General features: G+C 41.8%; 2 protein-coding genes across 4 annotated transcripts; both read right to left on the reverse strand.

Annotated features, from left to right (window-relative positions):
* Positions 1 to 14,256: 14,256 nt before the first annotated feature.
* cdc42ep4a (CDC42 effector protein (Rho GTPase binding) 4a) lies at positions 14,257 to 26,885 on the reverse strand. The gene is made up of 2 exons (XM_080904669.1): positions 26,623 to 26,885; positions 14,257 to 17,298 (listed from the first exon to the last, which is right to left on the reverse strand). Exon 2 carries the CDS (start codon positions 17,160 to 17,162, stop codon positions 16,116 to 16,118), a length of 1,047 nt encoding a protein of 348 aa, XP_080760795.1. The 5' UTR covers positions 17,163 to 17,298; positions 26,623 to 26,885; the 3' UTR covers positions 14,257 to 16,115.
* A 5,176-nt stretch (positions 26,886 to 32,061) lies between these two features.
* On the reverse strand, positions 32,062 to 120,100 carry LOC308411589 (protein sidekick-2-like). Of its 3 annotated transcripts, none has more exons than XM_080905539.1 (45): positions 119,807 to 120,100; positions 69,663 to 69,822; positions 68,026 to 68,132; positions 67,613 to 67,760; positions 63,675 to 63,808; positions 59,862 to 59,973; positions 59,253 to 59,443; positions 58,914 to 58,997; positions 58,582 to 58,776; positions 58,003 to 58,119; positions 57,555 to 57,722; positions 56,940 to 57,042; positions 55,775 to 55,951; positions 55,354 to 55,490; positions 54,526 to 54,673; positions 53,213 to 53,353; positions 51,854 to 52,035; positions 48,693 to 48,808; positions 48,324 to 48,519; positions 48,123 to 48,221; positions 47,808 to 47,999; positions 47,537 to 47,658; positions 47,303 to 47,412; positions 46,882 to 47,032; positions 45,245 to 45,482; positions 45,043 to 45,158; positions 44,731 to 44,920; positions 44,446 to 44,544; positions 43,736 to 43,930; positions 43,435 to 43,636; positions 43,239 to 43,342; positions 42,916 to 42,986; positions 42,658 to 42,793; positions 42,425 to 42,481; positions 41,896 to 41,997; positions 41,661 to 41,776; positions 41,389 to 41,575; positions 39,945 to 40,082; positions 39,257 to 39,418; positions 39,036 to 39,161; positions 38,778 to 38,942; positions 38,558 to 38,698; positions 37,372 to 37,516; positions 34,777 to 34,906; positions 32,062 to 33,219 (listed from the first exon to the last, which is right to left on the reverse strand). In XM_080905539.1, exons 1-45 carry the CDS (start codon positions 119,952 to 119,954, stop codon positions 32,800 to 32,802), a joined length of 6,678 nt encoding a protein of 2,225 aa, XP_080761665.1. In that variant the 5' UTR covers positions 119,955 to 120,100; the 3' UTR covers positions 32,062 to 32,799. The 3 variants fall into 3 exon arrangements, with proteins under 3 accessions (XP_080761665.1, XP_080761664.1, XP_080761663.1); XM_080905538.1 differs by having other exon boundaries at positions 39,257 to 39,439; XM_080905537.1 differs by having other exon boundaries at positions 37,372 to 37,540; positions 39,257 to 39,439.
* Between the last annotated feature and the right edge of the window lie 19,931 nt (positions 120,101 to 140,031).

Here is a 140,031-nt window from a genome sequence, read left to right on the forward strand (position 1 = left end):
GGCCCATCAGGTGGATTCCTGTGGTCTGTGTTTGTAAACACGCAAAGGGATGAACTGTGGGCTGCTGTACAGCCTCCCTGTGGGATGCCCAGTGAGGCAGCACTGTGTGTCCTGGCAGAGCTGGAGAGGCAAAAAAGAAAAGAAAAAAAAAAGAGACAGCTCTTTGACAACCGCCCAGACCACTGGATGGACGTGCCACTGTTTATGAAGATGTAATTGGTGCAGTGGTCAGTGGGGGCAGGCTTTGCCAGCAGCAGGAGAAGCAGGAGGAAAAGATGAACCTGGCAGTGCAGCTGGAGCAGGTGTGAGAGAAGCTTACAAATCTCACTGGTGTAACACTAGTCTGTGGTCAGGGAGAATTCACAGGCAATGCAGTTTTGTTACTTATAAAGAGGATACAGAGCAGGAAGGATAACGCTGGATCTGACTAAAAATAGAGAAAACTTCAAACAATAATAGGACATGAATTATAAAGTTAGATTGTTGCTGCTGCTGTTGTGAAATCTCCTAATGCAGTATAGGTGATGCATTCCTTAGCAAATGAAGCATTATTGCAGTGAGCCTTAATGTGCCCCACCCTTTACTTTTGATTTAATAACCTCTAATAAGAATGCAATAAACATTTCATTAATGAAGCTGTCGGATTTTTAATCATATTTATAAAAACGGACAAAAATTGGTTTTCTAATGAAATTTTTATGTGGCTGTTTGATGTTTTAGTGATGAATATTTTAGTGTGAAACACACACTTGGACTACAACAGAAGAAGAAAAAATCCTCACATACTCTGGAATGCTGTAAAAGCTACTGCTGCTCGCTTTGACTGATTACTTGGTTCGCTCAGTGATGACTCAACTGTAACCCTGTTGAGTTGTGATCTCTGTTACATGGCTGATAGCAAACCCAAAGCCATCACCCCCCCACCCCCCCCCACCCCCCACCACCCCCACCCCAAAAAAGAACCACAACAAAACACAAGGCTCATCCTTTTGTAGAGAGTGATTACAAAGCAAACAGGCAGAAGCAGCTCAAAACCAGCGACAACAGTGCGAGGTTATTGCGGCTCGGCCGTAGCTGAGTTTAAAACTGGCACACCCTTTTAATTAAGACTTTCACTAAAAGTGAGATATGTTAGATGGCTGTTTAAAATGTCAAAATTGCAAGGTTTTTGGCCATTTACTGCGCATGCTCAGATTTATTCTCTTAAATAAATCTCACTTATTTGTGAGACCTACTCACTTCAGGCAAAACAGCTGACCTGAAACCAAACCACAAAGGCGTCACAATGACTCTACTGTTTGGTTTGTATTTAGTTTTAATACAAGATTAAAGTAACCTCACCACAACATGCAGCATCCCCAGTATGAATGACTTTATTTGCATTGCTGCTGACATCTTTATCTGCATGTATTTAACAATTTCCCCTACCTACCTACCTACCTACCTACCTACCTACCTACCATTTTCTGGATCCAGTGTTAATCTAGGAGCTAGGTGAGCACATTCTGCGTTTTCTTTCATGATGTTACTTTCATTTTCGTTCTTATATTCTCAAAGCAGACATATTGAGACTCAAGTTTAGACTTGTGATGAGCTGGATTAACTGGAACAGTTTGCTATTTTGTGATAAAAATGACTCAGCCTCAGCTCAAGCCCAACCCAGTTTTACAGCACTGGTCTCCACCTGCAGGAGTGGCCAGGGGGCTTTTGGGGCTGCTTCATCTCCAACAGGAAACATATGAGTGAAGGAACAGTGACACAACTGGGGATTAGGGTTTGGTTTTGGATGTGACCATGAATTGGCTGCCTTGAGGACACATTAGTGGGACAGCTAATAATTTTACATGTGGGAATATGAAGGAATGAAGGAAGCCTCTCCACCTACAGTGGGGCAAAAAAGTATTTAGTCAGCCACCGATTGTGCAAGTTCCCCCACCTAAAATGATGACAGAGGTCAGTAATTTGCACCAGAGGTACACTTCAACTGTGAGAGACAGAATGTGAAAAAAAAAATCCATGAATCCACATGGTAGGATTTGTAAAGAATTTATTCGTAAATCAGGGTGGAAAATAAGTATTTGGTCAATAACAAAAATACAACTCAATACTTTGTAACATAACCTTTGTTGGCAATAACAGAGGTCAAACGTTTACTATAGGTCTTTACCAGGTTTGCACACACAGTAGCTGGTATTTTGGCCCATTCCTCCATGCAGATCTTCTCGAGAGCAGTGATGTTTTGGGGCTGTCGCCGAGCAACACGGACTTTCAACTCCCGCCACAGATTTTCTATGGGGTTGAGGTCTGGAGACTGGCTAGGCCACTCCAGGACTTTCAAATGCTTCTTACGGAGCCACTCCTTTGTTGCCCGGGCGGTGTGTTTTGGATCATTGTCATGTCGTTTCATCTTCAAAGTTCTCACTGATGGAAGGAGGTTTTGGCTCAAAATCTCACGATACATGGCCCCATTCATTCTGTCCTTAACACGGATCAGTCGTCCTGTCCCCTTGGCAGAAAAACAGCCCCATAGCATGATGTTTCCACCCCCATGCTTCACAGTAGGTATGGTGTTCTTGGGATGCAACTCAGTATTCTTCTTCCTCCAAACACGACGAGTTGAGTTTATACCAAAAAGTTCTACTTTGGTTTCATCTGACCACATGACATTCTCCCAATCCTCTGCTGTATCATCCATGTGCTCTCTGGCAAACTTCAGACGGGCCTGGACATGCACTGGCTTCAGCAGCGGAACACGTCTGGCACTGCGGGATTTGATTCCCTGCCGTTGTAGTGTGTTACTGATGGTGACCTTTGTTACTTTGGTCCCAGCTCTCTGCAGGTCATTCACCAGGTCCCCCCGTGTGGTTCTGGGATCTTTGCTCACCTTTTTCATGATCATTTTGACCCCACGGGATGAGATCTTGCGTGGAGCCCCAGATCGAGGGAGATTATCAGTGGTCTTGTATGTCTTCCATTTTCTGATGATTGCTCCCACAGTTGATTTTTTCACACCAAGCTGCTTGCCTATTGTAGATTCACTCTTCCCAGTCTGGTGCAGGTCTACAATACTTTTCCTGGTGTCCTTCGAAAGCTCTTTGGTCTTGGCCATGGCGGAGTTTGGAGTCTGACTGTTTGAGGCTGTGGACAGGTGTCTTTTATACAGATGATGAGTTCAAACAGGTGCCATTCATACAGGTAACGAGTGGGGGACAGAAAAGCTTCTTACAGAAGACGTTACAGGTCTGTGAGAGCCAGAGATCTTCCTTGTTTGAGGTGACCAAATACTTATTTTCCACCCTAATTTACGAATAAATTCTTTACAAATCCTACCATGTGAATTCATGGATTTTTTTTTCACATTCTGTCTCTCACAGTTGAAGTGTACCTCTGGTGCAAATTACTGACCTCTGTCATCATTTTAAGTGGGGGAACTTGCACAATCGGTGGCTGACTAAATACTTTTTTGCCCCACTGTATGGGACGTTGAGGAAAAGAAAAAGGAAAAAAATATCACATCTTTGGCTCATCACAGCTGGAAATCATTGGATGCTTTTCTGCACTATTCACAGAACGTTTTGTTCATTTTCACTGCTCGTTCTGTTGCCTGCTTTAATCGAGATTCATTTCCAAACATATGATACTATGTGAATCCGCTGACAGTGACATTCCTCTTACAGATGCTGTTTATGTTTTCCAGGATGTTCATGACACTTTCTTGTGTTTCTTAACCCTCAGGGCTGAACTGGTCTTACCCTGTGTTCGCTGTTTATGTTTTACACCGCTGAGTGACTATCAAATGACATCCCATAGACAGAAAGAGCTGAAACGGAACGACAAGTTGACCTGTGTTAAAGGTTTGCATGGTAATGTGTTGACACCCAGTGACACCAACAGCAGAATGCATGTTGACAATGATCCTAAATACGCACGTTGAAAATATGGCCAGGCTCTATAATACACACCCCTTGTCGTCTCTTTTGTTTTAAATTTCAAAACTCCAGGAAGACCCATAACTGAGCTGAAGAGATCCATTGGCCGGGTGTTAAATCAGATAAAACAGGCCATGTTTAAAAGTGATTAGGGCTGTTGTTTCCTTCCCTTTAGAAAAGGCTCTGTCCTTCCCTATCAAGAATCAACAACCAAATAAATGAGAGACATACGGCATGACAAAATCCAGATTGTGGCACCCTAGTGATCCTAAACATGTGGTAATCATTAGCCCCTGGCTTCCTGTTGGAGTCGATGTCATCAGGACACACATCCCAACAGGCAAGACTGTAACACAGACTGTTGCTTGGAATCAGAGTGCGACTGGCCTCCGGGGGTTTAGAATGAAGCAATAAAAACTATGAAAGAATTCAATTTGAATTGCTTTGCTCTCCTTTCTACTCGGTTCTCACAGCTCTGATATCTGTGGATAAGAATTTAAGTTGCGTCAGACATGCTCTATTGCTATTTTTTTTAATTACAATCAAATATGTTGCAATAAGCAGTCGTGATCATATGATCCAACTGCTCTGAGATCTGCAGATCTGTAGCTAGAATCCACTACAACTCTCAGAGAAGAAACTAATTCCTGTGTACTTGCTATCAGAAGTTTACTCATTCCAGTTGCTGTGTTATCTTTTCGAAACTGTAGCTGTCCTTCTTTGACAGCTAACATTGCAGCATTTCTTTCACAAGCTGCCAACTGAGATTTTATGAGAATAAAGGTGCTTAGAAGGAAATATTTTCTTTCCTGAAATGCTGCCAGCACTTTTGAAGCTTTTGTAAATCGGGTTTTCCTGGAAGAAGTTGCATCTAACTGGCTATTATCTCACTATTTGTTGCAGCTTTGTAGGAATTATCCGCAGAACTGCTTCTGAGGTCAAATGCCGTGATATACCAGTGTAGAAACTAGAGTTCATTTACTTCTGAAGGAAGATGTGTTTACATAGTTCATCAGACAGGTTTCACACACCCTTACTCTTGGCCGTGACTTTTAATGAATTCTTTACACAAAACAGCAGAGCTCTTTATAGGACAGTTAACAAAGGCCAAGCTATCAACTTGTGTGGAAGAAATGAGGAAAAAGAAAAAAATTCAAGAATACAATCCTCAGCATGCTGTTAAACAGGTATCTCTCCAGATCAGATTCACTGCCTAAGCTATGAGTCATGCCTGCTGAAACATGAAACCAAACTTGATAGTGGAATCCACAATGCACATGGTGCTCAGTTCAGTCTCGGTTTAGAGAGTAGTCTGTCTGATCGAATGTTAGCGAATGCGGTGATACCCATACATATGTGTTGGGTAGCCTAGAGACTGTGGCCTGGCCAAAGGAAACTGTGGCCTTGCTGTAAAGCCTGGCTTGAAGCGGAGATGGTGTATGTGTGTGTTCATCTGTCTGCATCAGTCTGGGCGGCAGCCCAGAGCAGCCACTCATAGAATATCTGCGCCAAACCCACTGACAGCTCCTCTCAGTGGTTGAGTGAATGAGGAGGTGAGGATGGCCTGATAAACTCTGGCAGACACCTCAGTGCATCAGCATGTTCTACAAACATACAATCCACATACTTAAAAACATCAACAAACTCACAGCCAGTCTAGCATTTTTTTCACTTCTTCCCTGACCCCAATATGCCTCACTTTGAACTTGCTACCAGGATAACGCTCAGTCTGCTGGTCAGTTCATCTGTCATTTTATGTAAACGTATTTTAGTCATTTTTCTCTGAATTAAAGTCCCGGATGGACAAATCCTATCATTTTAACCAGAAGGCTCACATTTGTAGCTTTGAGTGAATTGTGCCAATAATAATAAATTGTTTTATAATAGTACATCAAGAAGGCGTTTATGTCGTTTACTGATTATTGTATCTTTCTAACATCAAATAAAACTGCTATATTGGTTTATGCGTGGGAAAATTATTACTTTGGGGCCACAAGTTGGAAGAAATGAAATTGTGACCAAATCTTAACAGGGTACAAGATATTGAATTTGACTTTGGTGAGTATTGGGAACTTACAATAATCTCAAAGCAGCCCTGAGCCTATGCTGCCACATAGGCTCCCTGTAGGATCGATATTTTCAGTGCTGTTTTTCCACAACCAATTCAATCTATGCTGGAAATTGAAAGTATAGTTTTACTAGTGGTGAGTAGTTTAGACCATAACATAATATTGAATTAATATGTGACATGAAAAGCTTACAGGCTATCCACGGGATAGCCCCTGTGTTGTTCTCCAGGACTATTTTGATGGCCAACACACAGATTCACAATATGCCAAACCTTTAATGAGGTTTTAATGAAACCACAAGATTACTTTAAAGAAAAATAATGTCCTCTCCCTGAACTCTGTATGCCTTGCAAATATGTGAAGAAAGTCAGAAAGAACATCTTGATCTATACAGCCTACACCATCATCCTATACTGCTCTGGGAGGATTTAAGTCATAACAGTTCCCGCCCACTCTGTGGGATGTATTGTTGTGCTTTACGCATTCCAGATGAGACCATAGCTTATCCCCCCCCCCACCCCACCCCACACCCATTTGAGAGTTTCAAAACATCTGTTCTTTCGAGTTCCTCTAAGAAATGAATTTTACCCTTTAAAGACTAAAAGTAGGGTGTGGTCAAGAAAAATGATGCAGAGCTGTGAAGAAAAGTGATTCAGCTTTCCATTTTTAAAAAAACATTTATTTTATTCAATAAAAAATGGAAATGAATGACTGAAAATGTAAACTCAGGCAGTTTCCATGACCCCAAAACTGTGGTTCCGAATGTGCAGCCGGAAAAATTACATTAAATCCCATACTTGGTTATACGGAGCAGGCAAATGGTGAACGGCAGAGAAGAAAATATACATGGCAGCTTGGACGGAACTCCTCACTTTTTCGGGGTTGTGGGGGATGGGGTGGAAAGGCTTAATTGAAGCCAGGGCTTGTTTTTATATTTTTCCATTATAAAGTTACCCTTTCAAAACAATTACCTGGGCTCCCATTACACTGAGCCCACAATGCAGCTTCAGCCTTGTTAAATAAGCTCTGCTCCTGCAAGACAGTCTTTTTAATAACTTGTGTGCTGTACAAATACCACAAGTACAAACATATGTTCACTATATAAACAACAGCAGAGAGATGCAGGCTCGTGGAAAATAGTTCTGTATTTGAAGTTGCAAACAAAATCTCTTTTTTCTCTCGCTCTTTTTGCTCTTTCTTACACTCACACATGGAAAAACTACACATACAATGCAGCTGACAAGCCCGAAATGCCACTTTGGGGATACGGGGGTTTTCCACTGAGAATATTTAATTCTCTGAGGTCATGGTTAGGTTTGTAGATCTCAAGTCTGTAAAAACTACACACATGGTTGTGGGAGGAGGGAGTAGGCAGTGCTAGCCAACCTCTGAGGATCACCGTTGTGCAATGCATAACTTGAAACTTCATGGAAAACTGGAAAACTGTTCCGCTCGCATGATCACTTCCAGTAATTACAGTTAAATATCCTTCATTTTCATTAATGAATACAACTTCAGTGAAGTTCAATGTGAGAAGATCAGTGAAAGTTTAAAAATGACCCATGGATCGTTTTCAAGCAAAATTTCTGGTGACCAGGAAATTCCAAACAATGTGTACAGCTCTTTCCATTGACTAATTCATCCTCTGTGTGCGTGTGTGTGTCTGCTTGAGTCACTGTCTGGCTGGCTCTGCTCCTTAAGTGAGAACCGATGGGACAAGCTGGAGACGACAGGCAGCTGGAGCAACGTTACTACACATACACAAACACATACACGCAAACACACATGGCCACTCTGGTCACACCCAAGGCATTCCAAGCATGCAGGGCCAGGCGCTCACATAGCGGTCTCTAAATACGCCTGGGCCTCTGTGGGTGACTCACTTTCACTACGCACATGTGTGTGTACATGGCTCCACATGTGAAAGAGAGGGTCAGTGTTTGATAGTGTTCAAAATGGCAGCTCTGTGTGGAGTACTGTGTGAAAGAGTCTGAGTATTTCTGATGAACGGTTCAATTAACAGTGCGATCGAAAACAGTTGCAACACTGAGCCAAGTGTCTCCTCTTTCCCCACAGACATCCGTCCAGCCTAGGTCCAACAACAGTGTGACCTCACCCTGCCTCCACCCTGTATCCTGCTCCAACACTTCCTTGCTGGCCTAAAGCTGCAACACAGCTGGATCATGCACCAAGAGAATACATAAATATATATTTATATATATATATATTTTTTTTTTTTTAAAGGAGTGGGGGAGAGATTAATGATCCATTCCCTCCCTATCTGATCCACCCTGCTCTGATTCGCTTTATGACTCTCATCCATATAGCTCACCAAGTCGGTCAAACACCCACATAAGCATTCTTCCATTCCTAAATACACAGAGATATACAAGTCCCACTCACATAAAGATGGATGCGTTTGCTGTCAACACGAGATTTTTCCTGGGATGGCGGTGTGCGAAAGCCAGTGTTTCGCTTGAGATGAATCCTGAACAACTTCCTTTGAGCACTGCAGAGCGGTGCCAATCAAAGTAAACAGCTACAGATGGAGAGGGCGGAGGGAGCTTAAACCAGGCTTTACCATGCTAGCTACTCTGCCAGAAGGCAGTTGTTTGATACAGGAATTTTAGGAGATGGCCTCATGCTCAGCTGGATCTTTTGAGCTGAGAGCCAGACACGCCTCTACATCACATGCAAAGCGTCACGCTGAGTGTTTATGTTTAAAATAAACACTGCCGATTTAAATTTCAAGGCTAAATCTTCCCAGAAAAATAAAGAAAAAAAGTCTCATGACAGATGTGAGAATGTTAAGGTTGTTTAAAAGATCAAATAATTGCACAGTGGTTTTTATCCAGCATTTACATTTACAGCATGAATGCCCATAGGATCGTAGCGGATGTTTGCCACTGCTGCTTAAGGTTTTTGTGTGACTTCTGTAATTCAGCATAAGGCAGAAATTGTATATGTGTGAATTGAATGCGTGCAAGAGATGATGCACATTATTCCGGGATGCTGAACTCAGATAACATCCTCTTCCTGAGTCAGTATGATGCCTGTTTTGAATTCAAAGTCACATCTTTAATTGCTTTACCAAAGTAAAAAGTAACCCAAGCCTAATTCAATGATCAAATCATAAAAAAAAATAAAATAAACTCAAGTCAACCCAACCCAACAGAGAACACACTAGTACACACAATACATCTGTTTATGGGCTGTCAGCTCTGATTGGCCATGTGAACTTGGAGGAGGAGAGTTAAATCCTGGCCAGTAAGACGATAAAAAGATCCAGCATCTGTTGAAGTTTTCCCCCTCTCCTCTCCAGCTCAATCCTGAGGGGACCATGGCCAAAGGGAGTAGTGCATAAACTGGATGACGAAGTTGTTAAATGGAGGACCAACACCCAGTACAGTGTGTTTTAAAAATCATCTCTACACATGGAGCTCTGGGATTCTTCACCCTAGTGTTGTTTTCTATCTCCAGGCACGCCTTGATTTATAATGCTGCTGAGATTTGAGGAAAGCGAATGAGGCTTTAGGTTGCGGCAGTATTTCCACAAGCAAAAGTAGAGCTTGCGTATAAAGTCGCATGAAAACAGGAAGGTGATTGCTGTGACTGTAATGGAAAGTCTGTCTGGTTGCCCCTGCCAGTGCTGATATTAGTAAGAGCAGTATGAAATGAACAGTGGGCTCTGTGTTTTCTAACTACAGAAGCCTGAACACATCCCCATCCATCCGACCGAGTGATGTGAATGAGAATTAGTTTAAATATCTTTCATCTTAGCTGGGAAATCAAACATTTTTTGAAGCAATACCACAGCTATTGAGCTGCATATTTTTTTTCCACTTCATTGGCCGAAAAGGGAGAAAAAAAAACATTAAACATCAAAATCTGCTCATGCAGACTTTAATTTTGAAGTACAGAGATTGATGTGACGGACTGGAATTACTTAGATGCTTATAAATGTGCTTTATGCGGGCTAATAAATATTCAAAATAACTTTAGATTGTTGAATAGAAGAGATGTTTAATGAATGAAATGTGGTGCATGAAAGGATCCATTTATTTCCAGATTAGCGTCAGGCATCAATCTCTGTCGGCCCTTCAGCTCTCTCTGCCCTCGCTGTGAAAGCTGGACAATTATTACTCATATTGTCAGGAGAAAAAAGAAGGGCCGGAAGGTCAAAGTTTAAAGTTGGACAACAGGAAGTGACCCTTTGTGTTCAATTTCCAGGTCAGTTTTTGCCCCACTGTGGACATGCTGTCGCTACCAAACAAGGGGTGCATTGTGTAGACACAGTGCCTCAGTAGAAATGGCGCCAAGTCTCACTGTGTGATCAACACCTGAAGGCTTGTTTTATCAGTCGTAGGTTCCCAGTATATATACATGTATATATTTAAATCTATTAACTTTACATTTAAAGAAGCTGATGAATTGCAAATGTGTGTTGTTTTGCCAATAACTGTCCAAAACTTTATGTGCAAAAGCTTTACATTTGACAGAGACCGAATGTGTGGGTGTCCGGAGGAGTGCAGGAGCCGAGGTATACAGAGTGCTCGCCTTCCTCCAGTTTCAACCAGCTGTAGATGACTGGCATTGGAAGGAAAGCGGCCTCTGGCAGAAATAAGTGTAGAGATCAGCAGAGCCTCCAGCTCTATCTATTGTGGTCATGGGTGCATGAGTGCAGACTAGGCCAGACCTCCTGGGGACACACTCGGCTGCAGGACCTGTGCTCTGCAGCAGAATGAGATGGGGTGAAGGCAGTACCACACAGACAGAAGCAAAGCATGGAAAATGAAGGGTTGAATCATATTTTTTTTTCATCCTGATGGCAAAAATTAGTCCTCCATGTTGAAGTTTAAGTACTACATGTTGGATGCAGAATAAAAATTTAACCACGTATCCTTGTGTTAAATTGTTCCAGTTATTTGATTGTCAACTGATTGCTATAACAGTTATAAAACATAGTGAACAAGTGAGCTACGTCTACAGTGATTTCAGCAAACGTGGTTCGGCTAAAGGGGAAAAACCACATTTTTACCATGAAGATTTGAGCCCAGTCCAAGGAGGCTGTGACAAAGTCTCCACATTTATAACGGAAACTGCTCATTGCACAACAACAGGAGGAGAACGAAAGAGACAGAAGCGGCTTCCTTTCAAATAACCTTTCCATATGGGGAAGCCATACCTACATTCTGAAAAACCTGCAAAAATCCATGAGCGGGAAAGCCACACAGATGTCTGGAGTATGGTTTAATTTTTCACAGTCCTCAGTTAAGGCATGTGAAGCTCTTTACAGCAAGAACACCAGAGACTTTTTGCATCCTCTGTACTCCTCCCCCCAGCACGTGTGTGTGGTCTCCTGCTGCTGGTCGTGGAGAGCCAGGTTTTAGAGGTCAAGAGGTCAGTACTGGGTACTGGAGTGTTTATGTTAGCAGCTCCTGTTAATGCCAATATCCCTAGTGCTCCATCTCGCTCTCCTGAAGGGACAACTCAGCTTTAAAAAAAAAAAAAAAAGTATTTATGATAATAAATAAGATTGCGATTCTATACATTTTTTTAAAAGCAGATCTTCTCAGCAGAGTTTAGCACACCCTTCTGTACATTGTGTATATATTTGCTCACAGATGTTCGTATCAAAGCATGGGAAAGGATGTCTGGATAGCATCCAGTTTTTTTTTTTTCATTCTCGCTACCAACCACAAACACACAGTTGGGGCTTTTCAGCCCTGGCACTAGCCTTCCACTTGTGTTCCAGCAAACATCTCCACACACACTCTCTCACACACACACACACACACACACACACCACAGTACAGCTATACTGGAGAAACGGCTGTTTGTTTATGACCCATTTAAAAAAAAAAAAAAAGGAATTGCGAAATACTGCTGCAGATATGAAAAAAAATGTTGCATATGTAGCTTCTTGGGGAGTGGTCTGGATTTTTTGGGGGGAGGGGAATGTAGCAGAGACAGGCAAAAGACGGTATATGAGCAATTTTTTATTCTGTTCCTATTTTCCCCCACCTCCCCATTTTTTTTTGATTCCCCTCTCTCTTACTCCTTTAGCCACCCCCCACCTTCCCTTCCTCAATCCCCTTCACCAGCAGGTTGTTTAATACTTTCCAAATTTCAGCATGCCTTCAGCCTCCTGGAAGAGTTGCAAGTCTGCTGATGGAATTTGGCGGAAAAGGGCTGTGGGTCCAGGCCGAGGCTCCTAACCTAATAAACCTAAAGGCAATGAGCGCCTCCCATTGGTGGCCCAAGTAAGAAAATACAGCTTTCAAAGAAAGTTGAAAGCGAAGGGGAAATGACATTTGACAGCCTCCGAAGCAGATGAAAAGCTGCATAATGGGCGCTTGAGAGAGGGTAACAGCTGCAAGGCAAGACTCAAATTACAATGATTTTCTATGGGGGAGGGAGGTGGCTTGAGCCCCCTGAACAAATCAGCAGTCTCCGGTGTGGGACAAACAATTGTGCTCACGTCCAAAAGATTACCCACAAGAAAACTCATTTGAATGTTTTCCTTTTGGACTTTGGTTTCTGAATGCATTTTTAAAAACAAGAGCAACATCAGCTAATACGTTCTTGGGTTTACAGTGCCACACAGGTATTTACAACCCTCAAAGTCAAACCAGCCCTTGTCCTGACACACTCATTTTTGCATGAGTTTCGAACAACCATTAGATGGCAGTAAATAACAGCTTTTCGGCTTACAGCAGGCAGCTGTATCGTAATAATAAAACAGATGGGAAACAAATTAAAGGAAAAAAACCTGAGCCCTTGACCCATACAGTAAGGGAAACTGGGGCTCCATTATACTGTGCGGACCTAAACCTGTCATCATTTAGGTGCATCTGTCCACTGTGAGAGAATGGTCTCTTCAAAAAGATCCACCTTTAACCTATGATGGAACATTTATATCCCAATGTGATTTGTCTATTTTAAGCTTAAAAAAAAAAAAAGGCTCTGATCCACGAGCCATAAAAGAGTTACTTACTGGCTCAATGAGTATCAAAATTATGCTAAACATATGTGATGGTGTGTGCTGCAACTCCTTTTTTGGAAATGACTCTAGATAGAGTCACTATCATCATCATGAAAACGTCAAATGAGCAGTTATCCGTCAACGTCCAGTAGAGCTCCAGGGTCTTGGGGAATCAGTGGCAAGGTACACTGAGGTAGTTCTTGGTGACCCCTAAACTTCATTCCAATGCGATTTTCCCTTTACTGTCACCCATTTATATAACCCAGTTATATGAAGTAATTCAAATTGAGATTTTCAGAATCAAATGCCAAAGTGGTGCACAGGGAAGATTTAGTCTCTCTCAAAGAAAAATCCTAACAATCTGAGAGAAGAATAATGACTTTATAAAGGCAGAGAAAAGAAGGATCAATACCACTACTGGTTTGTATTGACCACAACAATCAATATAAATGGGCTGCTTTACCACAAGTGTAAGAATAATGACTTTTTCTAGCCCTCTGGCAGATTGGACACTGGCATAATGTGACTATGAAAAACTCAAAGTGGAAAGAGATTAAACATTCCCTGAAGTGGAGATGAAAGAGTAGAATCGAAATGAGACACCAAAGAGAAGCAGAGCGCTGCTTTCTGAATGCAGTTTTAATGCAGAGGGATGCAGGATAAGACCTTGAACAGTCTGCAGCAAGCGTTAACAAAACAGCGCGCCAGACTTTGCCCGTGCTGCGAGGGGGCTCACCAGGGCAGGAAAAGCCAAAGCACTGCCTTTAAAATCAAAAGTGACAGAGCAGCTTTGAGTCAGCGATGATGAGCAGGATCCCGGTCTCAGGTGAGTAAAAAGCTCATCCATCCTCCAATCACCAAGGTAAGAGAAATTGCCCGTCTTCGCTATTTGTCAATGCAGCACTCCTCGGTGATAAACTTTCCCCCCTGAATCCATCTTTCACCCCTCTCACACCTGCACGATCTTTAAAAAAAAAAAAACTAACCAAAACATTTTTTAAACTAAGCCTTTAAGTTAAGATGCTTTTCTCCTCCACATGCACTGCTTTACTCAAAACTTTATTGTATATTTAAGAAAAGTGTACAACTAAGGCCAATAAGGTCTGAATTGCTTCCTTCCTTCCTCTGCTTGGAGAGATGGTGAATGGCAGGAAACACGAGGCACTCAAGGAATTCCTTTGTTAATGCTGCTGAGTGGATAGCACTTAACACACGCTGCTTTTTGATGTACTCACATAAAAACAAACAATCAAATATGAAACAGTGAAAGTATTCAAGCTTTTATTGAAAAATATAGGTTATTTTGAGCAGTACAGAAAAGAGGCTGTAAATATACAGTGGGGACAAAAATATGGTGTAATATCACACAGAAAACACAAACAACTTCTCATTCGCACCCAATTAACAGTTGGATTTACTTGCGTGTATTTTGTAGTGCATGAGTGATATACATCCAGTTATGCAACCTCTTCAGTTTCAGGACATCACACCTTATAGCACTTATCTTAATTTGCATGCTGAAACTTACACCGTGAATACTGGTAGAGAGAAGGAAGTGAAATGTAAGTGGCAGACTCTCCCAAAAGCAAAGAGAGAGAAAAGAAGAAGAAAAAAAAAAAATCATAATTTGGCACATCTGTCAGTTTCAGTTAAGGCAGTGAAGTCAATCAGCCCAACTAAGCCTCAATACTTTCTGGCCATGGCTTTTAATGATGCAAGAAAGGCAGTCGAGCTGCAACGACTATGCAACTTGCACAAAAATAGCAATCTTTTCTTAATGCTCTTGCATCCATTGCTGGCTGTCTCTTTTCTTCCCCCCCCCCACGTTTATTTTTATTTTTAATTTTTTTTTAAATCCACTCTCCAGACATAACAAACACAGTAAAGATTTCTTTCTAACAAAGGTAGAGAAAACAGCAGGTATTTAACACCAAATACTAGTAGTGTCTGATTTACTTGTGCCTCCTGGTACACGTAATTCATCTGTCACATATACACTAAAGCCCTACTCGTACGTAGTGGTGAAAATAGTTTACACATATAGGTAGTCCCCTTGAGTAATGAAAATCTTCTACACAGATCACTTGCACCGCTGCAGTTGCTCGGATGTAACGAAAAAAAGGAAGGAAGTGGTTATTCGGTTTCAACTCGAACTTGACACGACTAAAGGAAAGTCACTTTGTGTTAATTAATGGAGATTATCAGGAAAACTGCATCAGAAAAGATATAAAAGACAACTAAGAGTGGGCTACACTACTCCTCACACCTCCAGTTTGCTGTAGTAACACCTTGCTTTCTATTTAGTTCAGCCCAATGCATCTCCGTTAGCTCTACTTCCTTTTCTACAATTCACAGAGTCTATGTGAAGGAGACAATTTGGTGTTGGCTTTGAGGTCCAGCTTTACAGCAGGAAATTGTACTCTTTAAACAGTGTCACAAAGACCCTGAGATACATAAGTTATACTAAGGGAGAAAGAAATCTGATAGATCTATGGTACTGCTATAATATCTTCAGATGAAAGAGGCTCAGTGCAGGGCCTCACACACCAGTGACAACCACAGCTCCCTTTATTGTGACAAGACACCCACCAGTGATCCTGTTGTGACAGAGGCCTTCTGTTTAGCTCAGGCCTCATGACGTCCCACAGCCAGAGTGAAGAAAAGAGGCGAACCGAATGAAAAAAGCACATGTGACACATCAAGCGAGAGGGGAGAGAGAGGGAAAGAGAAAGGCTGAACTGAGTTTTACTTGTGGAAAGTGTTTTTCCTACAAAAGTTCCTTTCTAACCACTACTCCCTGCTTACTTCTGGAATGTTCCATATTCAGAAAGTGTGTTCCCTTCCATGTCAGTTCCCTCGGTGTTCAAAAGGGAGTCACAGATTGACAGAAAGGGAGTGGAGGGTAAGGCTCTCTGACAGACAGAGTTTGGGCACATCCTAAAGGAGCAGTCACTTTCTTTGTAGCCCTTTAAAGGAGGAACCCTCCATCTTCTTCAAAGGGCCATTCGCACAGTTCCTGACTACAGTATCGTCTTCCCATTTAACTGCAAATCCACACTGTCAAAGGACTTGCCAGTTGCGCATAAACCACTTCCACAGCTTATTCTTATTTTTTTTTCTTCCACCAGACTCTCATACATGAATCTCATCATCTTCATCCTCCAAGAAAGAGGAAAAGTTGCTCTCCTCCTCTGGTGGGGCACTGAAGGTGGCGCTATCTGTATCTCCTGCGAAGATCAGGCTGCTGGGTTTCTCATCCAGAGCAGCAGACCCAGAACTGGACATGGAGCAGCTGTCTAGGTGCTGCAAGTGTTTGGGGCGTATCTCAGGAGTGTACTCTGGAGTGTAAGGCCCTCCATCCTCCTGCCTCAGATCAACAGAGCTGGCTAGATGCATAGATGCCTGGTGCTGCAGCTCTTCTGCTTCTTCATTTGCCTCCACATGCTCCTCATCTTTTTCACCCTCTACATAAACCTCTTCCTCACCATGGGCGCCAAGCAGTGGCGAGGTGCAGCCCTCGCTGCTCTTGCCCTCCTCGTAGCCAAGATCATCATCCTCCTTCTCCATCACACCCAGGATTTCACCCAGCATGGACGGACCCAGGTCAACGTGGAAAGACATAACCGACACTGCATGCTTCATTCCACCTCCGTACTGAATTGAGCTCTCTGGGAGCTCAGTCAGCTCACCAAAACTTTGCTCTTCCAGCTCTAAAGCGCGAGTAGCTGCAACCGCACCTCTCCCATCCAAGTCGCTGTGGAGCTTCAGCGGACTTGAAGACAAACTCTTTGCCACCATGCTGTCGCCTCCGTCTTCATCGTTGAGAAAGGGAAGGGACATGGCATTTTTTACATAGGTGGGTGATCCTCCGGGGACCACCAGGGCGCTATCTTTCTGTTGGTCCACTCGGTTCACCGACTGAGAGCGCTTGCTGCTCCTAAAGGTGCGTGACAGGAGTCCAGGCCGAGGAGAGCGAGGAAAGGATGTGGACTCGGGAGGGGGTTCCCCTGAGCGTGTGCTGAGAAAGGAGGTGTCACCAAAAGCATCACCGCTGCGGCCTACATGCATGGTGTGGCGAAAGTCACCCAGGGGAGCACTGATCATCTCCCTGGTCAGGTCCATACGGGAGCGACGCTTTGTCTGGGAGGAGGACGACACTAGCTGTTTTAAGATCGGCATGGTGGCTGATCAGGGGTATTGTTGTGCACTAAGAGGTAGCTGGGTGGCAAAAAGATCACCTGAATCTTTGGGAAAGTCCTTCTTTGAAATCTTGGAATGAATATTGATGGTCCTTAAATCCAATCAGCCAGGGAACCTGGAAAAACACACAATAAGTTAGAAACAGACATAATCGAATCAAAATTGTTTGTTTAGTCAAAAAAACAAAACAAAAAAAAACTTCAAAGTGTGTCCACTCACACAAATTGATTTCAAACAATAAATTGTAACTTGACTCAAAACCAGCAGAAAGCAAAAAGAAAGAATCTATATGGTCCAGCTAAAGTATAGATTTTAAATTATGTTGCCAAGAAAGTCAACATTCAGCCCTTTAATTCTAAGAAAAAAAAAAAAAAAACATATGAAGGAATTCCAAATGTTGCCACTAATTGGAAGAGCTGAAGCTATCAATTATTGAGTCTATAATGACGAGCAAACTCTGTGAGATGAACTCTAAAATACGCTGCAGAAAAAAACCAAAAAAAAAAAAAGTAGACCACCACAGGATTTTACTTAAACAGCGCTATAACTTAGAGGAAAACACCAACCACAGACCAACATGAATCAAGGCAAGATAACTGAGAGCTGCCACAGATTTCTTTTTTTTTTTGCAAAGTATACTTCACTGCAAGACCGAAAACTATCTTCTACTGACAAAAGGACAATTATACATGCATCAAAAACAATGATACCCCTGTCATCTAACTATAGAGCTGGATTATTGCAACAAAGAAATCACAATGTATTCCCCATCTTAGGCAGTGGTGTTTAAGCCCCCGGAGGTTTATGACAGCTGACAAAATTGTGTTTCTACGTTACTGAGAGCTCAGACAGAGGAAACCCCGCCACAGGCAGCCAGCCAGACACCGCTGTTTCCTCAGGTGATGCACTGGAGGGCAGGAGCAGGGTGTCTCATTAACCATCAGTCCAATTATATAAAATACACATGAAAAGAGCACTCTCATGGTGGCCCACAAAGTGAAGTGCAAGCGGTTTCCACACAAAGACATCAAAAACACATGCACAGCTGACTTGTGGATGGAAAATCTCTGTGGTTGTGCATAAGCATGTCTGAAGAAAAGGTTTACCTCGCCGGCTTGAGCGTGCGTCTCTCTAGCTTGCTCATAGTGCCGTTTTCTTTGTTTACTTAACCTAAGACAGGAAGAGGAACACTTAACCTTGACTTTAGCTTTCTTGTAAGAAAGCCCTTTAAAACATATTTAAGTCACTTCTGTTTATGCTGGAAGAGATTTTAGCTGTTTAAAGTGGCAGGCTTTTGCATGCATTGACCTCATTCTTCGGTCTCCACCCCCTGTCTTTGCCAGCTGAGTCTCTTCTCCGCTTCCTGTTAATGCCTTCACCTGCTTCGGTTTCCATAGAAACACCCTCCCTCGTGCAAGCGACAGCGTTTCCTGTCAGAGGCTACGGGCGGCTCCAGGCTTCAAATGCAACGTATGGCCTTCTGTCAGCCATAGCCTGTGCTCACTCACCTTGTGTTATTACTTTCTATTGGCCAAAATGGAAATCGATTAAAACTCAGAAATATTCCGGTGCTGTAGAAAAAAAACAAAAAAAAATAAAATAAATAAATAAAGCAAGCAAGCTCGATAAACCAGAGGCCGAGTTGTGATGACAAAACGTTCCATGAACTCCAAATGATTTCAACAAGATACATAAACAAAGTCACTTTTTGCTGAAATGTGTTTATTTTTGTAGCTGCCTGTTCTGATTTGTTTCAGGGAAGGCCAAATATTCACACCCAGCCAAAATAACAGCCTTTTCTTTCCTGAATAGTTGCTCCTGGGTGGCACAAACACAGGAAAGAAAAAAACAAAACAAAACAACTACTGGATCAAAAAAGCGGAGATGGTGAAAACCTCCCTCCCACTCCTCTATATCACCCTCTAGGCCAGGATCAAGCTGAAAAGCTCTATGGTGCCCATCGCAGGGATATGGATACAGAAACTTGCTATAGACCACCAGACAGACTTCTCATTGTCAGCTCCAAACCACATCGTACCAGAAAAAACAAAAAACAAAAACCGCTGCAGTTCCACATTTACATCCAACCCAAGACCTTCTATATTTATGGCTTTGTCATATTTGCGGAAGTGCATGCACGCACGAGTAGGGGGTGGGGGAGTGGCAGATATAGATGGAGAGTGGAAAAGGGCCTGAGAAGGCAGCAGTTAGCGTGGGAACCGCTGGATCGCAGCACCAGGGGTGAAGGGGGGAGGATTGACTTTATAAACAAACTTTCACAACACTCATGATCTAACTGCAACAGAGCCCACTAAAATGCGGGACAGGAACGGGGATGAACAGCAAATGAAGCACATCTGCATTTTTTCAGTTTGACAGTACAGCTTCTTGAAAGCTAGAGCTGTCTAAACTGATGTGTATAGATTATGAGGTTGACTGACCTGCCTTGATGTGGTGTTTGTGAGCTGCTCGGTAAAAGCAGCAGTACATGCACGCACACATACTGCAGTAACCACGAGTACATTGGAATGTTTCCAAACAGTTGTGAGTGCTACTCCACTTCTTCAGTCATCTCATGTTGTTCTTTTTTATAAGCGGTATTATAACCCATTATGCCAGATGTATTTAGGCTATGGAGTAGTTCTAAACCTGGAGGGGAAAAAAAAAAAAAAAAAAAAAAAGGAAATCTCTCAGTCAGGAAAAAAAAGAGCAAAAGAAAAGAAAAAAATCTGCTGTTTTACTTCTACTAAAGAGGTCAAAAAGGAGCGCGCTAAATGAAACCGTAACCTCACTAAACCTGCAGTCATTTCTTACAGCTATAAACAAATGCCACACTGGAGGAAGTGGGGAAAGAAAAATAGCTACGAGTTTAACCTACGAGTCAAAATTCACTGAGATAATTAACCCGCATTCAGTAAGTTTTTACAGCAAACCTTAGACGAGCATAACTTCTCACTTCTTGTCAATATTCTCGCACCAAGCCAATCAATACCGAAACACAAGAGATCACTTGCAGACACATAAACCGAGTCTCAACCATGACTTATGGGCCATTTCCGGAACTAAGTATTGATGCGCCTTCTTTGTGCTCTGTGCATTCTGCTGTCTGGAAGACGGGAGGGGTTCAGACTCGCTGTGCACATCATTTGAAGTCACTGACCTGGACGGACAATCGAATGACCAGAGGGTGAACTGACATTAGGGGGAGGAAAAGCCACATGATGCACCCTAAATCTGTGTGGAAATTTAAAAAAAAAAATTAAAAAAAAAGGGGTGAAAACTGCTCTGCTTGAAAAATACTCCAATTATCAAGCAATCTGTAAACATTCTGATTGCTTGTGAAAACCCTAATTTATTCCCAAATGTTTAAGTGCGACACCACCAAGAGGTACACAGTTGCTCAGTAACAGGCTAGCACAGACTCTCACACACATACTCTACTAATTACGCAGACAAATGGCCTCCAGTAGATAGGTATCTGCCATGCAGCTCAGTTAGTGGGCCTGAATATCTCATTTAGGAAGGAGCAGCCAAAGGACAAACAGTGGAAATCACATTATCTCTCAATCAAACAAACGGGGGACAACAGACATCAAGCTGATGATGCCCTCTGAGATAAATACAGCAATGAGAAAACACACTGCTCTAATGAGAAATTACAAATAAAGCCCTTTTTCTTACGCTAAAGCCAAATTTAGCCGTTGCTTAAATCGCCCATTTGGGGCAATCAACTAGACGTGCCATTCGCTTGTGGTGTTGCAGCTTCAGACGTGTTGACCGAGAGGGTATCTTTGGTACGTTTACACCCTGCCACCCATTTCACCATGCAGATCCTATATAGCACGGAAGCTAAAACATTTCAGAACAGACACGATCACACTAAATAAGCCCTGATATGTTTTGTTTGTTTGTTTATATATTTAAAGAAAAACACCAATGGCTGAACAAAACAGGACAATTGGGCACATCACCAAGCACTCCGGGAAACTTCAGTGCACGACAGCCCCAAATGGACATGCAGTCAAATCAGGCAATCGCACACCCCAAGACAACCCATTTTCCAGAAAATGATGAATGTAGAGACATCAATAATCACAGAGAGTTTAACAAAACATCTCAACCATTCAATTCGTCTGAAAAATAACACAGGGACCAGAAGAAAAAATTGTTTCTGGGGGGTTTTTTGTTCTTTTTTCTGTGACCACAAATACCTCACAAGCTGCTGTTAGGAGATATGCTGTGTTAGTGTCACACCTCACCCAGTGGGGCACACCGTTCTGTAGGGATCAAAGAACAAGAGGTTTTTAGAGCCTTCCTGCTAATAAAAGTGCCTGTAGGTTTTGGAATTGGTATTCATGTTGCTGAGTACCAAATCCGTTTCTATCCTTAGATAGACAGTGAGGGGAATATTTGAGAGAAGCAGCAAGAACAAACTGACAAGAACTTTTAAGAGTGTTAAAAATATAACATTGCATTGATAAACCATCGTGTAAACCGAACAAAGCTCACGGGCCAGAATCCGCCCACTGGAAGGCTTTGCAAACTGAATAAATGCATAGATTTTGGACTTAATTGTATTTTCACAAGTTTTACAGCTTTTGTTTTGTATTGATAAAGACCTTCGTCATGACATCATTCAGTACATGTAAAAAATAAAATAAAAGTGTCATATAGTGCAATATCATATGTTTACGTTTCCTAATGTGCACAACAAGGAGAAGCACGTTTGGGAACAAGAGCTACAAATCGATGACATTTTGTTACCTAAAAAGAGAACGACCTCAAAAACCTCCAGCAAAGTGCAGCACTTTGCAAAATATGTGAGAAAACTCTTCCTGCTAAAGGTGGAAACAACAAACGAGTTACAGACTAGGACGGCACAGGAGGAGGAGATACTAGTAGCTGGCGATGTGCAAAAATAAACAAACTAATCAATCAAGCATCGCTAGCACTCGCTGGTTGCGCGCCGTACGACAGGAAGAGCAAATGATGAATGGAAATTACTTGGATGGATTAAATTATGCGGTAACATGATGGAAAAGCAGGGCTTTTAGCAAGAGGTAGAAAATATCTATTCATTTTTTTTTTTTCATGTGACAATATTATGCAGGCTCTGGGTCAATGGACTTTAGGTTTTGTTATACTAAAGTTTTAAGCAGCTATTTTATACTTTTACTTAGAAGTTTAGCTTATATTTAATTTATGCTGTGTCATGACTGTTGCATGCTAATGATGCTGTCATTGCTGGCACCTTGTTTCGATTGAAAATTAGGAAGTGTGACAGTAGTGCCATTGAAAAATATTGGATGGAAAACATCTTTTATTTATATGTATACTTTTTTTCTTTATCATCATAAATATCCTCACAAATTTTCTTGAAATATCAGGATATATCGTGAGGTGACAGATCAATATACAATCCATGATCACTAAAACTAGCCTGAAGTGGGTTACGCTCTACCACAAATATTCATATTTGACATGTGGGGAATGTGCTAGCTAGGTTGCAGACTTGTGGCTTAGGTCTGTTTGCATGACAGACACCAGTGTGTGCCGGTTTCCTGCACAACTGTTTTGTTTTTGCTTATTTACACACATTTGTTCATTTTACGACAAAGCTAGTAGGCGTTTTCTCAACATAAGAGGTGAAAGCGGCTAGCGTGGAACTCTACCAACATTCACGAAGCAACACTTTAAAATTGAAAATGCCACTGTATTCACCATGCAGACTATTCAAGTTGGAGCTATTTACAAGTAAAGCAAATCATCCAGCTGGAAGGAAGAAAAGTGATGAAGACCAGGACAGAAGGTGACACCTCGGCAGTCACTGAAAGGGTTTGTGGCAGAAAACAGGTGTGCTCGACGTGCACCAGCTGAACTCAGATACCCAAGAGGGGATGACTTGTCTCTTTTACATTTACAGCCAACACAGCCTCCAGACATGACACAGCATCTCTTTCTCTCCGTCCTCTGCTGTGATCAAACTGACAGCTTCTATTACAGGCACAATCAGTGGATGGCAAACAATAATGCTGCATTGCGCTTCAAGAATGAAAAGTATTCTTTGGGTTAAACAAGGCTGATAAACATTATTTTCATGGATCTACAATGCCTTTTTATAGACAAACAATGTTATCCATCCCAGCTCTGCTATCATCTCTGATCAGAATAAAAAGTTACTATTACGCTACTGAAAATGGAGCCAATATGGCTGGACACCAACGTCATTTGTGTACTGGGCATGCTATCTAAATACAAACAGAGGGTGGGAGGCACAACATGCATTTAGAGGCATTTAGAGTGTCTCGGAATAATTACAGGGAATTGACGGAAAGCAGGTTCACGCTGGCAATATCAACGAGTGAGCATGCCAGAGGCAACCACTTAACATTAAGCCAAGAACATCCCAAAAGGACAGGCTGAGAACCTTCAGACACTTAACATTAAGCTAATACCTTTCCAACTTTTTCCATCCTGTTCCAGCTGGATCTGCAAGATCAACGACCAGTCTTAAGTCATTAACAACTGTCCCCTTCTGTATGCACGAAGACATTTGAGCATTCTTAAAATGTGGATACACACAGTTGCAAAAGCATAACTTAATTACCACTGAGACACATCACTGAAAACCAGTCTCTTCAAAACAAGCAATTAGCCAAGAACTTCCCAAAAGGACAGGCTGGACATACATAGCTGCACATGATGGAGCCGTTTAATGAAGACACGTGTTGGAGGGTACATCCACAGGAAGGGCAGGGAGAAAATTAGGCAGTAAACCCTCCCATCCCTCCGGAAATCTTCTCAGCCTGCCCTTCCTGATCACTCATAACGTAAACAAGGCTTTTCTCCATAATACTGTGTTACAGACAAGCTAGTCAAACAAACAGATCATATCTCCATCGACACCCTGTTTTAATAAGCCTGTAGGACATTGTGTGTGTAAAAGCAGACTCCAAATGCAATATGTATCAGTACATGGAGAGCGTCAGGTCCAGGTGACTTTAATCGTTTTCGAAAACGATCACAACCGGATCTTTACAACACCAGGTAGCTGAGTCACAACAGCTGTTGACAGCTCTGGCCTCAGGCCCAGCTGTCTGTGTGGTTGGTGTTTTAAGAGCTGCAGAAGATGAATGAGGTTCTATTTTGAACCATTTGGGAAGAAATCTGTTCTCCTTGATGGAAAGAAAACCAGAAAACATTTTAGAAATCAGAAAAGCAATAGGATTTGGAGACTCCTGTTTGAAAGTGCTGCAGTGCCATAACTATGAGGTCAGACAAGCAAAGGAAAGCACAGGCTGGTGGGACATGGACGAACTCGGTTTATTTTTTTTTATTTCTTATTTTAAATAAAATAAATATGCTTGTGTATCTATGGCACAATTGTAATGGACAATGAATGTCACACAAATGCTAAACAACAAATCAAATAGAGTGAAAGAGGACATCTCTGAAAGCATTTGGAGTTTAAACAGAAGTCCCTGTCATTGTCTTTTGGTACAATGACATCAACTCCATGCAATACGTGCATCCAGTAACAAGGAAACAGAACAAACATTTACCTCTTGCTAACAGGCCCCAGCATACAGTGCAACAAAGCAGCATGCAGGATAGGCCAAGAACACAATGCAGCCAAACAAAAGGCAAAAAACCCCAAACAGACACAGCATTCACACACTGTCATATGATAAACTCTCAGTATTTGATATTTGGACAAGGTAATAAAAAGGTAAGTGGCAGAAAACTAATGACAGTTGACATATGTCAGAAGCCAAACTGGCTAAAATACATCTTTACTGTGTAAGTGTTGAAAGACAAGTTCAAATCCAAGGCTCTTCTCCAAAGTAACCCAGATATTCCCTACTACCATCCTCAGAGGAATTCTGGGAATAGAAAAGAAAACACAAAAAAAAACAGTTTATACTGGTATTTCCTGGAATGTGAAGGGGCTGGACAGGACACACACAGCCTCAAATGAGCACACAAACTGCAAACATGGGTGCAGGACTATTTAGCCAGTAGCCACAAATAACTGAGTTTCCCTTCAGCATTACCGCAGATGTATTTTGGAATATCCACATTAAAAGTGAGCAACTTTGCTTGCTCTTGTAAACAAACTTATTAGCAGGTTGCTCTTCCCAGGATACGAGCCAACAAATCCTGTCTACACTGTGCCTTGCATAATAACAGGGTGCTTGGCACAGTGTCCAACAACACAAGAGGGAAGGATAACTTTCACCTTCGGGCACTAACCACCTCCTGCAGGCAATTAGACACCAACTTTGTAATTTAAAAGAAGAAGAAGAAGAAACTTGTGCTTGTGGTGCTTGTGCGGGCTGGTTTAAAATCCTGTCACTTTGTATAAAATACAAAGTAAATAGGCTAAAGAAAGCCTAAAACATGTAAATCTGGTCAACTATGCTTGCATGCTTGTAGTGTCATCAACCTGAATCCATCACACCACTTCAAGACAACCTCACATCTCATAAAAGGCCCTTGCACATTTTGAAAAAGGCAGGTCAAATTTCCTAAAAGCCACCGTAACGTCCTCACAAGCACAGACCTCTGATAACATCACCTCTTCAGACAATTGCTGTAAGTTCTTATCAGTGCAGGGTGATGGAGAGATAGCCCGCTGACCTGAGGCCCATTACCTCACACTACCAGTCAGTGACCTCTTCAAGTGCCAGCCTTACCAGGAAAACTGTACAAAGACCTGGACAAAGTGAATGTGCACTCCAAGGAGGCAGAAACTGTATAACGTATCTTTCTTTCCCAGCCTTATCTGATCAAGTCAAAGCCACCTCCAACTTCGAGGAAATGTGCCAAATCACGCCCTTCTATCACCTTCCACTCACTCTAGAATTAGTTCCCAGAAGCAAGTCAAAGTGTTTTAAGAAAATATGAAGGACCCCCAATACGCACAGCCATCAAACACGTTACTGGCCTAATTATGAGAATTTTTGAAGTTTATCATGTGTTCTAAAAGTCAGGCCTATGGGAGTTGTCGTTTGTAGTAAAGTCAGGGGTTAAAACAAAAGGAAACATGGTGTATCCGCTTAAACCTGAAAACATCCCCAAATAAACTAACAAACAAAAAACACAAACTCAATTTGTTTCTGAGAGGACAAAATGGCTCGTTTCTTTCGACAACAGACACACAAAGAAATAAGCGCTAATTCCGCAGCATTTGATTCACTCTTGCGCTCACTGCCGATCAGCGAGATTCGATCATATACAATAAAGCGCTGATTCTGGGTGGGTCAATAGCAGGAGAACAATAATAGGCCAGCGGACTAGAAGCATGAGCAGCCCCGTGCGCGCAGGTGAACGGGCCGATAAAATGTCGGTTTAAAACGCGTCCTTGAAGTGCACACACAACCCAGAAGATCAGTTTTATGTTAAGTGCAAGTACAAATATTAAAGTACACACGCTTACCGAGCATCCCCATTCATAAAAGCCGGGTGCTGCTCCACTTTTAGGCCCCCAGCAGACCAACAATGGGGGTGCATTCATCAAACGAAACAAGCTGTGAGGCGCTCAGATTAGTTCTTTCTGCTCCAAACAACGCGGATCATGGACCCGTGAGTGTGGCGGGTTTTTTTTAGAGAAATATTACAGCTGCTGTCACAACATCCTTACAAACGCTGCTGCTACTCTGAAGCGCATGAACTCACTACAACGCCTGCTGCGGTAGTGCGCTTGAACACGCCCTCTTTACATGGGTCCTTAAAGACACAGGGTGCCAGCATGGGGCCACTCAGACTGCCTTGACGCACTGACACAAAGGAAACCTCGAGGATAATTTATTAAATCTTTAATAATAAATATATAAATAGGTTAGCCAGTTTAAATACTTAATAATTAATGTACCAAGAAAATGTACTTGAAAGACCCAGGAACATATTAAGCCTTTTATTGATGCTATTATATACCAAGGTGTAATAAGCATTTATCAATAAGCAGTGTTGTGCATTCTTTAAAATGATTCTTCATATCCTTTCTAGTATTATACAATACTCATTTGCGTTTGCCTTATTAGATATTTTCGGAGAGCAAGAGTAGAGAATATCTTTGTTCATTTGTCAAAGGGGAAATGATGTCATCGTTTTAGTGCCTAGCATTGCATGTTTTAAGATTTAAGTATTAAATAAATCAGTAAAAATTGGCAAAGATAAATTTATACGGGACTGGTGTTTTCAGAGGGATTTGAAGGCGTGACATTGCCAAACTGCTTAAAGGTGAGCTTTGCCCTTCGTTTCTTTTACAGTTCCAATAAGGATGTTAGTCAGAATTATTACACGTCCACACATTTTTCTCTGACAACAGCAAAGACTGTATTGAGTTAACAAACCCTTTGATCTTGTGCATTGATCTTGTGTATTGAACTTGTGGTTGATGAGCTGACATCGGTCAGTGTCCACTCATTAGTACCTTCTGTAATGCAAATAAGCAGAAATATGCACCCCAGGTTTTACCTCAGGAGAAAGGTATGCATAAATGGCTGATAATTACTAAAGGACACAAGTCATTCTACCCAATGACATGACTATTCGCTTTCGTACTTCACAAGGTATGTAGTGACGCAAGTCTGTCTCTCCACGCTGTTCTCTGAAACCACAATGTTCCATATTTAACTGCATGTCCTGGCGTCCTTTACAAATATTTGAAAGTTATTTCTGCCTTTGCTTTTTTCCGACGATCTGTCCCACCAGCTGATGAGAGAATATGGCTTTTTATGATGAGAGTAAACTTAAACTCCCTTGGTATTTAAGCCTTGTGGGAGTGTTGCTGACCCACTATTGATCATGTGCCTCATCACATGAGCCACATACCTGTGACCCAAACTGAAGAAGCTTCTCAGATAAGAGGTGAAACATCTTCAAGTAACTTAAAGAAGTCTAGTTGTTTTTCTTTCCAAGCTCCTTACATTACTGTGACCTGGATGGCTGAGAACATGGACAGACACTCTATAGTATCCCATCTTCTTGTAACAGCAGCCCGTGGTTTGAATTGAGTGCCACTAACAAGCCATATGTTCATTCTTGTCTTTTGTCCAGAGGTTACAGTGTCCATGTTTTTCAAAAAATAATTTCAAATTTCAATTTACCTGACCACAGAACAGTTTTCCACGTTGCCTCAGTCCATTTACACGAGCTTTGGCTCAGAGAAGATGGTGTTTCTGGATCATGCTCACATATGGCTTCTTCTTTGTGTGACAGAGCTCTAACCTGCATTTGTGGATGACACGTTGAATTGTGTTCAAAGACAGTGATTTCTCAAAGTGTTTTGAATTGGGTAAACTGCTGAACCTCAGCCCATCTTTACTTCCGTGAAACTGTTGCCAGTTAATCTAATTACTTGAAGCTAATATCATTGATAAAACAGTAATATGTCTCAGTTAAAACATTTTATATGAGTTCTGTTTTCTGTTGTAAATTATGGGTTTTTCTGATTTAGAAATCATCACATTCTGTTTTATTAACATTTCATGCTGTACTACTCTTCCTTTTCATTTGGAGTTGTATGAAGTGAGCTTTTTTAAGCAACTGCCAGGTGGATATAAAGGAGAAAAAATCATATTTTCTTTAATAATGGAGGTGATTTCCTTTTTTCTATCCATTTTCTGAACCTCTTATCGCACTTAGGATCGCAGCTCATACTGGGCTAAAGGGTCACATTGGACAGATTGCCAGCACAAGGCCAACGCAGAGAGACAGATAATAACACTCTCACATCCACACCTGCGGTGCGTTTAGAATCACCAGTTAACCTATCTTTGATCCTTGTCTAATGGAACATCAGAAAATGATTTTTTATCCAATATTGTCTGGGCTGCACTCCACCCCATTCTTTAGGTATTCTCGGTTGTTCTCGTTTCTGTCGTTTGACGTTAATTAAAATCATCTGGCTTTTTGCTCTCATTCTCAAACGTTCAATTTAAACTTTATAGTGTTAGCAGACTGGAGTAGGGTGGCTGTGAAGCTACTGGATGCAAGATGACCATTTAGCCATGTCACCGCTCCCTAAAATACATAACTTTGCCCAGTTTGAGATCAATTTAGCTGTTCACTACATATAAGGGCAAGTATAATGGCAAATGTTTATGCAGTTCTGCTTGATTGAACTAGTGCATAAAAATTTCTGCATACTGCAGAGAAATGTTGTGAAAAGAAAACAGTTGGGGGAGCATCTCCTCAGGTTTTTAACTGATCTGGCAGAAGAGGCTTGAGCTAAGTGTATGTAGAGGAAATGCACTATGTGTACTGTATCTATGAGTGAAATAAGATAAACTAGAAGACTTCTGGTTTAACAATGACTCTCCCCCACATTAAAACAGTTTGAAAGCTGTAACTTCTCATTTTTCTCTTTATCACACACCATAACTTGGCCCCCGCCAGTCAACCAGACAAGTTAACTGTGCTGCCAATGCGGTCTTATGAACTCCAACAAACACAGTCAGAAATAGGACAAATTTTGTTTAAGTCAGTCCCATGAGGAGACGTTTCACTGAAATGTAAAACTGTGCCAGATTTGCAGATCTATCTCTTTCCTGCTCTCTGTCCCCATCTGCGTGAGCGCCTCGCTTTCTGTCTCTGTCTCACTCTCTTTGGCTTGAATGTGTGTGAGCAGAAGATTTGTCTGTGATCTCCTTAGAGTGAAGAGCTCAGTCAAGTCGGAAGAATTACATATTTATATATAATATATCCATGGTGGAAAGATGTTTTCTGATTTCACCTTACCCCTAAACCTTTGAGCCTGATCCTTCTGTTCTTTGGTTAAGATCAGTGTTTTCTGGCCTGAAATAAAGGGATTACCTGTCCAACCATCCCTAAGATTTTCAGCATGCTTGCACTGGATCAGGTTCTTCTTCAAGTTCTTCCCAGTATCTCATGCTGTTTTGCATCCCAATTATGGTTTTGTTTAAGATTCAGGTCATTTGTACACTGTAGGATTAGGTGTCACTTAAAAATGACTTTGCATTCCAGATCATACAAAATGCTCTACTTAAGACTGTCTGTGCAAAATTAATTTCTACAGGTTTTAAAATGGTTTAGATTTCCTTTATAATGAGTTTGTTGCCAATTCTCTTTATGTCAGAATCATAAATCCTGTAATTATTTTCATCAGTGTTCCACCATTTCATTATGATTTATGAGGAAAAGGTCATTACAAAATAGAATGTTTTATTCTAAAGAGTTAGCATTAACATGGCTATTCTGCCTTTTTCTCTTTTTTAATGATGTACACAGAGATGTTCACACTGGAAATTGGACAGATTACATTTTTAGACCTTGAAGACTGAATGCTTTAGTGTGCACACTATAGGTCACACTCCAGCACAGCAAAATCCATTCACCTTTTCTAAAGAGACAGCTTTGCAAAAATGTCCTAGAAAATTTCTCACTATAATATATGCCTATGGTACCATGAGCTGTAACACGAATCATGTATTCAGAAATTATATAAATGCAATCACACCTTGTAACATGAACAAAAAACGTGACAATCCATTCTGACGGATTTCACACATCATCATACTTTTTTCTCCTGCCGCACATTATCATTTACTCTTTTGTATCTTTGTAAGTGACTGATTTCCTGTTTTCTTCCCAGTACATCAAGAAACACCCCAAAATTTGAGGTAGTTTTGAAAAGTAAAGGTTTTGTGCTATAGGTAAAATCTATTGCATTGTGAAACCCTTAGTGGATATGGATACTCTCCATTCTCTTTTAAACTAACCAAAATGAGTTATTATTTTCTTTCACTGACAGCTATTAATATATAATGATTCATATGCTTGTTAATAATACATGCATTGGATGCCCATACAAACCTGACAGCATCTCACAGATGGTGAAGATTTTTAAGCTGTACATCAATTATATGAATCTCCTACTCTAACCTATCCCAAATTTGCTGTATTGGATTGAGATCTGGTGACTATGGAGGTCATTTGAGTGCAGTGTAGCGTTCAAGAAACCAGTTTGAGATGAGCTTTCTGATATGGTGTGTAAACCTGGCTGTGCCCTTAAACAATGATCAATTGGTACAAAATGGCCCAAAATATGCCAAGTAAGTACCCCTCATGCCATGGAGCGATCAGGGCTCAAGAGTTGGGAGTTTGCCTTGTAATCGGAAGGTTGCCGGTTCGAGCCCCGGCTTGGACCGTCTCGGTCGTTGTGTCCTTGGGCAAGACGCTTCACCCGTTGCCTACTGGTGGTGGTCAGAGGGCCCGGTGGCGCCAGTGTCTGGCAGCCTTGCCTCTGTCAGTGCGCCCCAGGGTGGCTGTGGCTACAATGTAGCTTGCCATCACCAGTGTGTGGATGGCTGGATGTGTAAAGCGCTTTGGGGTCCTTAGGGACTAGTAAAGCGCTATATAAATACAGACCATTTTGCACCCGCCTAAGACAAAGGCAGGAGGCAGGATAGATCCATATTTATTGTTGTTTACACCAAATCCCGACCCTACCATTGGAACCTTCTATTTTAAATTTTGATGAGGTAGATCAGCAGTTTTTGAAATACTCAACCCACCTGACACCAACAAACATGTCACCTCTCTTCCTCATTCTGATGCTTTCTTTGAACTTTAATCATGATCATATCTACATGCCTAAATACACTGAGTTGCTGCCATGTGACTGGCTGATTAGATGATCGAGTTCAATGAGAAGTTGAACAAGTGTACCTACTAAAGCGGCCGATAAGTGTATGTATCTAATGAACCAAGGGGATTTGTGCTTTTGGGTCTTAGTAATTTTCTATGAATAACATTAAAGCAAACAAATACACATTATAAAGCTTGCCTTTGCTTGTATATCTACTGACATGAGCACACAATCAACATCCTCAGACTACTATAAAGGTGCCACAATGCTTTAATGTGATTCATAACATTTTCACTAGTGATGCTCTGAAAATATTGAGCTTGAAGCTGCTTGATATAAATATCTGGTAAACAAGATGAGACAAGTACATATAGTAAATACACAATGCATTTCCAACAATGATTAGGCAGAGTGAGAAACTTAAAGGCAGCTGAGGGCTACAGTGACCGCAAGTGCCTCTCTCCAACTCAGAGTCATTTTCTCACAACATTTTGTCCTTTGTTAGGCATCGCTTGTTCCATAAGAGTCAGTTTTTCCATTGTCCAGTCTCAGCAATGCAAGTGGTCCATACTCTATATGGTTCTAAGGTGGTTGTTTTCAATAAAGCTCTCATGTTAAACAATAATACAGGGGTTTGAAAACAAGGATTTCTTTTTCAGAACTTCAGGTCCTGTTCTCTCTTGTTTACATCGATGATCGTTCAAATGAATTTGCTAAAGCAACACAAAAACTTTCAAATGATTGTCTTTTCATAAAATACATATTACACAGATTGACCAACCATACACACTCAGCACAATCATACATACACTCTTCACAGAGGAGAAAGCACTATTTAAGATGCCTGCAATGCTTAATATTGAGCAACAACTCTGTCGGTAAGACAGAACTAAAGATCAAAAAAAAGAAGAAGAAAAGGAGCAAAATACAAATAAACCAACAACAACAAAAATCAAAGTTTCGTCCTCAGGGTCCTGTTGTTATTGGAAGGAGAGCTGTGTGTCAAACAAAAGAGGAGAAGCCCGCGGTAGGTGCCTGAGCGGCACAGCCGAGGCTGCTGGGGGGCCGGTACAGGGTGCTGTGCTGGCTGGGGGGGTCGGAGGACAGCAGGGAGGGGGTGGGAGTCCGGCTTCCCTTAGGCCTGAAGAGGGTGCCCTGGCCTTGGCACTGGGGCTGTGGTGACTGGGCGCTCTGGGGGAGGAGAGGGGGAAGAGGGGGCAGGGGGGGTACGGGTGGTGGGTGTTGTCGTGACTCTTGCTCCACCAGGGGCTCGGGCTGGGAGTAGCCGTATGCCGGTGGACGAGTGACGCCCTTCTGTTGTCGCCGCCAGGAGTTGTAGTAGGTGGGGTCGCTGATGTAGTGGTTAACAAAGGAGTGGGTCTTCTGCCGACTCTGATCCATTTCGTATTCGCTGTCGCTGCCCTGTCAGTCAACAGTTCAAAGTCACTTTGGCAAAAAATGAGGACAGTAAGCAGAACACGTGCTACGACGCTTACTACAGAGTATAATGACAGCTACATTTTCATGGTCTCAAATCAAGGCTAATTCTATTTCCAGTATTGTACAGCTGGTTGACAAACAACACAGTAGCTACTGAGTCACGGCACAGCAGGACATATCTATTGACAATGGGAAATCTATGAATCCATGTGCATTTCTATGGGCCAGATAATCACTTCTATTGAGAATCTTTGAGATGTAGAAGCTCACCGATAGCTGTATGGAGTACAAACATGATACATGTAAACAAGTGTGTCCTAGAATTAGAGAAAGATAATGTTTACAGAATTAATCTCCTTTTCTTGTAACACAAAACCATCAGGCAAAAGCTTGTCTGAGTGAATCCTCTTGTTATTCTGCTACATGTATTTGTTTAAAATAAAAAAAATAGTAAAAGCCTCCCACAGAAAGCATTACACATTTGGCACATTTGTGTGCCTGATGAGCACTTGCTCATCTACTGCTCTATTGAGACACTGTAGCTCAACAGATGTTGAAGCACCATTTATTTGCACAAGTGTCAGGTAAACAGTGGGAGGCTACGCAGAGGAAAAGAATAACACCAGCCTGCGTCTCCTGGGAGATCTGTTTTTTCTCAAACTGGGATGAACAATGTTTTGCCTGTGCAGGTACCAGACAAATTGGCCAGGGAGACACAGTGCGGGTGTGGGAAGACAAATGTTCAGAATCTGCTACAATCGGCTTCTCTGCCAGTTGTAGGTACCATCCCTCATCACTTCAAGCCTCCCATCTGTAACTGTAACTTCGGTCGTGTAACTGTAACTTCGGTCGTTGCTGTGCTTTTTGGAAGTCGAATTTCCCAGAGGAACCCACCCGAGGGATTAATAAAGTTCTATCTTATCTTATCTTATCTTATCTTATCTTATCTTATCTTATCTTATCTCCTCACTGGGCCAAACTATTCTATGCACACACTCATCATATTGCGAGCTGAGACATGGAAGCCAAGATTAACAATTTCTATTTGACAAAAATTAATTAGTTGTGAAGATATTTCAGCACACGCGAGGCACGGGAACCGGCTGTGTATTCCCCTGCCATGAAAGAAATCAGTATTAAAAGATCCAGAAACGTCAGCCATCACTGCACGACGCTAACAGAGGGTATTTAATTTTGAGGTGATCCACTTGAGGCAGATATTGCTGCAGAATGTCATTAATTTATCGTCACAAATGCTGCTTCATAATTAGACAGCTGTCTTGCTTCTGCATCTAGCAAAGCGGTGACTGTGACAAGCTGAATTGAGTTTATCAAGAGGATAGTTGCCAAATGTAACAAAAGAACAGAAAGTTGAACCAGAGAAGTTTTTTTTTTTTAACTTTAAAAAGGTTACAGCTTTGCCCTGAGGATTTTCTCCGTGAGAAATTTAAACAGTTGAATTTGACTTTTTAATTTAAGTTCATTGCTTATTCCAGACGCAGGGTCGGGCATAGACTGTAAGCCTGGGTCAGCGCTTACCTGCGAGTCAGATATCTCCGAGGGTTTTTCAGTCAGACTGCTGCTTTCTGCTGGGATCAGGTCATTATACTTAGTGCTGACATCCTCATCTGAGTAGTGCAGACTTCCAGGACTTGGTCTTGGAGGAGAGCTGAATTTAAAAAAAAGAAATAAAATACATTAAGAAAAGTAGAGAGTTAAGAAGGAGAGTTATAAAAGCAAGAAGATGATAAAGAGCTAATGTTATATAAGAAAAAAGAAGTTTCTTTTGATCATAATTGCATTCTCCGAACTGATTTTCTTAAGCTCTCACTTTTTTTTTTCATTCGGGAGTAAAAAGCTGTGTCAATCCTGTGACTGACACCACAGAGACAACTAAAGAAAGCCACCAAAACAGTTCTAAAAATGAAGCTTCAGAAGCCACAGGGTGTTCAGTGGGAACAACATGAATAGATCCAGCACAGACTTATTGATTATGAAAAAAAATGATTCAGACAAGCACAGCATGGGTTATTTGTGCATTCCTGGAAGCCACTACATTAGGCAGGACAGAGATTAGAATTGATCTTATACTTTTGCTATTCTTTTCTAATCTTTCAAAGTGTTTGTGGAAGTTTGGCAGTGGACTTGTGCCAACCTCATGAACAGAATTTATGCAAAAAAGAAAAAAGATCATGAAGATCATGAAAGCACTCTGTGGCGATTAGAGCTGAATTAATACACAGAGCGACTCAATCAGAGTTTTAGACTTCCTGCAGAAAAGCTGGGTAACTAAGCGTGGACTTGAACTTTGTGAGCATTAAGAAGTTCTCATACAGTATGAATGCAAGTCAAGTAAAAAAAGAACTCCTTAACTTCTTTCGGCTCCAGTCATTAAGTCCATGAAGTGAAGCAGAGAGAAACATCTGTGCAGACAATTATTTTTCTCCTTCTGCTGTAATGACTACTGCTGCGTTCAAGGTCTGCTGAGATTGAATTGGATGGTCTGAAAGCCAAAACTGGACCACTACCCTCGCATCACTGCGCTACATCAGTGGGCTCAGTATGCATCTCAGGCTAATACATTAAAAGAAGGGTTTGCTCAGTTGGTTTCAGAAAAAGAGACTAACGAATTGCATAAACTAGACACTGCATGAAAGTAAATGTTTAAATGATCTGAAATGGAAAATGTATGTGGGGGCAGAATAGACAAGCATAAAATGCTGTGATGTCAAGTGGAATATTAAGGCATAAAGAAGACAACCTTGACAACCTCTCCAAAAAAAAAAAAGTTAATATGTACACACAGGCGCTAAATCACCGGGAATGCCAAGAACAGGCTTAGAAGACACAACATGACAACGGCCATGAAAAGGTTGACACAACAAAGGGATATCTCCTCTGGGTTAAAGGGGATGACGTGAGGGGGTGGACTGTGGAAAAAAAAAAACTACATTAAGACAAGGTTGAACCAGACATAAAAAGGATGGAGCCATGTGAGTGTAGGGGAGGAGGGGCAATAGATTCTGAGCTTTGAATTATTTAGGAGCACTGTATTTATCCCCCTCGCCTTATCTGTCTAATTCATCCTTCTTTCCTTCACCCTTTCAAATATCCCACAGGGAGCTCTTCTGCTCTTCCTCCCTTAGTCTACAGATCATTAACAAACAGTACGGTACCAGTTTGGAGCTCTTCAAAGAGAGGGAGCTACTCAAGGCTCTTTGATCCCCTTGGCCTCCTTGGTCAAGGAGAAAATAACAGATTCCTCTGCCCTTTAGTGCACCCCTAACACATTCCACCACAATGTGCACACTAATGTGCAAAAAAACAACATCTATTTTAGTGCTGTGACAAGAAGCAGACGCTGAAGCACCATCCCCCAAACACAACCAACTGACCATTCCTCCAGCCCTGACCTATGTCTACACACGTGCTTATCATGCTGCAGCGTTTGGGAAATTCTATTTATCTCATGTTTGCATAATCATTACCAAAGACACAGCCTACCAAAGTCCTGCTGACATTATTCTGCGTCGTGATAGCCTGCGTAGCACTGCGTGTAAGAGAACCTCTGCACTCATGCCCAAAAATAAATAGTCGGTTCTGTCTCATAAGTCCTCTTTATGTTATTTCCTGCTGTCTTTTGGATTACCTGGAATAACAATTACATTTTTTGTTTACAAAGTCTGTTTCAGAACTCTGCATTTGGGTCTGCAGCCCGCGATCCATGACAGTCCTTGCCTAAAGCTTTGATGAACAGACAAAGAGGTTTTGAATGTTAATTAGCCAGTATTGTGCTGTCCCCCAATATGTATTTTTGCACCACTCAAACACTGAATGTCAATGAGAGGAGATGAAGGAGGCTCAAATCACCAGCTGGTGCCCTCAAGGTTCAGTTGTTTTCACTCGCAACTGTTGAACTGTTGTTAAGGGAAGAGGGGAACACACAACAACAAATACTAATTCTTGTATATATTGTAAGTAATACAAAAACACTTGAAAAGGAAATGTGACAAAACTGACAGAGCAATATATCTGAGAAATGGAATATCTGCTTGCAAGCTTTAAAAGCAGTGGCCAGCTGAATACCGTCGGTCATAATGCACACAGGAGGTATTTACGGTGATGCTGACTGACCGGGTATAGATGCCGTTTTTACGGCAAAAAGAGTTCTTCACAGAGAGGCGTCGGTTGTTCAGCTCCAGGGCTGGGAAGCGTCCCTCATCGAGCCGCACCATCTCTCCGTGCGTCAGAGGCAGCGACGTGCAGTTGGAGTGGTTGCCTGGACGGGGGTATGAGGATGACACTGTGTGGGTTGTGGAATGGAATAAATGAATCAAATCTAAAATACATTTCAATACCTTGGATTATTTTATCACTGTATTCGGAAAACACAATTTTTGACACACAAAAAAAGACTTGCACGGTCATTCTGTTAATGGTTTCTCCTTAATTTATATTTGCAAAACCTTGCTAAAGGTCAAAATGCTGTTTAAGTACAGGACAAGCTGAGGTAAATACCACTTAGTCAGGCCCAATGTTTAATACTGATTCCAGATAAAACAGCCTCCAGTTGGCAGTACAGGTTCACAGCTAGGAAAGCTGGGAAATGTTTGGGAGGGACTAAGAGGTCATCTTTGTGTCCTCACACACATACAGTCCTTGTCTGAGCTGGCCAACCCTGATAACCTTGGCACCATGCTGAACACTGGCTAAGCTAAAAAGTCAGTAGTAGGAGGCATTAGGAAGGCTTGCCCTGACTTTCACTTCTCCCCCAAACATTGCTCCCATCTGTTTAATGCGACTCTTGCGTGTCAGTCATAATGTATTAATAATAATACCAACAATACGGCTACTTACAATGATTAACTTCCTGTACCGTACCCTTGCGTTTAAAGAAAATAATTGACTTGTTGATACAGTGATACAGGAGCAACCTTTGCTGTTGTTAAATAATTACTCTCAGTCTATCTAATGACCTGAGCATTAAATCACTGCCAAGCCATTTATTCCAGTATTGATCCTTGCTGCAGTAAAATACGAACAATAATATTTATTCATCTGCCAATTTCTGCTGTTCACTGATAACATTAACCCTCATCTTTCCCCTGTCAGCCAAACAACGGAGGGAAATCAAGGCCATTTGTCTAACTGTGTGAGCCTTTTTGCTCCCGTTTAACAAGATAGACGTTGGATGCTGCAGTCATTAAAATGCAGCGCTCAGCAGACCTGTCTAAGAGGAAGACAAATTCCACTTGATTGCCTGGGTTGCAAACAGAGAGAGAGCCTGAGATATTAGCAGAGTTTAAGGTGTGTTTCATACCTGAGTCTGCTTTTTTGGTATACTTTTTACTCTGGCCTCGGATGATGAGAATGAAAATAAGGAGGAGGATAAAGATGAGTCCCACAAGAGCAATGACTACCAAGAACCACCACTCCTCATAGAAGGGAGACACTTTCTGGGCTGAAACCAAAATAATAGATATTAATATCTGATATTTAGCACAACACTGCGTAAGTCTTCATTTTATATTACAACCGACCTGATATGGAAGGGGACGGGGCACTGGGGGACCCATAGCCATAGTCGTTGACGGCAATTACTCGAAAGTCGTAGGTGACCCCTTCTCGTAGCATGTCCATATTAAGCGTGTAGGATGTCACTTCTCTGGGAATGTCTTTGATGAGAATGTCCCACAATCCTTCATCTAAAGGCAAAATAAGAAAATCTGTGAATAAAATTAAAGTGTACGGTGGACAGATTAAAACTCAAACAACATGTATGTTTGTAATTGGCCCACCAGATGGTCTGGCCTCTATGACGTATCGCGTGATGGGTGCACGGCCTTGATCGCCACTTGTCCAATGCAGTGTGAGAGCTGTGCCATATCGAGAAATAAAGGGTTCTCCTGGAGGGCCTGGAGCTCCTGAGAAAACAAGAACGGTGGATAAAAAATGACAAGGGAGTCCTCAAAGGATTTGATTACTGACACTGTAATAAAGAAAAGCTATAGCATCCCACCTTCTCCGGGTCCAGTGGTGATGTTGGCCTCAACCTCGGGGCCGTAAGTGAGAGTTTTGGCCCGGATGCGAAAGTTGTATGTGACACCATCGGCCAGGTCTTTGATCTTCATCCACTGGGGAGCACTGCCCTTCACATCTACTGTCACTATCTTACTGACACCTGGAGTGCGAGGAGAGGAGTCTGTACAGGAAACACTAAGACTCTAGATACTGCTTTCTACAAGCGACAAAGAGCCAAGCTTTGTGCATAAGCGCAGACATACAGTCACACACAAGACCAGATAAACTCACTGTCAGAGACCAGGAAAATATATTTATTGCTTTATCTAGCTTAACTCTTGGTCGATTAGCAGATAGCCACAGGACCACAGCAGCTCAGCGTTCCACCTCTGCTCCCAATTACTCGACAATCTGGTTCAGGCAACTGCATTTAGCTGGCTGTTAACCATGTTGCTCTCACTGAGGGTAAAAACTGTACAACACTCCAACATATTTTATCAGCCATGCCATATATGTTACTGCAGGGCCTACACTCATCTGTAACAAATTAGAGCATAAGCTTAAGCAGCGCAGGTCAAAAAAAAGAGTATGGTTAAGAGGCTTGAGGTTGTAAATCACTGCGTGAGAAAAGCAAGCTGAGGAATGTCAAGCAATGGCAGAGTTGTTAGGTTCCAGGAGTTTCTCACCATCAACTGGAGTGCAGGGCTCATAAACCAGGCGGTAGCCCTCAATGATGCCGTTGGCCTGCTTCGGCTCTCCCCAGGACACGTTGACCGAAGTGGTGGTCAACTCGCTGAAGTGCACGTAGCTCGGAGCACTTGGCGCTTTTGTCAAAGAAAGTGGGAAAAGTTGAGATGTTAATATAACAGTCGTGAGATGAAACAATGTATACAATGAAGACTTGGTCACAACACTGCAAAGTACTGACCAAGAGATGTCGGTGAAGTAAATATGAATAGTTTTCTTTAAAAACATTTTTTATTAGTTACTTGTGCTTTTTCCTTCAAAGCTACACTGGCAACAAAAAGTTTTGGTTTTTGGATCAGCAAATCAGTGAAATCCATGGGCAGTGCTTAGTGTCTACAGCCAAGAAGAACATTTGCCAAATTCATAAAAGACAAGCTATGCAAATTAACACAGAAATTGAATACTAGGACAGTTCAGAAAATAAATAAATAAAAAGAATAATCAGCAGAAATTAAATGTTGCATGTAATTCAAAAATTTGGGTACCGTGAAAGAGGACCAAACAAAGTCCTGCACAGCAGTATAGGCAACTAATTCCCCCAAACCCAAAAGAAGACACTGAAGTGACACTAAAATTCATTCTGTGACCTTGAACAACAGCTTTGAGAAATTTGAGTGCTGAACCAACCCAGATCCAGCTAAGTGTCAGGATTTAGACACAATTCTGCATAAAAATCACAAAAGCTTGTGTTGGCTCACTTCCCAGTACCCTGTTGTGTGAGGAGCCAAAATTCCTGCCTGTGTTTTTAAGTTCTCAGCACTTTGTACCCCTTGCCAATGTCACAGCCTTCAAGGGGGTGGGAGAGACGTGAGAAATATACACTGTAAACCATTCTCTGCAGAAATCGCAGAGGAGGGACTTTCACTAGCTCGTAAACACAGACATCTTTGTGCAGTTGTAGCCAAAAAATACTAATCTACATGTGTCCCCCCGCACTTTGTATTCTTTTCTCCCCTGCTGTCATTAGGCTGCTTCCCCCATGGCTTGTCCAGTAGGATGTGCCAAAAAGATCTCTAATACTACATCTCACAGGACAAAACTAAACTGTTCACTGAGAATGTTTCCTGCTGAATAGGAGGGAAAGCTTTTATGTTATTTGTCTTAAAGCTATAGAAACACAATGAGTCAATATGAAAACACCTTTTGTATCGCTCTACTCTTCAAAAGCTTTGAAAACCATGTATCCACCGAGCGATGTGGTTAAATAATGAGCCGTCTCGCTGTGCAGATGACAGGGGGAGGGGGGATTAACGAAAGATAAAGAGGAATAAGATATACAGATCCAAAGACTGCAAAAAGCACGATGCTGCAAGATAAATCCCTCTGGTCTTTTGAAGGATCACTGTAATCTTTCTGTCCACGTCTGGATTTTGCGTGACTCACCTGCTTGCTGAGTGCGCCCTCTGGTGGGCAGGGAGCGGGGCCCATCCCCTGCAGCGTTGAAGGCTGCCACACTGATCATGTAGGTGGTGTATCCTGTTAGATTTTTAAGCTTCACCCCAAGCTCTGGCAGGAACAGGGTACGCAGGCGCTCTGTCTCATTTTGGAGCTGAAACTCCCAAAAATAGATCTGGAAAGAAAATGACAGAGTTTGGGATTCATAAGGTTTTCAATGAAAAAATATAAACATGGACATAAATACACATTATTGATACCTTGTAGCCCTGTATGTCTCCATTCTGGGCATCCAGAGGAGGTGGGTCCCAAGTAACATCCAGCTGTGTTGCTGTTGAGGACTGGACCACCACATTTTGCGGAGGGGCTGTTGGGACTAGATAAGGGCAGGATTTAAGTAATTGAGCTATTATGTGATATAACTGCTAAAAATTGAATAAAGATAAAGGGTAAGTAGTCTTGCAAACTTGCTGCACAGAGAGAAAAGAAACATACCCGCCTCTCCAACAAACACTTCCTGTGGTGCACTGCTAGGACCCTCCCCCACTGCATTATACACACTGAGACGAATCTCATAGCGTTTGTGTTTACTCAAATCTGCAAGCAGAGAACCCATAGCAGTATTTTAATAGAACAGTTAGGATGAAAGAGTAATAAGAAGTTACTCCGGTGAGAGACAGTCACAGTGATGCCCGTGGCAGAACAATGGAGTGTGAGAATTAAGAAGCATACTGATAAAAAGATGAGGTTCTTGTGGGGACGTGGAAGATTTGTCAGTGATTAAAAAGACAGAACGCATGCTGAAATAATGACAGGGAAGCTTGGAGAGATTAAAGTCATTTGCACACAGTAAGAAACCGCGGTGGTCCCTTAGTGGCTACAGATGAGTGGGAGGATGGAAGGCACACTTGCTGTAAATTAGTATACAAATGGCATATTTTGTGCAAATAAACTTTCACAGATGACATGCAAACAGATGGAGGGTAATGGAAGAGAGGGGCATAAAGAGAGATACGCGACTTACTATCGAGTTCATACTGGGTGAGCGAGGATTCACTCAAGTTCCTGACGCTGTAGGGAGCTGGAGTTTAAATAGGAAAATAGGGAGGAATAAAAGCGGGTTTAGAAAAATGGCAAAGAGCGCATTTCTGTTTATATTTTTTGGATCGCCTGCAGCATTCGGTGATGCTAAAGCAGCATAATTAAGTGAAGGTATTTAAATAACAGGCAAAAGCTTTCAAAAAGTAGCTAACTCACCAGTAAGATCAGCCCAGTTGGTTGAGGGACTGTTGACTGTGCGGACAGTGAAGCTGCGTACTCTGTCATAGTGTAGCTCCCTGTACCTGACTCTGAACCCCAACAAGACTCCATTTATATGGTCCTCAGGAGGAGGCTAGGAGGAGAGGAAGTCTGCTTAATGTCCAACATTAATGATGGCCAATTAATATTAGTTTCTATTCTATTATCCTTTGCAAAATAAAAGAAAGGAAAAGCATTTTCAAGCTACCAACCTACCTGCCATCTGACCAGTACAGAGGTGGTGGTGTGGGGTGTAACAGACAATATTGTTGGTGCTTTGTCTGGAGCTAGAAAAGATAAAAAACCAACAACATTGTGTTACCAGTTCAGCATAGCTGTGGAAAGCGATACGGCGTTCAAACAGTGTGGTGGAGAACAGCTCGACAGTAAATACACATACTGTTGACGTAAAGTATTCACTGCGATAATTCAAAGTCAAAGCTTAAATGTAAAGGCATGCTTTTGCAGTTAGAAACTCAATGGAAAAATCAATAGATAATGTCTCTGTGGTGCGTGCTGGGTTAGTCACAAATTCTTACCATCCTGTAGCGTAGTGATGGCTTCACTCTCCTCACAGTATTCACTGTCTCCAATGTCATTGGTGGCTTTAACACGGAACTGGTAAGAAGTAAATGGCTTTAACCTTGAGGGAGAGAAGAAGGCATGTATATGTCACACAGAGCTACTAACAATAATAAGGGTAATGCAGTTATTAAAGCAGACTTTTATGTTTACCTGTCCACTATATAGGAGTTTGTTTCATGACTGACTGATGCAGAATGAACAGTCCAGTTGCTGTCTGGAAGCTCTCTGTACTGGACTGTATAGTAACGAACTGGGGACAAGCCATCGCTGCCTGGTTCCCATGACAACAGCACTCTACGAGCCTGGACTTCCTCTTGAGGCACTGTGGGACGGCTCGTGGGCTGGGGTCGAGCTAAAGGGCACAGACAGACACACACGGTCCCTCTCAGCCTTAATATTTAGAGGTGGATCATTTAAATAATACATTTTAGCTGCAGCATTTTACACTAACCTCTCTTCTCTGTTGTGACCACCAGAGCCTCAGCAGCCTCCCCCCAACCCTTGCGTGTTTGAGCAGTGAGCCGGAATACATAAACCATCTCTGGTTTCAGTCCTGCTGCTGTGTACTGTCGTGCACTGGGGCTCAGCACATCTACGGTGGCAGCATTGCTATTTGAAGAGTTTCTTCTGAATGTGATCTGATAAGCTAAGAAGACAAACTCATATCAAAATAAAGTCGTGCATAAAAAGGGATAAGCAAGAAGAACAAATTGGCTCCAGTGCAAAATCAAACCAGAGGAGATGGGGAAATTTGAAGGGAAATTCCACTCTTGGTCAAAAAAATTTTTTTTAATCATGGCTTAAGACTTAAGGCTCTTTTTCCCCCCTCATTTTTATGAAATTTAATTTGAGACACTCCAGAACTGAAGCTGAGCTGTAAGTTTTTATTTTTCTGTTTAATTTGTCTTTTTTATTTTAACTGATTTTCATCTTCTCGTATATTTTACTCATTTTACATCCCATTAATTTGTGTCTTTTTATTGCCTTCTATGTCTTTTATACCTTTGCTTAATGTCTTTAATATATCATTCACTGCCCTTTATAACTCCTACATATTGAAAGCTGTTATAAAAATAAAATTCCACTGCCTTGACCAGCCTTGACTTTCTCTCCCAATGCTATCAAAGTCTATAGTAGAAGTTCTGCTTATTGTAAACTCACCCAGTATAATTCCATTAGGCTGTGCAGGAGGTTGCCAGATAAGCCTAACAGAGGTGGTTCTGACTTCTGGGAACAAGATGCCAACTGGAGGGCCTGGTACTGTCACAGCAAATGAAAAATCATTAGGCAAGAATATCATACATAACAGAAATCCAGTGATTTAAGAAAAGCAAATGTATACATTTGAAAAAAGAACATTATTGATATTACATTTGTTTAGAGATGAAACATGAAGAGCTTCAGCTACAGCAGAAAGGTTAAAGTTGCTTGGAAAAGTTAATTTACCATCATCCAAAGTCCTCTCTAGAATGGACGGTGAGCTGCACCTTCCGTCTCCGATTCGTGTGAAGGCTAATACCTGGATCTCATAGAGCACATACTTGCCCAGACCAGTTAGCTGGACACTATGACTGGTGTTTCCCTCTACTGTCCAGAAATCTGGAGCTGTGTCTGAGTCCTTCTCCTTATAAACAACCTGAAAGATGCAGAATATTTTACATAATGACTTTAGGAGTATTAGCACTTAGAAGTACATTATTTATATGAATTTTACTCTGAAATCTGTTTCAATTTCAGACAAACAGTCAGAGCTGTTACCTTATAGCCCAAGATGAGTCCATTGCGGTCAGTCTCTTGGACCTCTCCCCACCGCACCAATATGCTGCTGGAGGTGGTGGCGAATGCTGAGACATTGGTGGGGCCGCTGGAGGGGACTGCAGCAGAAGATAAAGGAGGACATTTAAAAGACTTCAATGACATTTATGTGATTTATGTTGCCATAGGATATTTATTTTCTCACCAGACTCCCTTGTCCTGCAGTGGACTGGCTGACTCCATGGTCCAGAGCCAATACCGTTGATGGCCTGAACTCTGACCTCATACTCTGTCCATTCTTCCAAGTCCTCTATGGTGAACTCCCTCTCTAGGCGGTCCATTATGACGTGAGAAAGGACCCCCCCTTTAGTTCCGGCTTTGGCGTACTGGATGCGATACCCAACCAGATCTGGATTGCCATTGTACTCCCACTCTGGAAGAGGCTAAGATGATTTTTTGTTGTTGCTGTTTTTATATCCACAGTTCAAGCAAGATCAATAGAAATTTCATCATAATTGACAGTAGGTACAAAGTGTTGCCAGAACAAGAAGAATTCGTTTGAATTGCAGGGATTAGCTTAGATTTTAAAATGCGATAATGTTTTAAGAAAACTGTAGAACTTTAAATCAGGAACTACAGGTTCATATTTAGGCTACAAGTCTTGAAAAGCAATTAAAATGTAGTTGCTTAGCAGGGCATAAATATAGCTTTTTGGATTTTTAAAAATATATTATTACTGAAATGCAACAATATTCTTCCAATCAAATCAAATCACTTTTATTGTCACATCACATGTGCAGGTACATTGGTACAGCACATGTGAGTGAAATTCTTGTGTGCAAGCTTCACAAGCAACAGAGTTGTGCACTTTCACTTTCACTTAACTTTGTCTGTCAGTACTAATAAGATTAACATAGATCAATTATTTGAGAATAGTAGCTATCACCAGCACTTGCAAACAATTGATGTTTGCAAGTGCTTAAGTGCACTGAACATAAGGAGCTGTAGTTTTTAAATTAGCGCAGTCCTGATTCATAGATGCTTCTATGCCACAGCCATGAAGTGAGCCACAAAATTTTTACGACAGTTTAACACTCAGCTTGTGAAAGGAGGTCACGATCAGTGAGCTATGTCATCAATTTGTAGAGCCTATTACCCAGCTGACACCTATTTGCTGGTATATCTACCTTTTTTAATCCTTTTAAGGAGCTGCAGGAATGCCACGAGTCTCTGTGTCTCGGTGCTTAGTTGACACCGCGGTGACGCAAAGAGAACCTTGCTGACACAGAAATTAGCCATAACCAAGGACATAGTGCATGTGGCTTTCTGAACCATCGTAAATATCATCTCCTTTATTTATTCATCATATAAGAGAATCCAGAGAAGAGCAGCAAATTTGCAGAAGCAAAAAAAACAACATAAAAAAGGTTTCTAAACTAAGGCTTTTGAAAACAGGTTTATTTATTTTAAACTGTCAAAGTAATCATTTTATTGCAAACTTTTTATTATGTGATTTTTTCCCCACGATTTTTATGGGACCGTAAAATGTAAATGGATGGATGAATTTTTATGTCCTTCACCAAAATCAGATTTTTACAAAGCTTATCTTAATAATTTTAACAACCCAAGGGCATTTTCCCAATTCTGTCTTATCCCAACCATACTTTCCAACATTTCCAGAAGAAAAAAAAGTAATTTAAAAATAGCCTTTACATAGTGCATGCAAAAACATGCTAAAATCTACATATCCAAAATTGAGTCCTGACCTAATAATATCTGATGAAACTCAATAAACTTCAGACTAACTGAATTGGGACCAATGTGAAATGAAGGGTGGCTTACCACCCAGCGAAGCCACAGGCTGGTCTCACTAGCTGTGCGCAGGGTGACATTTGCTGGGGCGATGTCTGGAGGGGCCTGCAGGGTCTGGATCTTTCTGGACGGCTGACTTGGAGGACTTGTGCCCACGATGTTTACCTGACGCATTCGGAACCTGCAACAAAGGAAGCCAGATAACTGTGGATAACATTGTGGATAAACTGGTGTTGATCATGATACAGAGGATTAGAACTGATCTGTTACAGGTCTGATGAAATGGGGCTTTAATGATGTCCAAAAACAAAGTCGGTCAATGTAGCAAAAGGGAACAGGATCTTTTTATGAGCAGAGTTACAGGCTAAAATAATTCCTAATCTAACATTAGACAGGAGAGACAGTTTCTGTGTGTGGAGGGTGCGCAGTGGTTTGATGCGTGTGCACTCACCTGTAGTAAGTATAAGGGTTCAGGTCCAGAACCTCCAGTGATCTAGCATCAGGTTCATTAGCCAGCTGGTGAACCATTAGCCACTCTTCATTCTCTCCAATTATACCAATCTAAAATGCATAGGGAAATGGAGTGGTATCAGCAGCTGAACAAATGAAACAAAAATGACAGTTCAACCTAAGCATGAAAATAAAGATAAATACAATAATCTTAAAATGTCTAACTAAATCATACCTGAGCTTCAACCTGCCAACGGGAAATGGATGTTTTGCCATCATAACCAGGTTTGAACTGGAGAGTGACAGAGCGGGGGCCGATGTTGGAGATGGCTAAATTGGTTGGAGGGCCAGGTAGCTCTGTAGTGAAGAATTGAATGAACACTTGAATAGTAGTAATTGAATTGTTCATAGAATTTAGAGGTTGCTGAACAGAAATCCGCTCAGTAAAATTACTATTCTAGTGTCTACCGAGTACTAATCGTTAAACTACTCAGTAAAGGCCTGACCTGGGGGTACACCAGAGGAAATAGTGGAAGCAGAGAGCTGGCCTTGGCCCTTGGAGGTCATGGCTGCCACCTGGATGGTGTAAGTAGTGAGAGGAGTGAGCCCCGTAACCTTGTACTCCTGAGTCAGGTTGGGCAAATAATGGGTTACTCTGGTATTTGTCCTGTTGAACTCCTCCCAGGAGATGCGATAACCTGAAAGTGGTGGGGAATTACCAAACAGTTACGCAGTAATTTCAGTTTTATGTCTTGGTGACTTAAAACAGTGGACAACGCAAAGGGACATAATCATGTTATATAGTCATCTTTAATGGTTACCTGTGAGAATACCATTTTTCTCTTGTGGCTCCTTCCAACTAACTTTTAGAGAGGTGTCCAATATGTCAGTGAAACTAAGGTGTCCCACTGCACCAGGGGCTATAAAAACATAATAAAAACAAATAGCGTATGAGTAGGACAACAGCCTGGCACATAATGATCTTTAAATACCAACATAACTTCCTGAACAGGGACACATACTATCCTCATGTGTGCGTAACCGCTGAGGCGGACTGCGGGGACCGTCTCCCGGGGTAGTGAAGCATAATACTGAAGTGTAGTATTCTGTGAACCTTTTAAGGCCTGCTATATAGCCAATGTGAACGCTGTCCTGAAAGTTGGGGCGCACTGTAACCACAGCGACTTCGTTGGGCCGACTTGGTTCCCAGGCCAAAAGCTGGAAATTGAATAACAGGAGATGTTATTGTGGACATTTTGGGTACCAAAGATTTTTTTAGGATTTATCAAGTGAGTTAAAAAAAAAATCTGACTGATAGTGCTTGTATACTGTAACAACAATGCCCTTCTTGACCACCAGAGTGCACCAGTTTACAGAAAGGAGCTGCTCACCTTATATCCCTGGTTGATTCCATTGATAAACTGCGGGCTCGGGGCAGTCCAGGTAAAGCGCACAGTAGTGGAGTTGACAGCCTCGGCTTGTACATTTCCTGGTGGCACAGTGGGCACTGATCCAGAGGAAGTAAAAAAAAAAACATTAAGAGGTGCAGGCAGAGTGAAAGATTAAGGTAGAGGGAGAGAGGGGCAGACAGATAAGCAAAGGAAGAGAGAAAAATGGGAATAGTGATGAGACATGGAAGGAAAAGCCTTCAAGAGGCGCTTTCAGACCAACCTCATTTAGAGCGTGAGAATCAGGCTCAGGGAATTTTTTATTTTTGCTCATTTGGGGAGGTAAGAACATGCCAATCACACCGGGTGTGAAAGCAGTTGCCTCAGGCAGCTTCCAGGTGAACCCTGCAGCAGTTTGTTTGAAGCGAGCATGCCACTCTGATGTAACACCGGAAAACAGTCAGGGAGTTGCACATTAATGAAGCTGACTGGCCGGTACTGGTCCTCCTGTCCTTGTGCATTTCTTAATTCTCTTGTATTGAAATTCAGAGCATAACCTGCTCTTCTGCTCTTCTGTCTTTAATGGCATGAATGATGGAAACATCCAATTAACGAGAGCTCAGCTAAACATGTTCACTGCTCGTGTTCACTAACAATGACACAGATGATGAAACCATTTTTACATTTTTGCAAGTGAAGAGAAAAGGGAAATAAAATTGCGACATATGCTATACTTTCCAGGTTTCATAGTTTTGCTAATTCGCCACAGCACGGTTGTGCTTCTCCACACATTTGTTTAATTGCAGATGCAACGGATTCTGAGCTGGAATCGATCATTAACTGGCTAATTGATCAGACATTACACAAAATGTGTGCACAAATTTCCAAGGTTTTAAGATTAGTTGTGCCAGACAGATTCCCTCATTTCAAAATAAAAGTTTGTCGTTAGACAAAACAAAGCGTTCAAAGAGACAGCTTGTATTCATCTCAAAGACACATGTAGGGCTCATTACACAAATGAACAATATTTATACAAAGGGCTATGTATGGAAGAATGCAAAGAGGAAACTGAGGGAGAAATGAGAAAGCACTCGAAGAGCAGTGTTTCTTAAAATAAACAAAAGGCATGTGCTGCTGAAGCTGCGCAATTATAATCATAACTAAGACAGACACAAGAGCTCTGTTTATTTATTTCCATACTATAGGAACAAACTAAGAGCCTGCTCTCACTCTCTTTTACGCTACCTGACATTTAGACTTGAAAAGAGTGTAACAGACTAGTAATGCAAAAACCCGAGCGCCTGTAAAATCCAAAGAAGTCAAAAATAACTTCTGAATTTTCCTTGGATAACTGTTTCTTAGCAGGAAATGGAACATATGATGAAATGTGAACCCTCCCAGTTTTCTTATGGATGCTCAAGGGAATATTTATTGAGTATGGTGCAGAGATCTCTGTTCATGTAATGGATTTACCACGACAGGCATCCAGAGATATGTGTTAAGCCTGTCAGAGCTTTATATACAAGTTAAAGGAATTTAAAATCACATTCAACGTCAGCACAGTGCATCTGAATCAGAAGGCATTTGGTAAAGTATAGAAGGAAGATTTCTAGACATACTGTCATCTATGGATTGACCTTGACTGGCAGCAATGATGACATCTTTAAATCTTAAAGTAAAAACTCAGATTAACCTTTCAACACGCTAACACAAAAGCTGGAATCTACAAAAAGTCAGCATGTTACTGTGTTACAACGTCACGTTGGAAAAAAATATGAAGCCAGATTTCCGAAAGCTAAATATCTAAAAGCTTGTTCCCTTCAGATCTGCTGCCACAAAGGCAAAAACAGATTTTGCTAATTTGACTTTTATCCTCTGAAGATTTTGAACAGACAGGGAAACAAGAAGCCTAAGGTGTTGGAATCAGTAGGCGTGTCGAAATATGTAGCTGTATGACACCGGGGAAAGTTCACAATATGTGTTCTAATTACACTACTCAGCATGTACAATGAGAAAAGAAGCCAACCGAGACAGGTTCTCTCTGCAAAAATCAAAAAATATGTCACATATCTGACACTCATCATCACTCGATAGTTTATATGCAGAAACAATTAAATCTGTGCTGAGAAAAACAACCAAAGTCTTTGGGCTGTCAAAATAAAGGTTATACTTATGGAGACTGGGATGTCTGTAATCAGTTAACCTAATCTCACTAACTGCATGTCTTTGGATTGTAGGAGGAAGTTTAAGTCCCTGGAGACAACCTATGCAGACATGAGGAGAACAAGCAAACTACCCATAGAAACGTTGACGATTCAAAACTACAACCCTCTTTGGACCTTGTTGTGAGGCAACAGTGCTAATCATAGCGCTGTTCCTGCTGCCACTACTGTATAACATATTATTATTATAATAAAAACCAACCAACCAACCAGCCAACCAACAAACAAACAAACAAAAACATTCTAAAATAAAAAAAATAAGGACAAATGCAAAAATCTGGAAACTATGAAACTATGAAAGTCTGAACAACAGCATGCATTTTAATGGGGCACTCAGTAAAAAAGACACACATTTTCAAAGAAAAACATATATATTTAAAAGGTAGTAAGCATGTGTTATGCATAACCATACAGAGATATGTGATAAAAATAAGCAAGGACAAAATTAATGAATCTAGATAAATCTCAAACCCCAAACTAAAAGTTAAGTAAAAGCCTGGGCTGAAGTATATGATGACGCTTATGGGCTCATAGCTGTATACTGTGTTTATCGCAGCATTTATTAAGACTAAAAATAAGCAGCGTTGAAAGGAAAATAGCACTTACTTATGACTTGTCATGCCTTTTACAGACCTTTTTGCTGCTCTGTGCTGAATGCTGATTTATGATTCAAGATAGGAAACAGAAATAAAAAATGTAGTGGCTGTACTCTTTAAAATGTGTACACATCACCATTTCAGTGGTAAATAAAAAAATGAAAACATGATTGCATGATGATAACTCTTAATTTGACATTAAAGAAAGATAAATGTGTCAAGTTTCACGTTTCAAGCTTAATTTTAAGTAAAAAGGGAAACTTTGAAACCCACAGCGTGATGCCTGCAGACAACGATTAACTTGAGCCCTGCTTTTACTATAATATTGTCTGTTTGCTACTCTCACCTCCTTGCAGAGTCCACTCAGTGACTTTGTGGCTGTAGGTGCCCCGGCCTGCTCCATTGTACGCTGCCACCTCAATCTCGTAGTTGGTCCAGATGATGAGGTCCTCCAGGAGCAAACTTGTTTGGTCTGGGTTTGTGATGTTTTTCATCTGACAATCAACTGGAAGCCCAGACAGACAGTACCTGAGAGCAGAGTAATTGAAGGATAGAGAAAGACAGAAAGACAAGGACCGCACAGACCATTCAATTCAGTTCAGTTTTATTTATACAGCAACCAAATCACAACAACAGTCGCCTCAAGGCACTTTACATTGTAAAGACCTTACAATAATAGAGAGAAAACCCAAAAAATCAGACCACCCTGTGACCAAGCACTTGGTGACAGTGGAAATGAAAAAAAAAAAAAAAAACCTTTTAAAAGGAAGAAACCTCTGGCAGAGCCATGCTCAGAGAGGGACAGCCATCTGCTGTGACTAGTTGGGGGTGAGGAAAAAAGGATATTAATAACTAATAATTAAACACAAAGTGTTATATAAACAAATAGAAAGTGAAAAGAGGTGAGAAGAAGAAGAAATACTGAATCCATAATGGAAACCCCACAGTAGCCTAGGCTTATTGGAAGCATTCAGGCTCACCTGATCCAGTCCTAAGTCTAATCTTAAAAAAAGAGAGGATGTCTCCTATATCCAAACTGGGAGCTGGCTCCACAGAAGAGGGGCCTGAAACATGAAGGCTCTCTCCCATTTTACTTTTAAATATCCACAAGTGTGTTAGGGAATATGAAGTAAACCAGCAGTCTGAGAGGGAAGTGGTTTTTCAAGGCGATATAGTTTTTAGAATAAGATGGGGCCTGACTATTCAAGACTTTATATGTGAAAAAAGGTTTTTAAATCAGATTCTGGATTTAGCAAGGACAACATGAAGACAAGCTAAAATGGGAGAAAAATGGTCTCTCTTTCTAGCCCTGTCAGTCCTCATGCTCCAGCATTCTGGATCAACCGAAGGCTTTCGGGGAGTAGACAGAACACAATAAACATATATTAGGATTTTACTGGCATTTTTTTGCCAATAGCGAGGGACTGAGAGCAGTAAGAGTACGAAAAAAAAAAATCATGCAGAGCAGTTATAAAATGGCTACAAAAAGAGAGGTGACAACAGATGGATGTAGAAGAAGGTATTTAATTTGCACCAATTATTCTACAGACACAATGAGCAAGAATGAAGCAAAATGGAAAGGGAGAAAAGGGACTGGCATAACAGTTATTATCGCATCTGAATGGCACAGGGCCAGACAGGCACCTATCCCTGGATAAAAAAAAAGAGAGAGAGAGAAACAGGCAGGTTGTCATGGTCTTTTTACCTGATGATGTAGCCCTGGAGTGGACCATTTTGATGACTCTCAGGGGGTGGCTGCCATTGGATCATGATGGACTGATTTGTGCGGCCACTTGCGATGACTGTCTGAGGGGGGGCGCTGGGAGGTTCTTCGGGGAGAGTTAGTCTGCAGCGAGGAGCAAGGAGAAAAGAAAGAATAAAGGAGAGGTAAAAGCAGAGACAAAGTGAAGCCGTGCATTAATTATCCTGGGTTTCTGCATATTTCTATTCCATTTCATCATAGACATCAAAACATAATAAAGACAGCTTTTTGTGTTTTTTTCAGAACACCATAAAGGAAAGTTGGGTTAAGTGTTGCTGTGTCTTTGTCCAAAACATATTCTCTATAATACTGTCCGCAGAGGGACAGCTTGCTGTGGCATGAAAAAAGATCAAAGAGGCCTTGGTAAAAAATGGAGCAGCACAATGGAGAGACAGGGCGAGTGAGCGAAAGATATAAAAGAACAAGAAAGAGAGATCCAGGCAGACTTTTCCCTTAAGTCAATTTAAGATGACATCTTGATTTCTTCCCAGTGCACCGGAGCACTGCTCTGGAGGAGATAAAGCAGAGTGTTTAGGATCAAAGAGGTGTGCCTCAGAAAAGCCCTGCACTCACTGACGCTCAGTCACCCTCCTGTGGTGCATTCTTGTCTGGGCAGATTCACACTGGAATTTGGCTCCGCGAAAGTGTGTGGTTTGAGGAGGGTCTTTCTGCAGTTAGAAAAAAACATCCAATGGGTTGTGTTGATGCGCGCAAGGTCAGACAGTAGTGTGCATAGGTGAATAGTGATGAGCTAAGAATGTGTGTGAGAGTGCGCGGAGGTGGGCCTGCATGTTTATGACAGCTTCTTCTTCCTAGTCAAGAAAATTCACTTGAGATTTGAGTCTGTGTTGAGCTCTGCCACTTTCAAGCCTCTCTGTATTTTACTCATGAAGTATGGCAAAGGAAGTTAATAGGAGGGAGCGAGACGAAGCTGGGTCAGCGCACCCATCAAGTCTTCACAAAGCGCAATTTCAGCTCATTCACAGTTTTATCTTGAAAAGGCCCATCCTGAAGCCGGCTCATCTCTCCCTCACTCCCAGAGGAATGAAGACCAAAAAGTGGACTTACAGGAAATAATCACAGGATTTTCTATTGAACTGCCAAGACGAGCGGGGAAGAACGGCTTGTTCCAGAACAGTAAAAGCCCTCCAAAGTGCAACGCTTATCTCGCGGCCAGTGTACACATTAAAAAACACAGTCTACGAGCAATATTTTTAACATTCAGCAGATGCATAACAGCTAAGTGCAGCACCCACCGGTCAGTCTCTTTGCTGAACTGGCCTCTGCCCACGTCATTTACGGCACACAGGCGGAACTGGTATGAACGCGCCGGGATGAGGCCACCAACAGTAACCCCAGTAGACTCTGGCTCAATGTTGGCCAGCAGCACTGTCCAAGGCGCATCTGAGATAGAGAGGACACACATAAAGATAAAGCTGTGAGCAGTAGCTAGAGAATGATGAATGACCTTGTGAGGTCATTAAGACTTGAGAAAAAAAACCTCTCTCCACCACTTGCGAACTTAAATTTAAATTCATTGTTATTTCTGACTATCCCTGCACACCACTGTTTCGTTTTTTCAGAAATAATAGTGCAGCTACTGATAGGAGACAAATAATTTATTTTGCATAAAGTCCCTCTAAATATCAAATTGCAATTCAATTATCCAAAACCCAGATCCCATCTGCATCCTCAGATTCATTTTCCTTATAATGAGTTGTCATCTACTCAGTTAGCCTGAGCTTCGATGAGAAATGGTTGAGCAATTTAGTCTCAGTGGGTGAAAACATTCCCACTTCTTTGATTTTATCAAGTGAAAGGAAGATAAGAGTATTGGACAGCAAAACAATTTGGTCTCCCTGTTCATTTGTAAGGAAACGCACAAGTGAGGCAATTGAGTTATACAGATTGAGGAATGTATGAGAGATACACAATTGAAATAGGAGGGATTGCAAATTAGTGTTCCCTTTGAGAACAAACTAGCAATATCACTTTTGAAATTACTAATAAAACTATTACATTTGTGAGTTTGCATTAGGTGTGCATGGTTAAAGGTGATAGAGGTGCTTGGTGGAAAAACTCACTGTTTTCTGAGACCTCCAGGATGTAGCGGATAAGGGGGCTGTTGCCATCGAAGGCCTGGGCCCACGTTAGGTTGATGGCCCTCTTCTCAGTGGTACTCAGAACTGCTACTGGGTTTTCTGGAGCATGAGGTAACTGCCTGTACGTGTAAATGTGGGTGAGAGGGAACAAGTGATAAGAGAAATAGAATCAGACAAGAAGGCAGAAAATAACAGAGCTGAACAGTTAGAGTGAGAGCGAGGCATTGTAAATATTTGAGGGGTTTGATGGATTAGAGAGGAGAGCAGTGATAAACCACAACAGTGGAGGAAACATCCATCCATCATGTCCTGGTTGCATGTAAAAGAAAAAAAAACACAGAGGAAAAAAACCAACTAAAAACAGCACGATAAGACTGGGGAGACATTGGGTAAATATGCAAACCTGACTCGGAGGTGGGCGCTGCGAGAGTCATTGCCACCCACCGAGGTCACCCTGCAGGTATATGTTCCAATGTCACCCGACCACGTTTGGGAGATGTGCAGGGTCCCGTCAGGATCCAGACGCAAACGCGGGGACGTGTTCACGTCAATCACAGTGCCGCTCTTCTCCCACACATGTCTGAAAGCACGTGCGTGACAACGTAACTATGTTACCCACGAAAAAACAGACACACGCATACGCAAACTTTAACACTTTACAGTTACAGCAAATTTGTTTGCCCTTTATGAGTTCATGCGCCAAACACAGAAGGTGCTAGCAACAACGAAAAGCGCAACAAAGCTGGCAGCAAAGTGTTTGGATCAGAAAAATCTCTCTCTGTGTCACAACTTATCATCCGCGGATTTCGCTCCTCGTTATTTAACCCACCCACACATATGGACACCCCCCATTACATGCGCACATGCATGCAGACATGCAAATATTAGGAGCTCCCGTGATTAATAGCGACTATTCGCGCTCTGCAGCTAATCTCCTCTGTGTTGCGTTTAATTAAAGGCGCTGTCTGAAGTTATTACTCTGTTTACATATTCATCTGTTTACCCTGCAATCTGATCAATGTCGTAGGCCCACAGGTGACAGGCTCTCTAATCACTGGGCTCCATAGACATCATTTCACTCCCTCTGAGACAGATGCCTGTACACACACTCTGTCATGCTCAAGACTGTCTAAAGAATGAGGGAAGGCAATGGACTAATTCCTAAATCTGACTCCAAGCATTTCGAATGCTTCCCATAGGAAGTCTTCTAAGGGTGGATAAACACTATGAGATCTCATGCAGATTTCATAAACTAATTAAGTACAACACTGATGCCCAAGCTTGTTCGCAAGGCTGGGAGTGATTAAAAAATATGGGATGGCCTTGGCTCAGGTAGTAGAACAGGTTGTCTACAGTTCCCATTGTTGACATGATGTCTGTCAACTCCATAAGCCAAAGTGTCCTTGGGCAAGAAACTAAAATCCAAGGTGATCCTAAGGGCACGTTACTGGTAAGTGAACATATACTGCTCTTTTTGAAAAGTGCTACTTAATTGCACAACATTTACTTACATAAAAAGAATGAGGAGTAAGACCAACAAGAAAAGAGAGCATATTCCAAAAAATTACCTTACAGTGACACTGGGATCATGGGTTACACCACAGGTCATAACAGCCTTAGTCCCTTTGATGACACTCTGGTCTTGTGGCGGTTTAGTGATGCGGGTACGTGCTGTGAAAATGCCCAAAGGCTGTTATTCAGAGACTGTTTGATCAGTGAACCGAACAGAGATTACAGGAATTGGTCTCATCTTTCACTCAATATCTCTCTGAAATAGCATAAATTATATTCTATTTTCAGTGGGCAAAGTATTTTGCAAGGTTACAGAGACTTGTAATGTGAATTTAGTCACAAAAATGAGTTCACGTGCAAGTCCAACTGTCTTGACAATGACCTCTAGGAGAAAAAAAAGCATGTAATTCTTCTAGAATTTAACACGTCATGTATTTAATAATAACAATACCAAAAAAGACATTTTCTCCTTTTATTTTTTCTCATATTCCAAAGGTCTAGACTAGGTCTCATCATTTTCAGCAAGTTATACAAGTGTTGAACAATGTAAAAAATAAAGAGAGAGATTAAAATAGAATAGCTTAAATAGCTTAGATCACACAGTCTTATGGTGTGCTCCAAAAAACTTCTATTCTGTTCTACAGAGGGTGTCCAGTTGCTGTTACGCTTACCCCAGACCAACAGGTCAGCTGAAGCCTCGTCAATGCCCCTCGAGTTACTGGCCATGCAGGTGTATGTTCCAGCGTCAGACAGGTGGGAGGGGCTGATTAGTAAGCTGCCCGATTCCAGCAGGGTGAACCTGGGCAGCTGGACCGATCCACTGGCCAAGACACGTTCACCTGCAGGGAAGGGTGGAAGTGATCGATGATATGGGAGAAAGGACGGGGAACAAAAAAAAGGGGGGGGGGGGGTGTGTGGGGAAAGAACAAGAGAGATTAAAGTATTGGAGAAATGTCAGGGAAAACAAACAGAAGGGAAAGCAGCACAGCAACAGTAAAGAAATACAGCTTGTTTGGAGAAAATATATATTCTGGATCTTTTTCATAGCTCTTGTCTAACTGACGAGTCAAAATGCAGCATAATAATCTCCCCAATACCTCATGCTGTTAGCCCACGCACCTTTCTGCCAGGTGATGGCTGGCCGCGGGGCTCCCGAGGTTTCACAGTGTAGGATGACTGACATGCTGTCAATCACTGCACTGTCAGAGGGGCCAGCGGTTATGTTAGGAGCAATACCTGGATGGGGAGGGGTCAGGCACATGAGACACACGCACAGACACAGAGAAAAACGCATAGGTTCAAGCAAAATCAGGTAAGACAGAGGTGATAATGAGAGACATAAACAGCTTTCTCCCTAATAAAGCAGGTAGCAGCTGAGAGCTTAATGGACTTGACAAAAGGGGCAGCTGTCAAGTCTCATTCTCAGAGACAGCTCTGAGAATCTGACAAGGCGCCTCTGTCTCTCTGCTTCTCCTGCTCATTCTCTCATTCAAAAATAGGCAATAATTGCCCGAGCATCCAAGGCTGACAAATCTGTCACTGCAAAGAGATATATAGATAGATGGGTGTAGAAAGGGAAGACAGAGAGTGGGACAAGAGAGGATTAGGAAAGAGAAGAGAGGAAGGAGCTGAAAGACAAACAGAATGAATCAGCAGACGTGTGGATAACTTTGAAAAGAAATTTCAAGGGGGACATACTAGTAACGGCAAGGTAGGTGTTTGTCTGGATTTCTCCTGCTAGATTGCGAGCAAAGCACTGAAACATCCCTGTGTCATCTGGCAGGAGACCGTTGATCTGTAGACTGCCTCCTACCAACACCCTGTACCTGGGGATCTTCACCGGGCTGATGGGCACTGCATCTTTATACCACACTATCTCTGGCTGTGGTGTGCCTGCAGAGGGAGGAAAGGATTTACTTATTTTTTGTCTCTGGTCACTGTGACCCTGTAGTCCATTTTCTTTTCTTTTTTACTGCTTTTTTTAGTCTTTCACACATGCAGGAGCATAGTGGAAAAAAAACACCACAAACCTCGAGCCTGACAGGGGATATCCACTACCTTCTCCATTTCTGCGCTGATGTGACTCGGCGGCTCTTTTACAAACAGAGGATATTCTGTTCCGAAGAAGAAAAGTGATTGCTCGCTAATAGCCTTTAAAAACAGCTACAAAACTAATGCGTGCTTTTTATCATCACCGTCATCTGGCAATAGCGCATTTACACGACTTTATATAACAGTATTAGCGTTAATACTGAAATATAAACTTTGAATGGACACTCTGAAAAGTATCTCAGCTTGAAGATTAGCACTGATCATTTAGGCTAAGCTGCTTTCTGTAGGGTCAAAATGTATGTTGTAACGTTGTTTACCAAGAACATGCAGGTAGGCCCCGGCCGTGACGGAGGGGACACTGCTGCTCCGAAGTGACGCTTCACACTCATAGTAGCCACTATCGCTAACTGCAGGCAAGCTGATGACCAATCTACGGCCAAAATCGCGAATCCCTGTATTGACCACTGCCCCGTCTTTTCTCCAAGTGATACTCATTTTGACAAGAGGCCTGAAAAAGAAAAAGATGAAAAAGAGAAAAAGAGAGCAAGAGACCGAGAGCGTGGTTTTTAATATAGATTTATATTCTGTTTCAAGGTTACAGAGCACTGGGGGAGCAATGGGATACATCTGTCATTCTGATTAAGTCTTTGAATTTGAGATAATAGTCAGATTTCAGAACCGGGATTGTGCAAGATTGGAAGAACAGAGTGCAGCCCTGAATCAAAGGGAAGAATGGAGGAGAGGTACAAAATGAGAGATGTGCAAAACACTTTTTATTATGTTCAAACAAAAGATTCATTTAAATCACAAAATATCAGATGCGGGGGTGGGAGAAGGTGGTGGTGTTTTGATAATGTGTGAATGCCTGACTGTGTGTATTTGCAGTCTCCTCCTCAGGATCTGCATGTCTCTTTGTGAACATTTACCTTGCATTGGCAACACACTCCATGATAGCTTCGTTTCTCCCGACTGTTACACTGGTGTTCTTTGGGGGGATGATGATGGAGGGGGCAATGGGGTCTGCGGGTCCTCCCACATCTATCACACACACAGAAACGCACAAAAGTGAAAGAAATCTTTAAATTGCATGCCAGTCTCAGATTAAGCCTGTGCCTCTGCCTGATATAGCCAACTGAGCATGACTAGATCCTTACACAGAGACTGACAATTTGTCACCATCACAACCAAGTAGCCAGCATGCTATCAACCAACTATTAACGCCCCTGTCTTTACTTTAGATCCTCTTTCTAGTGCACACGGCATTTACTGAGCATGGTGTTAGCCCAGGTGTTAAGAAGCCATTATGTAACATAGTTGAGACAAACAGAAAAGGCGATTAAATGCGGCACCATCACTCACGGGTTTCACAGAGCCTCCAGCCAACCATCGATTCACTGCCCTCAATCAGTGATCTCTCTCTGAATCTGATCTCATTTTCCCCCCACCTCCCCGGAGTACGGGTATGGGCCTGTGAACTTGTATATGTCTGAGTGATTGGACATTTACAGTGTGCTGTGTGCATGCATCGCTTTGAAGTTTGTTTCCGGATGTCCGTGTGAGACCATCTCAGGTTAATAAGGGCTCTAATTAAGTTTTTATTATTGTTGTTGTTATTTTGCAGCACCTGATTATAAATCTCAACCTTTTCTTGCTCAGTCCTGTAGAATCTCTACAGTACTGTAGCAATGCTTCCTCTACAAACACTGACTAAAAATAGACCTGTGAGTTATTACCACTTTGACTCTACTCGCCATGTGATTACTGCATAGTTTCCTGATCATCAGTCAAATAAATACCTAAAAAAAAAAAAAAAAAAAAATATATATATATATATATATATATATATATATATATATATATATATATATATATATATATATATATATATATATTAAACAAATTAAAATGCAGTATCCAAGTATCTTCAAATTCTTTCCAGAACATAACATGGAAGGAAACAACAAACAACACGAAATTAACATGCTGCTGACATTTCTTCAGAACGAATTAAACATTTCAAAAATAAACAATTAAAGTTAACGCCAAAGAATTCCCAAATATCCAAAGATTTTCTTCATGGCAGCACAGAGATTTAAAAACACACACACACACACACACACACACACACACACACACACACACACACACACACACACACACACACACACACACACACACACACACACACACACAAAAGAGAAAGCAAAAATCATTTGTAGGACGCTTGACAGACGGAAATGAACAGATAGAAATGTTTTGCAGTCATCATCTCGGAAATTTGATGAGAGATCGAGATGAGCAGTTAAATGCTTTGCTCGTTTGAACCTTATTCAAAATTACTTTTATATTTCTAGGCAACAAAGGCAACAAATTACCTATTGATTAACTGGTAAATACATAGAATTGGTGGTACTGCATCAGTCTGAAGGCTTGGTATTATTAATTAAATCCTTTCATCAACGTATCAAGTATCATTTTGAGTACATTGTTGACATTATTAATAATCAGCATAATGAAGACCAATCAATCCATCTATAATAGCTGCCTTTTAGTCCCTAGAAAGCTAAAAAAAAAAAACCACACAAAAAGAAATAAACATGCTACAATTATTTGCCTTTGTCCAAGAGCTTAGTGAGGAAAAATCGTAGTTACTTGGTTCTGCAGTTACTGGCTATACTTCTGTGAGATTACAGAATTTGGCAGATCCGTGTAAATTTTGCGACTAATTAACAAGCAAGACTTTGCGTAAGGTTTGATTGGCATAGGTTTCAGTCGACAAGTAAGTGTGAAAGTGAAAAATGAGAAGAAAGAAACTGATGGAAAAGAGTCACTCAAACAGCATTAATATTAATCTTCTACAAAGAAGATTTAAAGCTGAAAATCACCAAGATCACATATAATTTATGAATGATTTATTAAATAGAACTCTTGACAGAGTCATGCTGAAGCTGCTGAAAATGTGATGATTGGCATGTTGTGTGAAGTACTCGCCTTTACACAGAGTGGCTGTTAACACTTTAATTTCGATTTGAGTTTTACTAAATGTTTTACAAATCTGTGTAAACACGGAAATTGAACAGTTTTGTTTGATTAAGTGAAATGCCCCACATATTTGGCTGGAAATGTAGCCCGTGTTTGCCAACAATGCAGCAAAAAGTGGGATTCCATTTGACTTATCAAAGAACTCATTTAATTTTCCAGTAGACACGACTGGTTCCTCGGCACACGGTAATTAATCCATTGCAGTTCATGAACTCCCAGTGTTGAGGATACCTCAAGTGTGTAATGCAAAAATTAATGCGGTGACTTGCATAGCAAATTCTCACTACTAAGGGTGCCACCCTGTTTACATCTGTCTGTATCTAAAAACAACTGTAAATCCAAGTCAACTACAGAGCACTTCACAATCTAAGGAATATTAAAAAGGATGCCTGAATGTCTGCGTGCATGGAGCTTTATCCGACTCCAGTTCGCCTTTCACTATTACACCCAGCTCTGTCTCATTTGTATGCTCCCTTAGGAAGATGGTGCTCCCTCTACTGCATATTGTTTAGTCTTTTATCCAGAGAATTGCTACAACGAACAAATGCAGTTGTAAAATTAAATAAACTTATTGGCTTTCAGATGCAAACTACAACGGTGTTATCTGCAAGGTCAGACTGGGTGATATCCAGTGATATCTGATCCCCGGGGATTGCTGTACCGTGCGTGTTGAGCATTGAATTACAAATGCTGCATTAAAGATATGATGAGCAGATGCTGGCGCGAGAAGGAAGCTGCCATTAAAAGTGCGCAGAACAAAGAGTTTTTAATTTTCAATATTACAGTTAACATCCCACTGTTAACCCTATGGTGACTTTTATCATGTGGATACTATCATGTGGAATTCTGTCCAGATAGCTAGAAAAATACACTGAGTGACTCCTTTAATTGGGTCGTCGAGGTAGGCGAAGAAAGACTGATGTTGTTGAGATGAAAGTAAATAAGAGGCGCGAGCATTTGTGTGACTTTGTTTAGATGAGAAACGGTGACAGTAGGTGGGAGGATAAGGAAGCGGCAGGTTCAGTTAAACTACATAATCATTTGACTTAAAACCATGCTTCTGCCGCCAATGCCGAACTTTATTTGAAATTGTGCACATGTGGGTTTTATAATTGAGGCCGACCTTCTGCTTTGATTTGTGTGTTGATGTAGGCGTGTGTATGCTTAATCATTCCCTGTGTGCTCAGCGTCATTTTCAGAATTCATTTTTGGTTTTTTTGTTAGGAGGATTTCAACCAAAGTTGTACTCCATGGGGCCTTTCTGCCTTTTCTGCCTTGCTGGAGTTCCACCTAAAACATTGTAATTCGCTATTGAAGCCAGAGGTTGGAGTAGGCCTTGGAGAATAAGAGGACATCTATTGTGCTGCAGGTAATGAGTATGATAAGCATGTATTTTTTAGAAAGAGAAATCAGGAAATAAAGAAAGCACCTGTCAGTAGAGGGCGCTATCTCTGTTTCTACTGTTTTTGGCTGAGCAACCTGTTGTGTTGCCACTGTGTTAAATAAAATGTGTATCTAAGTGATGCGCCAAGAGGAAATACACAAATTGAAAAAAAAAAAACACAACCCAAAACTACATTTTCATCTGCAACAACATGTTGACACAAACAACCTGCTGTGTCTTTACTCTGTGGGCGAAGAAGTCTGTTTCCTGTGTATACGCATGTACACATGTATGCGCACGTGTGAGTACTTACTCTCCACTGTGAGAGTGATGGGCTGACTGGTTTTGTTCTCCCCGTTTTTATCATTAACTGCCTGGGCATAATAACGTCCTGCGTCAGGGGCCACGGTGGACAGGATGACGAGCGTGTTGTCCAGGGCGATGGCACTGAGTATCCATGCAAATAAAAACACGCATTAGTTTTAAGGACAGTGCATTAGTGAATAATAATTCCTGCAACAATCACCCTAGTCTCAGAAAGCTACAAACTGCCTTTAGGTAGTGTGCAGCTGCACCAAATTAAGGCCACCAATTTGGCTTCCAATTAAAAGGTGCAAAGAGTGGTAGAAATTTCCAGTCCATTTCATTTCAGCCAACTGCTGTACATTGCAAAATTCATCCTCAAACAAACTCAAAACCGTACATTCGCACACATAAACACATTAACAAGCACACAGAAACACTCAAATCATTAAACCAGTGAGTAGTTGTTTCACACAGTCAATAAATCTGAAGGGTAAACTGACACACATACGCATACATATCACATAAATTACCACTGAAAAGAAGCAGAGAGAGACAATTTTATGAGCACTTCTCTCTACAATATATACAGTGTGTTTAGGAAATAACTCAGAACATGTCTTGCTTTTTATTATCTGCTTAATATATAAAGTACTTCATTAAAGGGTTCACTGTCATTTTAATTGTTATAGATCCCAGAGGGTTTCTACAGAAACACACTTGCGGCCAGTCTGAGTTTTGTCCATGGAAGCAGTTGCTTGGCTGGCTATCGACGCTGTTGGCTATTTCTCTTAATAGTTTAAGACAGCTTGGTGCAACTAATGAACTTTGATTTCAACATATTTGAGGTATACAAGAGACATCAGGATTCATCTTTATGCAGTTCTTCCTGGTTGATGGAGATTTGAAAAGAAAGTTAAAAAGCAGTAAAGTAGTATGTAAGGTTTAGGCTCTCACGACCAATACTGATGTTGATATTTGGTTAAAAAGCCGTTGATTCAGACATATTTCCTTAACATTTGCTGGTTGTGACATCTATGCTTAGTAAGGACTCAAATAAGATGATAAGATAATGCAGTTTAAAAAATGATGAGTTTTTATTGTTTCAAGTGGATTACTCATTTTTAGATGTCCCATTTTGGCTGGTTGTTGTATTTGTGGCGTTCCCTATTTTTTGAATGAGGGAAGCGAGCGTAAGAGGGAGAATACCTTCTGATTGACAAACTATGCAACATCATCAGTCATGGGTGTTTCTCTTCTTTACTTTTTAAATTTGTATATTTCTTTAAATTTGTATATTTCTTTAAATTTGTATATTTCTTGGACTGAAATATAGGCAAATATCAAATATTGGCTCTATTTCACAATAAATCTAACAACCGCTCGAGTAGTTATTTATGCACTTAAAATGGATTTTTCTCACGGTAATTGCATTTGTAGTATTTATGACAATTTTCAGAAAATACACACACATATAAAAACCATGAATGTGTAAAAGGTGCAGTTTTCAAGTCCAATCTTTTCTGTCACTGCTGTGGCCCAGCACCCTCTTGAATGACTAAATGTAGGTTAGGCTGATGGTTTGGTGAAAATGAGAGCTGACGCCAAGCATGGGGCCAGATTAGGCTCATTGTATCTGCCAGCATCCACCTGATCGGTGCAGGATAAACAGACAGACTCCTGGACAATTAGGAGCTGAGGCTCTTACAGATTCAACAGACACTTAAAGAAACGCACATTGATACACAGACACACACCTGTGAATATCAATGTGGCCTGACACAAAGCGAGCAAACAAGAGGTAAATGTAGAGTATCCTGTCAGTGACTCACATTGTCACGGTGCAAAGTTTCACTGCTTTGCTTCTAATAAGATTCACCTCTAAACAACAAGATAACTAGCTCTGGGATTGGTTGGACATTCATGGAAAGGACTGAGATTTTTCTTACAATATTCCTCAGTGCTTCTACTGCAACTTTTACAGCTGGACTCAGAAAGTACTTTCACCAAATCTATGCTTTAACCAACAACATGCAGCCCAGGGTAAATGTCTTCATGTCAGCTATGACATGATGGTGATCATAGATAAGGAGGTGCTTTCTGTGACATTATAGACAGCCTACATCTCTTTTCTGGATAACAGATATTAATTTCACAGTATTTATTAAGGAATATTGGATATTTCCACATAATTCAAAAAACAGAAACAGATAAATAAAGAAAAATTCACTACACAGACCGGCACTTGGAAATGTGTTTCCAATTGGAACTGTCCCTGTGTGAAATGTGTCCTCTGAACCTAATAACTGGTTGTGGCAGCAAGAACTGCAGTCAAGCATTTGTGATAACTGGCAATAAATCTTTGAGATCGCTGAGGAGGATTTTTGTCCTACTCTTCCTTGCAGAATTGTTTTAAATCCACAACAGTGGATGGTTTTCAAGCATGAACAGCCTGTTTAAGGTCATGCCAAAGCATCGAAATTTGACTGAAGTCTGGACTTTGATTGACATTTATTTTGTTTTTTGTAGCCATTCATAGGTGGGCCTCTTGTCCTGCTGCACTACCCAAGTGCGCTAGAGCTTAAGACGTTCTCCTTCAAGATTTTCTGGTAAAGAGCAGAATGCATAGTTTCATCAAGTAGGGAAAGGCCTTAAAGTCCAGGTCTTAAAGCTGCAAAGCAGCCTCAGACCACCACGCTGCCACCACTATGTTTGATTGCTGGTATGATGTTTGTTTAAAACTAGACATATCAGAACCCGAACCTTCCAGATAGTTCTGTATTGATAGTCCACAGAGTATTTTCCTAAAAGTACTGGAAATTATCAAGACATTTTTTGCAAATGTGAGACGGGCCTTTGTGTTTGTCAGCAACGGTTTTCATCTTGAAACTCTTAATGATGCCATTTTTGTCCACTGTTTTTTCTACTGTGGAATCATAAACACTAACCTTAAATTAGGCGAGTGAGGCCTGCAGTTCTTTAGATGTTGTTCTCGGTCTTTTTTTTGGGACCTCCTGGATGAGTTGTTGATGTGCTTTTGCAGTAATTTTGGTTGGCCTACCACTTCTAGGAAGGTTGACCACTGTTACAAATGTTCTCCAATTGTGGATAATGGCGATCACTGTGGTTTGCTGAAATCCCAAAGCCTTAGAAATGGTTTTATAACCCTTTCCAGAATGATGGCAGTTGGTGAACTGGTGGCATGGTGGTTTTTTGAGATCTTTTAACCTACTTCACTTTGTCAAACAGCTTTTACTTGATTTAGTAGGTCTGGCAGTAATCAGGCCTGCTTGTGGTTAGTGAATTATTGATTTAACAAGGGGGGGAAATACTTTTTCAGTTATGTTTGGATAGCCTTTTCCCCCTTAATAAATGAAATCATCATTTAAAAACTGTTTGAAATACATAAACATAACAAATGTCTGCAAGATATGCAAACACACACATACACACACACACACACACACACACACACACATAGACCCTTCAAGACAGAAATCTAACCAGGGGTGAGTGCTGTCAGTCAAACCTATCATCAATTGAGGCCTTTTGTCCAATTTTGTCTAATTGGTTCCTCTGCTGCCGGCTCTATCTCTACCCTTCAATCATTCTGCCTGCAAAGTCAATAGGGCCAATATAATAACCCGCTTTATCACTGAGAGGCGATTCAATGATGAACACAAGGCCTGTGCCAACATTTGTTCATCAACTATTCTGCTCAACTTCACTCATGGTGTGTGGGGGGATTGGAAAAAAAAAAAATCTGTGAGCAGTATTGAACCTCTTAGAGTTCTCTGAAGTGAAAGATATTCTATTTCAACAGCTCTGCATTCATCTACAGCTCATATATGAGAGAACTTTCTGAGACAGGCACAGAAAAACACAAGTAAGATGCATAAATGCTTTGTCTAAACTAAAGCAATCAAATTGGGGTGAATGGAGGCTTACATGCGACTGCTGGAGGGAATCTTACGCCCATCTCTGAACCAGGTAATCTGGGGCCTGGGGAAACTGTGTATACGTGGTGCACGGATTAGAGCACCCTCGCCCTGGGACACAGTTTGAGACCTCTCACCTTCCACAAAACCCCCCATATCTAGGAGACATAAAAAGTGAGTTAACAAGAGGGAGACAGAGAAAAGATACTAGAACAGAAAATGCTGAAAATGCCTGCCAGCAAAAAGGATGGAAATAAACAATTGCCATTATTAGCATTAATGTTATGTACCTTTTTCAAAAGCTAAGCGCCTTAAAACAAAGTGACTCATCCACATAGTGTGCATGACGAGCTTTTCACAAAAACAGTGTCTTGCCCTTAATCTGCCAGAATGGAGGATGTATAGAAAGAATCCTTTACTCACAGGCAACCTGCACTTCAGTGCTGCACTGCATTATAGCACCAACTCGGTTTCTCACAATACAGCGGTAATGGCCAGCGTGCGATCGGTCCAGCGAGGGGATCAGGTACCTAATGGGCACACGCAACACAACTGCAATTAGTCATCGTCAGCATGACAGACAGCAACATTTGTCATCTTGCTGCTATTATCACCCACACTCAAGATGCTAAATTAATTGACATGTTTCAGTGGGCACCTGAAACGGTGCCTTAATGACATTCCTCTTTGTAATAAGACATAAATGGTCTAAAAAAAGGAAAATAACAGCGCATCTTTGAAGTGTTATTTGCTGCTGATGTAATCCTGGACAGTGGATAGTAAACCAGAGAAGGAAGAATGAAATTTTAATGTAGAGGGCAGGTCCTGACTGGCAGGACTCACAAAACGCGATTCCTCCATCTTCAGCCTGATGAATCAAACAAGCACCAAGCGCATGTTCTGGCCATCCACAGCTCCGTCTCTCCCCCTTGATGTGCATTCATGTTAGATGGTGCATGTGAAATACTAGCAAAATAACCTAAGCAGTTACTCCCGTTTGCTACAGCCACTTAGGAGTGTAGCTTCCACCCCAGCCATGTTCCCCCCTGCACTGCAATTCGGGGGGTAAGGGGGGGTGGGGGGTCTGATTAAATGGATTCCAGTTCTCCTCTTTGATCAGGGCTGGTGAAGAATAACAAGCAGAGGGCTGGCCTGCAAGGCAGACCCAGAGACTAAGCCACGTGAGAGCGCAGCCAAATGCTTAGGAAAGACAAGGAGAGAAGAAAAAGATGAAGGGGAGAGAGAGGATGTGTGAAAGAAGGTAGGTATAACAGGCAGCGAAGGGATGGTGGGGAGGGGGGCAGCGATAGCAATCAGACACTACCACCTTAGCGTGTCTGTCCATGTCTAGGGTTTTGGTATGACTGTGAGTGGAGTCTAGGAAACTGTGCTAAAATTGGATTGAAAGTGACTTCCACTGTGGACTGCATCTGTCACCTGTTAACTCGCATGCAGGCATAATGCTACACAAGCATACTGTACATGTAGAAGTGGGCACACACGCACACATGCACAGAGGACTTGTTAGCGCAGGGTGAACACTTCTTTTACCACGCTGAGTTGTTCCAATAATTCAACATTGTGTTTAGAGGCTGAAATATGTAATACGAGGTGTCCAGAACATCTCCAAAATAAGTGAAAAAGCATACTACAGCTCACAGATCAAAGTGGCCCATCCACACCATATAAGCTGATAAAAAAGAATTTGCATTGTCTGATTTTATTACGGCAGTGATAGTTTCAGCAAACCGCAAGAGAGGGGAGAGTAAAGAATATTTATCTGCACACACCATCTCGGAATGTTGAATGCAGTGTGAGATACAAATCGGAATAAATTTGATAATCCCTTGAACACAAGATGCTATGTTTCAAGGGAGATATGCAGCCAAATCAGTCCTGAATAAATCCATAGAAATGAGTTTGGAATATGAATAAAAATGAGCAATTGTGCTATTAGTTACAATTAAATGCCTCTAAAATGTCCTCATGTAGTAAGATACTTAGGGTTAAGATAAGGGAAAAAAAGAATTATTGCAGGCAAGCAAGGTTGCATTCCTCACCTGTATTCCAAGGAGAAACGTGTAAGCTCAGTACCATTGTAGATCCATTTGAATTCCAGGGGCCAGCTGCCCTCAGCCATGCAAGTAAGTACTAAGCGATTTCCCTCCAGGTGAACCTGGGTTTGAGGAGGCTCCATCTTAAAATAAGGTGGGACATCATCTATTAGAAAAAGAAAGAGAAGAAGAAGAAGAAGGAAAACTGAGTCATACAAAACATAAAGGAAAAGATGAGTAAAAAGGAAGAAAAAGAAGGAAAAAGCGAAGCAGCTGAGTGAGGGTAGTAAAAATGGCAGTGATTCAGTAACCTCTGCGAGGAGACACAACACAATTTGAGCAATTCACAGGGAAAAAAAGAGGACTCAGAACAAGCTATTTCCATTTTTCTTCTGCACTGATTGGGAACTTGAAGGTCAACAGAAAAGCTTGCCAAAAAGCACACGGAATAAGTTGTTACCGCGAAAGCAGCTTACTCCTTTATTTCAAATTGAAATGTGCTGGCATAGAGGTAGAAGAGCAATTTGTGCAGCAGAAGAAGTGTAAATGAACACTTCCATACCTCTACATCAGTAAAAGAGGATGGGGAGGGAGACAGGCAAGAAGAGGGAGATGGAGGGAAGGGGGAAGAGGAATAGGCCAAAAGCAGATGGAGAAAAATACTGCGAAAAACAAGCATGCTAGAGGTGGAGAGAGTGAGAAATTAGGAAGCGTTGGGGGGTAGGGGTGATAGGGGCTGCTTTAGAAAACACAAAGTTTCCCCGTCTTAAAATCCTTTCTGTGACAGGATGAGTTATACTCTGTGCCTCCCTTCATTTATCTTTATAGTTCCCTAATGCAACCAGATTATACAGGCCTCATCCGCAACACTGCACACAGCCAGTACAGCCACAAAAAGACTTTAAGGTGATATGCAAGGTCCAGGGCTGAGCTTGGAGACAAAGTGCTTTCATTTGAGCTGATGAAAAAGGCATGATCAGACCTATTGATCTGTCTGCCTCACGAGCCATGGGCGACACTGAGCTGATTGTGCCAGTGTTTGTGGCGGGCTAATTAAAGTCTGTATTAATAGCTGCAGTATGCCGCTGTGGCCTGGAGCATGCCTGGTACTGTGTCTACTAGGTGAGTCACTCTCATGGCTGATTACTGGAGCCACCCTTGCTCTCCGCACCCATATGCAAGTTCACAGCCAAGATTTATGGCAGTAAATGCAGAGGATGGTGTGGCGGAACTGGGTGAACGTGAGGGCAGCCTTCGCTGGGCAGAGAAGGGGATACAGCAAATTGGACCTGATTGAAACAGAAAATAAAAGAACGACTATGCACCTTTGTGTTTCACGTCGGCAATCATGCTTGCCACAAATCACACACTATGCTTAGCTGCAGCTTAGTCCATTTTCTATCATACAAAAAGATCAAAACTTGCAATTTTTTTTCTTCTTTTTTTGATAAAACTACCTGGGTAATCCATTCTTTCTACCACCCTTACATGAACTTTTCAAAAACAAACACTGTTAAACCCAACAGCCACTTCAAACTGATCTTTGTCTGAGCCCAAATGGAGAAGCCGTCCCTATTTTTCCCCAGACACTAGCTGCTGAGTGGTGGCTTTGCTATAATTCTGTCCTCTAGTAAATGCATTTGTACTTGACACACACACACATATCTGCACATACACACACAGAAAATCCCAAAACATACACTTATGGCTGAATAAACACACACCCAACCACTTCCAGCTGGTTTGGGGTTTTGGTGGCTATGTGCACTTAGCGGTATGGCTCTATCAAAAAGCCACCATTAGAGACCTGCACATGGAAAACCTAAACTCACACATCGATCGTCTGGGGCAATACATAATACCGACTTACTGTTGTGAAATTGTGGACTGCGGAATTGAGTGCCCTGTAATCAACACCGCAGTTACCTGTTTCAGCACCATTCATGCATTCACATTTTTTCTGCCTCATATGACACATTCACACAAGCTCTAATAATGACTCCCCGAACAGTGGTTATCTGTGGCACTTGTGACCAATTTCACATCTAGAGCAAAGTGTATATTTTCAGGACCAAAGCCAGCACGAACAGGAAATAAGTCTTGCATGACATAAGTGTGCAGAATTTCTGCTGCGTACCCCAAGAAATGATTGCTATCCACACAAGACCCAGCTGAAGTGATCTTCTTTTTGAGACTCTGTAAGAACTTAAATGACCTGTGACCGCCAACAGTTCTTAATGCTGACAGAAGACAAGGTCAGCTCCTCCGAAGACTGGCCTCTGGGATCTAATGAGTTTCCAGTGGAGAACCTCTTGTCGGATGCGGATTTCTCTCTCCTTCACTGTGCTTTCTGAACTTCACAGTGAAACACTGAGGACACACGCTGCTGATCCATGTTGGTGTCAGTGGTAGGCTCTGCATGTGTGGTGTCAATGGCAGGATTACATTTTCAAGTGTGTTTCTTTTTTTTTCATGGCAGAAAAATACACAAGTGTGAATAGATGCACTGTCATTGCATAAGTCAAAGTTAGGATAACTTTTTCTTTGCATGCGAAAATTGACACGCATGCTCTTACAGGAGCACAAAGTTCTGTCAATACAGAGTGTGCACATGTCAGGACTCAATGAAAAGTATTCTTCTTAATTTTTATTGTTTAGCAAGACAAATGTGCTTTGGCTTTGACATATCAGCACGATCTACTTCTCATCATCAGTCTAAATAGGTTCGTCTTGCCCAGCAATGAATACTAAAAAGAATACTTAGCAGCGAGTGCGGGTTTTCTGTTTGTTTTCACATTTGATAGGCACAATAGAGCTTTAAGATTTGGGGGTCAGTGTACCGCACCTGTGTATTATATCTTACAACACTCTGGTGTCACAGGTAATATTTCTCTTAGGGGTCATCTCTTTTTAAACCACTGTGGCCTTGTGGAGCAAATTCTACAGTATAATAGACTTGCACTAGGGCTGCCACGATTAGTCGACTAGTCACGATTACGTCGACTATCAAAATCGTCGACGACTAATTTAATAGTCGACGCGTCGTTTGAAGCTTTGTAAGATCACAAAAGACGCAGGAATCAGTAGTAGGATTTAAGAGTGTAATAATGGACTGAAACAGAAGATGGCAGCACTGCATGTCCAAGGATGCCAGCTGCCGTTAAACCCCGAAGAAGAAGAAACTGTGTCCCAGAATTCATAGCGCGGCCCATCGCGGCCCTGCTTAGTTTCCAACAATGGCGGCAGCTGGTTAGTTTTAATATTACTCTTATTATTCTTTCTGGGTCACAAAATAAACGTTTAACATATTTTCAGGCGAGAATGTAGCTGTGTAAACCTCAAATATCTGCTCAGTTTATCAAGACACCACATATTTTCAAAAGCGCTCCGACGTTTTCTGAGACGTCTGTTACCCACTAGCTCGATAGCTAGCCGGGGGCTAGGCTAACTAGAGCCGTGAGAACACGGACTCCCGGCAGATCGTTTTCAAACCCACCGCCGTCTTTTGCTACTCAGGTTAAACATGATATATGAGTCACTTAGATAACTTCAAAATGTTGTTTGGCTTTTTTCAGTGTTTTATTTGTTCCTGAGTAAATCGGTTTGGATGAGATTAAAGTTATAGTTTTTACACAGCTGAATAAACGTCAAGCAGACAGCTGATCATCAGAAGTGTGAGATGCTGGAGAATTTACTCCGGTGTCCTGTTATATTTTAGATAGCAAGGAGTTTATTAAACTCCACCGAAACACTCTGCAAATGTCATTAAAATTTAATAAACTATCATCTTGTCTTTATTTTTAGTTAGCACATACCTTAAACACTTAAAGCTGAAAGCTAATGATAGTTATATAAGAGCAGATGCTGCTGGTGCAATAAGCTGTATGCTGTATGTTCAATGGATGATGATCTGATTAGTCGACTAATCGCAAAAGTAATCGCTGACTAGTCGACTATCAAAATAATCGTTTGTGGCAGCCCTAACTTGCACACACATATTATATCCACTGCATTCAGAAAGTGTTCAGCTTTCTTATAGCTCAATGCTAAAATTTCTTCATGCCCAATCTGTTTTTTTATCACTCCACACAAATCACCCAGAAAGACAACGAGAACTTTAAAAGCGTTCTTAAAACATTAAAAGAAAAAGCACAGGAAACCATTATAGACCCCTTGCTATGACAAAGGATGTGAATTAGGTTTGGGTTTGGCATGTGCATAAAATTTAACTTCAATCTCTCATTTTTTTTGCTTGATTCTCTGTGCTTCAGTGAAAAATTCCAGGAGTGGCCTTCAAAAGACCTAAACATAAGACATCAGTAGAATATATGATATTTCCCAGAACTTGGCCAAGCTAAACTGAGTAATCAAGGAAGAACCCTCGGAGGAGAGGTGACAAAGAACCCCAACATCTACTTCTTAGGTCCAGTGTGAAGGTGGGAGAAACAACACTGCACTGATTTTGGGGTTTTGGTTTTTTTTATGGTAGTGTGAGGAGACAGATGAAGTCTCTTCTTGTTGAAAAACATAACAGCAAGCTTTGATGTTGCAAAAGATTACCTAAGGGAGTCTCAGGACGTGATAAACAAGATTCTCTGGTCAGATAAAACCAGAACTTTTTTAGCCTCAGTTCCTAACGTTACATTCTGAGGACACCAGACACATTACCGGCTAGGCTCATTACCTGCTTGATACCATCCCAACAGTGAAGAATAATGGGGGCAGCATCGTGTTGGTCATGGCTGATGAGACGCTATGGAAAACAAGTCAGTGTCCTTAATGCAAACCTGTTCCAGAGGATCGCAGAATATAAGTGTTTAAGGAAGCTGAAAAGTTCTTTTCTTCCAGAGACTGGAATTAACCAGAGAACAGTTCCCTTCCTATGAAGCATGAAGTGATAGTGCAGTGTTTGGCAGGTGCACAACATTGTTACCTGCAGGTTTCATGTCTAGATGGAAAGCTAGGGGAAATTCCTTATAGAGGAACAATTCTTACACCACTATGACCAGAGGTAAAAGCTAACTGAAGCAAGCAGGTCTATGGATGACCGAAAACTGGCATGGAAGGACCAGGAGGGCTTTTATAATGTGGCTGCTGTGCAGAGCAGCTGCCCCTAACAGTCAGTCTGCACCACCACAGCCCATTCACCACAGATATAAAAACACCTTATTCTAACCTGACAGCTGAGGTTGAATGGTGGCATGGCTCCAGCCGGGTCCCCCGCTGCATACACAGAATTTTAATGGCAGTGAGACAAAGACCACAGGCACTGGGGTAGCTTTATAAACCAAAGGCCATTGTGCTCCCCATTGCACCATGCTGGCATGCAATCACACAAACGGTGTTCACATTCAGCTTTTGTCTTATATTCATTCTCTAGCTTTTTTTTTTTGCCTAACCTTCTTACCCCAGCTCCACACCAGCAGCAGGGAGCTCTTCTGACCTCTGTTTAATCCTCAGCCACCTGCATTTGAGCCGACGTAACAGCATCCTAGCTGGCACTTGGCTCAAATGCATCTCTGATATTTAGCTATAGTGGTTAGCGGTGCCTGTTTCCTTTGAAGGTCCATTTGTATTCATTTCTCACTCTATCTTGGAAGCTCAACACAAATGCACTCATACTGTATATGTGTGTATAACTTCCCACCTTCAGTCCACCCATGGTGCATCATGTCATACTGGAAAATTTAGAGCTGTCATTTAGGCTCTTGAATTGGACCTTAAGATACGAAATGGGCCATGGTTACCCTCTGATGGGGGTTATGCAACTGTCATGGCTATGACCTTGGCCTAGTAATGGGATGGTGTAAGGGTGTGGGTTGCAGGGTTGATGGAGAGGGGTTAAAAGCATTTTGAAAGCTGATGAAGCTCTTCCCTTATGAATTCGCACATACAGAAGAACACTGACACACATGTATAATAGATCGTCTTAACATGGTGCTTCACGAGTTGAGATAAGAATGCTGGAGTGAGGATACAGAGCTCTTCAGAAGTCACATAAGCGCACACTAAAAAGTGTATATACCCCTCAGCGTCCCACCCCCACCATCACCACCACCCCGCCCACCTGCCCTTCGGAACATGGTTGGTTCTGAAGGTGAGGTTGCGTCACCGTGACAGCAGGTACCTTGTCGATTTACACTCTATCACCTAGTCGAGTCAGAAAGCAGACCGACACTAAAGGAAGAATTAAGCAAGCGATTGAGTGGGAGAATACAGAGAGAAGGAAGCGAGAGCGGCATTGAAACAGATGGTAAAAAGAAACACAGTGCTTAATGATAATGTCAAAGACACATTGAGAATTGGTGTAAAGAAATGATGAGATGAGGAAAGTGATAGTAGGGAGGAGAGCAATGAAAAGATTGAGGAGTGTGTCCTCCAACACAAGGCACCAAGGTGAAGTGACCCATTACAGTAGAAGTCAAGCAAGCACGCCAGACCTGAAACAGGAAGACGAGATGAAGAGCCTTCATTTAGGGAAATGGCCCATAGTTCAACATCTGTATGTGGTATTTGATAGGTTGATGTCCACCCACAACTCCTGCTTATGCTCTTTTGTTCGCAATCCAGAATGAACAAGCCCCCTATGAGATCTTATGCTGTGGAAATATAGAACCCGTGACATGCTATTTAAAGCTCATATACTCCTATAATTATGCTCTCTGCTTGGAGGAGGAAATGAAAAGGGACTATGGATTTTTCATGTTAAGTTGATCTGAATTTTTGAATTTTTTTTTCTTTTTGATGCAGCGCCTGCTTTGATGTTGCAGAAAGAGTCCTCAGGTTGCTACAGATGAAATGCTGCCTGCATCCCAGCTGTGTTTAGTGGATTGCCATGGGTTAATTGATGTGTAATTGATGTGATTAATTGAGGTGTAATGTAGCGCGGTGACGTGTCTGGGATCCTACCCACTGCAGGGCCCGTGAGTGTGTGTGTGTGTTGAGGTGTGCCTGTGTGTCTACAGGAGGCTAGAGCAACACAATTAGAAGCAGTAGCATCCAGCCAACAAATGGAGATTTAATTAGGAGTGAAGACAGAGCGGGAGGCCAGTCAATGGGCAGCAGATTGAATTATCTGGACACACACTCCAGCCGGCAGTGTGGACAAATTCACAGTCACACACACACTCAAACGCACACACCCTTTCTGTTTGGAATTCTTCCCTGTTTGCCTCACTGCTCCGCTGAGTGCTTTCCTCTACCTCTCTGCTATGCTCTGCCTGTCTCAAACTATCTTCCTCTTTTTGATTTCCTCCTCCTTTTTTCTCTTCCCATCTTAAGTTTCTTTTCTTTTTTTTCTCCCCCCTTTCCCCACAATAACAGTTTCCTTTCTGCATGTTGTGACTATCTCTCCGTCTCGGCAGCCTTGATCTCTCCCAGTACAGTCGTTTTCCTACTTTCTTTCCCTGGCCTCTCATCAGTTGTCATCTCTCACACACTCTTACTCTCCATGTCCCTTCCTTCTGAGCTCTCTGCCAAGATGTCTCTCCATCTTTTTATGTCTCTTTGCACCCCTCCTCACTCTGTATCCTCTATCCTTTAGTCCCACTCTCTCTCACTTTCCTTACCAGTGTTACTGAGTCACTAGCAGTATATTGTATGGCGTACCGAGGGACATGTCTGTGATATCCAGGAGCCTAATTAGCAAGTCCAGCTCCTGGCAGAGAACACGGCACGCAGAGGAGCATAGGCACAAGGCCCGGCATCAATTAATGAGACCTCGCACACCCACAACCACCATTACACACCCTCTGCAGCATTGAGTCTCTAGTCAGCTCAACCTTGTCCGATGAGCAGTAGAGGAAACCGCAGATGAACAACTGTAGCTAGATTTAAGAAAGTTGTGTCTTTAATCATGAAGGGATAGTCATAGTGCTGTACAAGATAAAGCTGGGAATCCTCCCTGACTTTGTGGCACTCAAACAAGATTTATGCACTGCAGCAGCGAGCTGTGAACATAGCCTTGCATCCAACAAATCAATGTATCATAGAAATGTACGCTAGACACAAGGCAATTTCTTCCTTTCAAAGGACAAAATGTATGAAACTGTTTTGGTCTTAAGGAAGTGAGGTTTGGAGAACTCTTTTGGGTTCAGTGCAATGGGAAATGATCCAGACTTCCCACCTGGTGTAGTGTGACTGACATCACAGTATTATTTCCCAGCTGTGACAGACAGCCTCTACAGTTTGGGGGAAGAAGTGAGCCTTTGTGCGCAAGATCACATACACGTATCGTTATGACTTTCCCTTTTTTTTCCTACCCACTAGAGAGAAGGCAGGTGGTTGTAGGTGGCAGAAATAGGTACACATTTTTACTTGATCTTTGTGAGATCTAATTGATATTTTTCAAAAATAAACCCAGAGAAATAGATAAATGCCAGTAAGTGAAACAAGGAGCAAATACAAGAAGAAAAAAAAGGACTGTAAGAGCATCATTGGGAACAGGAAGAGGGGTAGTCTTTTCTCGGGGAATGAGAAGGTTGAAAACAGGCCTAAGTGAATTGAAAAAAAGAAAGTAGGGCGAAGACTAATGGAATAAATAAATAAAATAAGCAAGTGCGTTGAAATGTGAATTCTACAGGGCCCCGGGTCATTAGAGTTAATACTGTGCATAATGCCATCTGCTGTGATTGTTTACACTAGGCTGGATAATTAGATCCTAATTAGTAGATGGTATGGTGGGGGAAACATTATTTCACACGCACTGAGACAGAGATAATCAGATCCACCTGCAATGCTGCCTTGCCTGTCCATCTTGGGACCCGTGGGCAGCTCAGCAAAGATGCAGCTATTAGACAAGTCTTGATTTAATTGCTTGATGCGTTAAACAAATCTGGGCCATTTCCCCTCATCATTAACATACAGATAAACTTGTACGCTTTTGGACTCACTCTCTTAACAATCTGAAAACCTGTGTGGTACTTGTTCGCCTCTGTCCCTCACGCTCCCGTGTGTACAGGTGTGTCCCTGTGCATAAAAATGTGTGCTCACATTCTCAACCTCGCGCGCTTGTGACAGTGTGTCTTTAAGATAAAGACACCAGAATTTTTATGAGGCTAAATGCGTGGACTCAAACTGCCATGTCCCATCCGTGCTTTTCTCCCCAACCAAACCCTTTGAACCTCTGAATGGGAGCGATGCAACTGGCATGCCAATAGTGTTTTGCTAACTGCAAGGTATCACGGTGCCTGCCATTATAATATATGCGCGTGGAATAGCTGGTGATTGTGATTCTTATCAGTGTGGCAGAGTGCATGGGCGCCAAGCAGTGAATGGCAGGGGCTGGCAGTAAATGTTAATGGCAGAGAGCAGCTGACAGAAAAAAGAATTATTATCTCCCTTCATTACATTTATACGGCCTGCCTGTCTGTCTCCCTTCCTTCCGCTGAGCCTAGGAGTGAACAGCAATCAGTGTTGGCAATGCTTTATTTACCTGTTTTGCAGAGAACAAACACCTTCTTTGGTGTGAATGCATAATCCACTCAGGGACTAGGAGTTTCTCACACTTACGATAGGTCAAACAGACTCCATTACTTGTGAGCAATAACGGGTCTTTGACGGGAAAGAGTCACAGATATTATATTAGAAGAGCCAGAGAGTGTATGGAAGGTGGAATACATGCTTGTTTTCATGTTTTCTAATTTTGGTAAGTCTGACGTGTACCAGATGCTCCCACGGGGTGCCCTGTGCTCCTACTAGGCAGTCTGTGGGAGCACAGAGCCCCTGTTCCTAATTGAGACCTCTGGAATGTAAGAGCTGACAGAACGGAGCTTGTCACATCACTCCCTGCCCAGAACACATTAAAGAGAGGCCCACGACCATTATTTTCTTCCAACATCCAAGCTGCTGTAGACCACCAAGTACTTCTCTGTGTGGTGTGACAGCTAACCCCTCCCCCCCAATTTTGAGTTCCTTCAGATGGCCACTCAAAACTGCCAGCCTCCATGCAGGTCACTCATCTGACCTTTGAGACATCAACACAGTTCTCTTCGCCGGTTCTTTTCTCTGAAGTGCACGCGCACCTCAAGCAGGAGCGAACACAGAGGAGAAACACAGCTCTGTGGCACTGTCTGAAGACAGGCAGCCAGCACTACGCCAGCAGGCAGACAAAGATCTGAACGCACTGACATTATGCTAATGGTAGCGTTTGGCTGGTTCTTACATGACTTCACACCACATTGCTCATCTCAATTACCCGATACAGTAACGGGTGCTGAGTGGGAAGCGTGCAACTTGAACAAAGCAGGAAAAATTCGCAGTCAGAAATACTAATTGTTTCGCGCTCTTCTTGACAATCCTTTAAACAATCCTTCTTAAAACTGCTGCGCATAACAACGTCCTATGTGAATACTATAAATGTGTGCGTGCTTGCGAGTGAAAATAATGAATAATGATTAAACGCTTAATTTTTACAGACCGCACAAGAAGATTAAAGGTGTGATTTTAATTGAGGTAATTTAAGGTAAGAAAGCGGAATATCTGTCCTCTAAATTTGATTACATACAGCATTTGTTACACACACACACACATATCTTTGTACCTTACCACCCATCTCCTTCAAAAATGCCTGTCATCGCTTCTCCTCATGATTAATGCAACAAGCCAGCATTTCTACTTGAAAAGACTGTGTCATTTTGATCTATAAATTGCAATCTACCTCACAGGAAAACCATACCCCTTAATCAATAGCTTTTTTATAACACTCACAACATAACTACAGCTTTGAGCCCGGTGCCAACAATGCTATCTAATATATGAGGCTGATGATGTTTTTCTAATTATACACTTAAACCCGCACTCAAAACATCGCTCCAAGTGCTGCAGTGATATTGGCAAGGATGTTTTCTTCCATTTTGGAAAACAGCAAAGATTAAGAACCAGAATCCAGCCTGTCCCATCCTAAACCTTTAACTCTCTGCACTGCAACATATCCAGTTCCCATGCAAAGGAATGTTGAGTGGAAAGGTGCTAGGAAGTTTTAAATTTCTGAAAGTAAAAACCAAGGTTAGCTCTATTTGTGGCACAGTCTTATACATATGCAAGTAGCACTTTATGTACAAAAAGGAATTACAACCACAGCAATTTTAGTCTTCACACAATGTCATGTATATCCTGAAGGTTATCGTTAGAAATTACATAAATTTAAATAGCAACACCATCTTTCATCAGGTTAATGTATTCAGTGAGCTTTTTTTTTTCAACGCTGTGTTATTGAAATGTTCCCACCAGTGCTCTTAACACGCCAGTGTAAAAAAAATCATGTTGGCAATTCTCTGAACTTTCTCCGCCTCTAAGGACCTACAAAGTGGAGGGATTGACTGCTGTTGGCTGCAATAGCACACTGAAATATGTGCAGACGATCAAGCAGATATGGCATAATGTTACTGGCGCCCAAGCAAAGGCATGAGTGATTTGAAGGCTTAATGTGGCCCTCCACACCACACAGAGTTATAGCTTGTGATTTGCATCATAAACGTCTGTTAAATTTCCACTTTTGGAAATGAATATCGTTAAATGACAACCTGACAGGGAGCCAGATGGGGGAGGTAGGAGTGACACTTTTTTTGCATTCATATTTTCCACTCATGATGGGACCTAATTCCATATTACTACATCTATAAGCCGTGCATAAATACACATCAAATAGTGCATTTTTCAAACCTCATAATCCCTGGATAATCTTCATCTACAATATGAGCAGCACTAAATTGGAGAGAAGATTTGCAAATGAACATATTTACATCAGTCCCATTAGTGAGACACTGAGGAGATACTGCACAGAGATCTGCTGCTGCTTTGAAATGCCTGTAGGGACTTAAGAATTTTATTAGAAGCACTTTAACTTATCATGCCATGGTAAGTAATGCGCTTTAATACACATATAATGCTGTGGATTACAACTCTGGATATTAATAAATCATCAGTTTTTTTATTTAGTATTGCTCTTTTAACATATTGAGTAAATGAAGTGCTTTAATGAGTAGCATGGATTCAAGGACTTTTTGTGCTTCACTGCATGTGTGTCTGTGTGTGTGAGAGAGATGTGGCAGTAATACTAGAAGTGTTCACCTTCATTTGAGTTTTAGATCATATCTGCTCAGCCAATCACATGGACGCATTTGGACATGAAAACTGTAGACATGTTCAAGATGACCTGTTTAAGTTCAGACCGAGCATCATAATGAGGAACAAAGGTGATTTAAATTACTTTCAATATCGGATAGCTGTTAGTGGGCTGGCCTGAGCAGTTCAGAAACTGCTGATCTACTGGGATTTTCCCACACAGCCGTCTGAAGTGTTTATACAGAATAGTGTGAAAAAGAGAAAAAGGTATGCTGTGTTGGGGGTCCAACCCACTTTTAGCAAGGTGCACCTAATAAAGTGTCCAGTAAGTGTATAGAAGCTGTGACAGTGCGTGTATGTACATATCTTTCTATAAGGTGCTAATGTATATTTGAATTGCTGATCAGACTAAAGGGATGTGCAAGTAGTCGACAGCTCTTTAATGACAGACAGATCAAAGCCTATCATGCTCCGCTTTGAGATGAAAGGGATCATTAGCTGCGGGTCAACAAGTCATTATCAATGAGCAAGCTACCCATACTCTGCTTTGTGTGCACATGCGTGTGCATGTGTTCATGTGCCTTCAGATGCCCATCACAAACATCCATATTGCTCTCTGATCTCTGCACAGCATGTGGGAGGTTCACTGGTCTCTCCTGGGGCCCATTTCCCCACAGACAAATGCCGCTCCAGCAGTGAGAGCTAGCCTCATCTATTGTACCTCCTGCCTCCATCAACTCACTCTCCATCTATTACGACCCAACAGTCCGATCTTCATGGCTGAAGCTCATTGTAAAACCCTAGCCTTGCTGATTCAATAGGCTCTGGAGGGTTCTGACAATGACCAATTCACTCATGACTATTATTCATCACAAAACCTTTCCAGCTCTCCAATAAAATCCACCACCCACCTTTCCTACTCTGTTTGGTATGCTGTAACAATCCATCACTTCCAAATGTTCTGTTGCCCCTGTCGGATGTAGCATGCACACACAAACACACGTTTACACACGCACATAACTTTTCTCATACAACTCCACTGAACAAACTCTTTCTCACCTCAGAAATTGCTATTTTGGTGCAGGGCTATTCCTTCCCTCAGCAGTTTCACATAAATTCTTTCTTCCTTTACAAACATTCGCTCCTGGGTTCTTTCTATCATCCACCCTTCTCAACCGCAAACTGCTCTTTTCCACTGCCAACCCTGTCTCTCACCCTCCCTCTCACCTTCAGATGCCACCCATCCACTGCCTCTATGCCTGACTGCTTTGACAGGCCTAAGACTCAAGCGGGGGAGATTTGATCCCTTCCAGAAGTGAAGCTCTGGCAGTGGGGTCCACTCTCCAACCGCTGGACGTAGAGCCCTGAGCCACCAATTAAAAAGTCATGAAGGCTTTTAGGGCCATGCAGGACTGTATTTTGCCACTCTGCTGAGGATTGGCTGCCTGAAAATAGTCTTTGTGTTCCTGAGACAACAGTAGAATATGCAGGGGGTGGGGGTTGAGTAGATGCGGGTTAACAGAGCAGCAGTGCGTGGGCCACTTCGCTCTCCCTTGTGCTCTTAAGCAGCACTCTCCCAGCCCTTCATTTCCTCAGATTGGATGAAACACCCACTGTTTATATGTATGGTTCATCACGGACCCCTATATGAGCGCTGCATATAGGTTTCTAGTGGTGTGAGAGTACAATTGCCTTAACTCATGAGGGTCCCCACTTCCTTTCCATCACATCAACAACAGACTGAGCTACAAGAGGTTACATCCAAGGTTTATGCCTTATAACAACATACATTTTTTCTGATAGTAACTAGCGTACTATGGCATTCTTTTAAGATGAATAATATGCACAAAGAAAATGTAAGCTTGTATGTCTTCCAATCGTTTGTTTTAAAAATGAGCTCACAAATTAAGCAGGTGACCATTTGTGTCACACTTTTCCGCAAAAACCGGCTATATGCAACATTACACGTGTGAAACAAGATGTTAATGCACTGCGAAAAAACCAACTGGCCTTCCACAATTAGTTTAGTCTCACCAACAGCAACCATCCATACCACTGTCACAAACAGCAGCCAGCTGTTAATGGAATCAATAAAGCTTTGCAAATATTTACAGGACAAGAGAGCCTCAAGGCAATCAATTCCAATCTATAGAACGATGGAAGGTTCTTCTGTGGCTATGTTTCAGGTTAGAGAAATCAATAAAGTCAGCTTTGGATAAAAAACAGGAAAACAAAAATAAAGAAATAACACCTGTAGTTATGACTTTGCCCTTCAGTCTTCCACTCCTAGGTCCTGTTCTTCCTTTCATCATCCTGACCCTTGTGTTGGTTCTTCTTTATTCCTCCAAAGTTGTCCAAGTTTGACATCAGCGGGTGTGACTCCCAGCAGGTAGCGGGAGCCGCGGGGAGTGCACACAGTGAGGTATTGGGAGACAGCTTTTGAAGAAGGAAGCAGGTAGTGGATGTGACAGGCTGTTGAAAGCCAGGAAGATAACAGCATCTGCTTCCGGAAGTCTTAACAGGTAGAAAGTAAATTATAGGGTGGTGGCAGGATGTATTGGAGGGGTGAGAAGGCCAGGCGAATTCTCTGGATAATGGGATATAAAAACAATGTTGCTCGGTTTCTGCATACATTCACAGCCAACAAGGATGGCAGGCTGAGTGACAGAAGTGCAGAAACGCTGCAGAGAATGAGAAAGAAGGGTATATTAAAAACAGATTGCTTCCATTTCTCTCCGGGGGCAGATTTTTTTATGCACAAGGTTGTAATCCCTACTTTATGTTCTGTAGTAACTAGCTCGATAAAATACATCAACCCAGCACATTAAAAGTGAATAAAATGGAGTATATAAAAGTGTGTCAGGGTGGCAGGAATCTATAGAAGTCAAAACCCCCAGGGTGATTGCTGATTTATTGATGCATTGATGCCTGCTAATACACTGACGAGTTCAGCAACTTCAACAAAATAGGCAATAATGTCAGGATTTCCTTTGCTAGGCATCCGGTTATCAAGTCTCATGCAGCTCCCTGATCTTCAGCCTAACGATCAGGTAGTTGGAGGCAAAGGATGAACTGATCATAAAGAGACTGTTTCCCTCTGATGCCACTCTGTTTTTACTCTCTCGCACACAACAATCCTCGAGAGAAGGAGGGAGGTTCACAGGGAGCTACGGCGTCTGCCAGCGGCCAGCAGCATCTGTTTAACAAATCCAACCTCCCTTTCCGGTAACATGCATGTGGGGAAAGTGAGTGTACATTAAATAGCCACACAAAAACCCTCTGGTGGCCAGATTTAACATAAATGGATCATTCTCAGAGCAGCTGGAAGGCTGTACAAACAGTGCTTCTCAAGGGCATACTGTACAACAAGTGCACGGATAACAGTGGAGCAGCATGTGACTGTACATATTACAAAGCATCCCACTGCCCCAGGGCTTGAAAACCTGGTTGAATGCTTCATCACTTAAAGTGAATGCTTTACCGTGTGTATGCGAGTTACCGTACAGATAAATCAGGCAGATATGTGCATAAATCAAATGTTACCAACAGTTTATATTTTGCACTGTGTGTGTCAAGGAGATATGAATACTGCATGGTTCGCACTCTGAAAAATGACTGCATCCTCATCTGATAGATATTTCACAGCATGGCTCAATTAATCGAATTTTTCAACTGAGCTGCAAGAGAAATCCATAAAACAGATCAAACTGAAAATGCACCGGACAGAAAGCGCGTGTATGTGTGTGCACAGTCTGTTTGAGTAAGAGAGGAAAGCAGAGAGATACTGACCACACAAACTTGAGGGTCCACTTGGCAAAGCACATGTGGTTATGACTGCCAACTTGTGAAAAATGTCAATTACTTTCTCTACATCTGAAACTTTTATGAATGCTTCTAGGCTGTATCAAAGCCTTCCACCTCACCAGCTCGCTCAAAAATGTTTTCTCTCAGAGAAAATCAGCTTTAATTATTAAAAGCGTGGCTTCAAGTTTATTAGTGTTTTTCAGGACTTCCTTCAAAATGCCGTCCAAGGAGATGTCGTGCATATCAAAACGATTCTATTGATTCTAACCTCCTTTCTTTGTTGCAAACAGACAGACTGTCAAAATCCTCAGATCTCCTGCCTTCAGTCAAAGGCTTGTGATGCATTACAAAGACAACTGTTTGCAGACACACAAGTCATAATAATAAGGAATGATGCCAGTGATCAAAGCTTGGAAATAGCAGGTGGTCTTTTAGTTGGCCACACAGGGATTCCAATCTTTTGACCCCACCGTGACTTGACCCAGCCTCATAGCCTTCTCTACAGCAGAGAGCTGTATAGCTTTCCCAGCAATGCATCAGATAGACAGAGAAACAGACAGGCATGATCTTTCTACTTGTATAAGCAAGACTGTTTTAATCCCTTCAGGATCAAAGGCAGCTGCAAACCTTGCCTCCCTTTCATTAGGGTGTGACAGAAACCCTCCCTTTTATTCAGGACTGAACGGCCAGGTTTGATCAATCAATAGCAGTCCACTAACTTCGGCTTAAGTGGCCCTGGTCTAATCATTCCTTTCTGAAAAATGGAGGATGAGGTGGTGGGATCAGACACACTCCTGCACTGTTTCATCAAAACAGCCTCTGGTCTGGGAATGAGTCAAATTACACCATGCTTTGTTATGTTCTGTTTCAACAGAAAATCTGCTGCCTGACAAGCAGAACCTAAGACTTTAAGTCCCATAACTCAAAAAAATGAAACTCAGAATTCTGGTGAAAGGACAGAATAGGGATCAGCCAGGCTGTTAGAGTGGCTAACAACTGGGCTGCTGTCTGACTTTGCTATTGTTACTCACTGGAGGAATGTAATCTTCTTAATCACAATCTAAACCTGCAGAACAATTGACCCATTTTCATATGCAGCTTCTTATCTCTCAATGCATGCCCATATCTCATTTAGAAGTGTTAGAAATCCCTTTTCAATCTAGGTGATCTCTTCTCACCAACCTGCCTCCACATTCCTCTAATCCACTCTGATATACTCTAATGCATATCAGCCAAACAGTGTCGTGTTTATATACTGAGTAGCAGGTTCTGCTTTGCTATGCTATTCTGTCTATTCCTATCCGCACTCATCAGAAAAAAATGCAGGTTTTTCACTACTTTTTTCTATATACTTGTATTTAATTAAAGTGTAATATGTCATTCCTTTCATTGCTTACTCACTGGGTCCTTTTTTATACAAACGTGCCTAATACATTCCATAAATGTAAGCTAGACTTCACAGGATGTATTTCAAACTCTGAAAACAAATTCAAGTATTACAGAAGGCTGGAAATAGATTTAATTTCCAGTTTTAATTAAAGTTTAAATTTTGAAAAAATTGTGAGTTATTGTGATACGCACCAGAGTCATAGATTTAAACTCACTTTTGAAACAGGATTAAAAAGTCGCAATATAAAACAAAAAAAGAACGCAATAGCATTAATCTGGACGAACCACACACCCGCATTTGAACGCGATGAATGTGTGCATGTGTCTCAGTATAGTGCATATAACATAAATCAGTCATGATTTTTTGACAGGTTTCCAGTGGAGTGAGTTTGACATATTTTCTGCACATATCGCACAAGGCAAAAAGCAAATGTCTAATGATTTTAGGTGCAAACAAGCAGCTGTGCTGAAATAGTAACCACATTGACATTTGAAGACATTTGAGGAGTATTTTGCTGACATCAAACACTTCCATGTACATATGTGCAAATGAGGTGATTTTAGACACAACAAATCTCCTGCTCATTCTTCTTCCTGGGGAAAACAATGACCTTTTGTCAAAGCAGCTGGCGTGTCTCAGTTAAACACACGGTGTCCTTTTGTTATGTTGCCCGATGCACTGGGTTATGGCTACTGGGTTATGGTCTGTCACTCCCAATGTGTCATTTTTCATTGTGCAGGGTTACTATTATAAAGAAGCGCATTGTAACAGCGATCAGTCTTTTTCTAAGCAAATCCTAGTTTTTAGTGACGAAGGAGTCCCGTAAACTCCCTAAAAAAGAACCCATTACTTTTAAATACCTAAACCGAATACTTTCTATGGCCCAAACTTAAACAGTCAGTGAAACTAAGTGAAAAGGAAATAAATCTGCTGGTGAAACAAAGCATAAAAAAAGAGACAAAGTGCAAAACAGAAGAATCCAAAGTGGACATCCAGTCCTGGTTGATAAACCAACAGGAGAGGTCTATAAAACATGATCATAATCATAAACATAATCTCTTGGTGTCTAATATTGCAGCGGCTGATGCATCAAGGTACCAAAGAGATGCAGGTGGCGTCTAACAAAACAGCATTAAGTGACATCCTGGGAGAACAGTGCATTGACTGCTCCTACTAGAACCAGCTCAGTGTTCAAAGCAAATTAAAATCTCCAACCTTCATAAAAATTAAAAGACCTCCAAGCTTAGTTGGTCATCATTAACAATGCCTGTTTTTTTGTTGTGCAGTGTTTAGATTTGATTATTATAATAATTAATTAATTTCCATTGGTACTTGTTTATCTATTACTAAAAGTGTTATCATATATACAAGTCGACTATGTGTGCACAAGCCTGGTTTATATAATCCACGCATGTGTTTTTCAATCTGACAGCCGAAGAAGGGTGTTGCTGAAGGATTACCATAGTGGTGGCAGACCGTCTGGAGATCAAAAAACTGTCTTTTGCCTTGACTGGATGCCAGTCTGTCTCCCCCTTCTTTCCCAATACTCAATTTCTTTCCCCCTCTCCCTCTCTGCATTCCTTCTCAATGGAATGAAAGGGGACGGGCTCTCTTCAGCGTGAGCAACGGTGGCATTATTGTCAGCGTGAGCTGCCTATCGTTGTCATGCGTCCTGTCGGGCTGTCACCACGGTGTGAAGATGAGACGTGAAAACTTTGGTAAATTTGTCGAGGGGGAAATAAAGCATGGCGGCCCACTGATCTGACACCCTTATCTTCATGGTATCAGTCCCCTCAGACATAGACAAGTCAGTCAGCTGAATCAAATGTAAGTAATACACACAGGCACACAGATACACACGCAAAATCAATATAAAGTACATCAAAGATTGCCCATCTACTAGTCCATATGAAATTAATATGACATAAGCAGCTGATGCCAAGTCAGGGAGTATCAGAGAGAAACAAAGCCTACTGCAAAGAAAGCTCTGACCTACATGAAACTGCTTCGGCTATATAGTAGACTGGACAGTACCAGAAATAAACTGATCTGTTTTCCTCTATTGCTTTCAGTATTGATCCAAGTTTAGAAATCTGTAAAACTGTCTGGAGGAAAAAGGGGGTTTCAAGAAATCATACCGTCTATAAAAATGCAGTTTCTAAAAAACAATCTGCTAACCATTCTGCATAGGTATGTATGTGTATATATATATATATATATATATATATACACACATTAGGGGTGCAATATCGATATTGAACCGTTCGATACAGTGCTTTCGGTTCGGTACGCATATGTATCAAACAATACAAAATTTGTAATTTATTTTATCAGCTTTCCTTCTGACGATGCTGTCTGTGTTGAGCGCTCAGTGAATCTGCGTTCGACTACTCCGCCTAGGCTGCACTGTCGAGCACAGATCCACTGAGCGCTCAACACAGACAGCATCGTCAGAAGGAAGAGCGCAGGGCAAGCCAGCGAAACAGAAGTTAAGGTCTCCTTGTAACATGGCAAATTGAACCTCCCCCACCCTCATTCAGATCTGGCGTTTGGAATTATTTTGGTTTTCATGTGACGTATGACCCTGAAGGTATATATATATATATATATATATATATATATATATATATATATATATATATATATATATATATATATATATATATATATATGTATATATATATATATATATATACATATATATATATATATATATATATATTAGACTACACGCCTTTGGAACCCAGGATCACAAGTTCGATTCCTGCCTGGGGCGTCTGTATCCAGTAAGGGTCCTAAGGCTAGACCCCCTATGCTAAGCGAGCCTACCGCAGACATGAGCGAGACAGATAAATATGAAGGCATGCCGGCTCGGACGTCGCCCGGATCAACAAGGTCCGCGTCAGGTGTTGAGGAACCAGGGCACCCTGACGAAAAGTGGGCTACTGGAACAAGAAGGCATCGGTGGGCAAGAGATGAAAACAGGGCGTTGTTGGAATGCTACTACGCAAGTAACCCCGGCGGAAGGGGCTACATGAATAGGATGACGGACCTATGGATTCTTCGATACCCAACATCCACAATGACGGCGAAACAACTAGTAGCTCAGTGTTCCAACATTCGAAAGAAGGGACTGCTCTCACAGCTAGAGATTGACGAGGTACAACACAAATGCCACGGCAAGGAGGAGTCAGGACGCCAGGTCAGGGGGGAGATATCATCACCCCCACCCGAGATTGGGTACATAGCTCCAAGTGCGATAGGAGAAGGATCGTTGAGTGCGAGAGGAACTGACCTGAAAAATAGGATAATGGCCAAGCTTGAAACCTGGATCTCCCGTAGCCGGTTACCAAGATTACGTGAAGTACCCTCAGAAGGTCTGCTAGATGATGTTAATGCAGCATTACGGACAATACCTACAACCACTATTACCGACACTAACAGGCTGATCTACAATACGGCAGCCGTGATCAGTGAGATGCTTGGCTACAAGTTGAACAGCCACAAGGGGCAGTACCCTCCATGGAGAAGAAGGCTAGAGGGCAAGATCAAAGTAGCACGGAGGGAGGTTAGCCAACTAACAGAGTTGCAGAAAGGTGCGACAAAGAAGGTGCATAAGAAATACAGCAAGCTGTCCATACCTGAGGCCTTGGAAACTGCCAAGCAAAGACTCACAGCCTTGGCCAGCCGCTTGAGGAGGTACACCAGAGAGATAGAAGGCAGGAAAATAAACCAGCTGTTCTCCACAGAACCAGCAAAGGTGTACTCTCAGTGGCAAGGGAACAATAATAAGAGAACAGCACCACCAAGGCTGGAGACGGAGCAATACTGGAAGAGCATATGGGAGAAGGACGCAACCCATAACGGCAATGCTCAGTGGCTAGTGGATCTGAGGGCAGACCACAGCGACCTCCCTGAACAGGGTCCAGTAACCATCACAGTGGCAGATATCCAAGAAAGGGTCTCCAGTATGAAGAGTTGGACAGCACCAGGGCCCGACATGGTTCACGCCTACTGGCTAAAGAAGCTGACTGCACTCCACGAGCGTCTGGCAGCACAAATGAACCAGCTGCTAGTTAACGAGAGACACCCGGAATGGCTAACCGAAGGTCGGACGGTCCTGATCCCCAAGGACCCCAAGAAGGGACCGGTCCCCTCCAACTACCGACCAATAACCTGCCTCAGTACTACATGGAAGCTCCTGTCAGGCATCATATCGGCTAAGATGAACAGGCACATGGGTCAATACATGAGCGGGACACAGAAAGGAATTGGCAAGAATACCAGAGGTGCAAAACACCAGCTACTGGTAGACAGAACAGTCAGCCGAGACTGCAAGACCAGACTGACCAACCTGTGCACTGCCTGGATTGATTACAAGAAGGCCTATGACTCAATGCCCCACAGCTGGATACTGGAATGCCTAGAATTGTACAAGATCAATGGGACCCTAAGAGCCTTCATCAGGAACTCAATGGGGATGTGGCGTACAACACTAGAGGCCAACTCCAAGCCCATAACACAAGTCACCATCAAGTGCGGGATCTACCAAGGAGATGCTCTGTCCCCACTGCTGTTCTGCATAGGCCTGAACCCCCTCAGTGAGATCATTAACAAGACTGGCTACGGATACCGACTACGGAACGGAGCAGTTGTCAGCCACCTCCTGTACATGGATGACATCAAGCTGTATGCCAAGAGTGAACGAGACATCGATTCACTGATCCACACTACCAGGCTATACAGCAATGACATTGGAATGTCTTTCGGACTGGAGAAGTGTAGTCGGATGGTAACAAAGAGAGGGAAGGTAGTCAGAACTGAGGGGATTAAACTACCAGAAGGCAACATTGCAGACATAGAGGACAGTTACAAGTACCTGGGGATCCCGCAGGCAAATGGGAACCATGAAGAGGCCGCTAGAAAGGCTGCAACCACCAAGTACCTGCAGAGGGTCAGGCAAGTCCTGAGGAGTCAGCTGAATGGTAAGAACAAGATCCAGGCCATCAACACGTACGCCCTGCCCGTGATCAGGTACCCTGCTGGGGTAATAGGCTGGCCAAAGGAGGAGATAGAAGCCACTGACATAAAGACAAGAAAGCTCCTTACCATGCATGGAGGGTTTCACCCCAAGTCCAGCACCCTGAGGCTGTACGCTAAGCGGAAGGAAGGGGGCCGGGGACTGGTGAGTGTCAGCACCACAGTCCAGGATGAGACAACGAACATTCAAGAATACATTGGGAAGATGGCCCCAACTGACCGAGTGCTCAGTGAATACCTCAGGCAGCAGAAACCCAAGAAAGAGGAGGAAGACGAGGAACCATCATGGAAGGACAGGCCCCTGCACGGTATGTACCACCGGCAGATAGAGGAGGTGGCTGATATCCAGAAATCCTACCAGTGGCTGGACAAAGCTGGACTGAAAGACAGCACAGAGGCACTAATCATGGCAGCACAAGAACAAGCTCTGAGTACAAGATCCATAGAGGCTGGGGTCTATCACACCAGGCAAGACCCCAGGTGCAGGCTGTGTAAAGATGCCCCAGAGACAATCCAGCACATAACAGCAGGGTGCAAGATGCTAGCAGGCAAGGCATACATGGAACGCCATAACCAAGTGGCCGGCATAGTGTACAGGAACATCTGTGCCGAGTATAACCTGGAAGTCCCGAGGTCAAAGTGGGAGATGCCCCCAAGGGTGGTGGAGAATGACCGAGCTAAGATCCTGTGGGACTTCCAGATACAGACGGACAAAATGGTGGTGGCTAACCAACCGGACATAGTGGTGGTAGACAAACAGAAGAAGACGGCCGTAGTAATCGATGTAGCGGTTCCGAATGACAGCAATATCAGGAAGAAGGAACACGAGAAGCTGGAGAAATACCAAGGGCTCAGAGAAGAGCTCGAGAGGATGTGGAGGGTGAAGGTAATGGTGGTCCCCGTGGTAATCGGAGCACTAGGTGCGGTGACTCCCAAGCTAGGCGAGTGGCTCCAGCAGATCCCGGGAATAACATCAGAGATCTCTGTCCAGAAGAGCGCAGTCCTGGGAACAGCTAAGATACTGCGCAGGACCCTCAAGCTCCCAGGCCTCTGGTAGAGGACCCGAGCTTGAAGGATAAACCGCCCGCAGGGGCGTGCTGGGTGTTTTTTTTTTTTTTTTTATATATATATATAGTAAGGCTGTTGTAAATAGGAGTGAAGCCACCAGCTGCTGACCTTTCCTAGGATCACAAAACTGCAGGGGGTGCCTTGGTTTACCTGGCTTACAGCTTGAAAACAGCTCATCAAAAGGTCTCTAATGGGTTACCTACCACCTGTGTGCGTTTGTGTGTGTTTGTCCATTTACTGATGTGTCTCTATTTATATACCAGGTCATAATGTGTGGAAGTATGTCTCCGCATGCATAATTCTGCTATGCATATGCTCATGTCATCTTTTGATTATAAGTCAAGAAGGAAAAGAAAATTACCTTTTTTGATCCACTAGAAAGTGGATGTGGGCTGTGCTGTGAAGGCCCTCAAAGTCAATGTGAGTCAGTAGACTTTAATAAATCTGAGTTTCACGCTCATCCTTTAATTTGTGATTACCAAGACTGTTCCCAGCACTTTTGCATTTCAACAACAAAACCACTCATTAAAAAGTTGCAAAGGTCAGATAAGGTCACAGTCTGTTCAGCATGGACTAAATAATTTTAAATAAAACTACATCTCATTTACAGTTCTGCTTTCATTAGGCAAAGCCATCTTAATATTTGACACCGTCTTTGCGAGACTTGCTATTAATTAGCTGTGAAAGTTTGTACTTGCTGCTGAAGTTTTATTGTTTTTAACCACTGGAACTGAGCAGTCATTCCAGCAATGAAAATCAAAATGAAATCAGAGAAAAGTGTCAGCATCCACTGGTACATGCAAACTGTTTCTAATTTTGGCTTAATTCTCCTTCAATGCTAAGGACGAAAGTACTGCAAGAGAGAGGAGTGCAATTAGGCTGAATAAATCCCCTTTCCCACAACCTACCCTACTTCTGAGAATTATTTTGTCCTTTTCCCCAGCAAAAGAATCCATTCCACCTCGTGACTCTTCTAGCAAACCTCCTCAAAATCTCTCATAATCATCAAGTGTTCCTTGACAGAGTGTCCCTGCGGCTGCTAAGGCTGTCCTGATAAAGGTGTGACTCACCTCAATAAGCCAGGTTACACTCTACAAGTAGCCACTTATCAATTACATCAAAATGAACCAAAGAAATCGGCTTGCTTTTAATTTTTATTTTCCACACTGTGAGAAGAGATAATGCATGAAGGGGGAAGAGAAGATAGGCAGGGGGGGAAAAAGAAGGATGTGATCACTGAGGAATAAAATCTCACTTGTGTTAAAACGTAAAACCCTCGCATGAGAGAGAACTCCATGAAGACTGGTGAAAACGGAGCATGGACGTGGGGTAAAACGGGTTGGGGGGGGGGGGGGGGGGGGGGAATGTCTCGGCTGCTATTATAGCTCCCAGAAAGCAGGAACTCAATCAGCGGCCAGGCGAGAGGCCCATTGTGCTGGAGTGTAATGGGAACTGTGAGATTTTATTAAGAGAGAGCAATTGCATGTGCTCCTCATCAGGGTTTTCATTGTGACACTGGTGGTCACAATGACGTCTGGGAAAGATAGAAACAAGGTATTTACAGTCTTATATTCAGGAGAATAGACAGCTCCCAGAAATAGGGTTCCACTTTGACGTAAGGGGCTCTGTTACCTATAATTGTCATGGCATCCTCTTGTTAGGACTGTTTTCTTTTTTTTTAATTCCTTTCCTATTCAGCTTAGTCTATTTTTCCTAAACTCTTTGTCTGTCTTAGTTCCACTCTTCTCTGTTTCTCAGTATTTCATTTCGATGCATTTTAATTTGTCTATCACTTTCCCGAATCCTCCTCTCTGCATTGTAGCAGAAGTATACTGCAGAAAGTCGACCTTAGCAAGTTGTGTCTTTACAGTAATTGCATGCATTGCAAGGCCCTATGTAGATGAGACAACTGGAAGGAGTGGAGAGAAAGGTGTGGGAGGACAGCACTGAGAGAAGGTGTGTCAGCTTGGGGTGGCTGTAGCTCAGGTGGCAGAGCAGGTCATCCACTAATCAGAAGGTCGGTGGTTCGATCCCAGGCTGCATCCTGGCTGCATGGCAAATATCCTTGGGCAAGATACTAACCCCGTGTTTGCCTACTGGTGGTGGTCAGAGGGCGCGGTGGCGCCAGTGTCTGGCAGCCTCGCCTCTGTCAGTGCGCCCCAGGGCAGCTGTGGCTACAATGTAGCTTGCCATCGCCAGTGTGTGAATGTGTGTGTGAATGGGTGAATGACTGAATGTAGTGTGAAGCGCTTTGGGGTCCTTACGGACTAGAAAAGCGCTATACAAATGCAGGCCATTTACCATTTGATGGGTGGATGCTGTCAAAGCTGGGCTCTACAAAATCTGTTCATTCTCCCTTGGTGAGTATTGCCAGCTGGAAAAAGGGCATGTTGTTGACTAGCCTTTACTTGCATACAGCTTCATGGTTGGAATATAATGAATTTTCCGGCCATTCAATTATGAATTCCTTCAAATCCTAATATGCTCTTTGTTGAGAATTGTCAGACATTCAACAAACATGTGATTGATATTAAAAAATCCAATGCCTTGTGTTCTTTTAGATGATATTTCTGTTTGCTTTTGTGGCATTTTTTCAGTCTGAGCTTTTATGTACATACTTATATTACTCACAGTGGGTTTCACCAAATCGCTGGAGACAAGAGTTTCCTGTGTTTTGTGCTTTCAGGACTGGGCGCATTTGATACCGTGTGCTTGAACATGTCACCTGAATCATTTCTTTGCTATACATGACCAATTACTCTGAAGACTGGACTGTCTCCCCCCCATAAAGTCACTTTGCTTGTTCTAAAACACAGTAACGTGAGATTAGATAAATTGCTGCGGTTATCCGATCAACAAGCAATTTATTCTCGCTTTATAAAAAAAGATTATTCTAACATTGCTTTTGAGGTTAGACTTTGCAGGCAGTCATCTCATTTGACTGTGAGATGATATTCTATTAAATACCAAGCCTCACTCATCACTCTCTGTCCTTATCCTAGCGCTGTCCAAATGAATTCAAACCTACTCCTCCCTGGTCCCATGCAGCCACGACTGCCACTCCATCACGGCCAATCTGATAAAGGGATGAGAGAGGATATCATGTGTTCCTCACACAAATCCTGCCTGTAATCCGTACATTGTTGTTGTTCTACTTCCCTCACTGTAATCTCCTTGCAAGTCCTTTCTGTCCACCAAATATAGTATATCAAACATCTCGGTCAGCCACAATTTGAGGGAGCTAAAAAAAGAGAAAGGAGACAGTTAACTGAAAAAACCCTTTATGAAGTACCAGGTTCCCCTCGCTGTATTGCTGATAGTGCCAGTATTTGGCATAATACTGCTACAAATGCTGGCCATCTGATAATGAGGCAGGGCAGAAGGGGGTGGGGGGTGGGATTACATTCCCCAACAGAGATAGGGACCAGCACAGGCCGTATGTGGTCCAGTCCCTCATAATCCCATTTGACCACAATTCATTTAAAGAGGAAGACAGCTAAAGAGTAGAAAGCAGAGTGAGTGATGGAAAGATGTGTTTGATATGAGTGGATCGCACGGTTACTTTAATAAACAGATTAACTCTCTACCTTAATTCCATCAACATAATCAGCAGTTCCGAACAAAGCGTGCCAAATGTTGTTTTCTCTATTACTTTTCTGCTCTTCCCCCCACAAAGGTGGCTTGATTTTACCAGTGCTATTCACCAGTGAGATTATTTCACTGTATAGCACGCTCCATCTGTTAAGGTCTGAGAATGCAAAGTGATTGCTGTCGCATACTATTTTTCTGATGTGACTGTATTTGTTGCAAGTGAGGTCTCAAAATGAGCCACCCGAAGCCTAGGTAAAGTTGCATGCACGCACACTCACAGATAGACGTTTGCTTCCAAATACACACCTGCAGAAGCACACATGAAAACACATTCTCCATCTTCAACTGGCCTTTATTTTTATCCTGATGGTGACAGTCTGGATTGTGTATGGCATCTAAGCCCATTAGCATCAATAATATGGTTTGACAAAGGGAACAAAAACCTGAAAATGGATACAGACATGGTGAGAAGCACAGTGAATTAGACTAACCCGTGAAAAGGCGCATTGCAGCACAGCCGACACGGACTGCAAACCTTTAGACATGAACCACAAGAACTGTTTCCGAAGCCTAAAATATGTAGAACCGTGGTTTAAGTTAGACATGTAATGCAATGAGTACACAGACATTAGTGTTTGGATTGGATCCTTGCCTGTGATTAACAAGGGAAGAGCCAGGTGTTGTAGAGCCTGAGGGTCAGTTTGGGGCTCTGCTGGCTGGTTGATAGTGGCAAAGCTCCACTGAACACTGTAAACTTGACTGTATGCCACAGGATTCAATTTACAAGCTGCTGGTTTAAGCTGGCACGAAGAACCACCCCGTTGTTTGCACCAGGACACGCTGTCTGTTTTGGAGGCTTTTTGTCCTGCAGTTAACGAGCACTCTAGCGGGAGAGAAACCGTAATGGTCGATTATGGCTGTGATAATGGCAGACTCTTTTGTGTGCTCACAATGGTAGAAAACCTGTCCTCACTGAGAGGAAGGAAAACAAATGAGGAAAAAAATAAACTCTCAGTTTGCAATCCTGCAAAGCCTGCTGCTTTTATGTGATGTGCTGACTGAGGGCTCAGTGCTCTCTGCCTCTGGATCTGGATTCCAGTCAAGGGGATCACGCATGCCCACACCCCACCAAACCTTGTCTCATCCATTTTCCTCTTTCCTCCACAAACACACATTTGTCACACATTTTCTCACTTACAAAGGTGTTCTTACAGGTACACCAGAGCACTGCTCTGTATTCCTGCTATATTCTATGATTTCAAATTCATAAAAGATGCTTCAGGCATTTTCTTGCATTTGAGCAAAAAAAAGAAAAAAGAAAAAAGAAAAAGAAAAAATGCTGATTGAATACATTAAATGAATATTCAGAGTTGACTGCTTAACTTTGAAGCACTGGATAAGTAAACAGTTTCAAAACCAGCATATGGTAAGTGAGCAGGTGTAATCACAGACTGTAAAGTAATCAGAATAGTCTTCAGGAACAAACACAAAGGCTGCTTGTTATTAGAGATTTTAGAGCAATTTATGTTGCGTATGTGAACATCAGTTTCTTATAATAACACACACTGCAGGATGTACCATAGAGAAGAAGATTATTATGCATTTGGCATGAGTTTTAAAAGGGCTAGAATAAAAATATCAACTAAAATCTTACTCAAAGAAAGCTAAAAGAGCGAGAGCGTTCACATGGTGAACGAACCCAAAGCAGAAAATTAAAGTTTAACACAGCACCTCTAATAAGCAAAGCAAATTCATGGCGTGTCAAACAACGGGTGCACACAATCAATCCTAAATCTGTTAGAGATTAGAACCCCTAGAGATAAAAGGGTTTGAAGAGGACCACATAGATTTTTCACAATCACAAAGAGTTCACAGGTGTCTGGGGTGAAGAACCATCTTTCACCGACAATGCTGAGATGACAGTCTCAGTTAGAGAACTGCAATGAGAGTTCAGCACAATTAATCTCTGCCTGGGGCCCTTTAGCAGCAACTACAGTGTCAAGCTGTTGATGAGGTTGTCCAGAGTGACCATGCTCTGTCTTCAGCTGATTAGTCAAGAGTGTTTACAAAGCCACCACAACTGTGGGCCGCCATTTGTCAGATGCCCTGTAATTAATCCATTTCCATGGGAGCCTGTTGGGAATCTGTAGGGATCACTAAGGAGGCCCTTGAAAGGCAATTATTAGACACACAAAAACTCAGCTCTGAGACACACACACACACACACACACACACATGCTCGACAAAGAGATACAGACGTGTTTTGAGTGACACTGGACTCTGACGTGTTCCTAACCCTTTGACTCTGAGTAAGAGGTTTGATTAGAAAAAGACCACAGATCAGAGCCTGAAGCAGCTGCTGCTACAAAAGAGGCAGTTGGGAAAGTGATACAGAAGATGGAAAAAAAAATGCATTGTTGTCAGAACCATTTTAAGGCAAGATATGCAACAGCTACACTGGTAGCTTCATTAGCGTGTTAAAGTGACATTAAAGTGCTGTGAATGTTCCTCGAGGCTTTATTTAGAAATACCCACAACAGTGATGGAAAAAGCCATAGTACACAAGAAAGAATTGCCAAAAGCGTGAGACTGGACAAAAAGCAGGTGCCAAGACTTGCGTGCAGGACAAATGCGGAACATCATTTTTCATCATTCAACACACTTTAATTATAATCCCACATCTCTTACTAAACAAAATTAAGCTTTTTTTTTTGATTTTTTGATGAACACATAAAACTCAAAAAAGGCACAAGAGAAATATAATCACAATGTTCCTTGAATCTATCCATTATTGTGACTGCATGTGGTTCGCTCGTGTGATACATTAATATTACTAGGTTTGAACTACCTTGATTGCTGTTACCGGGGTGCTCATTCAGACATGAAGCCAACATATTCAGATGCCATCAGATTAACAGAAAAAGGAGTGCATGACTGAAAGGGGCTTAAGTAGGCTCATTTATCCAGACACTTTAAGGTCAGCTGGTCTTTTCGCCATGACAGATAATATTTGAGTATAAATGGCTGACATTTTCAGGAGGGTGTCTTGAAGATACCTTACAGAGGACTGCGATGATGGGAAAGGCAATTCACAAGCAGTATCTACAGGAGTGAAAAAGGCCCGTTGCCTAGAGAGACAGCAAAATGGTCAAGAATGTTTGAACCAATGTGAAGCTATGCCACGCTAATAGATATATCCTCTGATGATAGCATCAGTTGATTTATGCTTAATAATGGGGAAAACGTTTCTTCAATCACTCAGGTGTTTGAGACCATGCCTGAGTGCACAATGCTATCTCCTAGCCAAGCAGAGAAAACAGATGTCCACTGTCTCCCTATAGTGCAGTATCCAGCTCCCACGGGGCATGCACAAAGTCACCCAGTCACCCATCCATTAAAGAGAGGCAGCTGCCAGAGTGTAAGTGTCCAAAAACTCAGTAAGAGACAGATATAAACAAGCATGACAGTTGGTTTTGGGGATGCGAAGAACACTGATTGACAGAGCTCTGTCGGCCGGATTAGAGACGTTCATTTCGTCCTGAACTCAATTATATTTTACAAAGGCTGACATCCCCAGTTAATTGCAGCCTTTCCACATGAGGGAATTATTTGCACTTCTCAATTCCCTGGCCATGTGTACTCTGTTCCGCGTGTACAGGCTTCATCTAATATGTGGAAATATTGCAAATTAGATCAGTTAAAAAAAAAAAAAAGTAAAAAAGAAAAAAAAGATGGGTAAAGAAAAAACTTAGGGAAGTGTCGAGGGGCAGAAAGCAGTGAAGTACTAGTACAAGTTCAAGAGAGACGCATCTGGGTGAGTCGTCTGCCTCAGTCTCTCAAGTGTGTCTGGATCTTAACTCTGAGACAGCTTAGTTCAGAGACAGATGTAGAGTGACAGCGCTGAGATGATTGACACGGTGATGAAGAGACGAGGAAGAGAGGAGAAAAAGGTTGTGCAGCGCCACTGGCTCCGCCGTAATGAAAATGTGAGTCTTGCCCAAGGAAGGATGTGACAGGAATCCCAGGCTGGATTTGTGCTGAGGAGGTAATGTCAGGGTGGTAATGTCAAGAAAGACCACAGGCCCAGCACAGGAATTTCTGCATATGTGTGCCCAAATGCCTCCGTACCTGTGTGTACGTGTGTGTTTTTGCGCATCCAGGGTGTGGGAATACAGGAGAAAAAAAACTCCAGGGTGGTATATCCTGGATTAGCCAGCCATTTCTAACTTACCCTCACTGCTCTCAGCAGACATCCCATGGCTGACATGTGTCACCACACACAGCCAGATTATCAGGACTCTAATCCACCTCTGAGGCTGACTGGGTGGGTGAGAGGGCTTCAGAGGATCTGCCGCACCAAGAGTAATCCAGGACCTAGCATTTCAGGAGTGAAAGGGAGGGGGGACACGTTGTTGCTCCCCTTACTGTCACTGTCGATGTATGTTTGAGGTGCCATGTGGCCTTGGATTAGATTTGTTGCTCTTGCTGACATTTGGACAGACAGCTGTCAGCAAACCCAAAACACTATGGAGGCCTATGTATCTCTGCTGTCCTTGGGCTATCCCTGATTGTGGGGAAGCTAATCCTGTATCGATGTTTTCGCGGTCTCCTTTGTTACAATGGGTATCAATGACATCACACGTGCTGACATTGCCTCGCCAGCAAACAACACCATTGTTTGTCTGTGAAATACTGGGTCGAAAACATTTCCAAATGTACTGCCAATGATGTACCAGAGTAAACAAGTAGACAGGAAATATTTACTGATAATAATCTCATCAAACAGATGAATGAAGCTTTTCTGAGGAGTAAACATCTTTTGTGTGTTAGATTTGTGGAGATACGACATGGTATAATATATTCTGCAGCTATCCTCGGAGCGCAGCCTCATAGACTCCTGAAAAAAAAACAAAACAAAACAAAAAAATGCTCCTTAAATGGTAAAATAATGATTCATGTTTACATTTAATGGTAATGAAGCTGAATGGAGGCACAATAAAAGTGCCTGGTCTGTTTAGCTCTTGTCACTTGACACTGATCCTTCATTTGGTCGCAGGGGCGTTAGTAAGTGGAGCTGCAGGAGTATATCAGTGTCACACTACACAACCGTGTGAGAAATTAAGAGGATGATAGCATGCAAATGTATCTATAGTTTTTTGTTCCAGGCAGAAATGCATGCCACTTATTTTTCATGTTAAATATTGGACAAACTTGTCACTTCACATACAAACATAATCAAATGAATGTATGTATGAACAAAAAGTGTTTTTTATGAAACATTTTTCAATCTATTTTCTTAGTGTGTGGAAGTTTGTCTCATACGATTTATGTTTTTATTTATTTATTTAATTTAACTTGGGTATCACTAGTACTGAAATTAGCTTCCAGCAAACAACATGAACATTGATCGTTATCTTCCCAGTTTTCGAATCCTAATAAAACATTTGTGTAAGTAAAAATGTAAATAAATGTACGTATCCTTGGCTAAATAGTTACGCGGACAATACATATGACTTTGTACAAATAAATAACCTTGACTATTGTATACTGAGGGCTACTTGTGGATTCCCACATGTTTCAGTGCTGGGTCCTAAACTGTTTATAGCATATTGTTTAGAAATAACATGTTTAAATTGTTAAAATTCACTTTGTTTGCTGATGATGCTGGAAAAATCTTGGAAAAGCTTGTGAATAAAGTCAAACTGAAAGCCAAACTGAAAGTTTGGGACTGGTTTGACTTTCATAAATGATCAAATTTACCAAATTATTAACAAATTACAGCAAAAACAAATACTGAAAAGGAAGCAATAGAATAAAAAGTACAACAAAAAGGATCATCTTGAGCAGGATAAGTGATCATAAATTATGTTGGAAAGCTCAAATAAACAATGAAATATTGAAAAATGTCTAAGACTATTGTACTATTACATAGAATGAGATCATTGTTATTATTATTTTATTATCATAAAAAGAGATCTTAAATTTAAAAAATGATGAATGGCTCTGACAAGGAATTAAGATAGGAAAAATCTAATAATATCCAGGAGTAAGCAAATATGAAATTTAAGAATAATTATCACTGTTTATGAAACAACATTTTTTCCCCTTTGTTTATTTATTTATTCTTAATTTGTCATTTCCTTTGTTCTCTGTTTTGATTAAATCTGTTATTAAAAATATTGACATTTAGAATATGCAATATAAATAATAGAGGTGTAATAAAGAAAAGATTCAGCCCGCTCCTTTTCCATCAATAATTTCTGTTATTCTGTTTCATTATTATTATTTTGTTTTTCATCAGCATTTATTTTTATAGGGATTTGTGACTTAAAAAAAAATCTTTAGCATCCTTAATTGTAGCATTATTGTGCTGTAAAAACAAACAAAAAAAAAAACCTGCTGTGATACCACATGGTGACTTTTTGTGGAATGAACTGCCTAAATGGCATCAAGTCTTAGCGAATAAAAAAACGCTACTGTTCACCACAGCTTTTAGCTTCACATGCTTGGTTTTGATAGAGTGTTACACTGGAAGCCCTTCCTGATAGAACCCCAAAGACAACTTTTATCTCCAGCTGGAATCAAACCTGCGATCTTTCACTTGCCCAGGTAACGTGTTAACCACCACACTATAAAATATTTATTTTTAGCATTTCGGATTATAGCTGTCTCTTCCAGTAGTTAAACTTGACTGAGAAATTGCAAACACCCTCTTACTCAAGGGAAGTCACAAATTGAGTTGGGCAGCAGGGCAGTGGGGCAGGTTAGGTGTGCGCCAAGGACAGGGACTCCCTGCTGCTGCAAGGCACTCCACTGATTAAGAGAAGCCAATCACTCTTAGTGTCAGGTCTGCTAAGGACACAGCCTTTCTCTCACCTCATAGAAGATGAGTGGCTTGCCAGAGCACCAACACCAGTTCATCCAACTCCCCATTAGTTGTAGCAAATCAGTGAAATTTGACCTCTGGAGACCCCTGACTCAATACTGCCAGCTTATTAAGCTTGGGCAGTTTCAGGTTAGACAATAGTGCTGTTGCTGTAATGATGTAAACAATTCATAGTGGTAATACTGTGAGACAATTATTTTGCAAGTTATTGTTCTGTCATTGTTTTGAGTGTGGGTGTTGCATTCCATCTGGGAGATAGGGAAGTCATTAACTCTGAACAGACCGTTTCCAATCACTGAATTGTTGGAAATTGCATAAAACTAGCATCCATGCAGCAATACTTATAACCTTCCTGCCCATATTTTGTTTAAGGTCAGATGTCATATAATAGAGCTCAAAGACTGTGTCCAGTGACTAACTTTCACACATGTAAGACAATTAAATGCAAAAGAGAAGAAAAATAACACCTGAAAACTACTTTTGCCGTGCCTCTGTGGTTACCGGGATGCATGAATGATGTGGAGACAATCATACTGTAGTCATGGCATGGCTGCAGTGGTGATGCAGGAGATGTAATGTATTCTATGTGTCCGGACTGAGCTGTTGCAATACTATCTTTATGGTTAAATGTGTCCCTGGAGACAGCAGTGCAGAGGTTAGAGCGCAGAAACACACACTGAAGACTGCCCACCTCTCTGCTTGAGGGCCTGGCCACCAACCTCACAGATTTTTTAATAGCACACTAAAATGCTGCGTAAAGACTAAATTGCTGCCCTCAATGGGCAACAGATGATGGAATTAAAGAGATTTAGAGCTGTGGGGGAAACAGGCTGCGGAATGAGGGAAGAGAGGAAAGAGGGCAGCAGAGCTCACCAAGGCAGCATCTGGCCCTTGTAGGGGCAACACAGCTCTCTGGGAAGTCTCTATGGAGCGAGAAAGGGTCTGACTGATAGCTCTTTCTAACACCCACTATGTGCACAGACTGGCACACACCTACTAGTAACACCTGCTGCACCCATATGGCGCTACAATATCACCTTATCACCTAAACAAAACTAGAACATGTGAGGCGTAAAAAAAAGTTCTTACCGTGAAATTGTGAGGGCATCGCACAAAAAAACACTCATTCCAACCCTACCCCTACTCAGGGTAACCATAGCAACCCATCACCTGTCGTCTCCTTGACAAGAATAAGCACAGAGCCAGGTCAGAGTGACACATTTTCTCTAACTCACAAACATGCAGGGTGATTTTTCATGTGCTGTGCAGTTACTCATAATCTCTCTTATTCCTACCAGAACATGAGCAGACACATACAGCCTACTCTATGCACACCAGATTTATCATCTGTCTTTTCTCATACCCTCCCTTTGTTCTCTGCTGTGCTCTCCACTCTCTGTTTGCCTCTCATTAACTAACACTTGTACTGTCACCGACATACACATAGACACGTGCACACAATGACACATTTCAGCATTACTACTCGTGCCAGAGGAAGCTGGTAAAAATGGCAACGTTTATCCTGACCTGGCATATTCCGAGCCCAAGTGGAAATCTGGCCCACTATAAAGGGCCGGTGGGCTGCAGCGGCCTCTCTATTCACTGGAGACAAAACCTGGATCTGTTGCATGGTCTGGCTGGCTGGACTTATGAATAGATCCAACAATCCAGCAATGGCAGACCCCGTTAACCTTTTTACTGTGAGGTTCTGCCTTGACGTATATGTGCCATAGTTTGAAAGAGGTGACGCACGTGTTTTGTACTAGAGACAGGGTAGGTATTTAAGAAAAAATGAACCCACTGATGACAGCTTCGTGCTGCTTAATGTGCGCTCATGATATGGCCACACACAGTACAACAGCTGCAATATACTGAGCGACAAGTCAGGGAGAACTCCAGCAAAAATTTACTAACTGCAGCCTCATCCCTGACTACTCTCCCACACAAACTTGTGCTTTTATCTCATCCCAAGTGTGAAGGAAAGTTAAAAATAATTCAGAGTAGAAAGAGGGGGCTAGCAAACTGACACACTCCAACAAGCTCTGGTGTAAAGGATGAAGCGAAAGCACAGTGCTGTTGATATGTTAGGATGGGACAGGCTTTGTCCCAGGTGATAAGAGGGGGATGGGTCTCACCACCTTGGCTCTTATTTTCCCATTGCTTTCATCTTGCTGAACAGCGTAGACCCAGTGAGTCACCCAGTGAGCAAAACACAGCCAAAACCAATAGCCAGCAGATAGCATCTCTTACGCTAACAAGCTTTTCACTTGGGGATACCATCAGCTCCCTGGTTTTCTCGTACAGCTAATTAGGGATGGACTGAGAAGCAAACCTGCAGCTATCTATACACCCTGTTTTTTTATTCTCTGTTCTCTCAATCCTTTTCAAAAGTGATGCTTTTCTGTCTCCATCCTGCCCCTCTTTGTCTCACTCTCTTTCTGTCTCCCTCTCTTCCTCACATGCTCACTCTTCGAAGGATATCGCTCCCTCAATTCCATCCACACTTCATTCACTTTATATGCCCCTATCTAGCATCTTCCAATCCACTACCAACGCTGCCATCACTGCCACTATGTCCAGCCCAAGGCCACTACTGCCTCTTAATCCCATTAGACCAAACACAATCAATTATCCAGCCAGCCATAAGGATCTGAGAGCATTAAAAGGTTAGCTCAGGAGATTTAAAGCCATTGATGTCTATGACAGCAATGCACCCTACACCTCCTCCTTCAAGTACTCTCTGCTTACCAATGTAGTAGTGTGTGTGTGTGTGTGTGTACGCGTGTATGTATGTCAGCATGTGTTCATCAACATGACACCCTGGCACCAACTTGAGCCACCATGCATCGCTAGCGGATCTTTAATCATGTCCCTGCAAGTCCTGGCAAATTACTGCCTTGTGATGGTAATCGATAAAGCGATAAACACAGCCGGGGACCGAAGCTGCTGGAGCGAAGAAATACCACTGCGGCCACTGGTTGAGGTTTTTTTCCCCCCTCTCATAATCTGATCCGTCTCTTGCAAAGAGTAAAAGAAAAAAAATAAAGGAGAAAGATCCCCTTCTTCCAAGGGGACTCTTGTAGGTGAGAGAATAATGCACCCTGATACACTCTACTTGCATTAAGAGTTAGGAAAGTTATGAGATGCAGGTGTAGGTCAATTTAATGCAGGCAGGTAGAGTGACATAATCATATTGTAATCTGTAGACTCATCTCACCTCCCTCCATATGTCCCAAACTCAATGCCCCAGTGCTGCTCCATTCATCGCTTGATCTAATTCTCCTTCTCCCTCGCCTTTATCTTTCCCATACACTCTTCTCCTACGCTCTCTCCTCACTGACTTGTTCCTTCTCAGGCGAGAAAATTAAATATGATCATTTCTCTTCAAAGGCTCCACTATTAGCCACATAATGAAAATTCAGTTAATGTAGCAGAGAGGAGAGTGTGAGGAACAGAAATAAGTGACAGCAAAAGGTAAATCTCTTCAGATGGTGCCACAGCACAACTACTAAAATCTCTTGAATGCACATAGCATTCCATACATGACTTTATAGCCAATAAATGTAAAGCACAAATTAATACATGTATCTTATTGCCATGAACAGACAGCTCTGTGGCATTTAACGGTGTGATTGTACATCTACATCATCAGAATCTAATACATCACTTATGGCTTAATAACATTTTGAATGATGAATCACTGATTATGGTGCTATTATGAAAGACTTCCTCAAATCACGTGTCCCTGAAGCAATCTCCACTGAAAAATGATTTTTCTATGGCTTGCGAGGAACCGAAGCACTTGTGGCTCCACCTTAAACTCCCCATGCTAAGAACTTGTCCGCTTGTGTTCCAGATGCAGCTGCCAAGCACCTTCTCCACTGGGATTCAAATGTGTTTCCTCATGCAGACACGATAGCCACTTTCCAATTTCAACTTCATCCTAAAGCACCAATTTCTACTGCCGTGCTGGTGATTGAAATATGAAACCCTGCATATATACAGGCCATTACAGAGAATACAAGGCTCCAGCTGCTGTCTATCCGCCCAGGGAAGCGAGAGGAGAAGAAACAACAGGGATCAGCTATGACCGGAACACATTTCTATTTATTTATTATTCAATAAGGCTGAATTGGCCCCTGACCCCCAGTAGCAGCTCACGCCAAACTACCCTCAGAAGAAAATCGCAGCATTGCTGAATCGAGAGGAAATCAAACAGAATCCCTGGGGCTCAGTGGTATGAGAGTTCAAATCTGACAGAATTTGATGAGTCTCCCTTTTGAGTAATTCCTTTTTTGCTGTTTTTGATTTATGTGAACATGTTTCAGAAGCACAAACATTCACTTTCTAGGGCAGTACCATCAACACAGACATGCCGACATAGAAATAACAAGTAAATAAGTGAGTCGCCCCAATAAGCAGAGTCGTTGTAGGCATCCTAAGTGATGAGCATTTCTTTAAGATTGGTTTTGCATCTGCTCTTTTCTTCGCTCTCTTTACAACCCTGCAAACCAATGTGTGTGGTTTTTTTTCTGGGACAACAGATATTGTTTTTTTTCTTCTTTCTGTTATGATCCTCCAATTTTCAGCAGAAAGAATGTGATGAAAAAGAACTTCTAACCTTATTTCAGCTGATGAGAGAGAAACAGAAAGAAGTAACTGTTGCTCAAGAGCAAAAAGGAATGAACTGAGTAGGACAACACCTAAAACATACAGCAGAAAATATTTGGGGAATGAATGTAGAAGGGTGAGCAAATGCTGCAATTACACTGTTGTTTGCAGCTCCCAAGGTTGTTTTGGCTGTTAATTAGTTCAACTTGATGGCTTGCATCCATTGGTGCAGTCTAACCCAGTTAAGTCAGTTGCTCAATGAGTTTTTTCTGGGCCTTAAATACTGAACCACTTCTCTACAGGAACCTGGCCCAAGGTTAGCACCATGGTGTCAGTCATGCCCAGTGTCCGACACTGAAAGCCTGCCATGCTCCTCAAGTGCTTGCCAAAGAACACTCACCAAGGTTACGTCTGTCAATGGCAATGAATATCCTACTTATCTCAATCAAAGTCCTTCACAAATCTTTGAGGAATCGGTTCTGCCTGTGCTTCAAAAATGGAAAAAAAATAAGGACATTAACTCTTATTGATGAGGGGGAAACAGTCACGCTGTTGCATCTAAATTGAACAGCTTGACAGATAACATCTTGAATTATTAAGCCGCAACCAATCAAATAAACATCTTCAATTAATCAATTAAAATAGTTGCCAACCAAGTGAAACAGATGAAAGCATTTGCATATCCTTGTTTGTCATACCTCTCATCTGTGTAAAGGGAAGCACACACTATTCAGTTTCTCTTATGTGTTTAGGATGGGAAGACTGACAGACAGAGCTTTTGATAGTGATGAAAAGAAAAATAAAATACATTTCATACTGAGAATTAAAAAAAAATCTGCTTCAAGCAGCTGCAGCAAAAAAGCCAAGTGCAGAACTGAAAGCCTTTCTCCTTGCTTTATATACTGGATGCAATATGAACGCTCATGTTGAGTTAACAGTGGTTCATTATTAATGGGCATGTACGGTAATGACTGTGCTTAAATGCCAAACCACAGAGAGATAAATTAACATATCTTCATGTCCCCAAAGTCAATCTCAAAGAAATGAATCGTGCAGTAATGACAATAAATTGCTGCACTTTGTTTCCACAGGATATAATCTATAAGTTGGTTGACAGGCAATGTAAATGTGTTGTTTGTGCAGCATAAATCACAAGCTAACAATGCAACACCTGTGGATTTTCAAAAGTAAAAGAAATCCTCTTTCAAGCCTCCCAACTGCTCAATATTTCACACATAATATTAACCGATCTTTTGTGCAGTGACATCGTGCACAAATGGAGGCATAAGCTATGATGGATGCTGTGATAATTATAATTTCAGTGATATAACAGAAATGACAAGCGTGTCTTTCTTAAATGTTGGAGCCTTTTTAAGTATGATCATGCTGGGGCATTCACCTCTGTGTGTGTGTGTGTGTGTGTGTGTGTGGCTGTTTGTCTGATCCCTGCAACATCTTCCATCTCCAGGGGCACCGGTTCCCTCTCTCATCAACCATGCCCAGCCAATGTGACTGTCACTCCCAATCTGCAATGAGAGGGGAGCCTGTGCCTATTTTTATAAATGTATTCATATTCATTAGTCCTGAGTGTCATTCATAGCAGCAGTTCTTTAATGCGGTGCGTAACCATCAGAGGCTGGAGGAGCCTGCCTCCTCTCATCGCACAAATTAATAACACAGGCAATCACTGCAAAGGTGCCTACTGTCAAACAACAATGGCTACTGATTTCCATCACCTATGCACACTTCCTCACTTCCAGATGGCACAAAAAAAAACCACTCAGTGGTTTTCCCTCAGGGAATCACACCAAAAAATGCTATTGTAAAAGCCTTTGAAATATGAAATCATTAATTTAAGTGAGAATTAATTACAGCCTTTTTTTCCCCTTGACCCACCGCAATATTCTGCGTCATGACATCTTTGTGGCAGCCGGTTAATTGTGCAGAATAACTGTGTGAACGCTGGCTGCTAATGAGAGCAATTAGGCATTAGGCTCGCACAAAACTTCAAACGCTTGCTCAAAGACTCCACACTTTGGCTTGATTGGCTTGTATGCGCCACATAGGGCACATGATGAGCGCATGATCCTTCGCTGCACTAGCTGGGAAAATCGGCTCTCCCGGTTAGACCGACACGACTGTACTTTTTGAAATAAAATAAAGTTTACATGAAGACTCATTTGCGGATGCTCTTCTGTATGCCGCCCATGCATTTTTTTCTTGCACCATTATGGGCACTGTGCATTCCTAAGTGATGGAAGTGGGCTGCTTCTCACAGCCTTGCCATGTTTTTTTCATGGCCATTGTTTCTGCTCCACCTTGCTTTAAATCAACAGCACAATGCACCCCCCCCCCCCCCCCCCCCCCCCCAACACCCATCCCCCCACACCCCCCATTACTCCACTGTACTTCACTCTGGACAACATAAATAAAACAGGCTTTCAATGATGCAGCGAGGAACGCCACATTGGGCTCTGAGCAGTGGTGTGATTAAAGCTTTTAAACACCGCCACCCTTTGAGTTTGCATATGTCAGCTCTGCAGTCTGTTTGCAAGAAGGCTGGTAGGGTAAATGTTCCCTCTGTAGTTTCCCTTATCATGTCTTTTTTTTCCTTTTTCCCTATTTCTCACTAATGCAGTAAGGCCAAGACTAGGTCCACTTTAACATACACAGTAATAAAGCAACATTCAGTAATAAAATTGGAACATCAAGAGCAAAGCCCACAAAGGAACATAAAAGCAGAAAGGTACTTGCTGTGCAACAGTGATGGATACGGTTCTAGCAGCTCTACATCCTGTACTCATGTATCATGCAAACCTATTGTTACACTACCTTTGTTCCTTTCTGTTTCTTTGCTTGACAATTAAGTTGCAGCTTTCCTCCCCTAACAGAGCAAGCATATTCATTCTAAAGCATCTGGAGATTGGTGTAACAAAGACTAAGAGAACACATTTTTGACTGGTCATTTCTTCTCACAATTTGCTCACTGTAATCTAATAATGACAACCCCTTGAGTGATCACAGAAATGGAAATCAAGACTACTTACTGAATTCCATGTTGGCCAGAGCAACTTCATTTAACTGATACAATCCAGCTGACTTCCCCATTTTTGTAGGTGCCACAGGCAAGGAGCATGTCCAGTATTGTTACAATAAAATATGTGCTCAAACATTTTTTTCACCGAATGAGGAAGTTATTCTTTGAAAGCACACCCACCCCACCACCACTTACAAATTCAAACAGCTTGACCAGCAGTTTGACAAAAGATTTGGGGACAGTGATGTGGAAATGTAGCCCGAGGCCTCCACGTGTACAATCTACTCACTAAGAGGGACAACAATAGCCAGCCCTTCTTTTGTTGCTGCAGTAATGCTTTCGGTTAATTCGGGCATCACAAATCAGTTTTGAGCTATCATATGTGTCGTATGTGATGCAAATCTGATTTGGCTTTACTCTCTTGAGTGAAGCTCTGTCTCAGCCCATAGTGCATACAAGAGGTTGCAGAGTCTCCAGTGTAGAGACAGACGTCCAATTTTGTCAGAAGACCTGCTGGTGCAGTACAGTGCATGTCCCCAATAGGGCACACTGGGGCCCATTTGTTTAGCTACTTCACTCTGGCTTTGAGACAAGAGGAGACAGTGACCAAGGCATCTGGGATATGGTAGTCCCCTGCAGAATTAAACAGGCTGCGTCTCAAGCCCCAGTGACAGGAAATCTCACTCAGATCACAAAAGGCAGCACTGATTGCGTCTGACATGTGCATCCTTTTCCTTCAGATGCAATGTCTTTGTTTTGTCTGGATTACTTGCGTGTAGGCATTTGTATTTTAGTGTAGCCTCTTTCTGTTTGTGTGTTTATGTCTACGGATGTGCATGTGCATGTGCATGCATGTGCAAGAGTCCATTCAGCCTGCTCCTCATCTAAAATTGAAACCGTGACCTTTTCATAAATATTAGCTGTCTGTGAGAGTACGCAAAACCTAAAGAGTGTGTAAAAGGGTGATTCCAAATTAAAAAATTAGACTCATGGGGGATAACCAGAAATTGGTTGTGTCTAATCAGCCGAGTAAAGTGCTGAAATACAACAGTAAATGTATTAAAAGGCTGGCAGTAGGAGAAGTGGAAGGGTTACTGTTTGGGCTCAAACTGGGCACACTAATCCCTTTGATCCCCCCATTTTACTGTCAGCTGTTTCCTAGCTACCGTCGGATCTGCACAGAATTTAGGATTTGTGCTACTGTACACCACAGCAATCTCTGCCCCACTGATGCAGCGCTCTCCTTTCTTTCCTCCATCAATACCCCACCCAGCATCAACATCCTTAGTAATATTCATTTCTCTCTCTGTTCCTCTTTCTCCTCCACCTCACTGCAGCTGGCAGTGACTGCGACATGGCAATGAGACAGGTTAAATTGGAAAGTGTTTTGCACAGAGGACCATCAGAACATGACGCCTCACACTGAAAAAGCTGATTCTGATTTTGTCTATTCACACGAGACACCATGGCTGTGCCCCACTTTCATTAGTTGTGCCGAAAGTAGCATTCAAATACTGGTCTTTTGAGAAAGCTCTATTTAGCGATAATGAAACAATCTACATGTATTTGTGTCAATGCATGTGTTTGAATAAGGAAATGTGTTTGGTTATTAGCATACTTGCACACTTTTGCCGTGTGCATGCTTGTGCATCTGCTAACATGCATTAAAGCAATAAAGACACTTTATTGGATTCCTCTTTCAAGCTGCCTTTGAAATTAAAATAAATAGGCAAATGTATCTACGCAGGATCTCTTTCATCCTTGTCAGTATTGGTTGCTTTTAGAGGTGCAGTGCACCACAGACTTCCCACTTAACCTCTGAGGAGCTCTCCCAAACTGATCCTAAATCATTCCAGGCAGAAACACATGGCCAACTCGATTTGCGTATTGGCAGATTCATGCTTCATTGTCAAACACTGGCTCTCCATGGCTCTGCGCCCATTAATCCTGTAAGCATGTAAAAGAATGAATACCACAAGTTTCTCAATTTGCCAATTTCAATAGGAGCTGCCAGACTGTATTGATTTTGTATGTACGGTACACTTGCATAATTTGTATCATTCACACAGTCAAACTCTCAGGCCACCTTTTTTTCCGGAGGCTTTGTTCATTGTGTGTATTTTGATTAAGTACTGTAAGGTTTTACCAGGCATTGCTTGCCTTGGCAGATAAATGAAAAAGCAATGATCAAGGACATGGTCAAACACAATATCACTTAATACATTCAGGAAAAATGGCAGAAAAAACATATTTATCCAGGACTTGATCACGTTGAAGTTTGTATTTTAGGTGTGACTATATCTACCTACATGCAACCTTCCTTAAAAGGAGTAAACAGCATTTGTCTCAGCTTTCATCTGAAGTTGAACCCCTTCTTATGCTTTTAGTCTTGCACCTGAAGCGCTTTTGTGGCTTGTACTGAGGGGCCAAGAAAAGAGAATCCAGATGTGACACAAGCCATAGAGAAGAAGCCAGCAGTACCACTGTCAGTGCCTGTCACCATCACACTTCTTATGAGACACTCTGCTGATGTCACAGGCAAGGACGCCGATCAAAGATATATGTACATTAAAGTGCCGTCATACTACAATGACAACCTGCTCCACTCTGCCATGCCTACCAGCTCAGAATTCCTTATCAACAAACACAAAAGCTCTGCTGGATGTGATGGTAGGTATGAGTTTCTGTAGATTTATCTCAGTTGATGCCTTTGGCTGTTCCATGCTTTAACATCTGCAATGATACCCCTGATGCAAGAGAGATACTCTCTAGCACACCATTTGTTTTTTAGTGAAGGTGGAGTACTGTCAAGCCATGACATGAGAGGGGGGGGAGGGGGGAGGACCTGATGTTGAGCTCCCTACTATCTTGGAGAAGTGCAAAATGGCAGGTGTAAGAAAAAAAGAAAAATCAGCCACAAAGTGAAATCCCATGTGTCAAAGAACGGGACAATGGCGAATGAGGAGCAGCTCTGGCCCTAATCAATAATGAGCACAAGGCATGAAGATACATTTTCTCAGCCCACCAGTGGGTCTGGTAAGACTGCTGCGAAGCAGAGCAGCAAACTCAGCCCTGCGATTGGGGAACACTGAGACTCCTTCTTTACAGACAAAACCTTGCCTTGGACTAGTCTGCCCAACCAGTTCAATTCACTTTTATTTATATAGCCCCAAGTCACAAAAGCAGCTGCCTCAAAGCACTTCATATTGCAAAGTAAAGACCCTACAATAATACAAAGAAAATTCCAACAATCAAATGACACCCCCCAACTCCTTGTCGACAGTGGGAAAGAAAAACTCCCTTTTAACAGGAAAAACCTCCAGCAGAGTCAGACTCAGGGAGGGGAAGCCATTTGCCCCTCCGGAAAAGAGCCAGAGATTAATAATAACTAATGATTAAATGCAAAGTGGTGTATAAACACAGAGAGTGGGAAAAGGTGAGTGAAAAAGAAACACTCAATGCATCATGGGAATCCCCCAATAATCTAGACCTACTGTAGTGTAACTTAGGGAGGATACGCTTTATCAAAAACAAAAACGTTTTAAGCCTAATCTTAAAAGCTACCAACTGACCCTGCATTCATACATGGTCGAAGCAAGAAGAATAAAAGGAAAGGTGCCTATATCACCTGAAAAACACAGCTTTCATTGGAAACAAAAAAATGCACTGGAAGCAAAGACAGGAATATACACACTCTTTCGGACCTCTTTAGCTTCATATGTTGAGGAGCTTGTTGTTCAGCAGACTCTGGGTGTCTGTACCAAGTTTAACAGCAATATTGGCGTGCCTATTCATGTCATCACTTACTGCAGGGACTCACAGCTGGTAGTAGCGCCGTTATTGGCTTGGTTTGAAGTCAGGACAAGAATGGAGCAGAATGTCAAGATGTGAAGTCGTTCATGTGAACGGACACAGAAAATAGATACTTGTACCGCCAGTTGTTTTTATGAGGACAGGAGGAAAAAAATGTACCCGCCACCCCCGCCTCGCCACAGTTTTTTTCCTCCATTTCTCTATGTCTTTGTCTCTTTTGCCATTTTATTCACAACACAAGAATACACTCACCAGTCCCCAGGAGGGGCACGCTGGATGAGAGCAGAGATTCAGTGAGCACATTATGCTGTAAAAAGCATTGTTTCTCACCATGGTTTTCCTTGAGTTGCCTTTGTGTTGTTTAAATGTTTACATGGAACAGCTTGGGGGCTTGAAGGCAGATGTATGGTCCAAGAATAGTCGGTAAGTACAATCTCTCTTTTCCCTGGACAAAAGTATTGACACAATTTTAAAGGCTTTCATATGGCTCCTTACAATAATACTTTGATGAAGACGCATGCACAACATCCTGCTGCCTTTTCAAAATGATATTACACAAATTAACCAAAAAGTGCCCCTTCACATTCCCCTCCCTTTAGCATTCAAGGTCACATCCTCTTTGAGCTTACGTCCCAGCTCAGGGCCTTTTTTGAGACATTTTTTGTTGTTGTTGTTGATAGTTGAGGTGCCTTTCAGCCTTGTGTCAAATTGATTAGACGTTTAGCCAGGAGAATTAATATGTGAAGAATTTGCCTGTTTTCCCCTGCAGCACTCCACCCTCCAAGTCTCATTTGTAAACAAGGAGACATGGAAGTGAAACTACTCTCAGCTATGTGATTAAAATGGGCCCCAAAAGAAGAGCTTGCCTCCAGATCAATGCCGTTATTATTGAAAAATTTAATTTGAGTACCCTATACCTTGCCCAAACTGTATTTTTGACTCAGTAAGACACGAAGGACTCTCTGTGGGTAACGAATCAATCTGGATAACACAATTTTGTTGAGTGAAGATCCCACAGGTTCTTCCACATCTTGTATTCTCAGGCTCACACTAAGTCCCAAACATTCACAAAGCAAAAAAAAGCAAAAAAACCCCAAAAACCTTCATTCTTCATAGAAAGTATTGATTTCTGCTATGCTGATAGGCAGACATCAGCATAGCACACACATGGAAGGAGATAAGACTATTTCCTGCATGCAAATAGCCATTTCCATAGCCCTTTGGGCAAATGGCAATTACTGGGCAAGGGGCGAATGCCAAAACCCTGCAGTACAAGTTAATTTGATTACATTTCCTTTATGAACTATAAACACAGTTTTGCTGCTCGACTGAGCCAATTAAAGGCTTCCTGAAGCTAAAAAGCGTTGACAGCACAACAGCCCCATTGTTCTTCAACAATAAATTTGACTGTAATCATTTGTCACACTTAAACCCATTTGAGGCATTTGTATTTCCTTTTTTTCTTTTTTGGGGGAAAATATTACCCTTAATTTAGAAGGAAAAAAGTCTGTCTTTTTCATTCAGTCATTCGAAAGCACCATTTCATTCCCCCCCCCCCCCCCCCCCCCCCCCAGTTAAGCTGTGATATGTTCTATCTTGGAGGATAAAGCCTCCTGTGGCAACAGAAACAAAAAGCACCCCCACCCAAAAAAAAAAAAAAAAAAACAGAGATGAAGGCAAGAAAAAAAAGGCAGCTGTTTGATTTGGAAGTCGTAAGGCTGCCGCCACATTTCACCTGAGGCTGTGCAAGCCACTAGCAGGTCTCTCCTGGCATGAGCCAAATTGAGAAGTAAACAAGCATTTAGTCCAAATTTCAGCAGCTGTTAGCTCTCAGGAGCAGTCAACATGTTTAAGTAACTGCATTTCACCAAACAGGGAGATACATATGTCATAAATATGTACACCGTGCAATTATGCAATGGCAGCTGAGAAGTTACAGCACTCCCAAATCACCAAGCCACATATAGGACTCCCAACACAATCCAAAGAGCTTCAGGTTTTGGAATATGCTGTGATTTTGTCACCGATAGATCTCATGATCTATTGTCATATCACAAAATCAGATGCCAGAGGCCAATGTCGAAACAATGGGACTATGCAGGTCTACTGTTATGGAGCTACATGCGAAACAGATTGAGCTTTCTATTATTTGTGATGGAGGGTTGTATGTGTGGGTGCAGACGAACAGGTCTGTCATCCGTCTTTGTGGGAAGATGACTTTGATTCCATTAAAACTGTATTATATTTCTCTTGATGGAGTTGTGTAATCTTGTACATATTGATTTTTGTATCTTTCTGTGGATGCACTTTGCATGCATGCATGCGTAGTTGTGTGTCACTGATGTAGATGAATTATGATCTGGTGCCCGCATTAGAGCAGGGAGTTTTAATCACACAAGGATTCAGAGTGTTTTAAACAAACGCTTTTTTTGTAAGCATGGTGGATTATCATAAGATTTAAAGATTTGGAAATGGCTGACAGCTGTCAAGCTGCATAATAACGTACGTCCAGAAAATTATAGCAGCTGCCGGTTGGCAGAATGTCAATGCTGCTATCTAGATTAAAGCTCAATAGACAGGAACATGAGCACCACTAAGCATACACACGCACACACACACTTTTACAAATGCACGACAAGATGCACATAAAAAACACAATCACTTGCAAGAAAGATTTCAGCAGCAGGGGCTTTGAGGAGAAAATGAGGAGATACAGAGGGGAAGACAAAAACTCACATCAATTTACTTGGTATTTTGATGAGGGGCTCTAAATGAGTCTTAAAATGGCTTGCTGAGAGCAGCCTGTAGAAAGGTTCCCCCATGGATCTATCATGTATCCTCTTGTGCACTGAAGCAACCAGCTTTTATAACACAGCTGGAGCCTTGCTAGGAACTTGCTGAAAAACAAGTTCACACCACCTATGGCTCCCTGGGGAAAAGCACGTGCATCTATGTCACCTAATTTATGACATCCTCAGAGGTTCTCCCCTCTCAGGGAATGACTACAGCATGTCTAACTTTATCCAGAGGCACTGTTGCACTGCCACTCATTTGCAAACAAGGATTCCCCATGAGGAGGAGATCTGCTTCCAGCTTCAGAAAAACAAGACCTCTCTGGATGCTGAGATGACCCCCTGCAAAGACTGCGACTGCATCTTCACTAAAGAACCAAAAGCAGCAATTGTGCGCAATAGAGGAGGCCCTTCTCAATTGAAAGAGTAGGCAGACTGAAGAGTGAATCTCTCACCAATGCTAATGCACACCCGGGAACATTCAAGGGGCCAGAATACCAACAGCAAAGATGAGAAAAAGGTCCATTTGGGGAGAAAAGGTATGGCCCTGTCAAGTAGCCTAGAAGCGCTCAACAGATCCTCACAGACTCCAGGCATGTTAGTTTGAGAAAAGGATGCTAATAACTGTTAGAGGAACTGTGCTCTGCATAATAAGAGACGCCTGAGACTCTTTTCAGATAAGGTTGGAAGCACTTTAGAGCAATGCGACCTGTTCAAAGACAAACAAGCAAAGGGATTATGCTGCTTTTAGCACTTTGATTCACTGAGCATTGTGATTATAAGATGGCGCGCGCATAGGAGAGCCACTTCTCATATGAACTAACTTCCAAAACAAGACTTTCTTCATCCTTTGGGATCTATAGAAGTAAATTCTTCACGGCTCTGTATGTCAAACATTAATCTTTCTGCGAGACCTGCTGTCCAAAAAAAGATCCTGTGTTTGAATTCCAACAGTAAGGTTAAACACGATTCAATACAAATATACTCAGATTACTAATGAAATTCAAAATCAAGTGAGCCCACAAAGTACATTTTATTATTTAGAAACTTATCTTCCGTTCTTGTGATAACTGGCTTTTCCATTTGTGAAATTAGAAAGCAAGTTGGAAATGCTCTCTCTGATTTTCTGTCTTTATTTAGTTTTTACTATAGATCTCATTATCTTCTCACTGGCCAAGAGGACATCCACGAACAGATGTAAAGTGAGAAGTCATACCAGTTCACAGTAATTGTTTAATTAGTGCAGATATAGTCTCCCTGCCTCCTTACATCTTTAACTGTGCAAGGAAGAAATGAACACCACATATTTTGTAATGGATTCATTTTGCGTCAAGCCCGTTACTTTCACACACTCTCTAAGTGGGAGACTACAAAGGACCAAAAGAGGCACAGCACAGCAGCACAGCCTTCAAACAAAGGCCTTGCATTACTGTCCCATAGCCATATTCATGCACGTTAATAACAGCATCTGCTGAACTACCTATAGGCGGATGGGGAAGATCAAACTTCAGCAACGGTGAAATGTTCTGAGGTTTTCAGGACCGATTGATTTTATGAGGCTTAATCTTATAAATAATACATTGTAAAGCAGTTATAGCATGGAATACAACACGTTATGACATGAATATTAAGTCAGACACCTGGTGTTTTTCAGCTATTATGACACAAAGACAAAACATATCTACATTACACTCTAAATATTAGCGACTTTTTTATTCTTTCTTTTTCTTTTTGAGAAGCCAGGCGGTTCTCCTTGAGCGTTTGGAGCAGTCGAGTGGCCCCGTGGTCACAGTGGGGGTACGTTGTGGAGAAGAAACCCCGACAGTTTACGCGTTGTCTGAAGCAATTAATTTAACGAGTGACGAATTGAAGTGTGGTTGTCCTGTAACAAATGTGACTTTTTCAACTGAAAACGCACACAGTTTTGCCACAGTTTTTGTTTGACTGACATTAGTCACATACCTACATCTCCCACAGACTTTCCTGCGCGCTTCTTTGCTTTTATTAACAGCAGCAGTCCGGTGTGAATAAAAACCACTGACTTGCGCGTCTTACCTTGCGCCTTGGCGCCGAGGACACAAGTCGTCAGCAGCAGAACCCAGCAGGACACCCACACCGGTTCAGTCCGTCCAGCTGTAGTCATGGTCCGCAGTGGTACCGTCGAGCTCCCGGTGCGGTTTCCCCGTCTCCACGCTGGGAACATGTTGCTCCGTGGGCACACACTCCCGGGAAGAGTCCTGTTTGCCGTTGGTCCTGTGCGTCAGAATGCTCCTCACTGGTGATGAGGTTGAGTGACTGGAGGAGAACGGGGAGACTTCGTCAGAGAGCACCAGGCGTGCATCAGATAGGCACGCGGTAGTATGAAAAGCCTGTGGACAAGTCCCGCATGAGCAAGGCGGAGTCAGTCCAATTGAATTTGCTCGGCTGTCAAGTGTGCGAGACAGAGTATTGACATCATCTTCTTACTGCTCCGAATAGCCTCTGAATATATCACAGAGAGCAGTGAAATAAATAACAGGGAATGACGGGACTGACGAAACTGCACACAGCCTCCCAAGTTCTTGTGATACAATGGACAGTTTTTAGCCCCTCCTAACTAAAATAAACAAACAACAACAACATAAAAAAACAGGTATTTGTTTATTTGTTTTCTAAACAGCCTCAATTCTCACTACAGCTGTCCTTAAGCAAGGCACTTTAGCGACCGGTGGCAGGCAGTAAGGTTTCACACTAACTCGCTTGTACGTGTGCTTTTGTGTATGAGCTGTTGACAGTGGGAATAGACTAAATATAGGTTAACAAGATTTCTTTGCATCTTAAACACTGAAAAGAAAAAAAAGACCCATATGCTGCTCAGAGTTTGCCATTAAGGAAGGCCTCTGACAGGACAGTCATTTTTTAAATGAATTGCCCATCACATAGACTATAGCAGTGCACCCAACCCGAGCCAAGTATTGCCAGGCCAAGTGCTCTGTGCGCTATTGCCACCTTGCGGCAAAAAGCGGTAGGGGATTTCTATTTGGACAGCTATGATTGATTGTTGACACATTAAAACCTAAAGCACGGATTACAAAACTACCTGATGGCAACTAAAGCTTTTTCCAAATAGCTCTGTTTGGATGTTTTCTTTTTTACTGCCAAGCAGGAAGAATAAACTGGGTCACAGTCTAAAAGTGGTATGGGTGCCGCTCAGTAAATCTCTTTACTTTGCATTGGTCCCAGTTAAATCTGGCTTGATGGTGAGGTTAAAAGCAGCCAAGGCGTTAAAGAATAGCACAAGAAATATCTAACAAAAACACCTGAGCAATTAAATGTGATTCAGGAATTAGTCTGAGATCAAAAAGAATGGCAGGCTGTTGCCATCTGTGAATTCTCAGCCCACCAGAATGCTTCCTCCATCACCAGACAAAGGATTAAAGGCAAGTTTGAGTACACAGAAATGGTGGGCACTTTTGGAAACAGAGAAGAGTACATATGGGCTGTGATATCAGCTTTTGTTGTCCTTGCTCCTTTTGAACTCACTGAAAAATGCATGCAGGTCAAGGTAAGCTTTAAAGAGCTGTCACAATATATCTGTATGTGTCCCATTAGATTTTGTGAGTTTTGAAGACCAGCACTAATACTCACTAACTGAAAATCCCAGCTACGGTGAGCTAAGTAAAGCCCGCTGCTGCTTTTCAAAGAGCCCAGCTGAAGTGTAAACAGAGGTGGTACTCTCTGCTTTATATAGTCTTGCTGTGAATCTGCTTCACTGTCCTTTATTCTAATGCTTCTAAAATTCTCTATTCCCCCCCCCCCCCCCCCCGTATGTAATACAATGTCTCATTGCTACCACAGGCTCATTTTGTGTCATCCATTGCTCCCTCCCTTTATTTCCTCTCTCCTCCGCTGCCACCCCATGCACCAACCCCCTCCTGATAATGATGTGCTGATTATGAGGCTCTTAGACCAGCAGATTGCTCTCCAGTCTCATTCACATTCAGTGGAAAATTGCTGCTGTCTTGGAGCCCCCACCCTGCTGTGCGTATCAGGCAGGTTGACATTAGCAAGCTGCTGGGAACAGTGCTCAGGCACGAGGGCAGGTGCTCTATCTCCATCTCTATAACTGTTCTGCAGCAGACGAAACAGAGACTGCCTGATGCTACAAGCCACGCTGGGGGGGCCACCACAGGCTGGTGTCAAACAATAAGGTATTGTGTAGTTGACATTTATACATAACACATACTGAGATTAGCTACTTTCACTTGCCAAGTGACACGTGGTGTATAACAGTGTTTCACAAAACATAGAACACAAACATCTTAAAACTGCATTTAACTCTTTAATTTGTTAAATAAAAGTAATTCTGTTAGGACAAGTAAAATTAATGTCAACCTGAATATACCTTTAGATACACCTTCCTAATTCCAGGGCGACCCCCTTTTGTCCCCTTTAGCTTCGACAAGGTACTGGAAACCTTTCTGAAATTTTGGACAATAGCGACATGATCGCGTCACACAATCGCTGCAAATTTGTTGGCTCCACATCTATGATACTAGTCTTCCACCACATCCCAAAGGAGCTCTTTTGGACTGAGATCTGGTGGCTGTGGAGGCCATTTGAGTACAGTGACATTGTCATGTCCAAGAAACCGGTTTGTTATACTGCTGGAAGCAGCCATCAGAAAATGGGTACACTGTGGACATGGTCAGCGACAATGCTCAGGTAGGCTATGGTGTTGTTTGGTGATGCTCATCTTGTACTGTGGGGCACAGAGTGTGCCAAGAAAATATCCACCACATTAGCCTGAACCACTGATACAAGGCAGGGTAGTATTTACATCAAATTCCAATCCTTCTATCCAGATGTCAAAGACTCATCAGACTCTGCAGCTTCTTTCCTTTCATCTTCCATTGTCCAGTTCTGGTGAGTCAGAGCAAATTGTTGCCTCAGCTTCCTGTTCTTAGCTGAAATGAGTGGCATTTAGTGTGGTCTTCTGCTGCTGTAGCCATCTGCTTAAAGATGAGTTGTAACAAGTGTTTTGTTTTGTTTTGTTTTTTGACTTATGGTTGCCCTCCTATCAGTTGGAAGCAGTCGGGCTATTATAATCTGACTTCTGGCATCAACAGGATATTTCCACTCAGAAAACTGCCTCTCAATGGATATTTTCTCTTTTTCTGAACACTCTTTAAACTGTGGAGATGGTCATGAGGCAAAATCCCAGAAGATCAGCAGTTTCTGAAATACACAGACAGGTACATTTGGCACCAACAACAACAATGACAGATTCAAAATCACTTAAATCACCATTGTTTCCCATTCTGATGCTTGAATTTAACTTCAGCAAGTTTTTTTGTTCATGTCTACCTAAATGCATTGAGCTTCTGCCACGTGACTGGCTGATTAAATATTTGTTTTAACAAATAGAGTTGGAGAGGTATACCTAAGAAAGTGGCCAGTGAGTGTATATGTAAAATGGGTATCATATTTTTTCTTCATCCAAGTGTACACCAGGCACCAATCATAAGGGAGAAATCTTTCCATGGACCACTGCTACAAACATAATGATTTCAATGGTTTTGATTTAGCCTCATTGATGATGTGGGCTGACTGACATTCCTAGCAATAAGCCAAGATACAAGCAACAACACCATGTGTTTTATCATAAAAGATGAGTTATTTTATGACAGAATGAAGTGATGTGTCACAATCACAAAAGAAGAGTTTCTGCTGTGGGCACATGATGCTTATTTGTTCGGTGCGCCTATGCGCAGTTCTTAGTGGTACAGCCCAGTTCTGGGATTTCAAGCAAATTCTGCACAGATCGCTTTACAGGCCACAGACTCCTGGAGTCCGCCAGACAACACTTAGATAACTACTTTGGAAATTATTATTAAAACTAAAAAAAAAAATGATTCCCTTGCCCATGACTGTCACAATTTAAAAAAAAAAAAAGAGTGAACAACCTGTATAATAAATACTTTTAAAAAATCTCCACAGTTGAAAGCTTGGACAACCTTGGATGAGTGTTTAGACCGCAAAAGTATTTCTCTTAACAAGTTACTCCATGTTAATTTATTATAGCCATAATAAATGATGTCAGCTTGTTCCAAGAATTTCCTATAATCAAGTGTAATTTCCTCACTAGTCCTGAAAGCAGAGCTTGAATTAAGCCACTTGCTCTTTGCTGTGTAGAATTCACTAAAATTGCAGTGATAGAATACTTGTAGAAAACCTATAACACCAGGATATTTGGATGCTCAACATATTCACGGTAGCAGATGTTTTTTTCGCGGTCTCTGGCATTCACTTGGCAGGTTACTGTAGTTCACCGTCAGACGAATTGCGACGATAATGCACTCTCATAAAGCACCCCGACTAAATAAGTACTTCCTTCGGTCTGGGAGATAGGGAATGCACCATAGACTTTTGAAAGCTGTTCTCTTTCCATCAGCTTGCCTGCTTTGAAATGGCTTGATTGAAATGAGCTTCATTTGAAACTGACTCTGTGCTGCCTCAGTTATATATGCAGGCATGACGGTGCAAAGGGAAACAAAGTGATCACGAAATACCAGTTTTTGCATCTGTGGGCACAAACACTACAGTTACAATGGACTCTACTTCATAAACAAGAAAATCAATCAGACTTTTTCTTCAGGATCAGAATCAGAAGACTTTATTTATCCCCAAGGGGCAACAAAGCAGCATAACGTTGAAGATAAGGACAGTAAGAACAGGCAATAAGAGTGAGCTTTGTTCTTAATTACCTGTGTTCATTTGTAGATGCTGAATATACGTGTTGCTGTTGCTGATTTAGCAGCGTGGATGGGCTTTCTTTTTGAAAAGGCCTTCTCCCACAAGTGTCAGCAAACAATACGTACACTGTGCGATGTTGCTGCATCATTCTTGACACCTCATCTATAGTACCTCAGAGAGAAAATCTGATTTCTGCTCTGTAACAGATCATCTCACAGCTCTTTCCTTTAGACGGTGGTAAAGCTGCAAATTGAAACATGAAAAATACAACCAAACTCCTGCTACGAGATGCATAACTGCATCTGAGAAAAGACATCAGCAAAGGGATCATTTGTTATGTCACACTGTTATTTTCTCACCACAGCAAAACCCAGTATATGCATTTTATTTTCTGGACTTCCACCAAAACAAATGAGTTTTACAAAGATCATTTGAAGCAAAAATATATATATAAATATTAACTAAAAGAAATGCGGACGCATGAAGTTAGGTCATCTGAGTTCATGTGTAATAATAAAAAATAAAAAAAAACAATACTGTGAAGGTCTCTGAATATTAATATAATCAAAATATTCTGCCTTTATTACCCAAAGGACAACTCACTTAAAATTATTGCACTGAATCAGTGCCGTAATTGCTTTCCCCCAGTCTCACTTTGATGTAAATAACATTAGCAATTTTCCAGTCATTTTGCATTGATCCTCCAGTGCAGAATTCTGCCCCAAGAAGCAGCTGGAAATTGAATGTCTTAGACTGTAGATGTGAAGCGTGCATTTCATTCAAGTTGTCTGAGAAACTTGACTACCTAAGAGATGCAACATTATTGGGATTGATTCTGTGCTTTGCCAGTAGCAATTTCTGTCCACTATACACTCACAGAAATGCGTAAAACGGTGTCCACACATGCATGTGCATCACATTTGATGCAATGTAGAGCCCAGCAGTTACAATATGACTTTGCCTTCTGCCACTCTACAACTCCTTATTGCTTTTTGCTTTCAAAACAATAATTTTCATAAATTTGTTGCTAAGTTTTGTCTTTACATTCGTAACCATTCCACCTTCCTCTCTTCACCACACTGATTTAGGCAATTTATTGTGTCAGCTCCCCACATACAAGACCTTGTTTTGAATGAATTGCTTACAAAAGAAAGCCAAGCTGGTAGACTTTTCTTTTTTTTCCTTTTCTGTCCTCCCTCTCACTTAGTTAGCTCCATCTGTACAGCTGATAATATTAGAGCTGTAACAGACATCTTATGAAGAACAACATTTTTATTTTATATCTATTTTTTGCGAAATGTAGAAAGTCTGAAAACTGATTTCACTTCACTACAAACTCAGTGAAATAATCAATGTTTACTGTTTTGTGCTGAGGCATTATGGGTCTTCCTACTAAATAAATCAAATCAGCTAATCGATAATAATGACATCATCCTCCTCATTGCATAAGAAAAGAGACCCAGAAAACAGTAACAGCTGGTGTATAATGGAAAAATAAACAGACAAAAAGAAAAAACAGACAAAATGTGACAGAAACACTAGAAAGTATATCCCTGATAATTTTAGATCTGGGGCTGATAGAAGTCATGTTTCTCATCTTCAGCTGTTGGAGGGTAATTAAAGCAGCTTTTTACATAAAGACCAAAATAATGCTCATTCCCACTAGTTCTCAGTCTGTTGGCTGATCACGTCACACTGCTAAATCCTTGAGCCCTTAAACCCTGCCATGGTATATCATGGCATTATAAAATACCCTGGGCACACTAAAGATTAGGTGGGATGAATAAAGATATAGAAGCCAGAGGTCTCTTAAGATTTCACACTGGTTTTAGCATGTGAAATTCTTCCCTGCAGCTGTCACAACACTGTGTGCAGGGTGCTGTTGCAGCATACCTGTGCAACCCAGCATCTAAACGGAGAACAATCCATATTTTGGTTAACATTTTAAGAGTCTCTCTGGTTTTGGTGCATGCTTCCAGGTGTTTATTATTACCTTGGCATTGCTGCAATTTGTCCGTAAGCAATGCAGGAGGGAGAGTGGCAACAATCACAGATTTTAAAACCTAACCATTACCAAAACCAGCACTAGTATATTCACAGCAAGCATGGGCAGAATTTTAAAACATAAACAGCATGCTTGACCCAGCTGTGTCGATCCCACAGAGATGAAACTATTGTCTTCTCGGGTTGAATACATTAGCTGTATTTTCACACAGTGAGTTATGGGGGAGAATGCTTGTAATCAGATCAATGGATTTGAATTATTGCACCATACAGATACTATTATATCGCATAAGCTGGCTAAACTTTAGCCAATTGAATTGCCACAATAGCCTGAGTGTGACAGTGTGATTTATGTAGTTTTCAGGTATTTGACTTTAGTATAATGTAAATGAATATTGTAGCGCTATAGCGTGCACCCCTGAGGGTTAGGCTTTGGGGTTTATTTGTCTAGGAAGTATAAAAAAGGGTTCTGTGTACACAGAAATTAGGATTCAGCTCAAATGCACTGCATCTCTTCTTTCCTTTAGTCAACACAATCAGATTGTAAATGGGGTTAGGGGTGATTCATTTTTTTGTTATGCAGCACAGCAAGTTAGACAATAGATTCTCAGCTGCATGAGCTGTCCAGTGTCAGAAATATTTACAATTTACAAATCATGCAGCATGCAACCTTGACATACAAGCATTTGTTTAGACAGAGTAATGACAAAGATGATTCTCACAGATGTCTTGCGAGAGCATTTGCTGACACAAATCAGGAAATTATTCTCAATAGTGGGAAATTAAAGCATTAGCTACAAGATCTTGTCCTGCAAACGAAGCTTGAAAAATTGCTCCTTTACACTTTTTAAAAAAATATGTAATTGGCCACAAGAGATTAGAGGACCCGTTAACAATTTATTGATGGCATTTGCTGGATTTGCCATAAACTGACGTATTGATTTTCATAAAGCAACAACAAAGTAAGCTGTAAAGTACATCCAACCGTAACCCAGTTATAACAGCATTAAAGCTGATGAGATTTGTTGGAGCTGCTCGGGGTAAAGGTATATATTCATTTCTTTTTCTTTTTTTTTTCATTATGCAGCCCAGGTCCTGAAGTGTTTAACATCTGAGTGTTAAAGCCACAGAAGGTTAACAAAGCAAGTCATCATTTTCATTAGAGAAGCCACTAGAGCTAATCATAGAGAGCTCTTGTGAAGTGATTATGTCAAAAACATAATAGGTGTCCTTGTGACGTCAAGATGTCGTGTTTAAAATTGGACAGCTGCAGTAACTTCAGTAGACATGCACTTATGATAGAGGTCATTTTGTCATTTAGAGTATGGAGCTAAACCTTTCATCCTGGAACCGAATATAGCTGCTCAATAAATTTGATTCAGTGCCAACGGGCAATCATGTCCTTTAAGTCCATTAAACATTAACCACTAAGCAAGCTTCTGGTTGTCTTTTTGACGATAGTCTTAGATTGAATAGACTGAGTGCATTTCAGGTTCACATATATTTTTCTCCTCAAGCAATAAGACAGGGAAGTCAGATATTATCCCTTCATGATGCAACAACCTCCATCAGTTTATACAGAAATCCAAACCTCCAGGAAGAATGCCTATGGGCTTCAGCAGCTTCAAAAGTCTAACACTAAGTCCATCTATTCCCCAAAGCTAAGCTTTAATGTTTCAGATTGAGAGTTACCACTGTCAGGGGATCAGATCTTGGACAATTTTATCTTATTATTATTTTTTGTTTACTTTTTCTTCTCCTAAATAAAAACCTTGTGCTCTTGGGCAAAATACTGACCCCAAGTATGGATGTGTGAATGTTAGATAGAAAGCACTGTAGTAGCACTTGTAGAAAAAGCAAAGGTGATTGGATAAATGAGGCTAATTGTACAAAGTAATTTTGAGCGCTCAGGTGGAGTAGAAAACTGCTATATAGTCCATTTATCAGAGTACACAGGTACATACATTTAAATACATTCACTTAAATGTTTTAATAAGCATTGCTTAAGCTTCTACAATGTTTTCAACTTGACAACACCAAGGCCTGTTAACTTCTCATTAGTGATCAGAATTGACTACCACTGATAATGTCTCCTTGCCAGCATAAAAAGGATTTGCTGGTAGTCACTGGCAGTACTCACTTTCAAACATAAGAACTCTGCACCAAGCATGGTGGTGGTAGCATCATGCTCTAAGGCATTGTTTTGCAGCCAGTGGTACTGCTACATTACATAAAGCCAATGAAATAAACACTGAGGGGCTATATCTAAACTCTTTAGCTTCACCTAAAGTCACCAAACTTGGTTGAAACTTGGTTGAAACTTGGTTGTTGAACACTTGGTGTTCCAACAGAATAATTATCCCAAACACATACCAAAACTGGTTTTGGAATGAATAAAGCTGACCTCAGCCCTATTGAAAATTTGTGGACTGTACTTAAATTCAGGTCCGTGAAAGAAAACCAACCAATTTAAATTAACTCTACTAATTCTTCCAAGAACAACAGTCAAGTATTTAGGAAGAATTATGCCAAATGGTTGTTGATGGCTACCAAAGCCTCTGGCTGAGGTGCAATTTGCTAAGGGACTGTTACAGCCCCATTGACTTTGTGCAGGTTTGCTCTGTGTGGTCTTTGTGTTCTTGGGTGAAGAGTCAGGAGATGATCAGAAATGCAGAACACCTTGCCAGTGATCTGTTGGGCTATTTAAATCCTACTTTTTCTAGGACTTCCCATTCTCTGTTCGGCTCCAGTCTGCTCTGGTCTGGTACCACCTCCATGCCTCGACAGCTCCATCTGGTTATCTTAATTTGCTTCTCGCACGTACAATAAGTTTGTCTCACACTTTCCACCTCCTCCATGCACTGCTCTAGACCACTGATTGATACTTACATATACATTATTCAGTTGGATAAACCTTTGGTAACTCTTATTCAGTTGGTGGTGTGACTCCAATTTTTGTTGCTGCTTACAAGCTGTTTGTAACAAAAAAATATTAGTCGGGGTGTTTGTGTATATTTGAGCCTGTATGTGGGAAAATTCAAAATTGATCATTTCACCTGAGAAAAGAAAAGCTGAAAGAAATAATTAAAACCCTCCAAATTACACTGACATTTATGCCCATTATAGGTGTATGTAAACTGCTCACAATTGTAATTGGTAAGATTAAGAAAGCATGAGCTTTTTTTGTGATCTTAATTCAGTCATTTTCTCTTTGTTTCTGCTATTTTCTTGAATTCCTATTGAACTTTTTCTTTAATTTCCCACCAGTTTACTAGCCCACCTGTGTTGTATTTTTGTAAGCCAAGCATTGTAGCCATTTGTTGTTGTTTTGGGGTTTTTTACCCTCCCAACTGCTCGCTGCTTGGTTTCCCTGCCATGTTGAGTGACCTCCTGTGACCTCTAGTGTGGTAAAACATGTGGATTTTGCACTTACTCTCATTCTTGTTGCCTATCTTGGGGTCCTCTTCTCATGTTTACTATTTCATGCAATTATCTTTTGCAAAAACTGCATCAAATGGAGAACAGTACATTACTACTACTAATGTCCAGTCACATGAAGTGTTCAGGTGTAAAGAAAAAGATAAAGCTTTGTATTCTTGGTGTCAGAGATCTGACCTAATTTAAGTAGGTCATGAGTCAGTCTGTGTGCCTTGCTACATATCATAGCCCCTATATTTCTCTGTCACATTACAATCTCCCAAGGATATAAACACACACCAAATCATAGCCAGAAATTTACTATTTTTCCTCTCCTGATCCTCCAGAGCATGTGATGATGAAGACAGTCTGCAGGCTCTTCACAAGTTTCAGCTGCAGCCTTGTCAACCATAACTATGAATTGTGTCTGGAGTAACTCTTGGATGGTGAAGATGGTGGACAAATCCCAACTAGACACTCTTGGAGTGTTTTCCATCCAGCCAAGACAGACATGACTAGCTGTGGCAGGGATTGACCCCAGCTGAGAGTAACCTCCTTTTGTGTTTGTGCTCACACACTGCTAACAGGGTGTGGGAGAATCAAGATGAAGTCATGGATAGAGTGCAGGTCACCAGCAGACTAATGGAAGCTGAACACTGACGTTGTGAGTCAGATTTTGACTCAACTTGGATGTGGATGCGTGCCTTGAGGCAATGCCCCCACTGGCCTCTGTGCATCTCAGTGTCACCTCATGACAATTCACCTTTAGTAGATGTGACTGCATACACTCCACAGCCAAAAAAAAAGCCCTCTCTGTGCTTTTTGTCACCTCTGTCAGATCTTACAACCATTCCAGCGTGCTTTCTAAATTCAGGTGAGGAAGCTGACCTCCCTCTCCCTTGCGGATCATTCAGGGCGTTCATGCTTTGTCTACTTTTACCTCCTAGCAAGAAAATAACTGCTTTTTCCCCCTTTTCGTATGAATAAATAGAACTTGACTCACAGCATCCCTGTAGGTTCAGTAGTACTGTTTACCAAATTCTGGCACAAAGATGTGTTTAATATTGTGCCCTACTACTGGTTTGTATTATTAGTGGTTTTTTAAAATCTTGAAATCAACAGAGTATACATGAAAATTGTGAACCACCTTACTTGTATAATATAACATAATTATCACAATAATCAAAGTCTACTCTATCTAGCTCAATAACAACTATGTATGGTAGAAATTATAGTCAGCTCAAAACCTGTTTATATTTTGCTACTTCACTATTCAATTACAAAGCAGAAAAGTCTACTATTACTTGAATTTCTGTATTTTTTTTCTTTTTATTGTTTTTTTAATATGTGCTTTATCTTCCCCTTTTTTGTCCCCTCTCAAAAACAAACTGGCTGTTGGTTCTTACTGAAGCATTACCAGTTACCATTTTGCTTTCTGAACAATACTTATTTGCTGTATTGTGTGTTCCAATGTCTGACCTAATGTTTTCTACACCTATTATAGCTTCCAGTGCCCCTGAGCTGGTAAGGAAATAGAACCACATTATCAACTAGATAAATGTGGAAAGTGTGAGTAGCAAAGAAAATGAAGTGGAAAAAGTTCTTAGGTGGGTATGGTAATCAAATTCTTTGAGATCTGCCATGGGTCATCACATTGCCTTTGGATGTCCACCTCACACAGAAGAAAAAGAAGAGAAAATAAACAAGATTTGTCAACTGAAGACCTTTGTTCTGCAGGTCAGAACAGAATCTCTTCAATTATACAAAATAAATCGATGACCTGAAAGCTGCTGTGGTGTTTTGATTTGATTCAAAGCAAGATTTGCATTACTAACCTGCTTGTTTTAGCAATCAATTTAAATCTGTTGTCTAAAATTAATTTTCATTCACTTTTTGAACCTTAAGTAGATAAAGGCTAATGATTTGCAAAAAAGTAGCTAATTGATGAATGTAAAATGAATTTTATTTCTTTAACCTTTTCAGTCATAAATGGCTTCCCCCTAACGTTTTTCTTTTTTTTTTTTGTGGACCAGACTGTGTCTTATTCATTCCTCACTCCTTCCCCACCTCTCTGTTGTTCCAATTTCCTGTTTCCCCCGTCTCCAATTTTCTTTCACATTCTCTGTTCAAATGTCAAGTAGCAGCTGCCTGGGCCCTGCCATTGCAGTCTGTGCTCATAAATCTGTGCTAATTCTCCACCTCTCTTCGATGGTGTATAAATCTTTTTACTCACAAGAGCACTGGTCCTTTTGACGAATGGGCCAGAGAAAGCACTGGATACCAAGCGAACTCCAGTGGAGCGCATAGTACACACAACCACAGACAGCAGAGATTCAACAGTAAAAACTGTGCAGCAGAAAATCTTTCCAGCATCTCAATAAATGTATCACCCTACCTATTTGATGCTATGGAAAATCTATCTTTCTTTTACACTTGGTTTGATCTTTCATAATGTCTGTTTTATTCTTTAGATTACAAGTGCTGACTTTTAGCTCAAGTCAACACTTGGTGTGGCCACTTTTATTGGTCAACAGAGCCTGAACTCCCTCAGGGAAGCCTTTTTATAATTTCTTAAGTAGTCTTCAGGAATACTTCTCCAGGCTTCTTGAAGGACACTCAAAGCTTTTCTTTGGATTATGGCTGCCTTTTGTTCAGCTCTCTATCAAGATGACACACTGCTTCATTAATTTTGAGGTTCAGGTTCTAGGGAGGCCAATCCATGACTGATAGGGTTCTATTGTAAGTTTTCCTACCCAGGTATGCTTTTAGTACATTGGTAGTGTGTTTGGGATCATTTTCATGATGAGAAATGGAGCTGTTGCCAACCAGATATTTTCCAGATGTATTGCATGTATTTTATGTCGGATCAAAATCTGAAATCAGGATCAAAACACTTTTCCCAGAATTCTGACAAAATCCACAAAACCACTGGCTGAAATGCAGCCCCAAACCATGAGCTACCACTGTGTTTCCCAGATGGCAATAGACACAGTTTGAACTAAAAGATTTCAAATTTGGATTCATCACTCCGTAAGACCTGTTGCCACTGATTTTCAGCCCAGCTCTTGGGCAATTTGACTGCAGCTTTTTCTCCCTGTTTCCCTTCCTTGAGAATGGCTGCTTGACAGTCACCCTTCCACTGAGACCATTACTAATGATCCTTGGATGGCTCAACTGAAGGGCCAGTTGTATCTCTCAGGTGCTGTGTCAGGTCTAAGCTGGATTTCCTAAGGACATGACTTTCGGATGTTGTTCATCTGCTTTAGGTTTTTTTTTTTTAGGCCTGCTACATTTGTCTTCCACTTGTCCAGTTCGCTTACATTTTAAGGAAACACTGAACACCATGCCAGGATATGTCAAGTTTTTGGCCAACAGCTTTTTATGGAATCACTTTGTTGGTGCAAAAACACTATTTTATGCCTGTCATTCTGTGTTATCTTTGGCATTTTTCATAGATTCAACTGAAGAAATTGGAGCAAGTTGTGTTTTTTTGTGACAGACTGCTAGTAACAAAGTATCTAAAGATACATTTAAACGTTTTATGCTCGAATAACTCATAGGTCAATGTTAAGTGGCTTAACAAAATTAAAACAAAAAACAAAATAAAATAACATAATACATAATTATTCCTCAAGAGCACTTAAAAAAAACTCTGCCTCTCTGGGAGCAAAATATAAAGACACAAGGGTTGGTTCGACAATTCTGCACCATAATGTATTTTAAACACACTTGTAAGTATTTTGTTTAATCGTGTTTTATCTTAGGAGTAAAATAACCTGCATGTTAAATAAAACCATATAACCCAACAGCTACAAGCAATTAATTCACTAAAAGGGTGAAAAAAGTCATGTTCTGAAGATTCAGTTCATTAGTCAAATGTAGAGGATAGCATTATGATCAAGGTTCTGGCTTGACTGAGCACAACAGTGGACCATCTAATTGCCATAACAACACATGAGTCAAGACTAGCTTGGTGGAAAAGATTTGTTTGCTGCCACACAAGTGAATCCGTGAGTGGGTGTTGCGCTCAAGGAAAGGGAATAAGGATTTGCACAGCCACCAGCGAACAAACAGTTGTTAATTTGTGCTTCATTAATACCAGCTGCCTGAGTAGGCTCAGTTGATCTCCATGTCAATACACATTATGAAGTCAATCAAACAGCTTGACTACTTGCTGAGAAACCAATCATAATTGATCCCTTTGACTCACTGTGAGTAAGAAAGAGAAACTCTGCTGGCTCGTCACGCTCGTTCAAAAAGGCATCTTGATGATGCAATCCCATGGCACGCTCTGGGCATTTGTCCATCACTTTGAACAGTAAATGAAAGTGTGACAGATGACATCAGTCATTATGAAAAGCCCGTCATGGCACTTGTCCTTTGCAGATCTCAATATCAAGTCAAACTAATACTTTACAGGTGATGATGAGAATGGTCTCCAGGAGAAAAGGTTGTTTTCTGACTTGAAATAAATAACATGCGGGACTTTTATTTTAGCCATTTCAAGTAAGAATAGTTTCTAAATGAGTTCTGAAAAGGATCCAAAGCTTTGATGTCACATTTTAGTGATAATTTAGATGCAGTATAATATGCTGTTAAAAAATCAATTCATCAAAATCTAAGTTACCTGTCTGTATGATGAACGCAATGTCCTCAAATAAAATTTACAGGAAAGAGAGATGTGACTCCTGAGATGGTATAAATTGATGACTGCTGTGCACAGGCACCTCTGTGGACAGACTGTGCCAGGCTAAATCAGGATAGCCAAACAGAATGAGCCGGGTTTTTTTCTTCCTATCAATGCTGCTGAAGTAACACAGGCCCAAAGGTCTGCAACTCCAGATGGTCAGTCTGTCCTTGAGTGCCCAGAATAAAAGTTAAAGAAGCAGGCTTCTGAAAAGGCTCTTCATTTATTATAGGCAGGGGGTTCTGAAAAGTGAACAAGAACACAGTTCCCCTGCCCAAAGACATTAAGTGTATATAAAAGGTGGAAAGAGTAACCCAGACAGTTCTTGGACTTCAGGTCTTCAGCTCTTGTGTGGTCTGTTGCTGTCTTCTTTTCCTTATTATTTTCTCTTCTTCTCTTTTTAAACCTGACATGATTATATTTGGAAGTGACCTGAACCTGGGGAACTAACACTAATGCTGGTTAGTACCAGTATTCATTGTGATATTTTAAAGGACTGTTAATTTTTGCTGTTAATAAAGCAAATAAAATATAATAAAAATGGAACAGCCAGCATTTTAGTGTGTTTTAGTTGAACTAAACAATATCAGGCAATAATATGTGGTGAATATGAAAGGGAAGTTTCCTAACCTTAATGAACTACTAATTTCCGTTCATGCCATAATGAATCAAATTCACATTTCAATAAAATCCTCTTATTTCATATTTTTATCCTCTTGTTTTGCAGTTGAAAAAGCCCAAATTGGACAAGATTTCTATTTTACTATTTTTAGGCTTGTTCACCTACCAAGGTTTTATATATTCTTCTGCCATCATCAGCTTTACTGATGAAATATTCCAGTCACCCTTAGGTGGAAGCTTGCTATTGGTGGAACACCATATGTGGAAGACACATGCTAGTGTAACACCACTAGAAAAGATTGTGTCCATGAGTGTGTCCATGGCCTCTGTGAAAAAGAAAAGGCAGTGCCTTGGAGGTTTTTTGCTTGTTTGTTTTTTCATATCCAAGTCTGTTTTGTGGATATACCTAAGGACAGAAACAATGCGACCTTGGTGATGGGGATGCGAGATCAGATAATGGGTTTAAATTTCATTTTGAAGAAAAGATTTACGAACTCCTCGTTTTGTTTGGATGGCATATTATTTTATGATTTGACACAGTTAATATATTTGAAATTAAATGTAAACAAACTATTGTAAGGGTGATTTATTAATTTTTTTATTGGTATAAAATTGGGGGGGGGGGGGGGGGGTATCACATACCTCTTCAGTGAAGTCAAAATACTTAAACTATCTATTGCAGTATTATCTCTTCCAATGAAACAAAGGATATAAGAGGCATTTGGACAAACAAACAATCAATTTTACAAGTTTCAGGGGGTGGGGGTGGTGCAAGTGGGGAGGTGGGGGATGGTTGCCCTCCCATGACCCCCTGTAGATCGTCCCCCGGCCATTTATGTAAAACAGAAATCATTAATTGGTATCACTTTTCTTTTGAAACATCACCATCACGGTCATTAAATTTCTTTTTTAGGAGCAATTACATTACCAAGGTTATGTTTTGTCAAAACATAGTTTCTCAGACTGCTCAGTGTCCATTTTATTTTGTCAACTTTCAAAAGGTTGATTATGGTTCACAAAACACTTAAATCTATTTTAGAAATTGATTAATTAAGATGTCAACTCTTTTTTTTAAAAAAAAAATATTTTGCTCAAAAGATATACAATATGTAGTTATACTGGATGAGTGAACTGTTCAGTAGTAACTGGTTTGGTCACTCAATTTTTGCTCCCCTTCACATGCTAGTGTGAAATTGTTCCTGTATCATTTGGACATGAGGGATTGGATGAGGTTGTGAAGCATCATGTAGGGTGCTAGGGTGCAACCGCAAACCAACTAAAAATAATTATCATGTTTAGCAACTTTGTTTGTACATGTTTTCACCTAATTAAGATCGAAAATAAAAGTAAAAATACATGTAAGCTAGTATTGAGACTTGAATTACTTAAAGAAGTGATGAAGAGATGTGCGATGCTGGATGCTGGAGCACAAACCAGTAGGTAGTGGGGGAGGGCTTAGGTAAAATATGAGTGTACTGCCAATCCCAATGAAATGTTGGAGTAGCTGTGCCCTCCCCACCACAGTAATTCATAACAGCACTGCCACATCTTCTCTGACAGGTTCAGTAAATCTCTCACCATTTTTACTGTTTAAACCCTTACTCATTGCTTTTCTTGAGCCACACACCCAAAGCAGGTAGTGGAGGCAAATTGTAAACAAGATGCCAAGCACTGTTAGTCCTACAGTAGTACTGAGGTAATGAAATAGTGCTATATAGACATAAACCAGAAGCGCATACTATGTCCATGTATCTGAATGTGCCAACATGCTATTGCTATAAGGAGCATGCATACAGTTAGGATAAAAAAAGTAAGTAAATCATATTAAATTCAGTTTTACATATTAGGACATAATAGAAAAATCTTAGCAGGTCTTCATTTTAGATAAATATTTCACATGAACTTGGCAGAACATGAATGACGCATTATATATATATATATATATATATATATATATATATATATATATATATATATATATATATATATATATACTTAACACCCAGCACGCCCCTGCGGGCGGTTTATCCTTCAAGCTCGGGTCCTCTACCAGAGGCCTGGGAGCTTGAGGGTCCTGCGCAGTATCTTAGCTGTTCCCAGGACTGCGCTCTTCTGGACAGAGATCTCCGATGTTATTCCCGGGATCTGCTGGAGCCACTCGCCTAGCTTGGGAGTCACCGCACCTAGTGCTCCGATTACCACGGGGACCACCATTACCTTCACCCTCCACATCCTCTCGAGCTTTTCTCTGAGCCCTTGGTATTTCTCCAGCTTCTCGTGTTCCTTCTTCCTGATGTTGCTGTCATTCGGAACCGCTACATCGATCACTACGGCCGTCTTCTTCTGTTTGTCTACCACCACTATGTCCGGTTGGTTAGCCACCACCATTTTGTCCGTCTGTATCTGGAAGTCCCACAGGATCTTAGCTCGGTCATTCTCCACCACCCTTGGGGGCATCTCCCATTTTGACCTCGGGACTTCCAGGTTATACTCGGCACAGATGTTCCTGTACACTATGCCGGCCACTTGGTTATGGTGTTCCATGTATGCCTTGCCTGCTAGCATCTTGCACCCTGCTGTTATGTGCTGGATTGTCTCTGGGGCATCTTTACACAGCCTGCACCTGGGGTCTTGCCTGGTGTGATAGACCCCAGCCTCTATGGATCTTGTACTCAGAGCTTGTTCTTGTGCTGCCATGATTAGTGCCTCTGTGCTGTCTTTCAGTCCAGCTTTGTCCAGCCACTGGTAGGATTTCTGGATATCAGCCACCTCCTCTATCTGCCGGTGGTACATACCGTGCAGGGGCCTGTCCTTCCATGATGGTTCCTCGTCTCCCTCCTCTTTCTTGGGTTTCTGCTGCCTGAGGTATTCACTGAGCACTCGGTCAGTTGGGGCCATCTTCCCAATGTAGTCTTGGATGTTCCTTGTCTCATCCTGGACTGTGGTGCTGACACTCACCAGTCCCCGGCCCCCTTCCTTCCGCTTAGCGTACAGCCTCAGGGTGCTGGACTTGGGGTGAAACCCTCCATGCATGGTAAGGAGCTTTCTTGTCTTTATGTCAGTGGCTTCTATCTCCTCCTTTGGCCAGCCTATTACCCCAGCAGGGTACCTGATCACGGGCAGGGCGTACGTGTTGATGGCCCGGATCTTGTTCTTACCATTCAGCTGACTCCTCAGGACTTGCCTGACCCTCTGCAGGTACTTGGTGGTTGCAGCCTTTCTAGCGGCCTCTTCATGGTTCCCATTTGCCTGCGGGATCCCCAGGTACTTGTAACTGTCCTCTATGTCTGCAATGTTGCCTTCTGGTAGTTCAATCCCCTCAGTTCTGACTACCTTCCCTCTCTTTGTTACCATCCGACTACACTTCTCCAGTCCGAACGACATTCCAATGTCATTGCTGTATAGCCTGGTAGTGTGGATCAGTGAATCGATGTCTCGTTCACTCTTGGCATACAGCTTGATGTCATCCATGTACAGGAGGTGGCTGACAACTGCTCCGTTCCGTAGTCGGTATCCGTAGCCAGTCTTGTTAATGATCTCACTGAGGGGGTTCAGGCCTATGCAGAACAGCAGTGGGGACAGAGCATCTCCTTGGTAGATCCCGCACTTGATGGTGACTTGTGCTATGGGCTTGGAGTTGGCCTCTAGTGTTGTACGCCACATCCCCATTGAGTTCCTGATGAAGGCTCTTAGGGTCCCATTGATCTTGTACAATTCTAGGCATTCCAGTATCCAGCTGTGGGGCATTGAGTCATAGGCCTTCTTGTAATCAATCCAGGCAGTGCACAGGTTGGTCAGTCTGGTCTTGCAGTCTCGGCTGACTGTTCTGTCTACCAGTAGCTTGTGTTTTGCGCCTCTGGTATTCTTGCCAATTCCTTTCTGTGTCCCACTCATGTATTGACCCATGTGCCTGTTCATCTTAGCCGATATGATGCCTGACAGGAGCTTCCATGTAGTACTGAGGCAGGTTATTGGTCGGTAGTTGGAGGGGACCGGTCCCTTCTTGGGGTCCTTGGGGATCAGGACCGTCCGACCTTCGGTTAGCCATTCCGGGTGTCTCTCGTTAACTAGCAGCTGGTTCATTTGTGCTGCCAGACGCTCGTGGAGTGCAGTCAGCTTCTTTAGCCAGTAGGCGTGAACCATGTCGGGCCCTGGTGCTGTCCAACTCTTCACACTGGAGACCCTTTCTTGGATATCTGCCACTGTGATGGTTACTGGACCCTGTTCAGGGAGGTCGCTGTGGTCTGCCCTCAGATCCACTAGCCACTGAGCATTGCCGTTATGGGTTGCGTCCTTCTCCCATATGCTCTTCCAGTATTGCTCCGTCTCCAGCCTTGGTGGTGCTGTTCTCTTATTATTGTTCCCTTGCCACTGAGAGTACACCTTTGCTGGTTCTGTGGAGAACAGCTGGTTTATTCTCCTGCCTTCTATCTCTCTGGTGTACCTCCTCAAGCGGCTGGCCAAGGCTGTGAGTCTTTGCTTGGCAGTTTCCAAGGCCTCAGGTATGGACAGCTTGCTGTATTTCTTATGCACCTTCTTTGTCGCACCTTTCTGCAACTCCGTTAGTTGGCTAACCTCCCTCCGTGCTACTTTGATCTTGCCCTCTAGCCTCCTTCTCCATGGAGGGTACTGCCCCTTGTGGCTGTTCAACTTGTAGCCAAGCATCTCACTGATCACTGCTGCCGTATTGTAGATCAGCTTGTTAGTGTCGGTAATCGTGGTTGTAGGTATTGTCCGTAGTGCTGCATTAACATCATCTAGCAGACCTTCTGAGGGTACTTCACGTAATCTTGGTAACCGGCTACGGGGGATCCAG

This window comes from Rhamphochromis sp. 'chilingali' (genome assembly GCF_963969265.1).
Source record: "Rhamphochromis sp. 'chilingali' genome assembly, chromosome: 15".
NCBI lineage: Eukaryota > Metazoa > Chordata > Actinopteri > Cichliformes > Cichlidae > Rhamphochromis > Rhamphochromis sp. 'chilingali'.

Coding starts and splice junctions, on each gene's coding strand:
- cdc42ep4a (XM_080904669.1), bottom strand. CDS start 17,162: ATGCCGATCTTAAAACAGCTAGTGTCGTCCTCCTCCCAGACAAAGCGT.
- LOC308411589 (XM_080905537.1), bottom strand. CDS start 119,954: ATGTTCCCAGCGTGGAGACGGGGAAACCGCACCGGGAGCTCGACGGTA. Junction 40,083..41,388: donor AGGGCGCACTCAGCAAGCAG/GTGAGTCACGCA, acceptor CTTTGACAAAAG/CGCCAAGTGCTCCGAGCTAC. Junction 38,699..38,777: donor CCCGTCCCCTTCCATATCAG/GTCGGTTGTAAT, acceptor TTTTGGTTTCAG/CCCAGAAAGTGTCTCCCTTC.